This window comes from Schistocerca gregaria, chromosome 4 (genome assembly GCF_023897955.1).
Source record: "Schistocerca gregaria isolate iqSchGreg1 chromosome 4, iqSchGreg1.2, whole genome shotgun sequence".
In the NCBI taxonomy this organism is placed as follows: Eukaryota; Metazoa; Arthropoda; class Insecta; order Orthoptera; family Acrididae; genus Schistocerca; species Schistocerca gregaria.
In genome coordinates, this window is record NC_064923.1 from 274,774,755 (window position 1) to 274,918,933 (window position 144,179).

Genomic DNA, 144,179 nt, shown 5'->3' on the forward strand with positions numbered 1-144,179 from the left:
CCCTATCCATTCCGTTCAACTGCTCTTCCAAGTCCTTTGCTGTCTCTGACAGAATTACAATGTCATCGGCGAACCTCAAAGTTTTTATTTCTTCTCCATGGGTTTTAACACCTACTCCGAATTTTTCTTTTGTTTCCTTCACTGATTGCTCAATATACAGATTGAATAACATCGGGGAAAGATTGCAACCCTGTCTCACTCCCTTCCCAACCACTGCTTCCCTTTCATGTCCCTCGACTCTTATAACTGCCATCTGGTTTCTGTACAAATTGTAAATAGCCTGTCGCTCCCTGTATTTTACCCCTGCCACCTGCGTTTCAAATGTTTAAACCTCCCTCATCAGGTGGATTTACATTTGTTAATATGATATTTGTGTGTGTGTTGTGTTACGATCTTTTGGAGGAACTTGTGGCACTGTCTAGTGGAGAAACAAAACTATTTCAGAACATGGTTTTGAGTTTCTTTTGAGAAAAATTTAAACGTGTATCTAACGGTAAACATAAAAATAAGTAAAATAAAGTACCTCGGATGGCCATAGGTTCCTTTCACTGTCCTGTCCTGATGATGGAGGTTTAAACCATTGAAACGCGTCGTGGAGATAAATAAACAGTGACTGATAACAATAAACGTGTTCTTTCATTTAATGTCAATAACAGTCACGGTAAAACCTATCCTAAAACGTTCGAAAAGTTGTTTCCATTTGGTAACTGTCATAGTTATAATTTGATTGTGTGTTTTAAATTATTGGTGTTTTGTAAATTTCTTGTATGTTCATTGTCATAAACTGCGAAGCCCAAAACATATTTCTTACCTAATTCCTTGTGTACTAAATTGCCAAGTCGCTTTCTTTAGATATTTGGAGCCCGCGAGCTTACGCGCCTCACCGAGGCAAATATTGTTGCTTGTAATGTAGTGGGTTATACTTCTAACCGAACCTGTCTTCACCACATAGGTGAATATCATCAATCAGTCGTTCGTGTCTTTCTTCCACCTATGTTTCCCGTCCTGCGCGACGGTTAAGTATTTATCGTTTCCGCCTCGTGGCTTGATTTGAATCTGAATCTCTGTTGGCCGTTGAACTTTTTTACTAATAAGCGTAAGTGGGGGTGGTCGCCTTGGCCATTTGCCATAATTTCTTAGCGCTTTTTCACAAAAGTTTGTCTACGCTGCTAGCGTCTAATCTGATGACTTACGTTTTACTCGTTACACTTGAAAACTGCTACTCTGTTCATCAGACTACTGTATGTTTGTGCCCTGGGGTGTGTTCCCGCTGGTTACCTAGGAAAGGAGGAACGTGGAGAACAGTGTTTCGGGCCTGCCCTAAGGAATTACGGGTCCGTTTGTCATGGCCACACTGTCCGACGTGTGGTGGCTTCATATAGAGTAGCTCCAATCGTTTACTTGTTTCCTTTTAAAGAACTCCATTTTCGGTAAACCTCAATTATTTGTTGCAGTTTAGTGAAACACATTCAAGAAATGTTAGTGGACTACGTATTTGAAGACTGTTTCCTCAGAACCTTTGAAGACATTGTTACATAACTTATTAAAATTTGCTGTAAATATTTCAAAAATAATAACCAGTGGCACACAAGATTTGTATACTTTAGGAAAGAGAATAACATTTGTTGTAAATTTAAATTTTCATACTTCGTGTGCCCATAAATAACTTTTGGACAGCTAAGAGCAATTATTCTAATTAACACTATATCTATTTGTTATTTGATCTCTCAGAAATATTGATAAATTGTTGATCCACCATCAGTAATTGTTTTTAAGTAATTTCATTTAAATTAACAGTTTCGCATTAACATGTCAAGGTCCTGTTCTCCTAATTAATAAAATTATTTTGCTGGCAATATTAATAAAAATCTACATACGAAGGATGTTCAACCCTCATTTGGCCCGGTCCTTCCACTCCCAGGCAACCTTTTGACAGTAGCGCGTACCACTAGCCACGCTGCCTCTGCACCATTCCTCTCCCTAGAAACACTTTTTTCAACAGTACCCTACATCCACTTTCAAGTCAATCAAATTGAAGCGTGTGCACTATACTTACTGTTTGTAAATCACTTGATTGTTGGATTCCTTATTTCCGAACCGACAGAGATGTGAAGAGTTCAGACGGTCTATGTTTCGTTTCTGACCACCGACCCTATTAATAACAACAATAATAAAAATACTTCTAGCGAGCCTCCAGGGAAGCAGCGTCCGTTAGAAATTAAAACTGTAGAGCGGCTACAACTCTCTCATCAGCCTAAGAGTAAACAGCAAGACCTATATGTTCTTGTAATGGCCTTATCTACATGCGCTTTGTTTGACAGTACCTCATGAAGCCTAACGTAAAACAAAATAAGACAAAAATACTAATATCACAAAACTGTGACAAATATCCGCCACTATTCCGGACGTTCACACATACAAGTCTAAAAAACAGGCCTGGTTATTAAAATAACTTTTAAAAAACAGTAAAATTACAAACTAAAATTATAATAGCCACTTTTATATGCATATATGCAAGTTGCGTTAGAATATATGTCAATAACTTACTGTAAACGACCCCTTTTACAGTAACTGCTGTCTCCTCAGTGCATCATCAACTCATGTGCTTAAGTAAAAGGTGTTCAACCAAGCCTCAGTTTAAATTGTGTAATTATTTCCATACACTATTGCCTTAAAATTATACACAGTGGAAATATGACGCTCATTACTCTGTTTGCACCACATATGTAATTGGCGCTTGCAGTTCGCTTGCAAATAGTAGATAAAGCGTTCCATGTGTTTCATGCCGTTCATGTCGTCACGCTAACAGTATTTGACGATCATAATAGTTGTCCCTCACTGAGCCGTAATGGGAAAAAACGATCCCAGTGTGTGCAACCGTCATGACACTATAATCATAGTAATTGAAAAGTATGTGCGACTTTGTCAATGCCAGCATGGCAGCTTTTTGTGCTAGCCACATAACGAAAGTTAAAACGGCAATTACAATTTTTGTGCTTTTTACTCTATCCTATTAAAATAATGGTTAATTTTATATATGTGTCCTTACGCCCATGAAAGCGGCGATTTCTTAATAACTTTGTGATGTTATCACTGCCAACATGAATCGTCTATTTGCCGTCTTGTTTCAATGCGAAAATTCTGTGTACCGTCATTTGAAGTTTCTTATGTTATTCTGTCTTAGTAAACTGTAATCTTTAGACGAATAACGTCGCTATGTTCAACTCCTGCAGTCAAAGTACATTTAGTTACACGTGGTTGGTAATGATTGTAATGAGCATTTACAAATAAAATGTACGTAAGTCAGTATCTGAAAAAAACTGCAATTATAATTTATTTTTCATGTTAAGTTAAAAGTTACACTAGTTACCAATTTTAAACTTTTTTCTGCATCTGCTTTGTAAATGGGTGGATTTACCTAATTTTGAGGTGTTGAATACACTGGTAAAATCGGTTTTTTCTCTATGACGTCACATTTCCTAGATACACAGCAGAATAAAAAATGGTAATAGCGAAAACTGACACAAGTCAAACAAAAATACACATTCAGAACGTTTGAAATCAATACTATTTTCTATGTATATATGGGCGTGATGCCAATAAAAGGTCCGAATTAGTTTAGAAGGTATTTTCACCTTTAATCGTCTTTGGTTTTTGAAAAATGCTCCTCTTTTGCTTGTCATTTCATCACTCTCCCTAACAAGATCCCAGCAGTAGTCACCCATCATCGAAGGGTTCCAGTGGCCTTGGTAACGGTGTTCCACCGTAAGAATGTCTTGGTGAAAGCGTTCACCATGCTCATCACTTGCGGCTCCCAAATTTTCCGGGAAGAAATAAATGTGAGAATGTAAAAAGTGAATTTTAAGCGACTTTCTACACCCCATGTTCTTATATTTGTCCAACAGATCATTCATAATGGTAACATAGTTTCTGCCATTTTTGTTTCACAAAAAGCCCTTCACAATTGCTGTAAAATAAGACCAACCAGCTAATTGGATATCTGTCAGTTGTGTATCACAGGTCGGATCTTTCAGCAATTTTATTATTTGTGGTCCAACAAATATACCCTATTTCAGCTTTTCCTAACTTAATTTGGGAAACTTTTCTTTTAAGTGATTGAAAGCATCACCTTCTTTATCCAGAGCTTTCACAAAGTTCTTGATAAGGCACAACTTGATATGAAGGAGATGCAAAATGATTTCATCAGGCCGAACCAATGGGATATTGTTCACATTCACGTTTCCAGGAACATACAACTTCCTTAAAGACATTCCTTGATTGTATAGTGATTCTTGGTGTCACGGCTGTCCCAAAGGCACAAAAAGCAGCAGTATTTCGTGAGTACGTCTTGTAAACCTGTAAGGAGAGCAACAACTTTTAAATCACAGCAAAGCATCGATTCATGATCCTTTCATTTGACTGCCTCTAGCAGTAAAGCCATGGTTTCATAAGTTTCTTTCGTGTCTACTGCATAAGCCAAAGGTATGGATGGAAATGCATTGCCATTATGCAGTAGTACTGCTTTCAAGCTGGTACTACTGGAGTCAATTAATAGTCTCCACTCATATGGATTATGTTGTACACCTAGCTGCATCATCAGACCATTGACGTCTCTGCATACACACACTGAATTCTGCATATCGAAATATTGATCGAAGAAAGCACCTCTTGATCCGAAACAGGAAATTTTTGTCCCTGAAGCTAGAAGGTTCCGTTGTTGCAGTCTCGAGCCCAAGAATTCAGCTTGCTGTTTCGAAAGGTTTAGATCGCGAACCAAATCGTTCAGGTCCTTTTGATTAAAGACTGCGGTGAGGTGTCATGATAATGAGGGCAGTACTCTTCCATATGTTCAATACTTTCTGATTCACTTGCTATGTTGTCTGGTTCCATGGCTTTCAAGTTACAGACAGGAACAGGCAACCCCTCATCATGGGACACAGGCAAATGCACTGAAGATAAATTTGGATACTTCATTTTATGTCTAGTTTTGCTTGTATGTCCCGAAATATTTGTAAGACACAAATAACAAACTAAATAATGGTCATTAGGCTCACACCACACCATAGGAACACCGAATGGCATGGCTCGGTGTTTTCCTTTCAACCACTCGGTTAAGGTTGTAGTAAAGGTTATGTAGACAATATGAGGCGCAAAATTTTTATCTAGCAGGACAGTCAAAATACAATTTATATGTCTTCTTAACCAAATCAGTGATTGGTTTACTTTGGGTTTTTTTGACTGAATTTCCCACAGACAGAACAAAAGTTGTCGGGATGGTTTAGACAACAACGAGATTTACTAGTGCCATTTTTCTTAGTGCAAGTTTTAAACACAAAAAGTTTGCACTATCTTTCACAAGAAACACTCACTGAGGATCTCTTCACGCCACTGGATTACCACCTCAACCATTTACTAACGATTTGTAGATCTTCCATCTCTCCTCTGCAAATCAAAAACAAACAATTCAACATCGAAACAGAAGAACAGCAAAAAGTGAAATACTGTGTGGCAGTGATATTTTTCATGTCTGGTGCAAAGTGATATCAAAAGTGCGCGAGAGTTTTTTTGGTCATATGTTGTTTTTTATATTTGCCGTAAGACTATAGGATCTCCTAGTTTTTGATACTTCTCTGTCGTTTTTTTTTTAGTTTCTTGTCATTGTGAGTTTTCACGAATAAATATTTTTTCGTTAACTTGAAACGTCCCCTTAGAAAAATTATACAAGACTGGTCTATGTGAAACGTCCTCTTTGAACAATTATACACGAATGTGCTTAAACTGACACACAATATTTTTAGCGCAACGCAATCTGACTTCCAAAAATCCCTACGAAAGAATGGCCCTGACTACCATTAACCTATATGTTTCACAAATCACTTACCTCACAAAAATCTTCGTTACTCGAACTACTGCAATACAGCGAGCGCCACTACCGCCAGGTAACTAAAAGATTCAAACTACGGAATCCACTAACTACTGAGGCACAGTTAGCAAATGAAAGATTTTAATAGAGAACAAACAATGTAGTTACCTTAATAGTCATAATATATATATCAGTTCATGACACCAATTCTTACAAATTTCAAAACTCCGCCATCTCTCTCCCCACGTCCACCACTGCTGGCGGCTCACCTCCAACTGCGCAACGCTACGTGCTGTTAGCATCCAGCTGCCGCTGCTCAACACTACAATGGCAGACAACAATGCAAACTAAACACAGACTGCGCAGAGCAGAGCCAGTGATTTTTCATACCGAGCGCTAAGCGGCGTTACCAATAAGAAAACCTAAGCAGCCTACTTACATAGCCCCCATGCTCCCCACAAAAAAATTTTACAAATTGTTTTGGGCAGTCGCCAATAATGATTTGATAAAATTTTTCATAATTACTATAACAAAGATATCAAATGCACACACTTATTGATACAATGTTGGTCAGAAGCTAAAATTCTCTCACAGTCCATAAAGACAGTCCTGATCGTTCATCACAGTAAAATTGCAGTGTTTTTTTCAAAGTCTGAGCAATAAAAGAAATTGCACTTGGAAGTAGTGGATTTCTAAGCAGTCTCGAAGAAGTAGTGTTGTCCTTCCAACGAAAGACAGTGCTGACTCTTGACATGCAGACAGGTAATGGGCCACAGCAGTCATTCAACGTTGAAGATTATCGGTAGGTTGGTCCTCACAGAGCAGACCCCTGTAGTCCTGGTAGAGATTACTATTGGTGGACCACCAGAGGTGCAGACCCACTGCAGTCCTTGTAGAAATAATGGTATTGGTGGATCATCAAAGGTGTAGACCCACTGTAGTCCTTGTAGAGATGGCCAGCAGCCATCTGTTTGACTGTGCAGGCGCACAAACACCATTGAAGAGTCATGCGGATAATATAGCAAGTCCATAACCACCACTTGTGCACTCACAAAAATTGTTTTTGAAATGTCCTTACAAGCAGCAATGCTGTTATCCAGTCCCTTACTGAATTATTAACACATGTGCAAACACTATCAGTCCCTACATCTCACATACTGTCCATATACTATGACCAACAGAAATGTGTGCAGTGAAATGTAATTTACAAGTTACTTAATTTGATGAACTGGTGTCAATTACAATTTTATAACATAAGAATACAATAACAAAGCTACAAAATACATCTTTAAAGAACATAACAATACAGATAACATTTGCAGTAATACAGGCTTTACAAAAGAATCGAAATAGCAAATACATCAGTGTTACAAAAATTACGACATAAGTACATACATAAAAGGTCAGAATAACTTTTGAAACCTCAAATTCACAGATGAGCATTAGAACAAAACAGAATAAATAATGTGTAAACATCTTTACAAAGTAAATAACATGTTATTAATGCAAATTATATTTGAGGATAATAGTATTCCTCATCGTAGTGAATGTAGCTTAGTATTATAAGAGAAAAAATTCTGCAACATAAGTCTTATCAGATAAACATATAAAGACCGGTAGAACATAAATACACAAGGGTACACAAACACATAGCGGGATAACAGAAGGGGAAGGACAGGGTTTGTTTTACTGCAGTATTTTGCAAACAAAACTTTCTTTACTTCTCAGAGATCTCCTTTCATTCTTCATTATTTCCAAAAAGTCATATCGAAGCCTGCTTTCTGTGTTATGCTCACATCCTCTTTCAAAAATAGTTTTTCTCCACTATACACTACTTTTTTTGTGCAAAACATTTCTTATAGCTTCTCAATGCATTTATTCCAATTCATCACAATTCGTTCTCTTTTATAGCCTACCCCATCTTAAGCTAACTTAAAGCTACTGATCTCAGATGCTAAACTAAGGGACGATGCAATGCAGCAGCACAAAACAATTAACACAAACAACAATGGCAAAAATGGAAATTGTGAAAGCAAGCAGCAGCAAATTCAATAACTTATATCTAAACATGACAAAGCTGAAGCAGAAAAAATATTACAGTAAAAATGTTTAATACCTATGTCACATCTTAACACTAGAGTGATGCATCACGAGAACATACGCTAGCAGATAAGTTACCAAATTGTAAAAAAATTATTTTTGCAATTCCTGTCAAGGGAAGTGTCTTTTTGAGCTCCTTCGTTCTTTTTTTTTAAGTGCATCATAAGGTTATTATTTACTGTATCTGTAGGCATAAAATATTTATATTAGTACATCCATTAAATTTTATAGTAACCAATGCTGCAGTGCAGCTATAAACTAGATATTAAACAAAATAGGCAAAGCAAGGCGTGAAACGTCATTCGCTAGCCGTATGGCGTTTCATAGTGCAGTAAACAATCTTTCAACTAGCAAGACAATAGACATGAAACGTTTCTCATCATTTCATTTCAGTAAATATCATAAATTAAGAACTCTACAGTGTAATCATGTTTTCTAGTTTGAGGGTGTCGTATTTGCGATGCTTTCTACAAAGGAATGCCAATAGCGAGGATAATGGCTTCCCTTTTTTTTCTCCACCTGTACCTCTGACAGGCACACACTAATGGCTTCATTTGTCAGGTGGTTGTCGCGCAGCTGGGTGCCCACGACGCATTACGTGCAGGTGGTCACTTACCTTTCTTACTGAAAAATTTACGACAGCAGTTTCCGCTACAGTGACAGTCTCATATAAAAATATTTTCACAGGTTGAAAATTTGCGTTAGAAATCTGTAGAAAACTTTTCACCAGCATAGTGATACATTCATGCATATACACACATTTCATAACACTTAAAGTACGATTCTCGGTTTCCAACATCCTTTTTCACAAACCAGAGTCCCTAACCACTACTCGTTATTTCTTACCTTTATTACATATACACATATTCGTAGACACTTCTTCAATTTTTCATCATAACAGATACGTAGCATAATCAAATAGCATCAGTTTATTTATCATAAACATACCGCAACAGCATAATACACATCGTCGTCCTAATAATATCATAACATCTCAGTCAATTCTCAAAAACGTTGTAGCTTCCTCCAATAATTTCAAAACCTAAAAAAAATTCTCTGCTCATTTCAATAGTGTCATCTACCTCAAACGTACTTTAAAAATCGTGATCTCATACCAAATACATCATTCAAAGCTCTCATAGTATCACAATGGTTCTGAAAAATATGAAGGGTTCACACAGTACAGACAAAATACAATTTCGTAAGTGTGAAGTTATCCAACCGTGTAATTACGTAAACATCTGTCACTGATGTAGTAAAATAAATGTTTGTCTCTCTCAGTTAAATGATCAGATAGCTGTGTAATTCTGTGTTAGAGAAATATGGTACCAATGAGTAAAATTGTATACGCAAATACCATATTAGCTAGGGCTCCTTGTGCTTGTCAAACACATGGTACACAAAGTAGGCGTGTACCCCCCTGAGGATTAATGTAATTATACCCTCAGGTGTTACAGATTACAGCAATGGAATGAAATGTATCACAAAAAACTTTCTTTTTAATTCAACAATATTGATAAATAAATGGTTTAAGTACCAAATTAATCACTCAAATGCGTGCCCTGTAGTGCTAAATGCGCGTTTTGCTGTAAGATAATTCTGTGGAACTGTCGTAGTTATCGTCCTCTGTAAGCAAGGTTCTGCTGAAGTCAATGTACTTACCTCATCATAAACGAAGGTGAAATGCTTTCCGTATAGATATCGTAGTTATTACGTACCTTACCTTGATCAAGAAAGTACTATAATGTAACGTATTGTTGTGCTACGATAAAGGCTGTCTCATTGTAGCTATACCACAAAAGTTACTACTAAAACATGTTTTACTTTCCAGAATAATACATAAAAACTGTGCAGATATAAAACAGATACACCACAAAAGCAACAATGTAAATCGTGTCACATATTACTAGCGTCGTGATATAATCATGTAGCTATTTGAGAAACCAAATGCTAAGTCATCTTTAATCTCACCGAATGAACTTCAAATAAAGAATGTGTTTTCAAGTAACCAAAATGTTGCATTAAAATCTCATTAGCAGTACTGGTAAATGTTCTAAGTATGTAAGCCTTATAGTCGTTACGTAATCGTGCAACTAACAAGCAAGAATGTACACACACAATAACACTGTGACGTCTGTTCACTATAACAATGCACTCGTAAATACTGTCTAAATAAGTTCTCTAAGTTCTAGACTGGATAGTTAACTTCAAAACATTGTTGCATGTTAACAGATTCTTAGTGTGACAAAGTATACTAGTGACGTGATGTGAACAGCTTTATGGCAAAGACAAAGTTAAAAAGCAGATTATCTTTCAATAAATGGTTTTACATGTGAAGTGTGGTGTAAACCTTTACTCTTCCTAGTACAAAGAGTTTCAACTTCAACGCAATTATTTATTTTATTTATTTATTTATTTATGCATTTATTTTACCTGGCAAGATTAGGGCCTTCAGGCCCTCTCTTACACCTAACCAGGCATACTCAGATTGAACGAGTTACAGTTTCTACATAACATTAAGGACATATAGCCTATTATACAGTATTGATGTTAAAGAAAAAAATAGATATTATAACAGTAGTACAATGTAATTATAACAATAAAAAATAATTATAACAATCAATAATAATAATAATAATAATAATTATCATGTGCTATACGTCGGATTCTGTAAGGTCCATTGTAAACTAGAAAGAATTTGTGACTCAAGTGTTTCTTCTTATGTGACAATGAATGAGCTTTAATGAGAACTTTCTGACCAACATATAATTTCTTTGCATTTGCTTTACCGTGTAATTTTCTCCTTTTGTCTGCAGCAGAATTTATATTTTTAATAGCCAAATCAATTATGTCTTTGTGTCGAAGTTTACGTGTATTCGGAAAAGGTACAAGCTCTCTGATTCTGTTCGGTGGTTCTTTATTCTTCAGTACAAGAACAGGTGGTAAAGCAGTGGAGTCATGAGGCATCTCATTCAGCACGTTTTGAAATAAGTGTAAATATCTGTCCCAATGCTGATGCTTTTTGTGACAATGAAGTCTGCAAAGCTTATTGATTTCTTTCATAATTCGTTCAGACGGGTTACAATGTGGTGAGTACGAGTACAATGAAATAAAAAAAGATTTGATTTTATGGTTACGAAGCATGCGTGACCAAACAGCAGATCTGAATTGCGGTCTGTTATCTGAAATGACTTTACTAACGTGTCCAACTTCACGTAAGAAATTTTTAACAAAGGCGTTGGACACAGACCGTCCAGTGGCTTTACGTAACGGAGTGAAAGAAACAAATTTTGAAGTAAGTTCAACAGCGACTAGAACGTACGAAAATCCATTAGATATTCTGACAAGCGGTCCCAAGAGATCAACAGCAGCAAATTCTTTTAATTTAGAAGGAATGATAGGAAACAATGGAGACAGTAGATGGTTTCGCCTTTTGACAAAGTTTACAAATAGACAAGACTCTTCGACTTCTCTTTTCCATATTGTTAAAATAACAAGTCGTTCGAAGAATATGATAACATTTTCGTGGACCAAAATGTGCACAGCTGAAATGAATGTACCAAATGAGCTTATTAACGAAATCGTCTGGAATGCAAACTACCCATAGCTTGTCATCAACAGTGCAGCGTTTGAACAGTATGTTGTTTCTAACCAGATAATAATGCCGAATCTGTGTGTGTGTCTTTTCATGCCATTTACTTTTGATGTCTTTCCAAATCGGATCTTTATCTTGTTCATGAGCAATGTCCTTTAAAGATGTGGTGATGAAGTTTTCAAAGGCGACTTTCTGAATGTAAAGAATACTGAAATTTTTCTCGAGGTTGCTTTCTGCGTTACTTTTCTCAAGCCTAGCCGGTGCGCGTGACAGTGCGTCCGCAACAATGTTCTCCTTGCCGGGAATGTAGACTATTGTGAAGTGGAACTCTTGCAGAAACAATGCCCAACGTTTTAACCTGTCATGATTTAATTTTGAAGACATAAGAAATTGTAATGCACGATGTTCACTGTATACTTTTACGTGCTTACCATAAAGAAAGAAATGGAATTTGTGAAATGCCCAAACGATAGCTAAAGCTTCTAATTCAGTAACGGAATAATTTTTTTCAGGTTAACCTGTCATGATTTAATTTTGAAGACATAAGAAATTGTAATGCACGATGTTCACTGTATACTTTTACGTGCTTACCATAAAGAAAGAAATGGAATTTGTGAAATACCCAAACGATAGCTAAAGCTTCTAATTCAGTAACGGAATAATTTTTTTCAGATTTTGTTAGCACTCGGCTAGCAAAAGCAACGGTTTTTTGAACGGTAGTGTCATTTTCTATGGCTTCTTGAAATAAATGGGCACCAAGACCGACTTTAGAAGAATCCGTGCTAGGGCAGAAATCTTGTGACAGATCTGGATGAGCTAGTATTGGCGTGTTAAGTAGCGATTCTTTCAAAGAATTGAATTACAACTGTGCTTGTTCGTCCCAGTTCCAAATAGTATTTTTTCCAGTGAGAGAACAAAGTTGTGGTGTGACTAGAATTTGCATATTCAGAAAACGACGGTAAAAGTTTACGAGACCTAGAAAACTGCGGACTTGTTTTTTTGTGGATGGAACTGGAATGGCTCTGATTGCTTCTAACTTTTCAGGATCCGGCTGAATGCCTTCAGAAGAAATAATATGTCCCAAAAACTTCACCTTTGTCCTACCGAATTCAGACTTTTCCAAGTTAACTGTAATTCCAGATTCTGCAAAAATACTTAACACACTGTTGAGGATGCGATTATGTTGTTCCCATAGGGCTTCTGCTATCAGAATATCGTCCACATATAAGGTGATGTGACGTTTTAAGAACTCAGGTAATATGGAATTTAGCCCACGAATGAATGCCGCCGAAGAAATGTTCAAGCCAAAAGGAAGTTTCCGAAACTGATAACAAACGCCGAAACAAAGGAAAGCTGTGTATTTTTTACATTCTGGATGAAGTTCTATCTGATAAAAGCTGGATCTGAGATCAATGGAAGACAACACTTTTACACCATTAAAATTTTGAAGAAGTTCTTCCAACGTTTGCGGCCTGTCTGTTTCAGGAATAATGATAGTATTCATTTGTCTCGAATCTAAGACAAGCCTGATCGACCCATTTTTCTTCTCAACAACATGTAATGGATTGTTGTATGAGCTTACTGCAGGCTCAATAATGCCCTCGTCAAGCATAGATTGTATTTCTGTTCTAACACGGTCCCTATAATGTGCTGGAATTACGTATGGTCTGACACAAAATTTAGTATGCTCACGAACACGAAATTGGTATTTAAATCCCTTGCTTTTTCCTGTTTTGTGAGTAAAAACTGTGGAATGTGCTTGTAAAATCTCAAAAAGGTCCTGCCTATCAGTGTCATTACAATTCTCAATTTTTTTAATTTTATTCTGAATTAACTCATTAGTTTCAAATGTGCCGTCGATATCATCCCTGTCAGTACTTGCAGAGCGACTGTTAGTGTCTAGTTCCGTAGAAAATTCCGAACTGTTGTCTAACAGAAGGTAAAGCCGATTAATTTCCTCGTCATGGTTTGAGAGCCAATCTTCAAATTTCGAAGCTATTGACTTACCTTCTTTCTCTAAACTTATTTCAGCATCGTGAAAGCTTAAGATTGCTTTGTTTTCATTCAAAAAGTCTACTCCCAGTATAATTTCCGTCGACAATAATGGAACAATAAGAAAATTTATAGAGAAGCTGTGGCTTTGACAAAAGAATTCTAAGTTGGTTTGTTGGCGTACATCTACACTTTTTCCAATGACTGCACCTTGTAATTTAATCTTGCGTAACGGAAGTGTGGGGCAATCTTTCGATTTGCTGCATTTACTAAAAGCAGTTTCACTAATTACTGAAATGGGACTGCCTGAGTCAAGTACTGCCGTAAATTTTACGTCATTTACTGTAATGTGAATCACAGGATATGCAATGTTGTTATGTTTTACGTCCTGTTCGTGGAGTAAGATGTCCCTAATGTCTTCCATTTTTACGTAATTACTAGCTACGGCAGCTGCGTCGTCAGTTTCATGCGTACGTTTTGTGGCTGCCAGCGGTATGAGTCATTGCCTATTGTGTCTTTGTTGACGAGAGTCGTTAATGGGATTTGGAGACCTAACTTCTACAAATTCACCTTGTCGAGAGGGCCCTGCTCTGTTTGAATCCCGCCAGTTCTGCTGCAATTCAGGTCTGTCGTTACGATCATATCGTGTGTGTCATGTCGGTAGATTCCATAGTTCCTTTCTTGTCGGTCACGTGGTGGAGAATTTCTCCCTGAATCGTAACTGCGCGCTGGACCGTTGCGTCTTAAGTTATTCCGTCTCCCTTGATAATAATTATTTTGGTTTCCATATTGTCTGTTTCTCTGATTGTCTCTGTGATAGTCATTACCTCGGAGAGGTGATCTTTCCCTGTAATAATTACTACTCTACCAACGGTTGTCATACGGGTGGTGTCTGTTTTGGTCACGATTTACGTTGTACGACTAGCCTTGGCGTGTATTATTTCTGTCATCGCGGAATTGTGAAAGGTGTGACGTGTAATTGTTGTGCTCCTGTTTTCGCGTTCCGCGATTGTCAGTGTCAGTTTACAGTTCTTGTAACAGTCCCTGAAAAGCTTCAATGTCGTCTTTGCATCGTCCTGCTAAAATAATCTGTCGTAAATGTTCAGGTATATTGATTAAGCAAACGCGGATGAGTTCTGAGGGGCTGTATGGGTTTGAAAGATACTGATTGTTATGTAACATGTCTTCAAAATATTTGACAAGACTGGAAAATTCAGATTGTTCGAAATGTTTCATCATTATGATGCTATGTTTTACTCTGTCTTGTGTAGCTTGAGACAAATATGCTGAGAGGAAGGCATGATAAAATTCTCCTTCACTATGACAATCGTGAATGACCGATCACATTCTTACAGCTGGTTCATTCTCCAAGTAGCCACACATAAATTCTAATCTGTGCTCTAATGACCAGTTGGGAGGAAAACAATGAGAGAATTGATGGAGCCACGCTTGTGGATGAATGTCGTTGCCAGAATTCTTAAATGTTTAATTTACGTGCAGTAATGAACAGCTTATAGTCAAAATCATCGTGTCGGCGGGTAGCATATCGTTCATTGTTACGTCGTGTCGGCAGTTCCATCTCAAAATTCGCTGCACCTTGCCAATTTCTTTCACAATTTCCGAAATGCCCTGTGTTATTATTTTGTGGCTTTTCCGTATTTCTAAGTTCCTCTTCCCGTGTTGGAGCGCTAGTGTCCTCTGAAATACGTAATTCTTGTATTACCTGTGTCAGCTGATCTTGCACTTCCCGGATTTCTCTTTGGTGTTGTGTATTAATTTGATTCTTATTTTGTTTGAATTTCCTAATTTGTTCGCACTGTTCTGTATCATTCAGATCATCATCTACCTTTGTAGATAAGTTAGTGAACTGATATGAAAGTTCAGCTACTTTCTCTGATAGTGAACACATTTACTCAGTGTGTTTTTCTGAACCAAGTTTCAGAGTGTCCATTTGTGTTGAAATCGAATCTACTGTGACCTTTAAGTTTTCCTGAGTTCTTGCAAGTTGCGTAACCGAATCGGTGGATGCAACTAAGTCCATTTTAGCTTGCAAGGTGTCGTGATTTTCACGAACAATAGTTTGCAGTTCTTTTATGGCTGCTTCATGATTCTGTAATGCATTTTCATGCCGCGAAAAAATAGGTTGAAAATGCTCACAAATTTGTGCTTTTACGTCATTGCAGATTTTTTGGCATTTCGATTCAATGTTATGTAACTCAGTAGTTAAATCGTCACGTGTTTGTTCAAGTGTGCTGTCTAACTTCCGAAGATTTTGTTCCATTGTGTCTAACTGTTGCTGTGTTTGTCTCTGGTGTTGTTCCATTGTGTCTAACTGTTGCTGTGTTTGCCTCTGGTGTTGTTCCATTGTGTCCAACTTTTTAAGATTTTGTTCCATTGTGTCTAACTTTTGAAGATTTTGTTTCATTGTGTCTAACTTTTGAAGATTTTGTTCCATTTGTTTCTGATTTTGTTCAAGCGTTGTGTCTAACTTTTGTAGCCTTTGTCCCATTTGTTGCATTAACTGTAATAACAGTGCACTGGTGTCTGAAACATGTTCCTCAGTGCTTTTCGGCAGTGCGTTTGAACCGGCAATATCCGCATTTTGAAAAGCAGAAAATGTGTCTTGATTTATTTGAGAAAACGGTGAGGACGCAAAATCTGAATCTACAGTATTTGCAAGATTGTGTCCTGTCATTTCGGAATCCTGAGGCGAGCTGTTGCCGACCGATCGATCGATAATGCTTCCCTGTTCACTAATTGTTTCACTGCCTACACCATTATTTGCAGCCCGCTCCATTTCCCTATGCTATTACCAAATTACTACTTTGAACGTTAGTGAATTCATTACATGGTGACGCTAACACACTGCTTTCGTTTTCACTGTCATTTCTCAGTTTACTTTGGAGCCTAGTGTTACGTTTTTCACACGCCATTATTGTCACAATTTTTCACACGACAACACAGAAAAACACAATTTGAAGAACAAAAATAAGAGAACACATTAACATAGCACTGAAAATAATATCTAGTTAATTGCAAGCGCAGCTGCGAAATACTTCGTGCAAAACTACATGCATGCCACAACTATTTTACTGTACAACAATGAAAGACTGCAACTACAAAGGAAATTCTCTCTATGATTACGCGCTAGCAATAAACAAAAGCTACACTAATTACACAAACTACAAGGAAAAAATCAGAAGATTCCCGTGAGGTATCCTTGGCTAAGGGTCGACATATGAAACGTCCCCTTAGAAAAATTATACACGACTGGTCTATGTGAAACGTTCTCTTTGAACAATTATACACGAATGTGCTTAAACTGACACACAATATTTTTAGCGCAACACAATCTGACTTCCAAAAATCCCTACGAAAGAATGGCCCTGACTGACATTAACCTATATGTTTCACAAATCACTTACCTCACAAAAATCTTCGTTACTCGAACTACTGCAATACAGCGAGTGCCACTACCGCCAGCTAACTAAAAGATTCAAACTACGGAATCCACTAACTCCTGAGGCACAGTTAGGAAATGAAAGATTTTAATAGAGAACAAACAATGTATTTACCTTAATAGTCATAATATATATATATCAGTTCATGACACCAATTCTTACAAATTTCAAAACTCCGCCATCTCTCTCCCCACGTCCACCACTGCTGGCGGCTCACCTCCAACTGCGCAACGCTACGCGCTGTTAGCATCCAGCTGCCGCTGCTCAACACTACAATGGCAGACAACAATGCAAACTAAATACAGACTGCGCACAGCACAGCCAGTGATTTTTCATACCGAGCGCTAAGCGGCGTTACCAATAAGAAAACCTAAATAGCCTACTTACAAACTCATTATACCGGGCGGCTATGCAATTATTTGTTGTAGGCAAGTCGCCTACATAATTGGTGATCTCCGATTAAGGAACTTTAAATCTTTCGTTATCTACGTCGAACATTAACTGCAAAAGCAATTAACAACGACGGCAAACGATACGGTTCGATAACGGAAGAAATTCATAGGCTTCGGAATGAGATAGAAACTTTACAGTTGTATATTTCGAAAGATATGAACGTAAAGCATATACCGGACCAAAGGAATGACGTTGGTTCAACAACCATGGCAGCACAACTATATTAAGTAACAGCAATGGAAGTACCCGCTGGTTTCAACGCTTCACCAACTCAACAGTTGCAATTATGGGCGCCCCCATTCATGCCTTCTCAGCCACACACATGGTTCACGGTAATGGAAAATATATTTCTACAACAAAGAATAGTCAGTGATCACGAGAAGTTCACCTTGGTGATAAGTAATTTGGACCATCAGACCTCGGTTTTGATATCTGACATTATAGTGAACCCGCCTACTGAAGGAGCATACTGTAGACTGAAACAAGAATTAATTTCGCGGTGTGTGAAGTCAGTCGACATCAGAGTCAAACAAGTACTGTACCAAGAGAAACGGGAAGACAGGACCCCGTCAGAATACTGGCGTCATTTACGCAGCCTGTTAGATAGATCGACAGTATCTGATAGACTATTACTCCACGTATGGCAACAACAGCTACCAATGCAAGTAAGAACTACACTAGCTATATACGACGACAGATCAGTTGACAAACTGCTGCTCGCTGCAGACAGAATCTACGAGACGTAAGAGCCTACTGCAACAGTCGCAATGACGTCGACAGATGCCACGTACGGTAACTACCATTACCAGCAAGACCAAACTGACGATATAACAGTAAACTGTGGCGCGGTCGCTACGCGACAAACTACAAAAAGTTCAAACGAAATTAGAGATTTAAAACCTGCAGTAGAGGATTTGCGAGCGCAACTACGCATGCTACAGTGACCACAAGTTATCTTTAAGCGCAAGAGAGACCGGGCTTGGCGTGAAACACGAAGTCAACAAGAGGACGAGCGTAAGGTGTGTTGGTTCCATAAACGTTTTGGGAGAGCTGCTACAAGATGTACATCATCATGCGCCTACTCAGACAACCAAGGTATGTACAGAAACAGTGCAGTGTTTTCATGTCAGCGACAACAGTCGTCAATACATATGCCTCCTGCTTCGAAAAGATTGTATGTATCAGACGTACTTACGGGTACAACGTTTTTGGTGGATACCGGGTGAGACATTAGTTCGCTTCCTGTCAGCCATGCGCCACACAACGAAAAAGACATACAGCCACGTTTGAAGGCAGTGAATACCTCGATGATTAACACGTACGGGTGTAAAGTGTGCAAGATTGATGTGGGTTTTTCCAAACAGTTTACCTGGTCTTTTGTAATAGGTGGTATATCAGAACCTATTTTGGGCGCTGATTTTCTGGCACATTTCGAGTTGGCGGTCGACTTACAAGGAAAACGTTTGTTAAATCTGACGGACAACAGTGCAATATCAATCACTAAAGGGTGTACAACTTGTGAGAAGCTACAGGCGATTGGCAACTCTGTAGCCGAAGATCTACATGACGAAGAGAAGATTCGGAGATGTTGTGACGGACAGACAGAAGAAGTTAAACGTAGTACGGTTCACTATATTCGTACCACGCCAGTACAACCAGTTTCACAACGAGCACGTAGAATCGCACCAGAGAGAATGACAGAAACAAAGGCGATATTCGAGGAAATGTTACAGGCGGGAATGATTCGCCTGTCAGACAGTCCGTGGTCTTCACCCCTGCACTTAGTACGTAAGAAAGATGGATCATGGAGACCGTGTGGGGATTACCGAGCATTAAACTCAAGAACCATTCCAGATAGATACCCAGTACCTAATATACAGGACTACACATGTGCTTTGGCCGGCGCGAAAATTTTTAGCGTCCTCGATTGCAAGAAAGCATACAACCAGATACCGGTGGCTCCAAGAGATGTTCAGAAGACAGCAGTGATTACACCATTTGGATTATTCGAGTTTTTATTTATGCCTTTTGGCCTTAAGAACGACGAGGTGATAAAGGGATTAACATTTTGCTTTGCTTATCTTGATGACATCTTGGTTTTCTCTCCGGATAGTCAAACACATGAACAGCATCTGTGTCAACTTCGCAAGCGTCTATCTGACTACGGAGTCGTTTTAAACGAAAATAAATGCGTCACTTTCCTCGGCCATACTGTGTCATCAGAAGGTATATTGCCTCTGCCAGAGATGATCGCGGCGATACAGACCTTTCCGAAACCGACAAAGTACCAAGAGCTACGCCGATACATGGAATTAATAAATTTTTATAGACGTGACCTACCAGCAACGGCTGCGGTGCAAGCACCACTCACTGATGCACTGATGCACTCAAGGTCGACGAATAGTTAAGTGGACACAAGAAATGGACAAAGCATTTAATGATCTTCAAGCAAGCCTCAGCAAAGCAGTGTTGCTCGCCCACCCAGTTCACTACGCACAGCTAGCTATTGTTGTAGACGCGAGCCAGTCAGCAATAGGGGCGGCGCTGCACCAGCGTGTAGAAGGGCAATGGCAACCACTACGGTTTAAAAAGTTATATACTGCACAACAGAAGTGGAGCGCGTATGACAGAATTGTTCGCGATCTACGAAGCAATTCGATACTTCCGCCCACAAATAGAGGCTAGACCAGTGACTGTGTTTACAGACCACAAACCCATAACATCGGCTTTTAAAAACACCAGTGATAAATGCTCACCAAGACAGTTCCGTTATATTGAGTTCATAAGTCAGTTCACGACAGATATACGCCATATAAGAGGCGCAGAAAATTTAGTGGCTGACTATTTTTCACGTATTTGCGGGATTTCAGAAATTATAGACTATGATAAACTTGCAGTGGAACAGACCAAGGATGCAGAGCTACGACAGCTGTTAAACGACCCGTCTACAGGTCTGAAGTTCGAGCAAATTCTGGTGCCTAACTCCAAGCGGAAGCTGTGGTGCGACTTTTCTCAAGACAGACCGAGACCATTCATTTCAGAAATATTGCGCAAGACGGCATTCGACAGTGTCCACACACTATCGCACCCAGGAGCGATAGCTACAATAAAGCTGCTGACAGACCGCTATGTGTGGCCTTCTATGAAAAGAGACGCGCGCCTCTGGGACGTTCCTGCATTCCTTGTCAACATAGTAAAGTAGGACGACATGTGCGTGCGTGGAGATTTTCAAGGTACCTCTGCTAGATTCGCACACGTTCACGTGGGCCTGGTTGGACCTCTCCCAGAGTCAGAGGGTTACAGATATTTGTTTACGGCCATAGATAGGTGCACGAGATGGGCAGAAGCAACTCCAATAGCCGATATTTCAGCCGAAACTACTACTTAGACGTTTCTGTGTACGTGGGTTGCCCGTTTTGGATGCCCCCTTCATGTCACAACTGACCAAGGACCTCAGTTCGAATCTACGTTGTTCCTCGAGCTATCCAAAATGTGCGGTTTCCAACGCCACCACACGACTGCCTATCACCCTGCCAGTAATGGTATGGTCGAACGATGGCACAGAACACTCAAAGCAGCATTGATGTGTCATCAAGAGAGATGGACGAAAGCATTACCATTAGTGTTGTTAGGCCTGCGAACAGCTCACAAACCCGATATTGGTGCATCAGTTGCCGAGATGATTTACGGCGAGCCGCTACGGATTGCAGCAGATTATTTAGTACCAACCTTACTACCTGGATCAGAGGGCCTCACACACTGGGTGCAGCAGCTAAAACGTCACTGCACAAATATACGTTGCCCGCCACCTTCTCGCCATGGTAACCGTAAGGTGTTTGTACACAAAGAATTGTACAATTGATCTCACGTAATGTTACGAACAGACTCAGTCAAATCGCCTTTACAACCACCATATACTGGCCCATTTCAGGTGCTGAGTAGAAATAAGCATACCGTGGACATAATGTACAATGGTGTTCCGACAAAGGTATCGATTGAACGTGTAAAGCCAGCATGGGTTTTACCCTCTCCGACCTCTGACACCACGCCTGTGCATCAACACATGATGGACGCAGAGCATACCAAAACACCGCTCAGTACATCGTCCGAGACAGGTGAATCACCACCGCAAACAACAACGTCACCGCCCCCGAGACACCCGACGCTCACCAGAGCTGGACGTCGAATAAAATTCAAGTATCAAGATATCCCTGGGGCTCCGCACTTTAAGGGGGGGGGGGGGGGGGGGATGTGTGGCAGTGATATTTTTCATGTCTGGTGCAACGTGATTTCAAAAGTGCGCGAGAGTTTTTTTTGGTCATGTGTTGTTTTTTATCTTTGCCGTAAGACTATAGGATCTCCTAGTTTTTGTTACTTTGTTTTTTTTTTTTTTTTAGTTCCTTGTCATTGTGAGTTTTCACGAATAAATATCTTTTCGTTAACTCATTATACCGGACGGCTATGCAATTATTTGTTGTAGGCAAGTCGCCTACAACTGAACACAAAAAATAAAAAGACCTTTAAAAACTCAAAAATGGTACGTACTAGAACATTTTGAAAGGTATATTCGGATTCTACACACCCAAATACATACTAGTTGATGTATCACATCCCAGATGCAAAATGGCTGTTGACTAGTGTTATTTGTAACCAGTTACGAATTTTAGGAATTTGCTGATACTCGTAAAAGCGGCGACTCTTTACTACTTTTATGACGTCATCAGGGCCAATGTGAATGGTCTTCCTAATTGTCATATGGTTTAAATAAGAGAGTTTCGCGCAATTTAATATTCGTTACCTTCATGAGCATGTGTACCAAATATGTACCGTATGTTATAAATACCTTCCTGTCAATGTATTGTGCTTTAATGTTTTGTAGGCGTAAGAGGATCATGTCACCATGTCTGAATGGTATTTTTAATCACCTTAGTATAGGTTAAGTTTAATGGCAATAATAACCTGTTATATACGTGATGTCTGTGTATTACAACTGACAACAGTGGTAATTATAATTTTAATTTGTAATTTTACTACCTTGTGTTAAAATTACTTTAAGAAACTGGTATGTGTTTTAGACTTTTATGAGTGAAAGCTGAAGAAGCAGCGGATATTTGCCATAGTTTAGTGATATTAGCGTTTTCTGTATGACATTGTTTTACATTAGACTTCTTGATGTAGTTTGAACCAAAGCGGATATCGATAGGGCTTTGACTTACTAAACAAGAAATGATATGTCTTGCTGTTTAATCTTGGAATGTACCTCACCAGAGAGCTTGCGTTGACTGCACACAACCAGCTTAAATTTTGTATATGTCGGCGGCTATATACCCAGCACGATATTTGTAATGTGTGTCCTTCAGCTACAAAATGTAAGTTATCGCGTTTTAATTTGAATCTGTGAGTTTACTTTTTTGTATGATGATGTAACACATCACATTTCCACAGTTCTGAAGATGCTCGCGTTGGTCGAGTGAAACATGCAAAAATAAATAAAAAGTTATTTGCAATTTGTGGCTCCTTCACAATCTTAATAAAAATGTTTTGCAGGGCCTACAGCAACGTAGCTGCCATTAAATAATTACTCTTGTGTTGAGCTGTCAATAATTGGTTTATCTGTTGCAAACGATGAGGAAGCAATTTCTGGTCCATTGCGGCAACTACTTGCGACTCGGAGAACTTGTTTCCGTGAGATATTTAAGCATATGCCACGTGTATATCTTAATTTTACTGTCATAAGTGCATGGTGGAAAGTACAAATTAAGTCTGTAATGTGTGGACTGTGCGAGAAAGACGTTGTTTATACGTTCGTTTCACAAGCCATAACCTCTAACACATTGTTTCAAGCATTAATGTTAGTATTTGGGAAAAAATGTAATTATTGGTAACTTATGCAATCAATTTTACAATCTTTTGAAACAGTAATGATAATAATTACAGTCTTTTATAAATAATATAGCTTCTTGCTCGAAACATGATTGAACACTACCGTTTTTACCCCTCAGGAAATTTCACTCAGGGAGTAACTACCACCAGTTAGGGAACCACTGAGTTAGAAGATAAGTCTTCTGAAATCGGGTGAATCTTTTAGATATACAGTGTATAGGGCGATTTCGATAAATGGTAACAAACTACAGAAAATGATTCTGGGAGCAAAAAGGGTCATGTGGACATGTGGCCGCAAATGCGATCCGAGAGAGGTGCACCCACTTGAAGATGAGATAAAAGATCGTTGACAGTGACCCCAGTATCAGCAATGCTAGCAACCAGTCACATTGTCTACAAAAATCATTAAGTCACGACAGCAATTACAGCAGATGCCACAAACTACATTACTTTCTCACTACACTTGGTATAAATCGGAAAATTACAGGAACGTCCCCTTTGTGGTGGCATTGTATCAACACTATCATGGTATGACAGATGTTCACTCGGTTCTTATTCTCAGAATTCGATACGATCACGAAGGTCGATAGGCATACCCAACGGCCGAAACTGGGTATGTACATGTCCGTGGCCAGCGAGAAATACAGGCCTGAGCACACATCTGTGACGTCAACCGACACAAAAGCATAAAGCCCGCGGTCCATATTACACTGCGACAGATCTTTGTCAGAGATTTCGTCACACTTCTTTGACCAAACATCTTCACTGCAGCCATAGAACAATCGTAAAATTTTGCCTCATAGTTGTTTGGTATTGTAAACCGAACAGTTAATCACATGTACAACAGCTTATGAAGAAAAATGGAAACAGTTGTTGGTGGAATCGTTGATAGCAGGTTCGACAGAATTTGCTTTGTGACCTACAGTGAAAAGACATACAGAGCAACGAAAATTGCTTGAGAATGGACAAATATTTCAATATTCCCTCATAAAAGTGGTTCCCTCACATTTGCATGCATGATACTCATCTAATAAATGCCACTTTTAATTCCATGCATCATTATCGATTTAAGTAATGAAACACTGCAGTAGTTACGTATTTGTTCATGCTTTATATGATGCGTTACGAGAATTTATTCTCATTATCAAGAGGAAATATATACATAGGTATTTTATGTGGTGTTTGTATGTGTGGTTTTCAGCTTCTCTCGACCTGCAGTTATGTCTTTATGATTTACTGCAATCGAATAGATTTCTTTTTTCCGATTTTCCGAAACACTACATGAAATACCTTTGCGAATATTTGTACTTGACCATGAGGATAAAATGTAGTAAACTTTGGTGCAAATGATCATAATGCGAGAATGATGAGGACAGTTCCTCTTCTGTCAGTCTCCAGTAAAGGCTTAACCATGTGGGCTGTTTACTTATACAGGGTGGTCCATTGATCGTGACTGGGCCAAATATCTCACGAAATTAGCGTCAAACGAAAAAACTACAAAGAACGAAACTCGGATAGCTTGCAAGGGGATACCAGACTGCGCTAAGCTTGGCCCGCTAGATGGCGCTGCCATATGCCAAACGAATATCAACTGCGATTTTTTAAATATGAACCGTCTTCTTCCAACAGCAGGACGCTCCCACTGCTGGCCATTTGCACGGAGTCGTCGACGCGCCTCAAACACGGCGGCATAGCACCTCACTGCGTTTCTAGTGGACAGGACTCACGAAGTACAGGTAGGTTTTCATACAGCCTGATAGATTTCCGGTGTGGGAAATCTCGAGGTAGGTGCAAAGCAAGTTTGAGAGCTCGATTTTGCATCCTCTATATGCAATAGGAAAGTGTCGTAACTACGTTTCTTTCCCTTTATTTGAACACAAACGCTAGTTACAAGTCATGTGCAGGGTAAAAGTTCGATGCACAACCAAAACTACTAGCGGGCTGCGGGTACACAAAGGATAATTATTACTTTTGTAAGTGTCCGTTGCGGCGTAATATTATGATAAATCCTGTCAAGGTTATAAACCCCAAATGTAGTCAGAATTGTACCCGGCGCGCACATGGTAAGAATGCAGGGACTAATACTAAACCGAATTGTTGTCACTGAGTATGCACCTCTATTCCGCTGCGAAGACCACGGCATGACGCACATTGAGGACCACGAGAAAACAGCCCGTTGTGCATGTATCACAGCACGTGACACTGCAGGTCTTACATGAGTCAGCAGCCGTCTCCAGCGGGGAGCAATTAACTGTTTCGGATAAGTTTAATAATTATTGACTGCACGTTTAAATGCATGGAGGCTCTCGACAGCGCAAGACACAGTTAAGACGTGTGGTGGATATCTTTTCAGTTACATTTGGATCTCCTGCAGGTCCTGCACGGAGACGAGTGTTCGCAAAGTGTGGCGGAGAAATCGGCTAGAGTGACGTCAGACGCTCTTTGTGAGGTCCATATTTATCGTGGCCCCCGAGCTACACGATATGACGTGGCGGAGAATGGAGTGTCGACGGGTCGTTGGTGTGTACTTGCTGCCTACTGCGGGTATGTGGCACCACCGGTTGAGGGAGCGAGTACACAGTCTTGCTCATTAGTTGCTGGCAATAGCAATGCTGATATCGACCCTCTTTCCCAAGACAAAGGTCGGTACAACAGTGTATCTACAGAGCAAGTCCAAGGTGCTTGGGAGTGTGGAAATCGGGCTTGGGAACTTATACAACTGGCGCCTCCTCTCCATGGTCTTTGCCTTCAGCTCTGCGACGTGTTGGCGCCATTTTAGAGCTGATGAGAGTGACACCTAGATGTTAGGCCGTGCTTCCTCATTCCACTGCTCCAGACATGATGTCTGTTTGCCTCAAGTCGGCGAGGTTGGACGTCTAGCTAGAAAGAGTGCTTGGTTTCTTCTTGCACTGAAGGCAACCTCCATTTAGCCGTCCGTGACACCAGGTCATCGAAGGCGGACTGGAGTCTGCAGTACAGCAGCTGGACGCTTGACGCCGGCGTACTGCTTCCAGCAGCGCGCAGTGTGTCCACAAGGGGAGTGACCGTTGAACTTCGTGGGAATTCCGCTAAGAAACAGCGCTCTGAGGACAGGTTATCTTATGTCCTGACTTGGAAGGTTCTGCATTCCTTGTAGACACACTGGACAATCCGAGTTGATACATCAGCAAATCGACCACGTTTATACGCAGTGTACAGATGAGCAGGACGAAATACACAACCTGGTGAAAAGTATCCTGACACGTATTATTGGACATTAATATGGGGTGCGTCCAACCTTCGCGTTTGTGATAGTTTGAACTCTGCTGGGGACACTTTCAGTGGGACGCTTCAAAGTCTGTGGAGGAATGGCAGTCCAGTCTTTCTCAACAGTCGAATCCAGAGAAGGTAGTTAAGTTAAACGGAGGGGTCTGAAGCGAAGACGATGTTCTGACTCATCTCGAAGGTGTATCATTAGTTCAGATCGGCACTATGGGCTGGCTACTGCATTTCTGGAATGTTACTGACAGCAAACCATGATATCACATATGCTCGCGTATGACACAAGTGACACCCAATCACCTGACCACATTCAAAGTCCGTGAGTTCCACGGAGCGCCCCATTCTGCTCTCTCACGATGTCTAATGACTACCGAGGTCGCTGATATGGAGTACCTGGCAGCAGGTGGCAGCACTATGTACGTAATATGAAAAACTTATGTTTTTGGGGGTGTCAAGATACTTTTGATCACATACTGTAAGCCTGATCACAAATGTTTTGAATGATATTTTTCTTTTACTTACGGCATTGTATTACAACATACTTATTTTCATTGCATATCACTTGCTGCAAACATGTACCACATTTCAAGAGCCGGTCTCTATAATGCGCATTTTCTACATGGTTACTCTGAAATTCACACTTAAGTGCCTGGCAGAGGTTTCATCGAACTATTTTCATACTAATTCTCTACCGTTGCACTCTCGAATGGCGCGTGGGAAAAAGAACACCTAAATCTTTCCGTTCGAGTTCTGATTTCTCTTATTTTATTATGATGATCGCTTCTCCCTACTAAGGTGGGTGTCAACAAAATATTTTCGGATTCGGAAGAGAAAGTTGGTGATTGAAATTTCGTAAATAGAGCTCACCGCAAAGAAAACCGCCTTTGTTTCAGTGACTGCCACCCCAACTCGTGTATCAAATCAGTGACACTCTGACCCTTATTGAGCGGTAACACGAAACTGGCTGCCCTTCTTTGCACTTTTTCGATGTCCTCCGCCAACCGTACCTGGTAAGAATCCCATAGCGCGCAGCAATATTCCAGCAGAGGACGGACAAGTGTAATGTTGGCTGCCCCTTTAGTGGGTTTGTCGCATCTTCTAAGTGTTCTGCCAACAAACCGCAGTCCTTGTTTCTCCTTCCCCACAATATTATCTATGTGGTATTTCCAATTGAAGTTGCTGGTAATTGTAATTCGTAGGTATTTAGTTGACTTGACAGCCCTTAGATAGTGCGATTTATCGTATACAACTTCTGTTGTTTTTATAGCTCGTACCAATGGTGGGCAGTTGCAGCTGGTCCTCATTTTGATAGTTCTTGTGGAATTCGTTGAATCCAGTGTACCTAGATCTTGCAGTAAAAGAAGCTGAACGGATGAGAGAGAAAGGGGGATATTTTTGGCGACATTCACAATAACTCCAGAATATTAATCTAGCAGCTTTGAGTTATTAATGGTCCCATGGTCGTGATGGTGTAGTGGAGAAAGAAAGACGTATATCTGGGAGTAGAAAAAGACAGTTATCGGAGAACAAACCGGTAATAGGCACGAAATAGTCAAATAAATACCATATTACAGCACGCAAAAAGGCATTTGAATTTATAAAACGAATTTTTAATCATTTTTTTCTTTTACATATTACCCCTATTTTCAAGGCTGTGTTTCGATAGGGATAGGGATATCGACGTTTTGGTGTCGATTTTTGTGCTTAGTTGCTCTAGTCACATTTCCTCGTCCATAGAATTTCAGAGGTGTCATGAGACAAAGGACAGAAGAAATGATGCCGAAAAAATGCAAAGAACGAGAAAAATAAAACGCAGAAAAATAGATCTACTGTAACCTTCTTGTGAAAACGAATTTATTTACAAAAATCGCTGCGTCACCAATTATTGAATTACTGTTTTCGGCAGTATGTATTGTCATCTTCAAATCCAAAACAACGGGTAGTGGTAGTTATATCATACAATGCTTAAACCATTCTGTCACGTTAGAACTATACGACATGCATAAGAAAGTAAGTACATACATTTTGATAGCACATCTGGCATGTCACTGTAATGCCTCGAGTTTCGTAAGCATACTGCATAGTCCTAACGAAACAGAGTGGTCTAAGCATTGTGTGATGTAACTAGCGCTACCCGGTTTTTGGGATCTGAAAATGGCAATACATACTACCGAAAACAGTAATCAAGTAATTGTAAACATAGCGAACTTGGCCAATAAGTTCGTTATCACAAGAGGAAAATTATAAATTTATAGATTGTCTCCTGGAGTGAATAATCATGTCAGGTACCCAGAAAAAAGACAGCTAAGTGCCTTAAAGCGCACGCTTCTTAGACACCGGGACGCATGCCAACCCTGATTCTAAGCCGTCGTCGAATTCACAACGAGGGCTGGTGTGCCAGCTAGCCTGGCTATGATTTTTACTTGCTTTTCCACGTCCGTCTCAGATACACAATACGCAAACATGTAGAAAACTTTCTCACACTTTTACGTAGGATTTACTCTAGACACACACTTATGGGGTACACCGATTCCGTCGAGCTTGGATGTGTGTGTGTGTGTGTGTGTGTGTGTGTGTGTGTGTGTGTGTGTGTGTGTGTGTGTGTTTGTGTGTCTGTATCTTGGGAGGATGGGGCGGGGGCGTCAATAGAAACCTATTGATACGTTTACTCTGCTTACACCCACAGTAGCTATCTACCGGGCGGTTATAATTGAACTTTCCATATTTAATACGCCATAACACGAAAACTAATTACTGTACGAGTACCAAACTTGGTAGCATTAATGTCCAGAATATGGGGTGATTGATTTCCATGCGTCATAGAGCCACAGTCCAGTTCCAACGATGGTCACCTGGTGCCGTGATCAGTCATCATGATTCATGGTATCACACACCTGACCAGTCACTGTACACTTCTTGATGTGTCGGCGTGAGCTTGGACAAAAGGAGCAGGACATAACTGGTAACGCTGCAGCTGCACTTCGAGTATATCACCGGCTGAAAGGATTACGGGAGGATCCTCTTTCTCCACCTGCTGTGCGGAGCATGATGAAGAAGTTCGAAAAAACTGGAGAACTAGGCGTCGCTCTGGGATGAGACCGACGACCGGTTGCACCACAGGTGGTTCATGAAATCGCTGTTGCTGTGGCAGACAACGCCGCGCGCAATTCCCGATCTTCAGGCAGTGCGCGTGCCGTGTCACGACTGTTGAACATACCATGCTCCACAAACGCTATCCGTACAAGATCCATATCGTACAGTAGCTTGCACCAAAGGACGCACAACGGCGTGTAGGCTTCGCTCTCCACTTCTTCTCAAGTACTGAAGTTATGAAGGCTGGGCCTGGACCATCCTACGGACAGACGAAGCTCCGTTTGTTTGGTGGGTGAGGTGAACACACAGAACTGACGATTGTGAGGATCTTCACCTTCAGTCACTGTCAATGGAGTTTCTCTGGTTAGTGAACGTGTCACCGTATGGTGTGGCTTCACGGCTCCTTTCATAATTGGCCCTTCTTTTTTGAACAGGTTGGCGCTCAAGGACCAAAGACGTGCAGTGTGACTGGCCAGCATTTCTGCGATATACTTCGCCATCATGTCATACCCGCCCTACAGGAGAGAGACGCTTGAACCCAACAGTTTTCATGCACGATGAAGCCGCACCGCAAATCGCTAGTGAAGTCCATCTGCTCCTCCAAAACACATTTGGAAACGATCGAATTATCAGCCGATCGTTTCCAAATGCTTGGCCGGCATGATCACCTGATCTCACTCTCTGTGATTTCTGGTTGTGGGGCTATCTGAGGGACAGAGTTTACCAGGAGAACATTCACACATGAGCTGATCTTAAGCGCAGCACATCAAGAGAGACAGCCAGCATACGACGGAAATGCTTCAATCTGCTGTGAACAATGCGATTTTGCGGTTTCGTATTCTTCTGGACACTGATGGGCGCCTTATTGAACCCCTTTTGTAGCAGTAATGGTACCGGTATGTAATGGTATGATGTACCGTTGCAGCACATTAAAAGTGTTTCAATTGGATTGATTCTGCCTTATTGCTCTTCCCTATGTCCTTGAAATTAATGCTATCGAGCTTGATACTCATACGGTAATTAGTTTCCGTGTTATAGCGTCTTAAATAGGGAAAGTTTAATTATACCCATCCGGTATAAGTCGACATAAAAGTTTCCTGGGTACGGTACCGCGTCGTAATGTATAAAACTACTGCTGGAGAAAAGCAACTTTTCGACCACGGTTCCAGCGGCCTTTTTCTCGGTCTAGTGGTAGTCTACTGGACCCACAAGAAGGCTGCTGCAACCGTGGCCGAAACGTTGGTTTCCTCCAGCAGTAATGTTATGCAATGTGACGCGGCACTATACCCAGAAAACTTTTATGTCGACTGACTCTGTCCGCGGAAGACTACGAAATTATATTAACATGCGGTACTAAATTTATAGTTCACCGCACCTTTGCATATCGCAAGGTGAAGTCGCCTGTGACTTCCGCTTCGTGAGGCAATAACTTCGCCTCGAGGATACGGACCTCACCCTTGATGACAAACAGCGGTGACGACAATTAGGCTGCCGGATAAACTGAGGTTGTCATTAGACTGTCTGTGTTTGGTTAATAGCTCACCCTGCGGAGAGTTTGCGTGATAACAACCGCGTGACTCACCAAATGACTCCAGTACATTCTATCGACGAAGTAACTGCCAGAATGCCTTCAACGATGTAAGTGTAAATAATGTATAGCCGCCCAAGTGACTCATCGCTCCTCGTGATGTACAGAAGCCCACGTGCGTCTTCGGTTCAACGTTGATAAAAGCCGCGACAAGCAACGGGCGGTTCTAAAACAGGAAAAGAGATCAAAGGTTTAATGTGTTACTTATCTTTACGCCGAGCTACTTATCTTTACGCCGAGAATCACTGATTCTTACCGAGTAATCCTGTGCCCAACTCCCTCCATTGTTCCGTTACTGGGGCAACGACATTAGAGCTGTCAGAGTTCTATCTCATTCCCTGTCCTCTTCTACTGACCTCTCTCTTCTTTACTCTGGAGCCTGTTGACTACAAGTAAGCATTTTACCGCTTATAATTTGTCAAACAGTCGTTGCTATGTCTTCAAACGGGGGATAATCCCAAGCGAAAAAATTTCACTGAGGAGTAAATGTATTGGGGAGCAGTAGATGTTATCTCCAGTTCACTGAGCAGGCCTCTGCAGGATTTTCTTAACGCCACATGTAATTCATATCACATATTTTTTGAGTCAGTGAACTTTAGATACGGAAGATATAACCAATGCCAAGATATATAGTGGACTAGTCCCCTACTTGAATCAAAATGTCGTAATTGAAGCCTTTCATCTACATATGAAGAATGGGTGATTAGGAGTTTACGTCATGAAGAACGCAGCATAATATTTTTATTATGGTTGGATGGGGAAGGAAACTGACCGTGCCCTGTCAAAGAAGTCAACCCGGCATTCGCTTTAAGCAACTTGGAGAAATTATGGAAAACCTAAATAACGTGGAATTGAAAAGCTGTCCTCCCGTGTGCGAATCCAATGCCTTAAGCCCTTTATAGAAGACGGATTTTCTTGTCTCAATCGACAACTCGTGGTGAGTGAGTCTACCGCAGCGCCCGCGGCGTTTTATTCCTGTACTGAGTCTCGCCTGTCACGAATGTCGTTTCCGCACCAAGATTATGTGTCTTGTGAAATCGTTGTTATGTGCAGTTTGTCACCGGAAAAGTGAAAACGAGGTTGTGAGGAGCCACCCTTTAAAAAAAAAAAGGAAAATATAGTGACCGTATTAGGGAACTAACAATGAAAATAGAGTTTATTCATGAGCAAAGCAAAATGCATACTGGATATCCATGACAAAGGAAATATGATCGATTCTCCCCACCGCTGAGACCTGAAAAAGAAATATTTCAAAACAATATTTATCTGATCAAAAAAGTATACGAGGTATTAAAGAAAAGTATTCCATATTTTGGAAGGTGGTGATATGGACCAAAAAAAGACATTAAATGTCTAGTAAACTTGTTCTCTACAATGCATCTTTAAGAGCTATTGTGAATAATGTCTCTCATACCTTAAGCTCTTTGCTATTACTAACGACAATGGATTGGTAGAGAAGTTCCAGTACGTTGGCTAGATAGTTTCCCCGATCTTAATCCCTTGGATTTTTGGTTGTGGCGACGCTTGAAATCTTTGGTGTAACACTTAATGAACTCTTGTCGAATTAATAGCAAGTAAGTCCCGGCAGGATTACACAGGCGAAGTATATACGAATCACACAGCTAGGATTATGGTTTCTTGTGATGCTTATAAAAATAGTTCTTTTTTTTATCAACACACATAAAATATTACGCTCTGAACACTTTGATTGGGGTCTAGATTCCAACTCCGTAGATGAGCGATGGTCATATCTGCCTCTTGTACAGGATCCTGTTCCCCTTTTCGTCCTTCTTAGTTTTTTTTTTGTACATTTGCTGCCCAAGTGTGAGCAATGAAGTGTAGTTGTATGTCTGAAATCAATCAATGGAAGCGTGCCTTTTACGTCACAGAATAAACTATAGGAATTCACAAGTGCATTTCCACCACTGTATACAACAGACCTCACACTGCTAGCTGTATCTACGCTACCCATGTCTTCATTACAATCCTGTACAACTGTCAGTGCCCACACTTCAGTCTTTGTTCCAGGTTTCTGGGTTCTAGACACACCGCATACTTCATTTCCATGATAATTTGAAAGAAAATGAACTGGACTATTGCCCATCCATATTCAGTGAAGTAATAACACATACCTGAAGAGATACATTCTGAACATTTTCTTCATTGTCTGCCTCTTCCTCATTAGCACTTAGTTCAGTTTCTGTAATTTTTGTATACTAGCACAAGACTGTAGCGTTTTTGCACTACTGTTCCGCAGAGTGCCGTGCATCAATTCATCTTCACTCTCGTTCCTACATCAGATGGTGTGTCAATATCCACCTGAAACATTTCCTAGCTGAGTACGAATTTCTTCGACTGTAGACATCTTGTGTAACAGGTAGCCGTAACCTGAACATAAGAAAATCTTTCTAAGTTCACTAATATTTTACAAGTCACACATTATTCCTATCGCTTTTTTATAAAATTAAGTGCCATATTGTCCTCGTCAAAAATATATTTTTATTTACAGTAGGTCCTGAAAGTGGCAAAAGCTGTAAACATCCGAGCAGAGCAATCAAAAGTCAATGTAACCTCAACTTGTAAAGTCCCAGCCCTGCAATTAACGGAACTGCTAAGTCCTAATCATATTTTACATTATAATTGAGTACTGGAAGGGTACTATGTTGATATTTTATCAAAATTAAAATTAGTATGTATAAAGGTAACTACACAGAAATTATCACTCACTTCAGTTCAGCCGCCGGCCGCGGTGGCCGTGCGGTTCTTGGCGTTCCAGTCCGGAGCCGCGCTGCTGCTACGGTCGCAGGTTCGAATCCTGCCTCGGGCATGGGTGTGTGTGTGATGTCCTTAGGTTAGTTAGGTTTAAGTAGTTCTAAGTTCTAGGGGACTGATGACCACAGCAGTTGAGTCCCATAGTGCTCAGAGCCATTTGAACCATTTTTTTCAGTTCAGCCGGCAAGAGTGGCGAAGCAGTTCTAGGCGCTACAGTCTGGAACCGCGCGACCGCTACGGTCGCAGGTTGGAATCCTGCCTCAGGCATGGATGTGTGTGATGTCCTTACGTTAGTTAGGTTTAAGTAGTTCTAAGTTCTATGGGACTGATGACCTCAGAAGTTAAGTCCCATAGTGCTCAGAGCCAGATGAACTTCAGTTCACGTATGACCGGTACTTTTACTTGCGTAATCTCACAGCGTTGTTGCACACACCAAGTACCCATTTGCATTCCAGCTGTTCACATATCAAGTTTATGTACATATCAGGTTGATGTATAGGCTTCGGAATGGCTTGCAGGCTGTACTGACATCCAGAGTAGGAACCACAAATTGTATGGACAGCGACCTGTCTTTCCTTACGGACTGTTGAGTTACGAATTCCGCACTCGATCTGCCGTGACTCCAAAGCCGAGCCTGTAAACAAAGCATTAATGACGCAGAAATGCGTCATAAATGCCTGCCACCGATTCCGTGAACAACGTGGATTTTTTCAGAGTGTGCGTGATTCCCTAGGACGTCGGCGCATGCGTTACTACGACTAGACATATTCAGAACTCCTTTAGCGATGGCTCACAGGTGAAGGTCGTATGTAACAGCAAGCGGATTATATTAGAAATTCTGCTGTTTCACAGTAACTGAATAATGTGTTCACATCTGCTAATTCAATTGTTTATTGCTACCTGTAGGTTGTTCGAAATAGCAAATATCTTCAGTAGAAGAGATACGTTTGATAGTAACAAAGATGAACAAGTGCTCAGAGCTTTTAAGATATGCATTTCAGTATCCATGTGTACCGCATTTTTTTCTGGTTTTGATCCTCACTAGCACCTCTCAAAACATGCAATATCTTTTTCAGCACCCTGCGTACATTCAAACTCACCAAACACGTTGAGAAGACAATGATATGCCCACTAGTATTACCGGTAACTCTAAAATATTTCTGTTTGCTGATGACACTAGACTGGTAGTAAAGGATGTTGTGTGCAACACTGGCCTGGTTTCAAATAGAGCAGTTCATGGCTTGTAGAAAATAAACTAACGCTATATCACAGTGAGACTCAGTTTTTACAGCTTCTAACAACAATTCAACAAAACCTGACGTTTTAATTTCACAGGATGTGCATACGATTAGTGAAGCTGAACAGTTCAGATTTATAGGTGTTCAGGTAGATAGTAAACTGTCGTGGAAAGCCCACGTTCAGGATCTTGGTCAAAGACTTAATGATGCCATTTTTACTATTAGAACGGTATCTGAAGTTAATGATCGTTCGGCACGAAAATTAGTCTACTTTGCTTATTTTCATTCCCTTATGTCGTATGGTATTATACTTTTAGGTAACTCTTCCCATTCTAAAAGGATATTTTTATCTCAGAAAATATTCTTGTGAGTCCCTGTTCACGAGTTTGGGTATTTTGACATAGGCCTCTCAATATATATATATATATATATATATATATATATATATATATATATATATATATATATATATATATGTTCCGTATTGTCACTTCTTGTTAACAATATTGGCTTATTCCCAAGAATAAGCAGCTTTCACTCAGTTAATACCCGGCATAATCCACTCGCTTTGAAATCGAAACTGAAATGTTTCCTCATGGGTCACTCCTACTATTCTGTCGAGGAGTTACTTGAAAAATTAAGCTGATTCTTGTTATATTGTTGACTGCGTTTACTAAACCTTATGGATTGACTTTTTCGGGTTCATAAACATTTTATTTCTATCTGTTCTTTTATGTTGTAATTTCATGTACTGACATGTTCCATGACCTTGGAGATTTGCTCCTCAATTTGGTCCTACGGAACTTGACATGTAGATAAATAGAAATAAGTAACAATAAATGTCGCCTTTTAGTTCGTCCTTTGTATTTTGTATTCTTTCTAACAAGGGGACCTTATGGAGTCGGAAATTCATTCGGAATGAGATTTCGCAAGTTAATAGCACCCCTCAATGGTGTCCACCCATAAAAGCTATAAAGTGCACTAGCCAGATGAAACCGAAAAAGGACTCTAAATTTTATGGGTGGACACCCTTGAGGTATAGTAGTAACCTGGGAAGTTTCATGCCGAACTGAATTTCAGAGAGCGTAAGGTCGCCTTGTAAGTGCCAACGAAAATTATTTTTTTCGTTCAACAGATCCAATATTTTCATTATTGAAATAATTTTTGTTAAAAATATTTATCTGTTCACATTATTATCTATGCTCTATGTAGCATTTTTATTTGTCTAGATAATGTGAACCCTAAATACCTTTTTATTTTCAGATATTTGGGCTTTCGTGTGTAAAAGCACTAGTATGAAGGATCCAAGTCCTAGTGCAATCTTTGCAATGTGCCACGAAAAGAAAGCAAATTGAAGAACAGAGAGTAAGGAGACTCAATAGCGCAAAGTCCATTACTATTATAGGAGTGAGCGTGTTGAGTATAATTTAATTCCCAGTGTTTGCACTGCGCCTGTGCCGTCTGCAGCATACTCACGATTTTAGAACTCCGCCCAAGGCTAAGTCAACCATTAGAGTCACCGATGAGATCTGCAAGAAAACCCCGGGGGCCCGTTCTGCGTTATACCCACCGATTAACAAGAAAAACTTTACATATAGAATGCGTAATATAGGGCATATATAAGGCCCATCACGAACTATGTCAGCGGATAATGGGACACATCAGTTAAGACAAGGTTGGAGAAGTTACAGTCCCAGTAAAATAAAGGACTCGGGAGGATATTCGACGCCTCGTAGAACTTTTCCAGGCGTTGGTTACGCGAAGCAGCAGGAAACACCTAGTGCTCCACATATTCCAGGAGCACGCGAAGAAATAATAAGAGAAAACGAGAAACTCCGATAATACAGAAGAGAATGTGGAAAAGCGGGCACAGGTGCCAGGTCCGGATCTATAGGGTGGGGAGGAGGGGGGGGGGGGGGAGGCGAATCGGGGTATCTGTCCTGGGCGGAAATTTCAGCGGTCGCCAAATTTGTATTCTTGAAGAAACAAACCCTGTTTCACAAAGCGCCTGGAATCCAGCGTACGTTGGTCATTCGAGTTTTCATATGATTTTGGAACGCATTCCTGTTTGTTTTTGAAAATTTTTTAAGACATTCTAAGTTGATTTCTGAACGAATCGTAAGTTGAATTTTGAATGTGTGCATAGTGCAGGTGCTGTCTCCGCCATGGGAATCCCCGTCGCATCTAGAAATAAGAAACTTTCCAGCAGACAAACAGGAATAGGGCTACACAAGCGGGGCCGAATAAACCCGAAAGGGTGAATACCGATCGCTCTTCGTTAATGTGGTTGACTGGGTGTGCGAATGATAAGCGTTATTATAATTATTAGCGGGTTTCTATAGATTCAGACTGCCAGAGTGCAAATAAACGACTAACGAGTAACAGGAATAACAGGTAAGACAGATTACATGTTATCCTCTCGTTGTATCAAGAAAATGAAATTTTGACAGAAAATTTTTGCCAGATCACTACACTACTAAGGGTCAGTTGTACAGTCCCCGGTTAGCAGCCGCTTCTGTTCTATTCTCTGAACAGCGCGGAAAACGTGTTGTACGAACACGTATTAACGCCTAACCGGAGAACAAACGCGGGATAACTGAACCGGTGATTCTGGCATGGTTAGTGAAGTTAACGGGGGAGTAAGTTTTGACAATGGCAGGCATAGTTACAGGATTGGGAAGAAAAAGAAATGGGGACGTCACACAAATTATATGAAAGAATTTGACGATTCTAAATTTATATAAAAATTTGGTACAACAACTACTTTTCGATCTGGAGCATATGAATGAAATGTGAACCTATTTCCTAAAACAAAACTTTTTGCTTGTAGTAGGCCTTATAGGCATTTGATATTGGCACTTCGTGACCATTTGCGCTAAAACAGTCTCGCTTATTTGGCGTGTGTTAGAATTGCTGCAATATTAGATAAGGCCTATTTCGTTTTATCTTGCAAACAGTGGCAAAGCTGGAGTAATCAAATTGAAAAACCTTACCTGTCTTGGGAACTAATCGTATTAACAGCTTTTTCAGTATTAGAAAACGACATTTCGATTTTTCGTGTAGTAAAACGTTTGACGAACTTTGACGATATAACAGATTCTTTCGCAGAAAGGAAATCACGCTGTGTAAAGCTGTAGCAAGATGTGTACTATCTTCCTTGTGTCTTGTCTTTACTGGCTTTATGTACCGTCTATTTAATTTTGTGTCACACAAAAGTGAAAGTTATTAGCCAATAGGCAATAAAGAGTGCAAATTTTGTGAATAAATCATATTATCCCAGTCACAAATATTGTGAATTTTTTACGGGATGGTAGGATGTCAAAACGGCCGACTGGGAGCGGGAAAGGCACCACAGGACAATTTACTTTCCACTCTCCTGAATATAGGCTTGATGGCTTCTGCGGTGTGGCGGGGTCGGTTGTCTTCAATCTCTCAATCACTTATCGAAAGTCCACCTACCTCGAAAGTCCTTTCTTTCCAAGTCCCTTCAATCTGTAGTAGCAGATACGTGCTAGGCAGTGTAAAGCAGCGTTAATGAAACCACTACCTAATACCTACCACACAGAGGCCGCGAAACTCGATTTGAAAGTCAGTTCCTGAAAGTTCATATTAGAAAAATCGGGGGTCCGGATGATGCAGTCTACTTGCAGAAAGCATTTAAAATTTGGACTGAATCTGCTTTTTATTCATTCAGGAACACCTGAAATGGCTATCAAGTCCGTATTTAATATGGTAAACTTTATCCTTCAAAATTCACTGACTGTACAACACATTTTCACTGTAAAAGCAGCCAAAATGTTTGCACGTCCGATCTGACTAAATTTCACTATCTAACAGCCACAGTTAAACATCGTTCAGTGGTCTGATTATTAAGAAGTGCCCGCCAGAGTACTCCGTACAGAGCACGAAATACGCCACGCGGAATTGTTGCTACGACCAGAAAGTTCACACGCTCATGTATCTCCAACTATTTAATTTAGAAACACCAAACTTTCATTAAAATGTTTGTAACTCCAGTCGCTTCAGTCACGACATGTTCTAACCGAAATGAACTCACTAGTTCTTCATCTTACAGACTATTTTTATGGGGCTATCTAACATGGTGTTATCCGTAGGCCGGTTAGCAAGCGACTATCTCGAGCTCCTCTACTCTCTGCCCACCTCACTATATTCGCGTGGGAACAGCTTAATTCTGATTGGCTGTTGATCTAAACTACCAATCAGAATGTTCCTTGCGAATCATTCTCGCGGCAAAACTTACCTTATCCAATCACTAATCTGATAGTAATTAATGTCATTAAAACTTCAGTTTCTAGTATATTGTTTAATCAAAATAAGCGAAATTTAAAATATTCTCCAATTTGATAAATAAACTTATTCCACCTCTAACTTTCATTCTGGCTGCTTTTATACAAAAGCAAGCTCACACCGACATACGTCATCTGAGTCGTGGTTGCACCATAACTTTCCCAAGGTTCATTTGTATGAGGTCTTCTATAAAATGACATATTAAGTCTTAACGTATGTCCCTCATACACCCTTTCAATCATTCTCATGCACTCACACAGAAAATTTATAAACCAATAATAATTATGACCGATTTTTGTATTGCCTGATGTAAAATAACTAAAGTTTTGAAAAGAAAATTCTAATTAATTGATTTTACGTACTGATAATTTTGTAATGGCTTCAAATGATAATGAAAGTCAATTTGTTATTGTTCCTAACTGGGTTTTAAAACATAACCGTCGGTTTGAGGACCTTTACGTAATTTTCATTATCTCCGGAACTATAATAAGTAAAAAATCTGAAATTTTGACAGCATCATTCCATTAATAACAAAAGGCTGTGTACCGAACTTGAACATAATTGAATAATAACTAATATGGAATATTTAGACTTGTAGAGGGTATGAATTTTCGTACCGACTGAATATTACTCTGTGAAGTTCTCACGGCAGACAGCGTCAGCTGCGCTGTGAGCAAAGCGAAAAAAAAAAATTTAAAAAAGTTGTCATCCTACTTAAATCTCGGTAACCCGCTATTGTAGCAGCAGCAACCGATCTACAGGAGTGACAATAATTGAACTATGTGAGAAAAACGTCAATTAGTTACAAACTACGGTGTACACGCTTTATTCAACATGCAAACGTCACTATGGATGAAACTTCCTGGCAGGTTAAAACTGTGTGCCGGACCGAGACTCGAACTCGGGACCTTTGCCTTTCGCGGGCAAGTGCTCTTCCATCTGAGCCGCCCAAGCATGACCCACGCCCCGTCCTCACAGCTTTACTTCTGCCAGTACGTCGTCTCCTACCTTCCAAACTTTACAGAAGCTCTCCTGCGAATCGGGAAGAACTAGCACTCCTGAAAGAAAGGATATTGCGGAGACATGGCTTAGCCACAGCCTGGGGGATGTTTCCAGAATGAGATTTTCACTCTGCAGCGGAGTGTGCGCTGATATGAAACTTCCTGGCAGATTAAAACTGTGTGGCGGACCGAGACTCGAACTCGGGACCTTTGCCTTTTGCGGGCATCTCAGCTACCCAAGCACGACTCACGCCCTGTCCTCACAGCTTTACTTCTGCCAGTATCACCTACAGCTCTGCTGCAGAGTGAAAATCTCATGACAGCTTTATTTAATAATTGTTTTAAATAATTTTTATCTGTATAGAGGGTGATTCACGAAGATGTCCAAATATTTTAAATATGTTATTCTACAAGTAAAGCTAAAGAAAAAAGCTCATATATACATAGGTCCGCAAATGTTTAGTTCCGGAGTTCCGGCTAATAAAAGATTTGGCTGAATTTTAGCAACTTCGCTAATACGAAGCCATCGCAAAACTCTACGAGGTTAAAGTAAAACACTATTTACATTTATTTTGTTGTTATTGATCTGGTGAATCTAATAAAACATGTCACAGACGTGTATCAGATAGCTGCACAAAGTTTTCAGCGGAAGTTGTGGAGAATTTAATTTTGCAAAAATGATAGTAACAACGTTAACTGAAACTGTATGAATGTGTCAGATAATCTGCTTTTATTAATACCATACCACACCTGAATTCATGTTGAACCAGGAAAGCCGGCCGCGGTGGTCTCGCGGTTCTAGGCGCGCAGTCCGGAACCGTGAGACTGCTACGGTCGCAGGTCGAATCCTGCCTCGGGCATGGATGTGTGTGATGTCCTTAGGTTTAAGTAGTTCTAAGTTCTAGGGGACTGATGACCACAGCAGTTGAGTCCCATAGTGCTCAGAGCCATTTGAACCATTCTAGCCAAACCAGGAAAAACAAAGCTCAGTGTTAAGGAAGCTGTAGAGTGTACATATTAGGTTAGGAAACGACTGAAACAACTTACTAACGGTTGCTAACAATGACATGAACATTTCTACATACTTAATGGAAAGTAAACAAATTTACTTGTTTAATAATCTTTGCTTCTCTGGATGTTCTGGAAAGCTACTGCTGTACTCGTCTGGGACATGTTTTATTAGATTCACCAGACCAGTAACAACAAAATAAATGGAAATCGTGCTTAACTTTAACCTCGTACAGTTTTGTGATGGCTTCCTATTAGCGAAGTTTCAGCCGGCCGGAGTGGCCGAGCGGTTCTAGGCGCTACAGTCTGGAACCGCGTGACCGATACGGTCGCAGGTTCGAATCCTGCCTCGGGCATGGATGTGTGTGATGTTCTTAGGTTAGTTAGGTTTAAGTAGTTCTAGGTTCTAGGGGACTGACGACCACAGAAGTTAAGTCCCATAGTGCTCAGAGCCATTTGAAAGATTTGCTAAATTTCAGGCAACATCTTTTATTACCCGTAGCTCCGTAACTAAAATTTGTGGACCTGTGTTTATCTGAACTTTTTTCCTTAGTTTTACTTGTAGAATAACATACTGAAATATATGCATATCTTCGTGAATCACAATGTATATTACAGAGAGCAGCCAGCCCTCTGACCGGACGCACTGAGCTACTCGGCCGGCTAATCGACTGTAGAATCCTTGAATAATAGCGACCTTACAAAGTACATATACATACACGCACGCGCAAAATGTTCAAACTCGACATTCTCGAAATGATTGAGAGTGTGTCTTCCAGTTTACTTATGTTGTCAGTATGCATTAGACCGTGAGGGGAAGTTCGTACGGTCGCCTTTGAAGCTATAGAGACACCAAAATTAAAAACAGAAAAGCATGCATAGCAGAAAAATAGATCCCTGAAAGTTACTAGTCACCAACAGGCTAGAAGCCTGGAGAGAGATAGCTGACTGTGCCCAGTCATGCCGCCGCATGGCCGAGCGGTTCTGGGCGCTTCAGTCTGGAACCGCGCTGCTGCTACGGTCGCAGGTTGGAATCCTGCCTCGGGTATGAATGTGTGTGATGTCCTAGGTTGGTTAGGTTTAAGTAGTTCTAAGTCTAGGGGACTGATGACGTCAGATGTTCAGTCCCATAGTGCTTAGAGGCATTCGAATCTTTTTTTTTTTAAGTGATGACCGCAGTGGCCGACTCGCGTCGTTGATTTACACGCACGCGTGTGCTGTGTGACGCACACCTACTACGAGTAGTCGTTTTGTGAGGAGAAAGTGGCTCGTGTAAAAGGAGCTGACCCACTGCGCCATCTGTCGGCGCCACGGGTGGGGTGTGAGTCTGCGACGGAGTCAGAGACGGCGACGTGCCGCGGCTCTCAGGCCGTGTCCCGACCTGCGACGTGGGCCACGGCGTTGCCGACGGGCCGCGTGATCGATAGACGCGACTTCGGCGTGCCCTGGCTGGGGGTGTTTATAATAGCCGCGGCGCGCCGGGGCTCCGGCCGCGCCTGACACGCGACGCCGTCTCGCCGAGCCGGGAGTGGCGGCGGAGGCTCACCACAGAGGTACAGTGGCACCCACCAGGGCAGCACTGTGGCGGAAGTAACAACTACGTACAAAGCAGTCGCTGCTTCGTCAGTACTTGCACTGACGCCTCGTACCATAACACGATTCCTCAGGAAATTCGCTCAAACGGAAGAGGGTCAATATAAGCGATCAAGTGCTCTTTACATAGTATAACAGTCTCTCTTCATGTGCAGTATGTGAGCTTCGATGGTACTCTTTACAAACCATACTTTTTTTTACGGTACCAAAATGGCTAACGATTTTGACAGCTTCATCACATGTAATGGCGCGATATACATAATGCAACACGTTTCTATTACGCTCTGATGATGGTCATTATCTACCGAAATTAATAATCTGATTAATAATAAATATTTTTATCAAAGACTGGAATTATAAAAAAAAAGCAAATATATTTCTCCATTGCTGAAAAACTCTTTTATAATTATGTCACAACTAGTGTACTACCAATTTCGTTTGACAACTTTATGCAATATGTTCAGTCATAATTTCAACTTACCATTACAATCATTAGTGTTCAAACATTTAGTTATTACGTTTACAAAAAGCATTTGAACAGCAAATGGGTTTTATACTTAAATGAGCTTTTTATATGCAATAGAACAGTACTCCAGTACTTTGTGAAATTAATCTTTATTTCACTTTCAGAAACAAAACAAACTTGCAACCTATTAACACGTATACTTGATCAAAAATCTAACTCACTGTTCTTCAAAGGAAATTAGATAACTTTATTGGCATTCACTATTGTTTTCATAAACACTTATCACTTCACTAACATTAAATCAATGGAATTCCAAATACATACACATTGCATCACTTATGAAACCAGGTACCCTACTTTGCTACGCTATATTGTTCTGAGATCTAGCAAGCAAGATCTAATATAATCACGACAATCATAATATGCTCTAGTAGAACGAAAGTTAAGCGTTGATGCAAAAGATATCAACATTCTATAAGAACAACATAACATGTTGTCTTGGCAGACTGACGTGATAATTCTTTATTTACAATGGACACACTGTTATGCCCTGATATCCTCTTCATATGATTATACAGTTCTTCTTCTGCAAGGCCTTCATCACATGATTCTATTACTTCATTCACAGTATACAACTTTCTCTTGATCTGAACAACAGTGTCATTAGGTGGGGCACCAAGATTAAGGGGAACAAAGATATGCATAAAATTAGCATTACATGTCAATGTTATTGATGCACATGTATTGTTACACACATTTAGTTATTACGTCTACAAAAAGCATTTGAACAGCAAATGGGTTTTATACTTCAATGAAATTTTTATATCCAATATAACAGTACTCCAGTACTTTGTGAAATTAATCTTTATTTCACTTTCAGAAACAAAACAAACTTGCAACCTATTAACACTTCTGGAGCAGAAGTTCTCGAAGTAAAGGAAGATCTTCCAACATAGCAATTAGCAAACAGCAGAAGGATCACATATGCATAATATAGAAGTAGGATAATGAAAATTTTAAATGGATAATTTGTTGCCTATGCATAACATTCACAAGCTGGATTATCTCAAATGTAAAGTTTTAAATAAAATATGCAAAGCATAGGCAGCTGCTGGAACACGAGCTGCACACAGGATAGGAAAAATGTTTCACAGTAAATTCTATCAAATAAATACGACAGATTCTGAATCATTACAGTTTTTTATGAAAAAATGGGTGCAACTCACATTCTGCGTGTATGAGAGAAACGGTCAAGAAAATTGCAAGACTGCGATGCGAACACATGACGTTGAAGTTCGATCAAACGGAGCACTGTGGAAACGTTTTGAACACACTGTGCCGTATTTTACTGCTGTGCTGTAGTTTGTCGCAAAGCCTTGATCCACATGCTTTTCCTTGCACTGCCCATCGTGAACCTATACATTGTAAACATAAATGTCAGTGAGCGAAAATATCGAAACGAATAGTCCACATTTAAACAAAATGTATGATGTTAGCTAAAGCATTTACCTGTAGAAAGTAACAGCAGACTTTCCACTTCCGTTTATGCGTCCCCACATAACACGAGTAACCAATTTTACTCAACTTTACGCTTGTATTTCGATGAATAACATTACAAACACACACGATACTCACATTGTTTTGGTCTCAAAACATGGCGATTTGCGTAAGTCACTGGCCTCACACTTTCGGCTTCAGGACATCTCCACAGATTCTAACCTCCTCGCATAATCCTTATAGCATCTCTTACCTTTTTTCCGTTCCTGTCACTAATTGTAAATCAATAAAATAATTTTATTTGAATTAATTTCACGAAACTATGGAAGTTTGGGTTTTCACATGAATCTCAATACTACTTTTCTGCGTCAGAAGTTTCTTTTGGGAAAAAGTCACTAAATTTCTAATAATATTCGGGAGTTCTCTTTTTTTAACTTTTTTAAAACGCTGAAGCTTTATTTGGACTTTTTTGCGTACATAAGGGGTCTACGATAGTGGACGAGTGTCCACAATTCCGTATCACCCAATACAGTGGTACAATTTTCACAAAAAATTACAAAAAAATAACAATGTGATCCCACCACATTAGGACCTGAAATTACACAATCAAAGCAAAATATAATTTATTTATTTATTTATTTATTTATGCATTTATTTTACCTGGCAAGATTAGGGCCTTCAGGCCCTCTCTTACACCTAACCAGGCATACTCAGATTGAACGAGTTACAGTTACTAAATAACATTAAGAACATTTAACGTATTATGCAGTATTGATATCAAACAAAAAAATTTGAGATTATAACAGTAGTACAATGATAGTTATAACAATAAAAATAATTATAACAATCAACGATAATAATGATAATAATAATGATAATAGTAATAATAATAATAATAATAATAGTGACTAAGTATATGAAAGTAAACATACATTTCTTTTGTGAATGTCAGTTAGTTGGGAATTTTCTCGTTATATTCTTGCAGCTTGTGAGTTATTCTCATCGAGCAGAGACATAAGACGATAGAATGGGGTGAAAGAGATATATAAGAGGTAGATAGGTTTGAAGAAGAGAAAAAGAATGGTAAAATTCGAAGCTGTGATGGAGAGAAGAAAGAAAGGTCTCTTCACATGTTGGCAAATTGTGACCCTCTGTCTTTTCCTAACTGAATGGTCACTCGCCACTTAAGAAAACGAAAGTAGTGATAATTCGGTGACGTACCTGTATAAATTATTCCAATTGACTACGGTTTATAGTTACAGGAAAGATCTTGATAGTTTAAGGATAATAAACACTGTACGACTAATAAATAGTTTCGGTCTGAAATTCTCTAGTGCCTGTTCAAACCAAAATACTGCATATCGAGTCGCTCACTATTGCTCTACGCTGAATAACAATCCACTCCTCTAAACCAATAACTGTCCGCTTAGCAGAAGTAAAATCTCCACATCAACACGGCGTCCTCTTGATTCTCTCAGAGTGCGATCATCACATTCACAAGAACACAGGAACACTACATTTCTCCTGAGTTCGAGCACAGGGGCACTCCGTAGAAAATACTGAACAATCCATATCAGTATTTGACCTTAAAACCAATCACAAATCAACAATACTTTCTTGGCGTTAGTACAGTCCTCATAATGAAACATTCCTGACATCCAAAGAACTAGTTAGGCCCATTCTTTACCGTCACATAGCCAGATCTCCATCACCAGCAATTCAACAACACACAGACCCTCTGAACAGTATTTCACTGCCGGAATTCGCAGAGCTAAACAAATCAATTCGAGCTAATAAATGCCCTATCCTTTAAGTAACTAAACTCTGCTATTACTGCGAGTTCTACTATTCCGTTGTTGTTATTCATACTACAGCTTACTGTAGTTGACAGTACATCACGTACGCTTCGAATGTCCGAATGTGTACTTGTCTGTCGAGTACGACTTCTCCACGATAACTTCCCCTCTGAACTGAGCATAAGATCCATGTCAAACCATTTTGGAGCCATTGACACACACCAACGTAGATCCATACCATTATTTTTAACAATTAATTCATTATTTCAGATGGCCGTCGATTCTTCTTCTTGTGGCCGGCTGCTACTTGTAACATCTTTGCCGCTCGAACTGCCAATGTTATCCGCCACCGACGGAGGTAAGAACTCTGCCGCTCGAAATATGAATACCGGTCATCGCTTCTGCCTTGGTGCTCCATTGCAACTTATAACAAATACTTATAAGCAACATTTATAATAATTAAACATTAACATTTACACAAATCATCGTAAACGCGGCTACTCTACTGCAACCCGGCGTTACGAAAAAAACTTCCTTGACGGCAACTAAAACAAACGATCTTCCTTTGATCCATCACAGGGTCCTGATTTCCCTAATCCAACGCACTGCTGTAGTACATATACCATCTTATCAAAATATCCGGAAACCTCTATGCAATGCGGAAATGACCTCTAAATGTGATGAGAGATGGACCCATCACTTTAAAAGGGGGCAGGGAGCCTCGTGTCAGTAGAGCTCAGTCTGCTCTGCTCGCTCAGCTAGAATGTTGAGAAGGTAATACTAAAACGCGTCACTAGGCACTGCATCGCCAATGAGACCCTAAGACAGGAGCAATTCGGCCTTAGGAATCACCACTCAACAACACAATAACTCCTCCTCGTAGTCGAACATATAACACACGGCTACAACATGAACAAAGCCACAGAGGCCGTGTTCCTGGACATCGAAAAAGCTTTCGATCGTCTTTGGCACAATGGCCCTATACGCAAATTAAGCGAAGCTGGTTTCCCGGACGGACTCGTACGTCTCATACGCTCATGTCTTACCAACAGATGCTGCAACTCTGACGTGCAGGGCAAACAATCGACACAACATGCTATCCAAGCTGGGGTACCCCAAGGAAGCATCCTAGCGCCCATCTTGTTCAACCTGTACATTGACGACTTCCCAGCAACACAAAGCACGACTTTAGCCATCTACGTCTATGGCACAATCACCCCTGCGCAAGACTGGAAATCATCTAACATTAATTCAAGAAAGCAGACGGCACTCAGAACTGCCAAGCCTTGGTTGCAACGATGGCGTATTAAAGTAGACGTCGACAAGTGCGAAGCAGATCTGTTGACATGCAGACCGAAACTATTGCGCAAACATCAACACTGTAGACAGGTAACACTACATACACGCCCAATACGTGTCAGATATCTCGGTGTCTGGCTTGACCGGAAACCTAAATGTGGGGACCATTTCGAATACGTTGCCAACAGAGCGCATGCGAGGCTCAAACAACTCAACCCAATGATCAACAGGGAAAGAACAGTGAATAGGAAGGCGTCGAAGTCCATATACATGACTGATTACACCTCTGATGACTACGCAGCTCTCGTCTGGCGATATGCAGCTCCTACACGCCTGCGCCGCCTTCAGAGCATACAGATCAAAGTGCTACGCATCATTAGCAACGCTCCACGCTACACTCGCACCGTGGATCTTCACAATGAATACCGCCTTGAAACCCTCAAGGGAATATTCAAAAAAACACGCCACAAGACTATACAGGAACTCGAGACACTCGAACAATTCTTTCATCCTTACTCTGGGAAACTATGATCACAAACATAAGTTGAACCATAAGCGGCCAAAGATACTACTAACTAGACCACCAACAAGCGACAAATGTCGGCAAGCCCCTTTATATCAGCAACGTTGACTGGATATAGCAGCTGTTATTAAAGCCGACCAACAGGCTACAGCAGGGAAACCGACGAGCTCGCACACTGAAGCACAAACAAATCGCCAACATCACCCTACACTGTGCATCTGATATATGACCTATCGGACACAAAACGATGATGAACCTAACTGTTACTGACGCTGACCGAGAGATCAACACCGGCACCCAGCAGCAGCCGCCTAGTAACAGCACCGCACAACGTCAAAGGTATCGACATGCACGATATCCACTACTAACAAAGCCTACCCTTGCATGACCTATCGCAGTCAGTAAGATTCCGCTATTGCTCTTACTACCCGACGTAATTATCGCAGAGGCTTTTTCCCTTGGCGCTTGCCTTGGCACTCTTTTCCCTCTGCCCTTCAAACTGCTACCCTTCGTTCGATTTTCGATTCAATCTATCTCCAGATGGCTCCTGTTAATGGTTAATCCTAACCAGACGTACGCAAACATAGCAGTACCCACATCCTGCGATACCTCACTTTGTGTAAACTTACCTTTATGCAGGGATGACAGTAGAGCCTTTGAGCTGGCCATCACGCTGATGGGGCGTGGAGGGGCTCCACCTCTAGTTTTTCGTGTGAGCAGAGCAGCAGTAACAGCAAAATGGGTCGATCAGGAAGATTCAGTGACTTGGAACGTGGACTAGTCAGTGGATGTTACCTGAGTACCAAATCCGGACATTTCAATCCTTCTATAGCTGCCCACGTCGACTGTTGATGATGTGACTGTGAAGTGGAAACACGAAGAAACAACTACAGCTAAACCAAGATCAGGCAGGGCTCATATACTGGCGGACAAGGGTAATCGGGCATAACAGAGAGTAGTTGTAAAAAATCGTATGAAATCGATAGAAAGAATGACCCTGAGTTCCAGGTATCAAGATTCCAGCTAGCACAATAACTGTACGCATCGAGTTCAAAAGAATTGGGTACAATGGTCCTCATAAGTAGTAGTGAGTTCTAATCCACACTTGAGCTGATGTAAAGAGCGATGCTACTGGACAGCGGATGTCTGGAAAAAAAGGAAGGAGCATTAAGTTTTAAGGTTCCGTCGGCAACTGTTAGAACACAATGGTTTACATTCACTTCGAAAACGAACTGCGGAATAAAATGCGTTGGTTCTTAATTCTATCTTCGCTAGGTTGGTCCCCCATCCGTGATGTAATTTTGCTATCGAGTCACATGCCCGCAACGCCACCAGGCAGCATCCAGTGTGGCGGTGAGCAGTAGCCATCATGTTTTGGCTAATCACTGTACACAGCCGGACGAAACAAGTAAAACACCTAACAGGAATGGTCGTACGTCAAAGTAACTTCATACACGTACAGGCCATCGCCATGACCAGGTATAGAAATGGTTAGAGGAAAACGGCTGTAGAAGTGCATTAGAGTTGTTCCTGTTTAGTGTCGTTACCAGGCCTTGTAGCATACGTAAGGTGTGTGGACATCATCGCAAATTGGGTGGTCACTGTGAAGGACACCCACACTTCGTATGTCGAGAGAAGAGATCTGACAGGTGGCAGCGCAGTTGCCAGTATTTGACACAGTCAGGTAGTGAGCCAGCAGCAGTCGCCCAGCACAACGACAACACTGGGGTGTTGCCACGTAAACGAAAGCTCACGATTTGATTGGCTGTCGTGGATGCCCGAAGCACGTGCGCCAAAGCCGCATCAACTGTCAGGGCTCTTCTCTCGCCGTACGCACTGTGGCTGCTGTGTGCTCACACGAGACAGTGTTCTTAGCATCTGACAAGAGTTAGAAAGGGGACTCACTGTGGGTTTCCATTTGGCCGGAAGTTCGAATCGTGAAATATCCAGATTTTGGGGGCTTTTGGATGTGACTGTGGCTCGACGGTGGACTCCATGTGAAAGTGAAGGAAGAGATACACGTCGTTAATGTTCCGGTCAACCACTTCTGACCACCACAGGGAAGGACTGCAACATTGTGCAACAAGTAAATCATAACCCTTCGACAGTGATGCATGCCATCCCTGAACAAAAAATGGACTATTATCTGCCATTTACAAATGATCTGCTGCGTAGTTACTAAGACAGGTCACTTCTTCACTATAGTGTTAATGTAGTGGACATGAAGCAAATCTAAATTCTTCTTATTTTAACAAGATTTAAAAATGTTGCAGCTATAAATACTTGTAAACTTGAAAGTAATTAGGAGCCAGAAGTACTTAAAATTGTAAGCTTTCTCTAAAATATTGTCTGTAAAAGTTAAAACTGAATACAGTGATTTCGAAAACTTTTTCCTCTTGTAACATGTACTTTAAATAATGTATTCAATTGCCTCCCCCCCTCCCCATAAACCATGAACCACCTTGCAGTCAATGCCCGGTGGCTTGCTTGCCTCAGTGATAGAGATAGCCATACAGTAGGTACAACCACAATGGAGGGGTATCTGTTGAGAGGCCAGTGTAGTGCATGGTACCTGAAGAGCGGCCTTTCAGTAGTTTCAGGAGGAATAGTCGGGATGATTGACTGATCTGCCCTTGTAACATTAACCAAACCGTCCTTGATATCCTGCTACTGTTGAAACGTCCCATTAGAAAAATTATATATGACTGTGCTTACGCTGACACACAATACTTTTTAGCTCAACACAATCAATAATCCCTACAAAAGTATGGCCCTGACTAACAATAAAATATACCTTTCACAAATCACTTACCTCACAAAAATCTTTGTTACTCTAACTACTGCAATACAGCGAGCCCCAGTACTGCCGGCTAAATAAAAGATTCAAACTACTGAAGGCACCAGCTACTGATAGGCGTAGTTAGCAAATGAAAGATTTTGATAGAGAACAAACAATGTGTTTAACTTAATAGTGTTCAAAAGTCATTATATATATATATATATATATATATATATATATATATATATATATATATATATATATATTAGTTCATGAAATCCAGTATTACAAATTTACACTCTCTGATGGATACACGTCCAGAGTATCCGTTCTCAAAACTCCGCATCTCACTCCCCACATCCACCACTGCCAACTGCCCAACACTACAATAGCATGTACTCCAACAATGCAAACCAACCAGCCTTCACACAGCACTGTCGGTGATTTTCATATAGAGCGCTACGTTGCGTTACCAACATAAAAACCTAAACAGCCTACTTACACTGTGCTGTGAATGGCTGAAAGCAAGGATAAACTAAAGGCGTAACTTTTCCAGAGGGCATGCAGCTCTGCTATGTGGTTAAATGATGATGACTTCCTCTTGGGTAAAATATTCCAGAGGTAAAATAGTTCCCCATACGGATCTCCAGGTGTGGACTACTCAGAGAGAGGTCGTCATCAGGAATAACAAAACTGGCATTCTACAGATCGCAGCATGCAATTTTAAATCCTTAATCAGGCAGATGGATTAGAACATTTGAAAACGGAACTGGATACGTTGAATTTATAGTGAAAATTAGTGAACTCAGTGACAGGAGGAACAGCACTTCTGGTCAGGTGAATACAGGATTATTCAAAGAGCGTTCGTCTCTATTTTTTTATATTTTTTTTGCAGGAGGAGACCGAAATTGTTTGTGAACATGCTTGGAACATCTAGCTACATATTGAGCCTACTCAATGTAGTCTCCATCAGCTGTGACACATCTGCCCCAACGTTCTTTCCATGATGTAAATGCACTTTGATAAAATTCTAGGGAATTACTTTGACATCATCGTTTGACACAGGAAATAAGGTCTTTTTCACTATCAAATGTTTTACCGCGCATGTGGCCCCTCAGACGAACAAAGAGGTAAAAATCAGACGGAGCCAAGTCCAGACTGTAGAGAGGATAACGAACAATTTTCCAACCCACTTTCCTGATTTTCTCTTGTGTCATAAGGGCTGTATGGGATTTGGCATTGTCATGGTGTAGTCTGATGATCTGACCCTGAAGCTGTGGTCTGTGGGTCTTGATGACATGTCGCAGCTTGTCCAATGACAAACAATAATGGTCCCAGTTAATTTTGGAACCTGGTTCCAAAAAGTCAATGAAATTGACACCATACAGATCCCAGAAGACGGAGGCCATCACCTTTCAGCCTGCTGTTCGTGAAAGTCTTGGTTTCTTCTTCCGAGGGGAACCCAGATGACGCCACTCCATGGGTTGGGTTTTGCTCCCAGTTCGGACGAAAACAACCATGTTTCATCTTGGGTAATGATGCCGTCAAAACACTGTTTCCACTCTTCAGTAACGGTCTTCATGAGACACTCGCACACATCCTTCCTCATCGTTTTCATTTCTTTTGCTAATAATCTGCACCCATCATGCACTGATTTTTCTGTACCCTAGTGACTTTACCAGTGATAGCACACTACCCAACGACAAACGAGATATTTCAGGAAGCTATTGTGTCATCACAATCTGTCATTTTTGATGATCTGATCAATGGTCTCCTTATTCACATCACTCACTGCCGTCTATGGTCTACCTCAACGTGGATTGTCCAGTAGAGAGAAATCACTTTCTTTAAACCTCTGCAACCACCGCTGGATACTGCTGCGATCCACTGTGTACTCCCCATAAACAGGGAGCAATTTCCTGTGAATCGATGTGGCAGAGTCATCGCAAGTATTGAAGAGGAACTCCATCACCGACCGTTGTCGCCACCTGTCATCTACTTCACGGTCCATTATGGATTCTGACGGCATTTTGTTCACGGATTTTTTAATGATAACTGTATTGCCACCTTCCAGACTGCTGGCACACCTCCCAGCCGGAGGTGCCCGTTCATCAGGTACGGAACGATTTGTGGAGCGACCTGCTGTAGCACTTCTGAATGTATTCTGTGAGGCCCGGGAGCCTTCCTTCTCTTTAGCCTCGTTGCTCTTGAACGAAAGACACACAACGACGTCTGCATTATATTTCCAGCTGTGGTCGTAATTGCCTGTGTTCAGGTTCATCAGTCTGTGCTCATCGTCAGGGAGGAACTTGTTGTTGTTGTTGTTGTTGTTGTGGTCTTCAGTCCTGAGACTGGTTTGATGCAACTCTCCATGCTTCTCTATCCTGTGCAAGCTGCTTCATCTCCCAGTACGTACTGCAGCCTACATCCTTCTGAATCTGTTTAGTGTATTCATCTCTTGGTCTCCCTCTACGATTTTTACCCTCCACGCTGCCCTCCAATACTAAATTGGTGATCCCTTGATGCCTCAGAACATGCCCTACCAACCGATCCCTTCTTCTAGTTAAGTTGTGCCACAAACTTCTCTTCTCCCTAATCCTATTCAATACTTCCTCATTAGTTATGTTATCTACCCATCTAATCTTCAGTATTCTTCTGTAGCACCACATTTCAAAAGCTTCTATTCTCTTCTTGTCCAAACTATTTATCGTCCATGTTTCACTTCCATACATGGCTTCACCCCATACAAATACTTTCAGAAATAACTTCCTGACACTTAAATCTCTACTCGATGTTAACAAATTTCTCTTCTTCAGAAACGCTTTCCTTGCCATTGCAAGTCTACATTTTATATCCTCTCTACTTCGACCATCATCAGTTATTTTGCTCCCCAAATAGCAAAACTCCTTTACTACTTTGAGTGTCTCATTTCCCAATCTAATTCCCTCAGATCACCCGACTTAATTCGACTACAATCCATTATCCTCGTTTTGCTTTTGTTGATGTTCATCTTATATCCTCCTTTCAAGACACTATCCATTCTGTTCAACTGTTCTTCGAAGTCCTTTGCTGTCTCTGATACAAATACAATGTCATCGGTGAACCTCAAAGTTTTTATTTCTTCTCCATGGATTTTGAAACCTACTCCAAATTTTTCTTTTGTTTCGTTCACTGCTTGCTTAGTATACAGATTGAATAACATCGAGGATAGGCAAGAGCCCTATCTCACTCCCTTCCCAACCAATGCTTCCCTTTCATACCCCTCGACTCTAATATCTTTCATCTTGTTTCTGTACAAATTGTAAATAGCCTTTCGCTCCCTGTATTTTACCCCTGCCACCTTTTAGAATTTGAAAGAGAGTATTCCAGTCAACATTGTCAAAAGCTTTCTCTAAGTCTACAAATGCTAGAAACGGAGGTTTGCCTTTCCTTAATCTTTCTTCTAAGATAAGTTGTAAGGTCAGTATTGCCTCACGTGTTCCAGTGTTTCTACAGAATCCAAACTGATCTTCAACGAGGTCGGCTTCTACTAGTTTTTTCCATTCATCTGTAAAGAATTCGTGTTAATATTTTACAGCCATGACTTATTAAACTGATAGTTCCGTAATTTTCACATATGTCAACACCTGCTTTCTTTGGGATTGGAATTATTATATTCTTCTTGAAGTCTGAGGGTATTTCGCCTGTTTCACACATCTTGCTCACCAGATGGTAGAGTTTTGTCAGGACTGGCTCTCCCAAGGCCGTCAGTGGTTCTAATGGAATGTTGTCTACTCCGGGGGCCTTGTTTCGACTCAGAACTGGGTTTCCATCTGAGCTCTTGATGTTCACGCAAGTAGTTCTCTTATCTCCAAAGGTCTCTTTAATTTTCCTGTAGGCAGTATCTATCTTACCCCTAGTGAGATAAGCCTCTACTTCCTTACATTTGTCCTCTAGCCATCCCTGCTTAGCCATTTTGCACTTCCTGCCGATCTCATTGTGAGACGTTTGTATTCCTTTTTGCCTTCTTCAATTACTGCATTTTTATATTTTCTCCTTTCATCAATTAAATTCAATATACCTTCTGTTACCCAAGGATTTCTACTAGCCCTCGTCTTATTACCTACTTGATCCTCTGCTGCCTTCACTACTTCATCCCTCAAAGCTACCCATTCTTCTTCTATTGTATTTCTTTCCTCCATTCCTGTCAATTGTTCCCTTATGCTCTCCCTAAAACTCTGTACAACCTCTGATTCTTCCAGTTTATCCAGGTCCCATCTCCTTAAATTCCCACCTTGTTGCAGTTTCTTCAGTTTTAATCTACAGTTCATAACCAATAGATTGTGGTCAGAGTCCACATCTGCTCCTGGAAATGTCTTACAATTTAAAACCGGGTACCTAAATCTCTGTCTTACCATTATATAACCTATCTGAAACCTGTCAGTATCTCCATGTATACAACCTTCTTTTATGATTCTGGAACCAAGTGTTAGCTATGATTAAGTTGTGCTCTGTGCAAAATTCTACCAGGCGGCTTCCTCTTTCATTTCTTAGCCCCAATCCATATTCACCTACTACGCTTCCTTCTCTCCCTTTTCCTACAACCAAATTCCAGCCACCCATCACTATTAAATTTTCGTCACCCTTCACTACCTGAATAATTTCTTTTATTTCATCATACATTTCTTCAATTTCTTCGTCCTCTGCAGAGCTCGTTGGCATATAAACTTGTACTATTGTGGTAGGCATGGGCTTCATGTCTACCTGTATCTTGACCACTATAATACGTTCACTATGCTGTTTGTAGTAGCTTACCCGCATTCCTATTTTCCTATTTATTATTAAGCCTACTCCTGCATTAGCCCTATTTGATTTTGTGTTTATAACCCTGTAGTCACCTGACCAGAAGTCTTGTTCCTCCTGCCACCTAACTTCACTAATTCCCACTATATCTAACTTCAACCTATTCATTTCCCTTTTTATATATTCTAACCTAGCTGCCCGATTAAGGGATCTGACATTCCACGCTCCGATTCGTAGAATGTCAGTTTTCTTTCTCCTGATAACGACATCCCCATGAGTAGACCCCGCCCGGAGATCCGAATGGAAGACTATTTTACCCCCGGAATATTTTACCCAAGAGGACGCCATCGTCATTAACCATACAGTAAAGCTGGATGCCCTCGGGAAAAATTACGGCCGTAGTTTGCCCTTGCTTTCAGCCGTTCGCAGTACCAGCACAGCAAGGCCGTTTTGGTTATTGTTACAAGGCCAGGTCAGTCAATCATCCAGACTGTTGTCCTTGCAACTACTGAAAAGGCTGCTGCCCCTCTTCAGGAACCACACGTTTGTCTGGCCTCTCAACAGATACCCCTCCGTTGTGGTTGCACCTACTGTACGGCTATCTGTATCGCTGAGGCACGCAAGCCTCCCCACCAACGGTAAGGTCCATGGTTCATGGGGGGGGGGGGGGGGGGGGGGGGCGGAGGAACTTATACACCAGAAATTTCGCCACGTGCCTCCATCCCTGGGTGATTTCTGGGCCGTGTGCGCGCTAATGTTGTGACCTTTGTTTGCAGAGTTTCATTACGCAGCTACAGGATCTCTGGCATCTCGGTAGTTGGCGGTGTCGAGGCATCTCTAATGCGATTAAGCGCGCACGCAGCTTAGACTAGGAGCTTGTCTGCTGAGGATCGACTATTTGGAAGAATTAACTCTGTACAGCTGTCTGAGTTTGCTAGTTGTGGAGGTCCACTCGCTGCATTTGGATATTTACTTTGAGAATCATTTCTGTAGCTAAGGTAGAGTCGCCACTTCCTGCTGCCTGTGCGGCCGCAGGCCATTCCCGGGAGTTCGACTAGGCCTGCTTTCTGCTTTGATTTAAAACAGGGCCGGCCAAACGCTGCACAGTGTGCAGACGTGCGAAAGTGCTGCACATGTGCGCACGTGTGCGACAGCGGGAGACAGCGACATCTGTTATTAGATAAGTGTCCTAAATGAACGGCGGCGGCTCCACTTCCCTGTTTATGTGGTACACGCAAGAGCTTGTTGGTGAAAGATTTTTCTCGGCGATGAAAATGAATAAATCAAGGTTTCGATCAAGCATACGTGATGAAACTCTTCGCAACTGCTTGCGTTTGTCAATGAGTCGTGCTTTTGCGCCCGATTTTAACTATATCATTTCTCATGACCAGTGATAAACGTGTTTGGATTTATTCCTTTCATATTTAAAAATTATTGTTTACTAATTGTGCATTATTGCCTCATTCTGCTCCATGTTACATTATTATCAGGAAAATTGGTCATTAAACCGATTGTTCCAATGTATACTTGAATTTAGGGTTTTTTATTATTGTGTGAAGGGCTACGCTCAGCTGAAGTCGATAAAACATAACATTCATCTAATTGTCGTTTATTATGGAGATTTCAGACGGAACTGATGAAAGATATAGCAACAATGGTACTGAAATAACAGGTGATCATAGAGAGGTCTGCGGTTATCATTCTGTTCAGAGGTCAGTGAAACAGAAATTATGTGGGCGTAACTGAGGGCACCGAGAATTAGTTACAGGAAACCTTGCATTAGTTTAATGTTATTTGAAATCACGAATAAGCTTCGTTGGAAGTCACTAAGTGCTCTCTTTCTTAAATACTAGATCAAAAACATTACGCGTATTTACGTACCGTCAGTCAAGCTGCCTTAATAAAAACCCACGGTTCTTAACTGTATTGCTTGTCTTACTGGGTTAAATTGTTAACATAAAAGTAGATGCCTCAATGAGCAGACTGTGACAGTAATGTTTAATACGCGAAATACCTTCTCATAGTTGGCTTGCAAGCTGTGGAAAGAGCACTAGAATTCGCCAGTACAGAGTATCCCAAAAAGAGGATAAAGCGACATCTGTGCGTAGAAACATGCACTACATGAACGCCGACGGCTGCGGCGTGCACGCAGTGACCCGGAAGTTGCACATGTGTAGGAGCACCGCACGCGTGCAGAATTTCTGCCCGGCCCTGATTGAAAACGATTTGCCTTAACTTGCACTAATGGTGCACGCACTATCGGCGTTTAGTTACCTTCAACATTCTTCATCGGCAGTTACGGTGAATTTGTGTTGTTATTTATTTAATTACGCAAGTTCTTCTCCATTAACCGCAAGTACTTGTGTGCCAAACTGACTCAGTTGCCTGAACTAATTTCCCCTGTCATGGCTGGGGCCGTTGTACCATTTTGCCATTAATAAACTGCGTAAATTTAATGTACTTTGCGAGTGTATGTTTTCGAATCTGTACTGAATCAAGCAACCGTTTGGGGCGTCGGCCACGCTCATGCCCGTTATCGGACCTTTATGTATTTCAGCTCCTTCACTTGTTTGGATTTTTCCTTGGTTGCTCCTGTCAATAACTGCTCGTGTTGGCCGGTTTGCTAATGCTCACTTCCTTATTTCAAAGCCTCTGTAGGAGTATCTCTTACCTTGGAACTTCGTTTATTAACAATTAAAGTGCATGCATATTGTGCTTTTCGTAATATCAGTTTTCAAATAACTAAAACTACTGTGAGTGCCACTACGTGCCTCTGATGAGATTTTCTATTGTTATAGAGTTCGAAGAATTTGTTTGGCTTTAAAATTCTCTTTGCTAGTATGAACTGAATTCCGAACGAACAGATTATGAAGGCCAAATGGCCGGCCGCTGTGGCCGAGCTGCTCTAGGCGTGTCAGTCCGGAACCGCGCTGCTGCTACGGTCGCAGGTTCGAATCCTGCCTCGGGCATGGATGTGTGTGATGTGCTTAGGTTAGTTAGGTTTAAGTAGTTCTAAGTCTAGGGGACTGATGACCTCAGATGTATAAGTCCCATAGTGCTTGGAGCCATTTTTGAAGGTCCAATGATACTGACCGGCCGCCGTGTCTTCCTTAGCCCACAGGCATAATTGGATGCGGATATGGAAGGACATGTGTCAGCACACCGCTCTCCTGGCCGTATGTCAGTTTATGATACCAGAGCCGCTACTTCTCCATCAAGTAGCTCCTCAGTTTGCCTCACAAGAGCTCAGTGAACCCCGCTTGCCAACAGCGCTCGGCAGGCCGACACTGCTTAACTTCGGTGATCTGACGGGTACCAGTGTTACCACTGCGGCAACCCCGCTGGCTTCTTTGCTATTATAGAAACTTTACTTTAAAATGTGGCCTCTGTGGTAAATTAATATATTCAAGGATTACTTCTTTTATGCTCAGCACCATTCCACTTCCACAGTGTAGCTCCCTACCATTTCAATGTCACCATTGTCCTGCCTCAGTGTTGAAGATACTAACGGTCTTTTTGAAACTTCCTGGCAGATTAAAACTGTGTGCCCGACCGAGACTCGAACTCGGGACGTTTGCCTTTCGCGGGCAATGCTCTACCATCTGAGCTACCGAAGCACGAGTCACGCCCGGTCCTCACAGCTTTATTTCTGCCAGTATCTCGTCTCCTACCTTCCAAACTTTACAGAAGCTCTCCTGCGAACCTTGCAGAACTAGCAGGAGAGCTTATGTAAAGTTTGGAAGGTAGGAGACGAGATACTGGCAAAAGTAAAGCTGTGAGGACCGGGCGTGAGTCGTGTTTCGGTGGCTCAGATGGTAGAGCACTTGCCCGCAAGCCGGCGCGGTAGCTCAGCGTGTTCGGTCAGAGGGTTTAGGTACCCTCTGTAATAAAAAAAACTGAGTGAACAGATCAACGAACAACCTGAAGGAGTGTCATCGAATGTCCGCCACGGAGAAAGCCAACGAATAATAAAGAACAAAATGAAATTCATCATCATCATTTAAGACTGATTATGCCTTTCAGCGTTCAGTCTGGAGTATAGCTCCCTTATAAAATTCCTCCACGATCCCCTATTCAGTGCTAACATCGGTGGCTCTTCTGATGTTAAACCTATTACTTCAAAATCATTCTTAACCGAATCCAGGTACCTTCTCCTTGGTCTGCCCCGACTCCTCCTACCCTCTACTACTGAACCCATGAGTCTCTTGGTTAATCTTGCTTCTCCCATGCGTGTAACATGACCCCACCATCTAAGCCTATTCGCCCTGACTGCTACGTCTATAGAGTTCATTCCCAGTTTTTCTTTGATTTCCTCATTGTGAATACCCTCCTGCCATTGTTCCCATCTACAGGTACCTGCTATCATCCTAGCTACTTTCATATCCCTAACCTCAACCTTATTGATAAGGTAACCTGAATCCACCCAGCTTTCGCTCCCATACAACAAAATTGGTCGAAATATTGATCAGTGCACAGATAACTTAGTCTTGGTACTGACTTCCTTCTTGCAGAATAGAGTAGATCGTAGCTGAGCACTCATTGCATTAGCTTTGTATACCTCGCTTCCAGTTCTTTCACTATGTTGCCATCCTGTGAGAATATGCATCCCAAGTAATTGAAATCGTCCACCTGTTCTAACTTTGTTCCTCCTATTTGGCACTCAATCCGTTTATATTTCTTTCCCACTGACATTACTTTCGTTTTGGAGATGCTAATCTTCATACCATAGTCCTTACATTTCTGATCTAACTCTGAAATATTACTTTGCAAACTTTCAATTGAATCTGCCATCACAACTAAGTCATCTGCATATGCAAGACTGCTTATTTTGTGTTCACATATCTTAATTTCACCCAAGCAGTCTATTGTTTTCAATATATGATCCATAAATAATATGAACAACAGTGGAGGAAGGTTGCAGCCTTGTCTTACCCCTGAAACTACTCTGAACCACGAACTCAATTTACCGTCAACTCTAACTGCTGCCTGACTATCCATGTAAAAACCTTTAATTGCTTGCGAAAGTTTGCCTCCTATTCCATAATCTCGTAGAACAGACAATAACTTCCTCCTAGGAACCCGGTCATATGCCTTTTCTAGATCTATAAAGCATAGATATAGTTCCCTGTTCCACTCACTGCACTTCTCCATTATTTGCCGTAAGCTAAAGACCTGGTCCTGACAACCTCTAAGAGGCCTAAGCCCACACTGATTTTCATGCAATTGGTCCTCAACTAATACTCGCACTTTTCTTTCAACAATACCTGAGAAGATTTTAGCCACAACACTGATTAAAGAGATACATCTGTAGTTCTTACAATCTTTTCTGTTTCCATGTTTAAAGATTGGTGTGATTACTGCCTTTGTCCAGTCTGATAGAATCTGTCCGACTCCCAGGCATTTCAATTATCCTGTGTAGCCATTTAACACCTGACATTCCACTATATTTTATGTGTTCCGACTTAATTTCATCCACCCCACCTGCTTTATTGCACTGCCATCTATTGACCATTTTCTCCACTTCCTCAAATGTGATCCTATTTCCATTATCATTCCTATCCCTTTCCAACTCGAAATCTGAAACATTACTGATCGTATTTTCACCTACATTGAGCAACTCTTCAAAACATTCCCTCCAACTCCCCAAGGCATCCACTGGATTCACCAGCATTTTTCCTGACCTGTCCAAAACACTTGTCATTTCCTTCTTACCTCGCTTTCGAAGACTGCTAATTACAATCGACGCGCAAGTCGCCGAAGTGGCTTCAAATCGAAAGACTTTCACCAGGCGAACGGTCTACCCGACGGGAGGCCCTCGTCACACGACATTTCATTTTCACTCCAGAAAGGTTTTCCAGCAGCTTGACCCATAGTCTCCAACCTGTTTCCAAAGTTTCCTATGATTTCTTCTTGGATGCTGCAATTATCTGTTTGGCTTTGTTTCTTTCTTAAATATAACTTTATCTGTCTACCTGAGTTCTAGTATTGTAGCCATTTTTGATACGCCTTCTTTTTCCTTTTACAGGCTGCCTTGACTGTGTCATTCCACCAAGCTGTTTGCTACATCCTACTTTTACACACTAATGTTCCAAGACATTCTTTAGCCACTTCTAGTACTGTGTCCCTGTACCTTGTCCATTCCCTTTCCAATGACTGTAATTGACTACCTTCAACTAACTGGTACCTTTCTGAGATCGCTGTTATGTACTTGTGCCTGATTTCCTTATCCTGAAGTTTCTTCACTCTTATCACCCTACTTATGGATCTGACCTCTTGCACTTTCGGCCTCACAATCCCAATTTCACTGCAGATTAAATAATGATCAGTGTCATCAAAGAATCCCCTGAATACACGTGTGTCCCCCACAGCCTTCCTGAATTCCTGATCTGTTATTATATAGTCAGTGACAGATCTGGTTCCCCTGCCTTCCCAAGTATACCGGTGAATGTTCTTATGTTTAAAAAAAGGAGTTTGTGATTACTAGGCCCATCCTGGCACAGAAATCCAAGAGTTGTTTCCCGTTCCTGTTGGCCTCCATATCCTCTCTAAATTTACTCATAACCTTTTCATACCCTTCTGTTCGATTTACAATCCTGCCGTTAAAATCCCCGAGCAGAACGCTGTCCTTGTCCTTTACTTTAACAACTACATCACTGAGTGCCTCATAAAAACTATCCACTTTATCTTGGCTCAAATGGCTCTGAGCACTATGGGACTCAACTGCTGTGGTCATTAGTCCCCTAGAACTTAGAACTACTTAAACCTAACTAACCTAAGGACATCACACACATCCATGCCCGAGGCAGGATTCGAACCTGCGACCGTAGCAGTCGCACGGTTCCGGACTGCGCGCCTAGAACCGCGAGACCACCGCGGCCGGCACACTTTATCTTGATCTGTCCCTTCACAATGCGAATATACTGACACAATCCTAATTTTCTTGCTAGACACTGTCAAGTCTATCCACATCAGTCGTTCATTTACATACCTTATTGCAGCTACGCTGGGTTCCATTCCTTTCCTGATGTAAAGCCCTACACCCCATTGTGCTATTCCTGCTTTGACTCCTGACAGGTAGACCTTGTATTCTCCCACTTCCTCTTCTTTCTCACCCCTTACCCGAATGTCACTAACAGCTAAAACGACCAGCCCCATCTTACTTGCAACCTCTGCCAGCTCTACCTTCTTCCCAGAGTAGCCCCCATTGATATTAATAGCTCCCCATCTCATTACCATTTGTTTGCCAAGTCGTATCTTAGGAGTTCCTGGTTTGCCAGTTAGAGGTGGGACTCCGTCACCTCCAAAGGTCCGAGGCATTTTGCTCTGATTGTTGCCAGCATCATATTTAAAGTACCAGGGAAGCAGGTTGCTAGCCTTACTTGCCCCGAGTTCCATTGGGTATTACCCCTAACGGTTGAGGGACTAACCGGTGGATTTGGTATTCTTTGCCGTATGAGCACAAAGGTGACCACGACTCAGAATATGTCCTAGATGCCCTGCCTTATTCCAAAGTAACTGATATCCCGACTGTCGGGACCACTTGCTTAGCCACTCATACGTTACCCGTGGTTCATGAACTAGGACATGACTACAGGAACCCACACCATGAACCACAAAAATGAGTTTAAAAAAAAGGCAAAGGTCCCGAGTTCGAGTCTCGGTCGGGCACAGAGTTTTAATCTGCCAGGAAGTTTCATATCAGCGCACACTCCGCTGCAGAGTGAAAATCTCATAATGGTCTTTTTATTTTCTTGGTTAAGAACTTATACGGCTCGCCCCAGTGGTTGTCTTTCAACTGACTGTCTACGTTATTTTCCCATAATTTTTTTAGCTCAGAAGAGCGCTTCCTCGTATTGTGCTTTAGCCTATCTAAAACCAAAGTCTGACCTGTCTGTCTCTAGATTGGTAGAGCTCTGCATTCACTGAAACGTTCTCTGTTATCCCACACCACTGTTGGAGACTAGTAACAGCCGTACTGTGGAAGTAGCGTCCAATGCCTAGGCTGCTGTTAACACCATATCACCAACGGCTGCGTTCGTAATGATGCCGTGACAGGGAAACATGTACCGCTGAAGAATGACATCGAATTACGTTCATCGACGAATTGCGATTCTGCACTAACCCAGATGACTGTTATCGGCGAGTATGAAGGCGATTTGGGGAGAGGTCCCACTTCCCAGTATTTTGGAGAGGCGCAGTGCTGTTACCGCTGTTACCCCATCAAGGTTTTGAGAACCATTGCGTACGGCTTCGGGTTACTGCTGGTAGGGACTGAGGATACTCAGATAGCGCAACAGTACATCACCGACATCCTGCGCTCTCATCTATTACCTGTCATGTGGCAGCATCGTGGTGCCATTTTTCAAAAGTACAGTCCTAGTCAATAAAAGATGCATGCTGAACCGTCTGCGTGATGCTGAGGTATTCCTGTGGCCCACAATATCCCCAGATCTCTTCCCAACGAGAGGAGGATCAGCTCAAATGTCAACTGTGTCCCACTGCCAGTGCGTAGGATATCAAGGACCAGTCACGTCATTTATGGGACAGTTTGCTTCAGGAGAGGTTACAGCGGCTTTATGGCTCCCTTCGCAACCGAATCAGTGTCTCCATACAGGCCAGAGGGGATGTAACGTCATACTGAGAAGAGCGAATCTACTGCTAAGTTCTTTGTAAATTTCACTCGATTTTGTAATCACTGAAATAACATCACATGCCCCCTCAGTTCGTGAAGTTTCATTTCACTATCCTCCTCCCTTTCTATGTGCTTGGCTTCTTTTGCTAGGCAGTGTAAATACACATAAATCTTAAAGTAGAGGCCCTCAGGGCTAGATAAAGCAAGTCACACAAAGTAAGTTTTACAGGAGATATATGAAGGTTCAAAAAGTTTCATAAATCAGGTGATGGACTTGAGAGATACGTTTATTGTATAACAAGGTACATACATTAAGATATTCTTGTCACATGAAATAGAACATTTTTAGCTACTGTGCATAGTGAAAACAATATAAGTACAAGGAATAAATATAAATTTGTGGCTCCATATAATATTAAGGATAAGGAATACATATAATTTTGTGGCTTCATATCACCAAAGTTTCAGTACAACATTTCGCTTCATTGATCACAATTCACGTTGCTCTCAGTGTAATCTAAGCTGCTGCCGTCGTTTAATTCGGGTTCCTCAGCCTACTCTGTGATTTCATTCTGAGTTAGGGATAACTAGTATCCAAGATGCACTGCAGCTAAATAGGGAAGCAATTCCATGGCGCAAAACAGTTTCTTAATCTGTATAGGTGTAGGAGTAGTTGATGATAAGGCCCTGATCCATGATATCTGTGGAGGACAGCCACACTTCTTGATATTAATTTCACGAAAGGGGCCGTGAACAGCGCGCGTCAAGAGAACTGAACCAGTATTTGAGACAACCAATTTGAACTTTGCAGCTTGTGAAAAGATAATAAAAAGTCCATCCGTTGCTGTATTTCCATTCTATGTTAGTTTTTCTCAAAAGGACAAATTTGTTGACATCTAATATAAATTTAAGTTTATGGAAGTCTTTTGACAAGTGATTCTTTAGAAAGTGGGCTAAAACGGGAGTAAAACGTGGACGGTATGCAGTTCAGACAAGAAGAGAATAGAAAGTTTAGAAGTGTGATGTTACAGAAGAGCACTAAAGATCCAATGGGAATATTAGATAATTAATGAAGAGGTAATGAACGGAATCTGGCAGAAAAAAAGTTTATGACACAACTTGACTAAAAGATGGAATGAAGTGTCAGGAAACGCTCTAAGACATCAAGGAATAGTTAGTTTGATAATGAAAGGACGTGTTGCGGGGGGGGATTGTCGAGGGAGATCAAGAGTTGTCTTGTCCACTGCATGCAAGTTCAGTTGGATAGAGGTTGAAGCACTACAGATGAAGAGACGTACAGAAAACAGACTAGTTTGGATGGAGAGCCGCACAGAACCAGTCTCCGGACTGAAGACCACAACAACAACAAGATCCAGAATCCTGCAGGCTGTTTATATTAGCTAGCTGAGTCACTACTCTTGATTCATAGTACAGTTATTGGACTTTGGCACGTTTGGAGAAATGTCGCTGGCGGAAACACTGCAGTGTTTCCGGTAAGTATGTGTTGTTGTGGAGAAAGTATTGAGTCCAAGGCAGCGTTTTTCTGTCGGGGGCAACGCAAAGCATAGTTACGAAAACGAAATCCTCAGTTCAAAGTGCCGTTGACAAATTTACATATATGGAGCATCCGCAAAGAAAGCACAGGGAATAGGCAGATGAAACGTTTTAAGCTGCGAGGAATGGCTTAAGATAAACACTATGTGAAACGACTCCTAGCTGTCAGGATACAAAAGTTAGCATTCAATGGAGATCAATTAAATATTTTTACAAATTACGGTCTACACAGAAAGTGGGGACATGCTAACATAGCCAATGAAGTTAGATATAGGGTACTGTCATATTGGGGATAAAGGAGATGCATTTTTAATTAGCTAGGGCTGTATGGCATGTGGAGGCGTTGGAAATATCTAGTTTAATGATGAAACTATGACCAAGCTCCTTAGAAAAACTCATTCATTGACGGAACTGTGAAGAAACTGGTTTATAACAATGCAGGGTACACTAATATGAACCAGAGTACTATAAAAGTGAAACCGAAAATGATTTATACGTTCTTACATCATAACTACTCAAAACATAAGGCAAGAAACGATTGATATGGAGTAACTGGAATGAAATATTACAAAATCCGACTTAAGCACTAAAGGAAACTTATGGACTATTGTTAAAAGTGTTAAGGAAGTGGGGAGCGGGCGTTCAGATGTCTTGTTCAGGCATAGAAGCGAATATACATGGTGAAATAATAAAAGAGCATATTTCACTCAAGCGCTACATAGAAGTGTGCGAATATTTTTACTTTTCTATTATCTAATCTGTATATCTTGAGTGTATTTTTATGCTCCTTGGTCACACCTGCACAGTAAGAAAACTAGTTTATAAAGAAGCAACCAATCATTGGATTATTTGGGCTGCTTTGCTGTTCATTGCAATTACTAATTTCGAAATGACACAGTTGAGATTCCTGTGATACGTTTACAGTAAGGCCTCACTCATAGTTTGCTGTATGTTTTTAGTGACTTCTTGGGTCTGAAAAAGTCTAGCTATTTTTTTTTTTTCAAGCATTAAAATCTTGCTCTTGATCCTGAGTAACATTCTTGTATTATCTGCTTTAGCATCGCAATCACTTTCCGCTAAAATCTGGCATGCGCTAACAACCCAGTTCTCTTAGTTGTAAGCTGTTAAGGGCAACACCAATAAAATGATTTAATATTGCATCAATTTAGTCTCTCGTAACTGTCCTACCTTACCTTAACGTTCATCTTGTGGTTTTTCTCAAAACACTCACTGTTTTTGCTCATAGTTGCCTTAACTATAAAAATATATTAGAAAATATCGCCTTCAGAAAATAAAAGAGTTTCTTTCTACTCGCTATTTCCCAAACTCTTTCAGTGTTGTTAGATCATCCTCAATGTACTTTTCTTTATTTCACAGTAAAAGATAATTAGCATAGTTAAAAAAATACGTACTAGAACGGCCTGGTCGTCAATCTCGCAGACAGTTTTTACAAAACGTAGACCTGAGAAACGTGCTTGTTCTGTTGCTATCTGCCTGCATTATTACGGTTGACATTTTAATGCAACTTGCTGTCTACGTCTGATAATGTGTTTTACTTTGGCTTAGTCTCTGTTAAACGGAAATTAGGCCTATAAGGCGAACCAGTATCTTTTGTGCTATTTTTTCTCTTTTTTAGTTAACAGTATTACTTTTTTTTATACTTTCGAGAAACTTCTGCTACAACTGCCTCCATTTTAGACATACGTTTGTGATCATTTTTGCACTTTTGGCTAAAATGTGGCTGCCGAAATCCACCATACGATGCGTGGCAGATGGTTGAGAATTAGAAAACAAATTGCACCTACATTTACACACACGCTCCGAAGCCCAACGTATGTTGTATGGCAGAGGGTTCCTCGTAACATTGCAATCATTCCCTTTCCCATTCCATTCGCAAATGAAGCGAGGGGAACACGACTGTCTTTATGCTTCTGTACGAGTCCTGATGTCTCGTATCTTGTGTTTATGGTCCTTATGTGAGGTGTACGTCGGCAGTTGTAGGTTCGATCTGCCGTCAGCCGAAAGTGCTCATTCCCTAAATAGTGTTTCGCTCAAAGAAAGTCGTATTCCCTCCAGGGATCCCCATTTGAGTTCACGGAACATCTCGGTAATGCTGTTGATCGAGCCTACTCGTAGCAAATCTAACAACACGCACTGTATTGGTTCGCTGTTTTCCCTTTAAACCAGTCTAGTGTGGAACCCCAACACTCCAGCCGTACTCGGGATAGGCTACTCCTAGTGTTCCGTACCAAACCCCAACCCTAGATGAGCTACACTTCCCTAGCATTCATCCAATAAACCGAAGTCGACCTTTCACCTCCCCTACAACCGATCTTACCTGGCCGTTCTATTCCATGTCTCTTTGCAACGTTAGGGATAGATATTTAACCATCGTGACTGGCCCAAGCAGCGTAATACCAATAATGTATTCGGATATTACATAACTGTCTTTCTTATCTGAGTCGGCCAGTGTGGCTGAGCGGTTCTAGGCGCTTCAGTCTGGAACCGCGCGACCGCTACGGTCGCAGGTTATAGGATGACTCGGGCATGGATGTGTGTGATGTCCTTAGGTTAGTTAGGTTTAAGTAGTTCTAAGTTCTAGGGGACTGATGACCTCAGATGTTGTCCCATAGTGCTCAGAGCCATTTGAACCATTTCTTATCTGAAAAAAACTTACAGTTTATCTCATTTAGAGGATGTTGCCTTTCATGGCACCCAACAGAAATTATGTCCCCGTTCCTAGTCACTCAACGACGTACTCGTACACTACATCATCAGTAATAATCGCGCTACCGTCACAGGTTCGAATCCTGCCTCTGGCATGGATGTGTGTGATGTCCTTGGGTTATTTATGTTTAAGTAGTTTTAAGTTCTAAGGGACTGATGACCTCATATGTTAAGTCCCATTGTGCTCAGAGTCATTTCTAATAATCCCGTATTGGTGCTCACCCAGTCTGCCAGATAGTTTATGTACACGGAGAAAGAGAGCGATTCTATCGCACTTCTCAGCGGAACTCTTTAACAAACATTCGTCTCTAACGGACAATATTTGGTTCTATTAATGAAAATGTCTTCAAGGCACACACATATCTGAGAATCTTTTCGAAATGCTCCAACCGGTATTAAACAATAGCTTCAATTCAGTTTCGTACAACTGCGAGAATTATTATTAATTATGTTTGAAATCTTAGCTATTTGCGGTGGTTTTAAGGTTCCCTCCCTCAACTGGTAAAAAAGGGATCCTTATAGGATCAATTTGTTGTTCATCTGTCTGGTCGTCTGTTCGAGTGTTAGAAGCCATTTTCCTCAAGAACAACGGAACATATCAATTTGAAATTTGTGTCACTTACTAAGGTCTATGGTCCCTTGGGGGTGTAAAAAGCTGAAGTTTCTAAGTCAATACAGACAAAAGATACGACTATTTATATCACATATTTTGATACTCGCAAACTCACACATCAAGACGTACATTATAATTCCGTTGACCTAGAATCATGATATTTGGTAAGAAGTAAGGTTTCGCAGTAAAAACAAAGGAAAAAATCCGAAAATTGCTAATTTGTAGTAAGAATGTACAAAAAAAAATATTTCTTTTGTCATTTGTTACCCGACTTCAGACTTGAAATCAAAACATTTTCGAAAGTCTTGGGATCCCTAGGATCAGTATCTTGCGAGTATCAGTGCCCATAAAAGGAAAAAACTGTCGAGATTCTCGAATCCCGGAATGGATGAACTGTCTGTATCATAATTATGTCTGTATCTATCCCTCAGTGTGCCAGTCCTACTCGCACCTGACCAATATTTATTTTTGGAAAGCTTTTCACTACACATAACACTACACACTAATGGAGGATAGTAAAGTGGAAACCACCTCAAACGGAAAAAATATGTTAATTTTTAAACATTGGCTAAAGAGTTACAGGTTTCATATGTTCAAAATATTATAAAATGTAATGTTATAAAGAATACACTTCTCTTTCTTCTCTCATAACTGTTTACGTTGTTTTATACCTTGCCCACGGCTGTACAGGTACTACACAATACACTGTAAAAGTCGAGCTTCCTAGAGCAGATAAGTTCAGAAACGTCTGTGGTACGCAGTCGAAACTCGGGACGTAAGAGGCAGGTAAGACTTGGTCCTTGAAGTTGGTTCCAAGTACACAAACTCTGCAGAGGGCAGCCGTACTACGTGAAAGTTTTGGCGCGTGGCTGTGCCGTGGGCATTGAGATGCAGCCCTCGCTGCACTAGCGCCCCTTTCCCGCGCAGCTTCTGCACCTGGTGGGGTGGTGGGGTAGGGTGGAGAGGAGGGGGTGACCTTGACCGACGCGGCTTGGCGTCCCGTGGCGCGTCGTGCACCCTGTTGCCGCTACCCTGTTGCGCTGCTTGCCTCTCGCCGCTACCTGCTGCGGCGCTCTTGGTTGCGGGTAAACAAGGGCACCCCCCATTCACACAACACCTCACGTCACTTAATGGGATGAGTGACAACGTGCCGTCAAATGGCGCTTGACTTAAGCTGGAATTCTCCGCCCAACTAAACTAACGCCATTCGAGCGGCGTCACCAAAGGTGCTTCAGGCAAATATCCAGGTTCTGTTCTGGGAGAAGGGAAGGGGGGCAGTTTGTCACAGCGTTATTCACTTTCCCAATGCCCGAACTTAACGTGCCCCCTGCCCCATTTTCGATGTGCAACACGTGCCATGATAATGATAATAATAATAATAATAATAATAATAATCCACAAGCGGATGTACAATACTAGCAAATACAGAATACCCCAGAAGACATGACAACGTAACAAAAATAATACATCAACAACTTGCCATAAAACATAAACTAATAAAACAACACGTTCCCACATACAAGTATGCACCACAAAATGTACTGGAGAATGATGAATACAAACTACACTGGAACAGGACCATTATAACAGATAAAACAACACCACATAACAAACCTGACATCATACTCACCAATAAAAAGAAGAAATTAACACAACTAATCGAAATATCCATACCCAATACAACAAATATACAGAAGAAAACAGGAGAAAAAATGGAAAAATACATCCAACTGGCTGAAGAAGTCAAGGACATGTGGCATCAGGATAAAGTTGACATTATACCAATTATACTATCAACTACAATATCCACCAGTATATCAACACAATATAGTTAGACCCAAACTTATACATACAACTACAGAAATCTGTAATTATTGATACATGTTCAATTACCCGAAAGTTCCTAAATGCAATGTAACGTATACCGTATAGTTAAAAGGAAGTCATGCTTGATCAAGGTCCACGTCACTTTCCATTTTTGACCAGACATAACGTCTGAGAAAAGGAAGAATAATAATAACAATAAAATGTATAAAATCTTCTAATATAACGTATGAGAAAAGAAAGAATAATAACAATAAAATGTATAAAATCTTCTAATATATTCATAGTCTTCGTCTTCAAGGATCAGGCCTTTTGACCTATTCTGCCTCTGGATTCTTCACGCCATCTTTCTTATTGGGCTACATTGAATTGCAGCTTTAGTTAACCGATTATTAAACATAGTTGGACAACATCTTTCCAGTTCAGTCTGTATTTTTCAACTATAGTTGTTTCTGGTTTCTTTTTTGGCCCAGTAAAGAATATTGAGCTACAAAGCGGAGAAATTTCGTCTTTGAATATTAGATATGTCGTGAGTGATCTGATATTAGGGTCCACCATTCGCTACCATGTAGCAGTAAGGACAAGGCTAATACTTTCCCTACGTTACGTTTAATATAGGGTGTCTGGTTCCCCAGAAATGTCTGGATCCGGACAATCTTAGTTCTACAGGTGACTTGGAAAATTTGAAATTGCACCCCAGAAATTTAACTGGCTAAATGATGCCAAAGTTTAATGGCTATTAATAAGTTAAGTAAGTTACTACAGAAACAGATATTTAGCCGGCCGTTGTGGCTGAGCGGTTCAAGGCAATTCAGTCCGGAACCGCGCTGCTGCTACGGTCGCAGGTTCGAATCCTGCCCCAGGCATGGATGCGTGTGGTGTCCTTAGGTTAGTTAGATTTAAGTACTTCTAAGTCTGGGGGACTGAAGACCTCAGTCCCATAGTGCTCAGAGCCATTTGAACCATTTTAAACAGATATTTTTTCCTAATGTTTAGCAGTTCCCGTTTGCTGTAATTTACTCACCTGTTTTGTCAATCTCCTGACTAATGATCATGGTAGTAAGTAGATATATTTGTATAATTGTACGTATGGTTAGAGATTGTAGTGCCCCTGCATTATTTTTTATAATATATTAAATATACTTATTCTCAGTGTGTCTTCAAACAGATACTAGTGCAAAAACATTTTATATAATGTGCTTTATTTGAAGGTTTTTTTGGTAAGATTTATTTTCAAGATTTTTTGGTAAAACATACATGATATACATATTACAATATTTGTTCATTATAAAACAAGGATATATGAGTAATTAACGCCAAATTAATACAACATGCTGAAAAATAATAGGGGAATAACAAACAGAATTAAAATACAAAAACGTAAATATATTGTTATGGTTCCAACATTTACAACAGATTATTCATAGTCACTTTACACTGCGTAGTCCCCTCATAGTTAGCGGCTGTAGAATCTAAAAATCATATCCTGTGGTATTTTTTGAAGAATGCCCTTCCTGGGCAACACTTGTGATACTGTTCCATCGTGTCATGCTTTTTCAGCCTTCCATTTTTTGACCACGTCCTCTTCTTTCTCCACTCCCTCTTCTTACACTCATGGTAACTGCTGTCTGGGAATGGGATACATTGTTATAGAACTAATGTTAAAGTGTAAGGATATAGTTCTCCTGAAGAATTTTCCATTTCTCAAATTTTATTTCAAAGTTATCTTGATGATAATGTTGTAGATGAGGGACCAGTTTTGGGCATCGTAAAACACGCTTCTATAAATTCAAGATCACGGTTTAGTGACTTCTTGAATTGCATTGTTAGAGGATTTTCTTTGCTGATTCAGATCCACCTGGTATTCCTCCGTTGTATTTTCTTTTCTTCGATGTCTTTACTAACTTTACTCTTTACTATGGTATCGGCAGCTTTAATTGAAAGAAAGTTTTCTGTTATCGTTTCCACTACGGAATACTTTTTGCTAACATGCTTCATTGCTTCCATTCCGTCTCAGGGAACAAATATGCGCATGAGGTGCTTCTCTGCCTTTTCCGAGAGACCAAAATCTTTGTCACGTTCCATATGTATGGCAAGTTCAAGGACTTCATGATCTGTTGTGTTAATATTCTGATTTTGTGTCAAGATGTACAAGCGGTTTTTCAAACTTAACTTATTTAAACACACATTAAATATTACCATACGTACTATTAAAAGCATGCACATTAGGCTATTGCTGTACTTTAAAAAAAATACGTAGTTGAAACTTCACTAAAGATGGCAGCAATTCTCCTTCTGTCTGCCGTTTCACTTCTACTAGTTGTGTTCTAAATGCAGACCACGTACTGACTTACTGCGTGAACTTTATAGAGTGCGTCACTACGCAGGAAATCGACTGTAATTCTTTTACTCAGGAGAGATCCATAATTTAGCCTTCCAAATGTGTTTTAGATCATTTTCTTGTGAAATGTCACTCGTACCGTTGTACTCTCAGTCCCCCATTTGTCCAACTATAATAATTTTGGAAACTAGAGATTGGAAATTTGTGGTTAGAGCTTATGGGACGAAACTGTTCAGGTCATCAGTCCCTAAACTTACACACTACTTAATCTAACTTTAACTTACGCTAAGGACAGCACACACACCTATGCCGGGTGAGGGCTCGAACCTCGCGCGGCTAGTATAATTTTGGCTCGTATGGGTTTCAGCACTTTAAATGACATCATGTTTTATCTTTGACATTCCATATTTAGGAGAAATATGACTTAAGCTGCGTACTGCACCATGAAGCTTTTCTTATGGGTTTCCTATTATAAGATGATCAACAGCAAATTAAAATTACTACTTAATCATAAATCGCTGAATGTAATCAATTGTTTATGAATGATATCGTCAAAATAAACATTGAAAAGGGTGTGGTACACTGGGCAGCCTTGTGTAACTCCTTGATTAGTATAGACATTCTGTCCCATTCCTTACAGTACGGATCTTTATTTTATTATTGTTGTAGAATGACTCAATTACCACAATCAGATATACTGTACATCCCATTTCCTTTAGTGATTTGCATAATACTTTGTGTTTTATCTTGTCAAACGCCTTTTCATAGCCGATAAAAACATAATAAGTTGGTAATCTAAATTCTCATCTCTTCTCAGTGACTTGAACTTAAGTAAAAATATAATCATAACATGATCTACTTGCTCTGGAATCGTGTTGAACGTTTAACATGCGTACTTCCACTATTGATACCAATCTCTTACTGAAAATCTTAGCGTACAGTTTGTAACATGAATTTTGCAGACTTATTCTTCGGCGCACCCCCATGAACCATGGACCTTGCCGTTGGTGGGGAGGCTTGCGTGCCTCAGCGATACAGATGGCCGTACCGTAGGTGCAACCACAACGGAGGGGTATCTGTTGAGAGGCCAGACAAACGTGTGGTTCCTGAAGAGGGGCAGCAGCCTTTTCAGTAGTTGCAGGGGCAACAGTCTGGATGATTGACTGATCTGGCCTTGCAACATTAACCAAAACGGCGTTGCTGTGTTGGTACTGCGAACGGCTGAAAGCAAGGGGAAACTACAGCCGTAATTTTTCCCGAGGACATGCAGCTTTACTGTATGATTAAATGATGATGGCATCCTCTTGGGTAAAATATTCCGGAGGTAAAATAGTCCCCCATTCGGATCTCCGGGCGGGGACTACTCAGGAGGATGTCGTTATCAGGAGAAAGAAAACTGGCGTTCTACGGATCGGAGCGTGGAATGTCAGATCCCTTAATCGGGCAGGTAGGTTAGAAAATTTAAAAAGGGAAATGGATAGGTTAAAGTTAGATATAGTGGGAATTAGTGAAGTTCAGTGCCAAGAGGAACAAGACTTCTGGTCAGGTGACTACAGGGTTATAAACACAAAATCAAATAGGGGTAATGCAGGAGTAGGTTTAATAATGAATAGGAAAATAGGAATGCGGGTAAGCTACTACAAACAGCATAGTGAACGCATTATTGTGGCCAAGATAGATACGAAGCCCACACCTACTACAGTAGTACAAGTTTATATGCCAACGAGCTCTGCAGATGACGAAGAAATTGAAGAAATGTACGATGAAATAAAAGAAATTATTCAGATAGTGAAGGGAGACGAAAATTTAATAGTAATGGGTGACTGGAATTCGAGTGTAGGAAAAGGGAGAGAAGGAAACATAGTAGGTGAATATGGATTGGGGCTAAGAAATGAAAGAGGAAGCCGCCTAGTAGAATTTTGTACAGAGCACAACTTAGTCATAGGTAACACTTGGTTTAAGAATCATGAAAGAAGGTTGTATACGTGGAAGAACCCTGGAGATACTAAAAGGTATCAGATAGATTATATAAAGGTAAGACAGAGATTTAGGAACCAGGTTTTAAGTTGTAAGACATTTCCAGGGGCAGATGTGGACTCTGACCACAATCTATTGGTTATGACCTGTAGATTAAAACTGAAGAAACTGCAAAAATGTGGGAAATTAAGGAGATGGGACCTGGATAAACTGAAAGAACCAGAGGTTGTACAGAGTTTCAGGGAGAGCATAAGGGAACAATTGACAGGAATAGGGGAAAGAAATACAGTAGAAGAAGAATGGGTAGCTCTGAGGGATGAAGTAGTGAAGGCAGCAGAGGATAAAGTAGGTAAAAAGACGAGGGCTGCTAGAAATCCTTGGGTAACAGAAGAAATATTGAATTTAATTGATGAAAGGAGAAAATATAAAAATGCAGTAAATGAAGCAGGCAAAAAGGAATACAAACGTCTCAAAAATGAGATCGAGAGGAAGTGCAAAATGGCTAAACAGGGATGGCTAGAGGATAAATGTAAGGATGTAGAGGCTTATCTCACTAGGGGTAAGATAGATACTGCCTACAGGAAAATTAAAGAGACCTTTGGAGAGAAGAGAACCACGTGTATGAATATCAAGAGCTCAGATGGCAACCCAGTTCTAAGCAAAGAAGGGAAGGCAAAAAGGTGGAAGGAGTATATAGAAGGTTTATACAAGGGTGATGTACTTGAGGACAATATTATGGAAATGGAAGAGGATGTAGATGAAGACGAAATGGGTGATACGATATTGCGTGAAGAGTTTGACAGAGCACTGAAAGACCTGAGTCGGAACAAGGCCCCCGGAGTAGACAACATTCCATTAGAACTACTGACGGCCTTGGGAGAGCCAGTCATGACAAAACTCTATCAGCTGGTGAGCAAGATGTATGAGACAGGCGAAATTCCTCTCAGACTTCAAGAAGAATATAATAATTCCAATCCCAAAGAAAGCAGGTGCTGACAGATGTGAAAATTACCGAACTATCAGTTTAATAAGTCACAGCTGCAAAATACTAACGCGAATTCTTTACAGACGAATGGAAAAACTGGTAGATGCGGACCTCGGGGAGGATCAGTTTGGATTCCGTCGAAATGTTGGAACACGTGAGGCAATACTGACCTTACGACTTATCTTAGAAGAAAGATTAAGAAAAGGCAAACCTACGTTTCTAGCATTTGTAGACTTAGAGAAAGCTTTTGACAATGTTGACTGGAATACTCTTTTTCAAATTCTAAAGGTGGCAGGGGTAAAATACAGGGAGCGAAAGGCTATTTACAATTTGTACAGAAACCAGATGGCAGTCATAAGAGTCGAGGGGCATGAATGGGAAGCAGTGGTTGTGAAGGGAGTGAAACAGGGTTGTAGCCTCTCCCCGATGTTATTCAATCTGTATATTGAGCAAGCAGTAAAGGAAACAAAAGAAAAATTTGGAGAAGGTATTAAAATTCATGGAGACGAAGTAAAAACTTTGAGGTTCGCCGATGACATTGTAATTCTGTCAGAGACGGCAAAGGACTTGGAAGAGCAGTTGAACGGAATGGACAGTGTCTTGAAAGGAGGATATAAGATGAACATCAACAAAAGCAAAACGAGGATAATGGAATGTAGTCCAATTAAATCGGGTGATGCTGAGGGAATTAGATTAGGAAATGAGACACTTAAAGTAGCAAAGGAGTTTTGCTATTTAGGAAGTAAAATAACTGATGATGGTCGAAGTAGAGAGGATATAAAATGTAGACTGGAAATGGCAAGGAAAGCGTTTCTGAAGAAGAGAAATTTGTTAACATCGAATATAGATTTAAGTGTCAGGAAGTCATTTCTGAAAATATTTGTTTGGAGTGTAGCCATGTATGGAAGTGAAACATGGACGATAACTAGTTTGGACAAGAAGAGAATAGAAGCTTTCGAAATGTGGTGCTACAGAAGAATACTGAAGATAAGGTGGATAGATCACGTAACTAATGAGGAGGTATTGAATAGGATTGGGGAGAAGAGAAGTTTGTGGCACAACTTGACTAGAAGAAGGGATCGGTTGGTAGGACATGTTTTGAGGCATCAAGGGATCACAAATTTAGCATTGGAGGGCAGTGTGGAGGGTAAAAATCGTAGAGGGAGACCGAGAGATGAGTACACTAAGCAGATTCAGAAGGATGTAGGTTGCAGTAGGTACTGGGAGATGAAGAAGCTTGCACAGGATAGAGTAGCATGGAGAGCTGCATCAAACCAGTCTCAGGACTGAAGACCACAACAACAACAACAACATTCTTCGGCGGGCTGGGCATTGAAATTTATCTGTTTTCTTGTAAGTATGGTACCTAAGGGTTCATTCCACTTGTATGGCTCGTGTCCCCCTCAGCTAGCAAATATTCATAAAATTTAAAGGTCTATGCTTCAGTTGATCAGTTGCTTATTTAATCAATTCCATGTTCATATCAACAGCGCACAGAGAATTTTTTATTTATTTCTTAGATCACTTGTTTTGTCTTCCATGAATATCTTGTTCTATTTTACTGATATACGTTAGCTACAAATCCTTCATGCATTACTGACAGTGATAGATTCTATGTTAACCTGCGTGGCCTATTGAATGGTCGTTGTCGTGGTTCTTTCAAGAACGGTTGATTACTGGTTACTGTTTTGTGTTCCTTATTGCACTACTGTATATTTTGTGGGCCCCAGTCAAACTAAAGCGTTCCCTCCTATCTCAAGTGGCTACGTTTTGAAGTTAATCTTGTGTATCAGTCAGGCTAAATTGAAACCACAAATACATTTTCTAATACTGATGCTTGTTTGAAAAGGGAGTGTAAATGATGGTGTGAATCTACTATTTCAAGGCTGATTCTTTTAATCTTGATTATTGTGAGAATTAAAATATTTTCTAAAATTCTTTAACAACCCAGGTTGTCTTGTGTTGTTACTGTCATTATGCGCTGGGGTTGTTATACATTGTGGTAATACACTGAAGCGCCAAAGAAACTGATATAGGCATGCATGTTCATGTACAGAGATATGTAAACAGGCAGAATATGGCGCTGCGATCGGCAACGCCTTATATAACATAACAAGTGTCTGGCGCAGTTAGACCGTCAGCACGTCAGCAGGGGACTATTCAAGCTGGTGGCGGCTCTGTAATGGTGTGGGGAGTATGCAGTTGGAGTGATATGGGACCCCTGATACATCTAGATACGACTCTGACACGTACCTAAGCATCCTGTCTGATCACCTGCATCCATTCATGTCCAATGTGCATTCCGATGTGTTTCGGCAATTCCAGCAGGACAATGCGACACCTCACACATCCAGAATTGCTACAGAGTGGCCACATGAATACTCTTCTGAGTTTAAATACTTCCGCTGGCCACCAAATTCCCCAGACATGAACATTATGAATCATATCTGGGATGCCGTGCAATGTGCTGTTCAGGAGAGATCTCCACCCCCTCGTACTCTTACGGATTTATGGAGAGCCCTAGAGGATTCATTGTATAAATTCCCTGCAGCGCTACTTCAGATATTAGTCGAGTCCATGCCGAGTCGTGTAGCGGCGCTTCCGAATGCTCGTGGGGGGGAGGGGGGGGGGCGGCTTTTACACGATATTAGGCACGTGTATCAGTTTCTTTGCCTTTTCAGTGTAAAATTGTAAGGTTAGAAGAGCGGCTATCTGTATTGGTTGGGTTTTGTTTTAAATGTGTGCTGTTGTGTCAGCTCGAGCACCACCAACCCCATCTTCCGTCTCAACATTGTATGTGGTTGAAATGGCTCCGAACACTATGCGACTTAACTTCTGAGGTCATCAGTCGCCTAGAACTTAGAACCTAAGGACATCACACACATCCATGCCCGAGGCAGGATTCGAACCTGCTACCGCAGCGGTCGCTCGGTCCAGACTGTAGCGCCCAGAGCCGCACGGCCACTACGGCCGGCAACGTTGTATAAAAATGCTATAATCCCTTTTTTTCTTTTGAGTCGTTTAGTCTTCTGGCTGCTTTGGTGCGGCCCGCCACGAATTCCTCACTTGTGCCAATCTCTTCGTCTCGGAGTAGCACTTGCAACCTACATCTTCAATTATTTGTTGGATGTATTACAATCTCCGTGTTCCTCCATAGTTTTTGCCCTCTACAGCTGCCTTAACAAAGGACAGTTTTTTTTTCACGTCTAGTTCCGTAGGCCATGGAACATGTGAGTACATGAAATTACAACATAAAAATAATAAGAAATAAAATAAAATGTTTATGAAACCAAAAAAAGATAAGCTGTAAGTTTAAGTAAACGCAATATGTTTCCAGTCATCAAAAGTCCTACGAGGCGTAAAGCTTTGTGTCGTGCACGCCCGAATGCCCGTATCGATGGTGTTTCGTTGAATGGTTCGAACGCTGACACTTGTTGATGGTTCAGCACTGAAAGCAGCAGCAGTTTGCGGAAGGGTTGCATTTCTGTCACAATGAACGATTCTCTTCAGTCGTCGTTGGTCCCGTTTTTGCAGTATCTTTTCCCGGCCGCAGTGATGTCGGAGATTTGATGTTTTACCGGATTTCTGGTATTCACGGTACACTCGTGAAATTGTCGTACAGGAAAATCCCCACTTTATCGCTACCTCGGAGATGCTGTGCCCCACAGCTATAACACCGCGTTCAAACGTACTTAAATCTTGATAACCTGACATTGTGGCTGTAGTAACCGATCTAACAACTGGGTCAGACACTTGTCTCATATAGGCGTTGCCAACCGCAGCACCGTATTCTGCCAGTTTGCATACTGTATCTCTGTATTTGAATAGGCATGTCTATACCAGTTTCTTTGGCGCTTCAGTGTAGATTTGGGAATCTACTTTATTCGAGAAGCTCGAATTAATGCCAATTAAAAGAAATATAAGTAAATCTCTATCGGGGTCTCTACAGTCCAGGACATATACAGATATATTTTTGATGTGATTTCTAGCTTTTATAATTTGTTGCATAAGAAATAATTTTCACAGTATCTAACCACTGATCACCAAGAAAAATGAACTGTGCCTACTTACGAGGGACATCCAATAAGTACCGGTAATACAACAAATTTATTGTCTCGGCCAGTTGCGGTTAAAAAATTCAGCATTTGTTGTGGGACGTAATGGGATATTCCTGCTTCAGCCACTGTAGTTTCACGAAATTTCTGTAAGTCGCCGCGGTATACGTAGCCTTCTCAATGGCGTCTTTAACAGAGGTGCGTTCCAAGCAGAGATCTGTCATTAAGTTTCTTTTGGTGGAAAACCAGGGCATCGCAGATATTCATAGGCATTTGCAGGAAGTCTATGAAGACCGGGCAGTGAACGAAAGCATGGTGAGTCGTTAGGCGAGGAGTCTTTAATCGTCGCAACAAGGTCTCGCAAACCTGTCAGACCTGCCGCGTGCTGGCCGGCTGCACATAGCCGTGGCTTTTCCAGTGTTGGAACGTGCGGACACTCTCATTCGAGGTGATAGACGGATCACTATCAAAAATTTCATTGTACAACTGGACGACTCTGTTGGCTGTGCTGACACACTCGTCCACCACTTGGGATACTCAAAGGTATGCGATAGCTACGTGCCCCTCCACCCAACAGCAACGCCGTAAAGAGCAACAAAAGACAATCTGCTTGCGCGTTACGAGGCTGATCGTGGATCGTGACAGTCTTTTTTTCGGACGAAAGATGGTTTCAGCACTTCCAACAGGAAACAAAACAGCAATTCACGGAGGGGTGCCATCCGACCTCTCCTCCGAAGGAAAAGTTCAAAGCCGAATCCTCAGCTGATAAAATAATGGCGACGTCTCCTGGGACTCTGAAAGGGTTTTTCTGTTTGCTGCCTCCCCTCATGGTGCAGCGACCAACTCCGAATCCTACTGTGCTACCATCAGTAAATTGAAGAAACGACTTCAGTGTGTTCGTCGCAACAATGCAAACGAACTTCTTCTCTAGGACAACGCAAAGCCTCGCACAGTTCTGCCCACCTCCGACGAGCTCACGAAACTTCAGTGGACTGTTCTTCCTCATCCTCCCTACAGCCCTGGTCTCGCACCTTCCGACTTCCATCTATTTGGCCCAACGAAGGATGCGCTCCGCGGAAAGCAGTTCAAAAGGGTTCAAATGACTAAGCACTACGGGACTTAACATCTAAGGTCATCAGTCTCCTAGACGTAGAACTAATTAAACCTAACTAACCTAAGGACATCACACGTATCCATGCCCGAGGCAGGATTCGAACCTGCGACCGTAGTAGCAGCGCGGTTCCGGACTGAAGCGCCTAGAACCGGTCGGCGACGATGACCGGCGGAAAGCAGTACGTGGATGACGGGGATCTTCCTGATGCACTAAGACGTTTGTTCCGACGTCGACCAGTAGAGTGGTATCATGCGGGCCTACAGGTCCGCCCAGTAAGGTTGCTTAAGACCGTCGTATTCTTTTGAAATATGGGCTACTGTAGCCAAAAGAGAGCGGAATAATACGGTGTACTGGAAACCTGAAAAAAATATATTTTACTATTGTACTTATTGAATGCCCCTCGTAAAATGTTTATATGCTGATCTGTGGGAGCTGTTGTACATGTTCTTCATCCAGGACACAACAATGAAAGTATTGTTTTTGTGTTTTATATATCTTTTGGAAGTGAGGTGTTTATTCAGTGTAAAACAAGGAAAGTTCTATAATGGCTAATACTGACGTTAAAAGCGATCCAGAGAGTAGTAGGGAGCAGGAAGAGTTTGGTGTAACTTAACGTGAACAAAGTACTACTGTTCATGCAGCAACAGTTTTTTCATGTTTTAACTCACATTATAGCATCCCTCAACCAATTAAGGTCTGATAAAAAAAATTTAAAAATCTTTTTAAAAAATGTGTGGTAAAAATCCCTTAAAAATGTAGGTTCCGCTTTTAGCTGCTGATCCTCATTTATTATGGAATCAAGGTACAATCAGTTTCGCGATGATGAATCGCATCTTCAGGTAATCTACAACCTGTAACTATCTAAGATTATTAGTGGATCTTTTAACATCCATTGCAACTGATGTGGCCATGATATCTGTCTTATAGAATGTAGAGAGACCGTATTGGTTTAATGACTTAATGTAATCCAGCTAATTGAGTATTTTTCTGTCTTCCTTCATTATAGGAACTATTAGTAGTTTTTGCACTTATCGGCCTCTAATTCGCTTGTACGTTATAAGTAAATTATGTAATTATGTAAATTAACGTATGTCTGTTGTTGTAGATTAACCTGAAGATGCGGTGCAGTGTCGCAAAACCGATTGTACCTTGATCCCACTATATGTGATGATTAGCAGCTACGAGCGGAATCTACAGTTTTAAGAAGATTTTGCCTCAAAATTTTTTAAAAGATCGCTTAACTATGTACAGATTAAGCTGCAGTTCCCTACAGAGAAAACTTAAATGATAAAATCTGTCAGACACATTATATGAAAAGATCAGTCCGCAGCCCGTGGTCTTGCGGTAGCGTTCTCGCTTCCTGCGCACGGGGTCCCGGGTTCGATTCACGGCGGGGTCAGGGATTTTGTCTACCTCGTGATGATTGGGTGTTCTTCATCATCATTTCATCATCATTAACTCGCAAGTCGCCGAAGTGGCGTAAACTAACAAAGGACTGGCAATACGGCGGCCGAACTTCCCCGCATGGGGCCTCCCAGCCAACAATGCCATATGACCATTTCATTTCATTATGAAAAGATTAATGCTGTTTCAGAGGAAATAGCTTCTTCAAATGCAGCTTTTAAGGATGTGTTTTGTGAGAAAGTTGGCACACTAGCAACTAAAGTGTTAAAGATGGAGAATAGGAAGGCTGTGTTGGAAACTCGCTTTAAAACTGACATATATTCTGTAAGAAAGGAATAATTTTCTGCAGTCCAATAGTGAAAAAAAACATCATTTGAGTTCACGATCTTATTGATTCAATAGACGGCAAATTTTAATCAGACCTTTCAACAGCTGAGTCAAATTTTTGAGACACACGTAGAGGCAATACGAAAGCCCAAATGCGTGAAGTACTTAATAAAGCTGAGACAGTGAATAACTCCGTAGTACAGACTGTAGATAAATTAGAAAGAATAGAGACTGAAACCACCAACAACTGGCAAATATTTATGTTAGTTTACGGAATTTACAGGAAGTTGGATTTTCAAGACAGTTCCGCAGTAGTTCATGTGCACCGATGTACCAGAGAAATGTTTTTTCTTGGGATGGAAGATATTACCCAGTAGATTTTCTATGTGACATGAAAGATGTTGAGAACGTTAAATACGTCGAAAAATTTTTAGAGCCAAATGCTGTGACCAGGGGATAGCAAAGCGACTTACAAAATTTAGGTTATCAACACTTTGAGAAGTTTTTTGGCACTTTCTGGTCTGAAACCAAACAGGTTGGAAACAAGAGTGAGTTTTCTAGTGGTCACATTGTTGGGAAGGAAAAGTCAACCCGAAAGATTTCGGCAAATATCAGTTAAAGAACCGGTGTACCAAGAAAGGCATCGTGGAGTCTTGACTGGATTACTACTATGAGAAAGCATCTGCCTGAGAGCTTGCAATGTGACTTAGTGAGCGCACCCAGTTATTCAAGGAAACAATTTTTAGATTACCTTGAAAAGTCGGAGGGGGCCTTAGCATAGGCTTCTAAACGCAGCCATTTTCAAACTGAAAGGAATCAACATTGGAGGGATTAGCATCCAAACAGGAATTTCATAACGAGTAGAAGAGACCTCAGATAAAATTTCATGAATCAAACAAATTTAATTGTGGTAAACTGATGAGTGTTCCAGATGAAGACCACTTTGCTGGGGCAATAGACGCAAATGATTCAGAGACCATGGATATTAACGTATTATGTGGTTTCGTCTGACTACCACGTCTGAATATGATGCAGAACACGTTGTAGACAATTCTGTTAAATGATGTAACGTTCTAGAAAGTCTTTTGTGACAAGATAGCGGAAAAATTAAGTAGGCAGCTTCAGGTGGGAACGTAAATCTGGAAGAACATGCTATTTCTGTATGATTTGGGTCGTTGGTCAGAGGGGAATAATAGAATACACCAGAATATTACTCAGGTGCGCGGAACCTGTAACTAATAGAACAAACAGGATATATGAAACGTATATGAAGAAGTGCATTGGGTACGATCAAAGGTTTGTCTGACCCATGGGATTCTGTCATGGGGCTATTGAAGAAACTGAACTAACAGATGCTTGAAGACGGATACAAACTATTCCAAGAAAGCCTACTTACAAAGTGTCAAGAACAGGCTTTAAACGATGAGTCCCGAAATATACGATAATTCTCTACGTATGGCTGCCGTAGGAATCGTGAGCATGGAATTACACTAATTACAGCGTGCAAATGCACATTTAAGCTTTAGTTTTTCTTGCGCTCCATACGTGAAAGAAATGGAAAGAAGCCCTAATAACTGACGCAATAGGACTTACTTTACAGTGGTTTGCACATTATGGATGTAGTAATAGTAGCGGGAGTAGCAGTAGGCGTAGCAGGTATTGCGCAACATGTGCCAACTCAAACGTAACAAAATTTTATAGTTAACAACCTCGTCCGAACCACGTCGGGAAACGCTTATCTTGCTCTAACACCTCCGAGAATATTTCATATATTGATTAGTGCAACACGCTCCAAGCTTTTATCAAGAGAGCGTAGTGCAGAAATAGAACGGTGGTCTCGTAGGCACTGCGTCGACTTTTATCGGCGGGCTTCCCCCTCCACTGTCCGCGTTCGATTCCCGGCGCCAGTAGCGCCACATAGGACTATGCTCCCTCCCCATTGCTAGTTGGGGGCTCCGCTTGCCTTCAGTTCTGCGTCTGGCGGAGTTTATCTCCAACAGATACTAGGCCACATTGAATCGTTTCCATATTTTGAAATCTCTTAACTTTGAGCTCGTCTTGCTGCTCCTTCTTGCTCTTAATATGGTCCTCTTAATACGGTCCTTAACTTTTGGCGATATATACGTTTTATAAAATCACACCACAATTTCCAGCGTCAACGCAATCACAAAATTAAGTTCGAATCTCCGCTACAAGTCAAGCACCCTTGATAATCCTTGATGAACAACCTGTTCATCCTAGCTAGTCTGTAGTAGGTTTACGCATTATCCTTATGGCCTAGAAGATATGGAAGCTAAAGCACTTAGACTTTCTGTTCTCCTACTGTTTTCGAAAAACAGTGGAGGAAAGAGTTGTACCTTACAACACTTTTCAGACTGTCAGCTCTAGCCAACCCTCTAATAAAAGTTCGATACATTTTCTTACTCCATTTTGAAACGATAGCATTCATTTTATGTGTGCTGCAGCCTTTTTCCGAAGTTACAAAACTTGTTCCACAAAAGTGAGCTTTTTCCGTGTGAAAAACTTATCTAAGATACAACTTGGTCATGTACCTAAGAATAAATATTCTATTCAAATTTAAAGGTGTTGTAATCGAAACAATCTTGCCAAAAGTGAATTCAATATTCTGTGAGTTACACTCATGCTCATAAATTAAGGATAATTGTAGAATGTGGTGCGATACAACGTGGCACTTCACAAAACTGGCGCTATCAGCATAGGCACATTGGGAATACACACAACTCAGATCTGTAAGTCCACGGTATTGGTGATAAGTTGAGAAAACCGTCCCTAAACACGTGTGCTACGAAACGCCACTTTTTCCTGCGCATGTACTCCGACATCAATATGGGATATGATGACCATGCACACATACGCAGGCCGCGCAACGGGTTGGCAAAGTCTGGATCAGGTGGTCGAGCAGCTGCTGGGGTATAGCCTCACATTCTTGCACCAGTGCCTGTCGGAGCTCCTGAAGTGTCCTCGGGGTTTAAAGACGTGCAGCGATACGTGTTACGACCGAGAGCATCGCAGACGTGCTCGATGGGGTTTAGGTCTGGAGAACAGGCAGGCCACCCAATTCACCTGATCTCTTCTGTTTCAAGGTACTCCTCCACGATGGCATCACGATGGGGCCGTGCGTTATCATCCATCAGGAGGAAGGTGGGACCCACTGCACCCCTGAAAATGCGGACATACTGGGGCAAAATGAAGTTCCGATACACCTGACCTGTTCCTCCGTCAAAAACATACAGGGGTGTACGTGCACCAACCATAATCCCATCCCACATTATCAAACCACGACGTCCATACAGGTCCCTTTGAAGGACATTAAGGGGTTGGTATGTGGTTCCTGGTTCACGCCAGATGAAAACCCGGCGAGAATCACTGTTCAGACTATACCTGAACTCTTCCGTGAACATAACCTAGGAGCACTGTTCCAATGACCATGTAATGTGTTCTTGGCACTAGGCTTTACGGGCTCTCCTGTAACCAGGAGTCAGTGTAGCGCACCTTGCAGGTCTCTGGGCGAATAAACCATGTCTGTTCAGTCGTCTGTAGACTGTCTGGAGACAGCTGTTCCAGTGGCTGCAGTAGGGTCCCAAGCAAGGCTACCTGCAGTACTCTGTGGCCATCTGCGGGCACTGATGGTGAGATATCGGTTTTCTTGTGGTGTTGTACACTGTGGACGTCCCGTACTGTGGCGCCTGGACACATTTCCTGTTTGCTGAAATCGTTGCCATAATCTTGAGATCACACTTTGTGGCACACTGAGGGCCCGTGCTACGACCTGCTGTGTTTGACCAGCCTCCAGTCGCGCTAGTATTCTACCCCTTACAACGTCATCAATATGTGTTCTTTGAGCCATTTTCAACACACAGTCGCCATTAGCACGCCTGAAAACGTCTACACACTTACTCGCTGCACCGTACTCTGACGTGCACCTGGACTGCTGCCAGCGCCACCGTGCGACGATCGCAGGTCAAATGCACCGCATGGTCATACTCCGAGGTGATTTAAACCCGCAAACCGCCCACCAGAGCGTTGTTTCACCATGAACATTATCCTTAATTTATGAGCATGAGTGTACATTATTGATCTGCTACATACCAATAATAAGAGTAAAATCTAATCAAGAAGTACACTCTAAAACAAAAAAAGACGACACTTCACAATGGAGTTACGCAAATTAGTCACAGATTGATACTCACACAGGTATTGACAGAAAATGCAAAATTGTAAACTTTGGCGGCCAACGGATGAATGTGTGACGCTACAGCGCAACTGCACATCGCAGCTCACAAGGACAATTAACGACGCATACGTCGATACAAGAGCATAAAGTCTTTTCGAATTTCATTCCGTGTACTCAGATGGACGGAAACTATGCCTCGCAGACAGGCACGTGAATGGTATAAGCAGACGTCCTCATTTCACAGACGACTTGCAGTTGGGCTCGAAGAGGACGATTGGAGTAATCGGCGAACCGCTCGACGTCTCAATAGGAGTGATGCCACCATTCGACGATGTATGGCGGAATACAGAGTCAGGAAGAAAGTGTCGACAGGACGTGGGGGACGAGTAGTCCTCGAAGAGGTACTCAGACCTCCGGATTCATTATTATTATCGATCCGACGTGCAACTGATGCCTCAGTGACCATAATGATCGTTAATAGGCTGCTCACAGAGTCGGGCTGAGCACACCACGCCCCTTGTGCCGACGACCACTGACCCTGTACACTAACAAGTCCGTTCGCAGTGGTGTTCGGCACATTCGGCCTGGAATTTCATTGAAATGAGTAGAATTCTCGTAAGTGATGAGGCCCGCTTCGAACTGAATGAAGACGGGTCTGGAGACTCCTGAGACAGCGTTGGCATACCAACGTGGCTGTTGCCCACCATACGGCTCGACAACCAGGAGCAATAGTCTTGAGGGCCATTTCATTTCATAGCAGGATCCCTTAGGCTGTCATCCACGGCACCCTTACAGCACACCGTTACGTCGACGACATTCTACGCTTCGTTTTCTTGCCTTCAAGCCATCCCCGGCTCACATTTCAACAAGATAACGCCCGCCCGCACATGGCTAGAGTTACTACTGCTTCGTGCTTGCCAAACCCTACCTTGGTCAGCAAGGTCGCTGGATCTCTCTCAGTTGATACGGTGGGAGTACAATGGGCAGCCCCCCCCCTCCCCCAACCAGCTCGGGATTTTGATTATCTAAAACTTCAGTTGTATAGAATTTGGCACGATATCCCTCAGGAGTACACCCAACAATACTGTCAGCCAATGCCAAGCCGCCTAACTGCTTCTATAAGGCCCAGAGGTGGACCAAAGTGTTACTGAGTTGGTCAGCTTCTGAAGCTCTTTCAATTCAATAAATCATTCAATTTATTCTGGAACTGCCGTCATTTGTTTCTCTCTATACGTACATCACAACTGTCTATTTCCGCCGCATTCGGATTATTTCTTCGTGGGAAAATAGTTAATACTTTAAAAAAACACAGTTGACTTGCAAATACCACGTGTTCCGTGCAGAAGAGACCTTCCGTTCCAAGATGCAAGATGCTGCACGACTGACGAAGTATGGCGTAACTGTTCTCACGTTATGTAACTAGTTTTAAAAATATAACAATTTTACTCAGTATAAAACTCTGTCGCTGAGGAATTAACAAAATCCTGAAAATAAATTTAAAAAATCATACAGCACTTCAACATCTAGAACTCAAACTATTTACGAATGATGTACAAAACACAACCTCATGTCTCACACCAATAAAAGTAGAAACGCTGGAAATTGCTTATGGCGTTTTCTAGTGCACGTTTCTTCATGTGACTAAAATCTATCACTAGATTCCAACACCGACCAAGAAACATCGTGAGCTCCTACGTACACTATTCTCCACTTACAGCACTCTCCCACTCTTCCATTCTCAGACTACTTTCTCAAGCACACAATTGGACAGCAACGGTAAGAGCCCATCACCCTGTCGCACCCCCTTTTTTATTTCGGTGGGTTCTGGTAATTCACCCATGAATTTAACTTTTGAAAATGTATTTGTTATTGTCGCTGTTATGATATTAGTTGTTTTGTTATCCAAACAAAATTCTTCCACGACTGCTAATAGAGGTTCTCTGTCAATCAAATTATATGCTTTTTTGAAATCAATGAAGGAGATTACATACGTCTTTGCCTTTGATTTTTTTGTATGTCATAATGTTTTTGAGGTTTAGTATTGTTTCCGAGCATGAGCTGCACTTTCTAAAAATTCTCTTGTATTCCCCGATTTGCAGGACCATGTTTAGCCCTGTTCAAAAGGTCTTTAGAAGATATCTTATATATTATCTCCAGCAGTGATATTCTTCCATAATTGTTGGGGTTTGTATTTAAGCATTTCTTGTGGATGCGATGGGCGAGAGCTGTTCTCCATTCTGCGGGGATCTCTTCTTCCTTCCATGTTTTATCGAAACCTCATTGAAGGGATGTAATTGCATTTTTGTCAGTTTTTTTTCCATACTTCGGCCACTACTTGGTTTTCTCTGGACCCTTTGTTGCTTTTCAGTTCTGAAATTACCTCATGTAGTTCTTCAGTCGTCGGTGGTTCTGAATCCGGCTTCTCACTATTATTATGGATGGATTCAAATTTTTGAGAGATAGTTTCACAAGTCAGGAGCTTCTCAAAGTATCCTGCTGGTATCTTACAATTTTCAGCGTTTTTGTGAGCGATGGTCTCATTTACATCTCGAAATTGGAAGGTGGGGGCTTTGTATGTTGATAACTTTGTTTGAACGTTCAGTAAAAGCGTCTTGTGTTGTTTTTAGAAAATTCTTCATCAATTTGGAAAATAGTTTTGTTTTTATGAGTCTTCTTAACCCTTTTTACACTTTTGTCTATCGGTTTTCTAACTCTAATGAAATTTAATCTGCTTTCCTCTGTTTCCTGTAATTGCCAATTTTGGCATGCCCGTTTTCTTGTTTCAATGAGGGCATCACGTTCTAGCGATCGGCAGGAGTGTGTTTTGCTTTTTATGGTAGGTGCTATCCGTTTGGACGTAGTATGAGGTTTTCCTTCACATCCTCACAACTTTGGGTTTGAATCTTTTCTTTTGCTCTTGTGAATTTATCTGATATTAAAATTTTTTCGCTGCTGTGCGTTCGACCCTTGATTTTTTTCCTGCTGAGTTTCCAGTCTGGGATGACTTTGAACTTAATTCCAGAGAGGCAATGGTCCAAATCCAAGTTTGCACCCCTTAGTACCCTAATATTCATGATTCCTTTGCGAGAAATTTTATTGATGGCCAAGTTGAAATTCCCCTAGGTTGGGATTTGGGGATATCCATGTCTGGATTTAAGAATTAAGTGGTGTGCTTGGCAAAGTTCTATTAGCCTAGTGCCGTTTCTGTTTGTTCTTTTGTGGGCAGGATAATCTCCAACAATTTTCTCATTTTTTTTCTTCACCAATCTGTGCATTATAAAGTCTCCAAGAAAAATGATGATGTTTTCATCAAGAATTTTCTGAATAACGTCATCTAGTAAATTCCAAAAGGCTTCCACTTTGTTTTTCTTGTTACTTTCATTTATACGGGCATGGGCATTGATGATTGAATAAATTTTGTTTGCTTGTCTATGTAAGACTTGAGAGTCTTTCCAATAGGAAATCAAAGGCAACAATTGCGTTGAAGATTTTTTCTTTCATTATACAAGCTGTTCCACAATGTGGCATTTTTCTTCACTCTCAGTCCCAAAGTCCCTTTGTATATCATAGAAGCTCCTGAAGGTATCTGTATCCACGTATCGCGTTTGTTGAGTGGCTACTACGAGTATGTTGTGGCTATTTAGCGTGTCTGTAATATGTCTTAGTTTTCCACTCTTCGACAATGAGTTTACATTAAAAATTACTAAGTACTTTAGCTGTTTATGTTGAAATTTGGAAGAGGTTCCAAGACACTCCGATTCGTCATTGTGGAATTTTGTAGACTCCCCAGAATCCGAATGTCTGCTGGTGTACTGACGTACCGCGGATCGTCCACCTGGGTAAAATAGTTTACATCACGCACTTCCATGATTGATGGAAGTTATTTTGGGAGTAGCCCGAGGGCCATAAGAAAATACAACCAAGACTGTGAGTCCTGGAGGTAGTTCTTCCGCTCTCTCTGCCGTTGGGAATCTGAGTCTCCTCTTCCGCCTTTGAGACCGTTGACCAGGTTTCACTCAGCAAGCCTAGGTAGGGGCCCTTACGGGGTGATACCATCTGGAACCAGATTTATTTACGAGGTTTTACTCCTCCCCTCCTCCTTCCTCATCACTTGGGAGGTGAGGCCCCGGACTTGGGACCTGCAGTGGTGGAGCTACATTCTCTTAATATTTGTGTTTATGTTTTTATCATGAATGTGAACAATTTCTACGTAATCTGTGAAAAAGTCGTTTGCTTTACCGGTACATGTGCAGGATCGACATTAAACTTGTAACGATAGGTTAGTGGCGGTGCGGTCCCCTACGGCACTGCGTAGGATCCTACGGTCTTGGCGTGCATCCGTGCGTCGCTGCGGTCCGGTCCCAGGTCGACGGGCACGTGCACCTTCCGCCGACCACTGGCGACAACATCGATGTACTGTGGAGACCTTACGCCCCACGTGTTGAGCAATTCGGCGGTACGTCCACCCGGCCTCCCGCATGCCCACTATACGCCCTCGCTCAAAGTCCGTCAACTGCACATATGGTTCACGCCCACGCTGTCGCGGCATGCTACCAGTGTTAAAGACTGCGATGGAGCTCCGTATGCCACGGCAAACTGGCTGACACTGACGGCGGCGGTGCAAAAATGCTGCGCAGCTAGCGCCATTCGACGGCCAACACCGCGGTTCCTGGTGTGTCCGCTGTGCCGTACGTGTGATCATTGCTTGTACAGCCCTCTCGCAGTGTCCGGAGCAAGTATTGTGGGTCTGACACACCGGTGTCAATGTGTTCTTGTTTCCATTTCCAGGAGTGTAGTTGGGAATGTACTTGACTAATATTATTTGTAGAATTCTTCTACTATGTGAGATACATAGTAGGCTATAAACACCTGCACACTGTATAAGTTTTCACGTAAACACACAGAATAAGTAGGCAGAAAATGTACAGTGATGTCTATAACGAGTACAACGAGTTGAAACTTATGAAGTATGGAGGAGGTTGGCAAGGACTTTGTACGCTCAAGAGATTCAAGCAAGTAGACAAATAACCAGTTTTGTGACTAAAAGAGACTTGGGGAAGTTTTTTTAAAACTGAAGAGTGAGAAGGAGGGAAGTCCCTCTGTGTTAAGGAAGCAAAGACGCGAAAATGGGAAAGGTGGGAGGCGCGAGGGGAGGGTTTCGTGTGAGGACAAAACACCAGCCAGTAGTCAGCCATCAGAGGCAGCACATCTCGGACTGGATACGCCGATACAGTTATAGGGAACCATTGCCTCGGATGGTCATTGGCTACGCTGGTAAAGATATGAAATGTTTAAACAGTACTCATCGGCATTTGTTCATTAGAAGAAGAGCCATATGTGAATTATATAAATGCTGATTCTAAAACCACGTAACATTCAACGCTGTCAGCCCAGCCCTTTGCATCGTCATCTTTTCCTTTCTTCTTCCTAGATGATGAATTTGGTTTTTTTTTGTATAGATTTGTCTTGAAACCTTATATTTTCATCTTTAGCAATTAATTTAGCTGTTCTTTTCATCACTACTATAAATCGCATCGGACAGTATTTTATCAATATATTTTAATTTAAGTGTCCATGTAAGACAGGGATGTAAGTTTTCACCATTACTGCTCATTCTATGCACCGAAGAGGCAAAGAAGAAAACGAAAGAAAGGTTGAGGAAAGGGTTGAAATTCGATATGAACAATATGATTCGCTGATGGCATTGTTACTAACAGTGAAACTGAAGAACAATTAAAGACATGCAGAGTGGAATAAATATTCTAATGAGTTACAATATGGACTTAAGGTAAACCGAAGGAAGACGAAAGTAGAAGGGCAGCAGAAATGAAATTAGCGATAAACTTAACATCAATAATGGTGACCAACGAGTTGTTGAAGTGAAAAAAATGGTTCAAATGGCTCTGAGCACTATGGAACTTAACATCTGAGGTCATCAGTCCCCTAGAACTTAGAACTACTTCAACCTGACTAACCTAAGGACACCACACACATCCATGCCCGAGGCAGGATTCGAACCTGCGACCGTAGCGGTCGTGCGGCTCCAGACTGAAGCCCCTAGAACCGCTCACCCACAGCGGCCGGCCAATGAAGTAAAGGAAGTCTATTAAACCGGGAGAAAACACGGGCGAAGCAAGGAGGGCATAATAAGCAGACAAACAAACGCGAAAAACGCATTCCTAGTCAAAAGAAGACTACCAGTATCAAATATCGTTCGTAATTTAAGGAAGAAATTTCTGGGTATGTCCATTCGGAGCATATCGTGTTATGGGGGTGAATCATGGACTGTGGGTAACCAGAAAAGAAGAGAATTGAATGGTTTGTGATCTAGAGCTAGTGCTACGGAAGGATGTTGAAAATTAAGTGTACAAATGAGAAAGTTCTCCGGAAGATCGGCGAGGGAAGAATCATACGGAAATCACTGACAAGAGGATCGGAAAGACTGATAGGACATATGTTAAAACATCAGAGAATGATTTCCATGATACTAGTGGAAAGTGTGAAGGACAGAAAACTGTAGTGGAAAACAGGATTGGAATATATCCAACAAATAATTCGGGTGAATTTTTTCATTTTGCGAGAACTGAAAGGCGAGCTGCTTATTGTTACAAACCATTCAAAAGCCAATTTCGCATAAAATATACTTTCTTATTTTTTATTTCTTTTTTTAACATAACCGGTTTCAACAGATTATGCTGTCATCTTCAGGTCTTAAAATTTTTGTTGTAAAACGTGTTCACTTTACGCTGACCTCACCCACAAGATGTCAAGTGGATAAAAATAGCACATTATAAAAGGTTTGTCATAGCTAAAATATTTAAAAACATAAAATTCCTTGTGCAACAGGCTATGTGCATATACAGATTGCTCACAGTTGCTTGTTGCATCATACAAACACGGTACAGAATAGCACAGTCATTTACAATGCTGCACATATTCTAAACAGTGCGAATCCACTGACATAGACAACCTATACCTAGAGGAATAGGTCAGAAATATCTAGTCGTGATGAAATTCTGCTCTAGCTTAATTATGAGACCGATAATGTTGAACAGGTATCCTACTAGAAAGACTGCAGCTAGATATCGTAAAATTATTTACTTTCAAAAACCAGAAAAATGTAAAATGTATCAATGCAGAATGTTAAATCCTACTCTCATTTTAGCTTCAAGATTGGGAGAACATCTGTGAATTCCCTCAAAATCGCGCCCCCTTTTATTGGGCAGACACACTAAGTTGGTTAATCCTCATTAGGCCCGTTACACAGAAGAGTTCCAACATGACTAGCATTGAGAGTACAGAGCTCAGAGAAGAAGCAAATGGACCTCAACACATTTCCCGTGATTATTTCCCTATCTGCCGAGCCGTGGAGCGTATATCACCGATTCTGGTGCTGGGGGGAAGTAGTATTGCAGTATCGGTGTGCTCAGTGCTGTTGGTCGCCATGTAGTGAATATAAGTTGCGTATCTATAAATTCTGTCTACAAAGTGAACGTTTTAAACCGTCCGCAAACTCCTAGAGCTGAAACTACTTCAGTACAACACAGAACACGAGGCAGGATTTCTGTTTGGTCAGAAGCCAGGAACAGAAACTCAACTCAAGTATTCATTCGTACAGAAGCACTTGTAATTATGTAATAGGCGTATTTAAACTGTTTTAGCATGTAATTATCTGAAATGTTTCTTATTTAAATTGTTTTGTTAATTAAATTGCATTGTGTATTATTGAGAAAGAGCGGGAAACCGCGCATAGATACATTTTGAGAAAGAGCGGGAAACAGCGCGCAGTAATACATCTGTAATGGTAGCAGGGATTGTCTGCACCAAAAACCATTGTTGGCGGCGAGACCGCACTTTTGTAGCATTGAGCGTTGGAAGCGAGCAGTTGCGAGTAAGATGTGAGACGAGGCAGTTGTAGCTAGCGAGACATGAGAGGAGGTCGCTGTAAGCGAGGTATGAATTAACACTTTGAAAGAAGCGGTGTGCTCGCCAGCCACTCGCTATATGTAGCGCAATGCTAGTTTTTAAGAATTTTTGTAAAGAACTATGCCCCTTGTAATTGTTTGTCAAGATCGTTCTCAGAATATAGTTATGTAATTTTGATGGAAAATTAGGTATGTAGCGCAACGCTCCTTTTTAAGAATTTTTGTAAAGAACTATACCCCTTGTAATTGTTTGTCAAGATCGTTCTCAGAATATAGTTAACTTCTACCAGATTAAATGCATTAAGAATTTTCTATCCCAAAATCATTCACGTAAATGCTTTACGGAATTTATTGTTATCTTAAAAGAAAAGTCTAAACTGAGCTTCAGCTTTTATCAAATCTAAATTTAACTTCAACTTAAAGAATTCCAGTCACAAAGTATTATGAAACTCCACCAGCAGCTTATAATTATGTTAAAGAGAAGTAAGTATATTCATTCCACAGTTTGCTGTAGCAGTCAGATGGCGATCCAGTATAAATAATTAAAGGTAAGAATCAGTCTTAATAATTTCAGGTAACGACTGAGGGCCACGGCGACAACACATTTTATGTTTCGTCGTAATAATCAGCAGGTAGTCTTGACAGAGCAGCAGTTAAAAGATTTTAAGAGACGCAGCGTTCAGTCAGCAAGCAAACGTTCATCCAATATTAGACGGGAAGGTTTCACACTTCAGTATGTGTCACATTCCACAGAGAAGCAAAGCATTTTCACTCTTCATTTTTTTTTTCTAGTTTCCGTCGTTCCTTAGTTGACATAAGCGTTTCGCTTCTTTTATTTGTGAACCATCTTCAGTGGCCTGTAATACATGTTTCTTTTTATCAATACAATAAATACGTTACGTAATAGTTACAAAATGTTACTGCGTTACATTTTGTCATGTTTTTCTCTTGCTTTTCAGATTAGAATTAAATTTTGCAATAGAAATTTCTTGAGGTGAAATTATCTTTCGGTGTTACTTTCGACTTCCAGTGTGGTCCTGGAGATGTGTTCATCAGTCCCCAAGCTCCAGCTAGTAAATTTCCGGCGTTTTTTAGCCCACATTTGTTACAACGCATCACTTGCACTTTTCATTTTGTGATCAAGATGTGTGGGTTTATAGTGTGTAGTGGTGCCAGCTGTCGGTGTGTGTTTATCATTCGATGTGTTTGTGTTTTGTGTGTGGCTTGATATTTTTCCGTTTATGTGTGTGTGTGCGCATGTTTATTTTGTTATGTGTAAATGTGTTGCTTTTTGTGGGAGCGTGTCTTTTTTTTCTTTTAATGGCGTGTGTGCGTGTGTGTGTGTGTGTGTGTGAGAGAGAGAGAGAGAGAGAGAGAGAGAGAGAGAGAGAGAGAGAGGAGGGGGGAGAGAAAGATTCATTAATATTTGTCTTGTTATGTTTCAGATTTATATTTGTTATTGTTTTAGTGGCCAACATAATCAGAGAGTTGTTGCTTATATGCTTGAGAAATAAAAGAAGCGAAACGGTAATGGCAATAAACAAACTGCCCTTCATTTAGTTGCATAAACGGAACACACCTCCACGAATCATCACTCTGCTTGCAGAGAAAAGACGTAATTCGATCTTAGTGGCGAAATCGACACTGAAAACTGTCAGTGAGACTCTTCACTGACGCTCTTTTCAGAGAAGTCCCTCCCTATGCGATATGTCCTCTGTCAAGAATTGCAGGAGAGTCCCTTTCACACCGTACTCCGGTTTCCAGCCAGGTTTACAGCATCTGCGTGTACGCTTCCTGCAACGAATCGCCGCACCCGTTTCAAAAGCAGAGTGCTTCCCATTACACGGGACACGAAGCTGCCAGCTAGTCGCCTGCAGTTCGTATTCTGTAGAGCAGTGGTTCCCAACAGGTGGTCCGTGGACCCCCAGGAGTCCGAAAGCTATGCCAGAGGGGACCGCAAGGTGCTATTAGAATAAAAAATATATTAAATATAAAACTTCCTGGCAGATTAAAACTGTGTGCCGGACCGAGACTCGAACTCGGGACCTTTGCCTTTCGCGGACAAGTGCTCTACCAACTGAGCTACAAAAGGACGACACACGCCTCGTCCTCACAACTTTAATTCCGCCAGTACATCGTTTGGAAGGTAGGAGACGAGCTACTGGCGGAATTAAAGTTGTGAGGACGGGGCGTGAGTCGTGCTTGGGTAGCTCAGTTGATACTAGCACGGTAGCTCAGCGTGTTCAGTCAGAGAATTACTCGCCCTCTGTAATAAAAAAAAAAAAAATTGAGTTAATCGAGCATCAACGAACTTAAACGGATGTCTTACGACGTCCGCCCAAAGCAGACACAACGAACAAAAGCGAAAAAAATGAGATTAAACAAAAACAAAACAAAAAATTTGGTAGAGCACTTACCCGCGAAAGGCAAAGGTCTCGAGTCTCGGCCCGGCGCACAGTTTTAATCTGCCATAAAGTTTCATATCAGCGCACACTCCGCTGTAGAGTGAAAATTTCATTCTATATTAAATATACACTCCTGGAAATGGAAAAAAAACACATTGACACCGGTGTGTCAGACCCACCATACTTGCTCCGGACACTGCGAGAGGGCTGTACAAGTTATGATCACACGCACGGCACAGCGGACACACCAGGAACCGCGGTGTTGGCCGTCGAATGGCGCTAGCTGCGCACAATTTGTGCACCGCCGCCGTCAGTGTCAGCCAGTTTGCCGTGGCATACGGAGCTCCATCGCAGTCTTTAACACTGGTAGTATGCCGCGACAGCGTGGACGTGAACCGTATGTGCAGTTGACGGACTTTGAGCGAGGGCTTATAGTGGGCATGCGGGAGGCCGGGTGGACGTACCGCCGAATTGCTCAACACGTGGGGGGTGAGGTCTCCACAGTACATCGATGTTGTCGCCAGTGGTCGGCGGAAGTTTCACGTGCCCGTCGACCTGGGACCGGACCGCAGCGACGCACAGATGCACGCCAAGACCGTAGGATCCTACGCAGTGCCGTAGGGGACCGCACCGCCACTTCCCAGCAAATTAGGGACACTGTTGCTCCTGGGGTATCGGCGAGGACCATTCGCAACCGTCTCCATGAAGCTGGGCTACGGTCCCGCACACCGTTAGGACGTCTTCCGCTCACGCCCCAACATCGTGCAGCCCGCCTCCAGTGGTGTCGCGACAGGCGTGAATGGAGGGACGAATGGAGACGTGTCGTCTTCAGCGATGAGAGTCGCTTCTGCCTTGGTGCCAATGATGGTCGTATGCGTGTTTGGCGCCGTGCAGGTGAGCGCCACAATCAGGACTGCATACGACCGAGGCACACAGGGCCAACACCCGGCATCATGGTGTGGGGAGCGATCTCCTACACTGGCTGTACACCTCTGGTGATCGTCGAGGGGACACTGAATAGTGTACGGTACATCCAAACCGTCATCGAACCCATCGTTCTACCATTCCTAGACCGGCAAGGGAACTTGCTGTTCCAACAGGACAATGCACGTCCGCATGTATCCCGTGCCACCCAACGTGCTCTAGAAGGTGTAAGTCAACTACCCTGGCCAGCAAGATCTCCGGATCTGTCCCCCATTGAGCATGTTTGGGACTGGATGAAGCGTCGTCTCACGCGGTCTGCACGTCCAGCACGAACGCTGGTCCAACTGAGGCGCCAGGTGGAAATGGCATGGCAAGCCGTTCCACAGGACTACATCCAGCATCTGTACGATCGTCTCCATGGGAGAATAGCAGCCTGCATTGCTGCGAAAGATGGATATACACTGTACTAGTGCCGACATTGTGCATGCTCTGTTGCCTGTGTCTATGTGCCTGTGGTTCTGTCAGTGTGATCATGTGATGTATCTGACCCTAGGAATGTGTCAATAAAGTTTCCCCTTCCTGGGACAATGAATTCACGGTGTTCTTATTTCAATTTCCAGGAGTGTTTTTCGTATGATAACATATTTTTTTGTTCTGGCCGCTTCGTGCATGAGCAGAGCTTAAGCGAACGCTAACTTCTGCGTCTTCAATAATGAATGTCATTTTTTTTTCTAAGTACCAAAAACAGAAAACGTATCAAAAGACTCCTAATTTGGCTTTTTTAGGTACTTGATACTGTGATATGACAAGGTACCAATCACGCTCGATGAGAGGGCCCTCGAGAAAGTTTTGTTGGGAACCCCTGCTGTAGTGAACAATGTTCTAATACATTCTAAAACTCCTGCTCCGACTTATGACTCCGCCAACTAAATTCACTTCTCCGGTTTTTTGGCGGGAAACGTGGTTCGCTGTTTCCAATGAGAAGTACAAAATGCATGTTTGACCATCAGGTGCTTTTTAATTAAAACCTAAATATCGACCGGTTTCAGTCACAGAGACCATCTCCACGGACCATGGTTAAAACAGTTTAGGCCACAACACCGCAACTGTCATAATTTAAATAATGGCCACAACTCATTACTTGACGGCTGTTGGTGGTCACCTTCCAAAAATGTCCCATGAGAAGATCTTCGAAGGTTCAACTCGCGTGAGCCGTTCGAGACCCCCGCGCATTCCTTCGTAACAAAAGGATGCCTCTTTCTCAGGTAAGATGTTACCGCTCTCCACCCCCGGTCTAGCACCTGGCTGTTTTCACCGATTTTTCTAGCTGCAGGAATGCGCCTCCATCAGCTCACCAGCATCGCCAGGGGGATGCCGCTATCAGGGATGTGAAGTGGTTGTCTCCACTCTGTTCTCTTTACAGCAGTAAAACATTCCTCCTAGTCGAACATGACGTGCCGTCTCTTCTATACTCCCTTCTACCGATAGTTGCTTTCACAAGAACGCATAACGGTCACTGCTTCCTGCTGCCTGCGTTCAACTCAAAATAATTCTCAGGCCTGCAACACTACAAAAAATTAGTTTCTTGATGACTGGGTCTGCAGTGAAATACATGTCTTGAAAAGACGTTGCAAGATTCCAGTATCACAGCTCAAACATTTATTGATTATTACGACAGCTGTTTCGGAAGAATTCCATTTTCAAATACATCTACGTCATCCTGACGTATGTATAACATATCGTGTGACTGTATCTGGTGACTGTTCTCGTTACATTTCACGTGACATTCTAAAATATCGATTTCATGTAGATTTTGTGCTGTTTTATACGATGTAGCGTAATATTTTGAAAGAATATTGTAGATATTCCCTGTAAATTTTTTGACAGTTAACAAAAAAATGGTTCAGATGGCACTGAGCACAAGGGAACTTAACTTCTGAGGTCATCAGTCCCCTAGAATTTAGAACTATTAAACCTAACCTAAGGACATCACACAAACACGTACCCGAGTCGCGCGGTTCCAGACTGTAGCGCCTAGAACCGCTCGGCCACCCCGGCCTGCGACAGTTAACACCATAGATGTTTTTTATCTATAGATACATAGATGTCTTATGTCAGTGGTGTGAACTGTCAAAAACATTGCAGGAAATATCTACAATATTATATTATTATACATAGATGTCTTATGTCAGTGGTGTGAACTGTCAAAAACATTGCAGGAAATATCTACAATATTATTTCAAAAGTTACGCTGCACTGTATAAAACAGCACAAAATCTACATGACAATCGATATTTTAGAATTTCACGTGAAATAGAACGAGAACAGCCACCAGTTACTGTCACGGCAGAAGTTACACATACGTCAGGAAAACGTAGACGTACTTGAAAATGGAAATCTTCAGAAAAATCAATAAATGTTTTTAGTAGTGATACTGTAACCTTAATTGATACAGTTATCCGCTCAACCATCGTAAATCGCTCTCTCATATCGAATAAAATATGCTAATGACATGGTATAATATTACGTGTATGGAGGCAAAATATTGCTGCCTCTCAAACTAAAGCAAGAAATCCTAGTAAAGATTTCCACCACGTCAGTTGCTAAAACTCTTCTTTAGTCTCTTTACAACACAGGACGATGTTTATTCTGCAATGAGTGCACCTGTAACCCGTGAATCATAGTAGTAGTGGCAGTAGTAGTAGCAGTTTTATTCATTTATAGATCATTTTTACAAGTATATTGACTATATCAAGGTATTACAGGTTAAGAAAAAAAATCATGCATAAGGTTGTAATCTCCCCCTCCTTCCTTCTTCCAGATGGAAACAATGCCCAATCCAAGTAATTCATAAGAGGAACGAAGATCACAAACTTTCATGTTTACTTAGCTTGTCATGGTGAGTTGGTTTCAGTTCTCCTTGTCTAGAGGTCTGATTTTTAAAGGTGAAAATGTCACATGTTAGGTCCTCACGGTGGGACTGAACTAAATAAATTAGGAGATCTTTGTTGCAACATTTTTGTTGTTACATAAATATATGTTATCACGTTTTAGTATATCATAGTCTTCTGACTTTTCACATTAACAAAGCCTAAATTACATTGATAGCACTAAATCAGAGGCATGCTTACGACTCTCTACTCTTCGGAAAAATACCATATTCCAAAAGGTTTACAATTTTTCTGAACAAATGAATTTCTACTAGTTTCTGTTACATTATTAATTTCGACTGTTATTTCATAAACGAATCTAGAAATAAATATAGTAAATAGTACAGGATTGCATAATTGGTAATAGAGATTTTAAGTGGGCCAATAATTCGTAATTTCAAATGTTTCTAAAAAAAAATAACTAATTGTCATTCAGAACTAGTACTTGTCGATTATAACATCTAAACTAAAATATTTTATAAAGTAATTCCTTTTCATAAATTTTATCTTGAAATGTAAAATTCTGTGTATAAAATAATGTGAAAGTTTTCAGAAAAGAAACTGAGATAATACTGACCTGTCCAAAATTCGAAAAATAATACTGGTATCGACAACTACTGTTGAGGAAAAGTAATGATAGAGGAGGATGCCCCGTTATAAGTTCTAGTTCTACAAGGATGGGACAAGTACACCACCTGATATAAAAGCGTCTGGACATCTATTAGGGGGCATTAACAAGAGGTGTGCCCACGCTTAGCCCTTAAGACGGCTTGAACTCTACTCTGGGCACTTTCAGTAAGGTGTCCGAAAGTCTGTGGAGAATGGCAGACCATTCTTCCTCAAGAGGCGAAACAGGAAAAGGTAGTGATGTCGGGAGCTGGAGTCTGGAGCGAAGTGGATCTTCTAACTCTTCCCAAGCCTCTGTTGGATTCAAATCGGGACCCACTCCATTTCAGGAATGTTATTGTTAATAAAGTCGCTGCTTTATGACATAGTGCACTATGCTGATACAAATAACCATCGTCCCCGAACTGTTTTTCTACGGTACGCAGTACACATCCCTATACCGCGTCCGCCCCCGGTAGCGGAATGGTCAGCGTGACGGATTGTCATTCTTCTGGGCCCGGGGAATTTTCTCCGTCCAGGCACTGGGTGTGGGTGTTTCTCCTCATCCTCATCGACTGCAGGTCGCCGAAGTGGTGTCAAATTGAAAGACCGGCACCTGACGAATGGTCTGCCCGGCGGGGGGCGCTAGCCATACGATTAAATAAATAAATCCCTATATCGTAACATCACGTCCTCTGTATTTCACTGTTGGCCCTTCACTGATGGCAGCTAACGTTCCCCAGGCATTTGCCTAGCCCAAATCTTTCCATCCAATAGCGACATTGAATAGTAACTGTAAATCACTGGTTTCCAGTCATCCACTGTCCTGTTGCGTCCCTCTTTTCCCCACCTCAAGCCTACGTCAGCATCGACTACAGATATGTGTGCCTATGAGTAGCTACTCGACCAACGAACCCCATTCTCTTAACTCTTTACTCACACCCGCCGTGCCAGCTGCACTGCTGGCAGCACTTAGTAACTCACGAGTCGATCCTTCCTCTGATTTCAGGCGACTTACCGCAACCACTGTACAATACTGTTTTGCGAAGAAGTTCACTAATAACATAAAAAGATGACGCTACATTGTTCATTAACTTCTCAGTAGTGATCGTCACACACAGACACACACTAGTTCATAATGTAAGACTACACACTCTATCACCTAACACCATGATCATGGAGACAGTATTTTGTTTTCATTTTGTGTACAGCGACTTTCCATTTCCTTGCCTGATTAATGAGCCAACATCGCTTTGTAATGATTGAAATGTTGAACTCAGAAAGAAGATATAATGCTAGACATTGGAATTAACGTTTCCCAGAAAAGAAAAAATAAGCATTATAATGCGATTGTGTGATGTGAACTGACGGATGTTTTATTATCATTACTGTCTCCTTTTATTCATTTGTAAGAACACCGAAGCATACATTGTTGCTGTCTCCGTCCCTCTCTTTCCAGGGTATAACAATAACGGTGCCGCGCGTATGGCTGTCGATTCAGTCATAACTGGCAACCACTTTTTTTACGTCTTTCATTCTTCATTTCTTACTCCTGAAGGCAGGGTGGGCTGTTGCAGAATTTATTTCTTATCAGAACATCGTAGCAAAAAGAGGCAAATGGTTTCCCAATATGGGAATATTTTTGAACGGATTTCAGTTCTGACACACGCGTCACGTGACAAGTGAAGAACTCCCTACAACTTTGATCAGAACCGAGGATTGGAAACATATCTGATTCCAGATGGATTATATTCCCTGAAATAAAAAAGTGAACGATGGGAATTAAATCAGTGAAGATGCAATAACATAAAATTATATGACAGAAAAGCAGCCAGAAAAGCTGAGCCCTCAGTGCAATAACATGCTGCGACTAATGATAGTTTCTGACCAAATGTCGCTTATATAATTTATCTCTGGGTCTTCATTGATTTCTATCCTCATAGTTCATGTCATGTCAACTAGTCTAATTAAAATGTTGTATACTATATGCCGCTTGGTTAGCTACTATTCTCCGCCGTCTCCAATCATCCATTGTTGTAATCCCCACATGCCTGCTGGGAGAACCTCTGGAACTAGAGTTCAGAAATCGTAGATGGGAACATCAGTGACAATGATAAAGGTGGCTGCTAGTGGAAAGCAGGAAAGTTGGGTCAGAATCTCGGTCAGTCTTAAATTTTGATTACTCACAACAGAGTCTTCATTTTTGTGGGAATTCAGGTCCGACCATAATTCAAACAACTATCTCTTTAATGTTCAGTAACACTACAGCACCTCTGCACCATCATGAGTGGGTACTTATATTCAGTTCTTATTTTCTAGCAAGTTAGGTTCTATAAGACAATTTTTACATTATCTCCTAAGTTACTAATAACGAACCTCTTGGATTAGAAGACGTGTAAGACAGGGATATACTCTTTCTCCAATACTGTTCAGTTTACACACCATGAAGCAATAATGGAAGTAAAAGCACGTTCAAGAGTGAGACTAAAATTCAGGATGAAAGGATATCGATGATAAAATTCGCTAATGACACTGCCATCTTCAGTGAAAGCGAGGAAGACCCGAAGGACGTTTTACCTGGAATGAACAGTCTAATGAGCACACATTATGGTTTAAGAGTAAACCGAGAAAAGACGAAAGTAATGAGGAGTAGCAGAAATTATATTAACGGTAAACTTAACACTGAAAATGTGTAACAAAATAGGCGAAGTAAGGGAATTCTGCTACCTTGAAAGCAAAATAACGCAACACGGACGAAGGTAGACTAGCGCACGCAAACTGAGCATTCCAGGACAAGATAAGTCTACTGGTACCAAATATAGGCCTTAACCTAAAGAAGAAATGTCTGATAATGTACGTTTGGAGTACAGCATTGTATGGCAGTGAATCATGAAGAGTAGGAAAACGAGAACAGAAGAGAACCGAATCGTTTGAGATGTGGTGCTACATAAGGTTGTAGAAAATTAGGTAGAAGAAAAAGTGATGAAATGAGATTCTCTATAGAATCAGCGAGGAAAGGAAAATGTGGAAAACAGTGACAGAAAGAAGGAACAGGATGACAGACATGTTTCAAGATGACAAGAAATGATTTTGCATGGCACTAGAGGGGGCTTTAGAGAGTAAAAACTGCAGGGGAAGACAGAGACTGGAGTACATCAAATACTGAGTTAAACAGGCTGGCACAGCAGAGAAGTTAGGGGCAGGCCGCATCAAACCTGTGAATCGGCTAATGACCCAAGAAATAAAAAATATTTGCCATAGTTATTTTCGTAGTACTTGTGTAAGACATGTATATTTCTATTGTCTATTGTCAAACCACAATTTATGAAAGATTGTTTATATTTTATTAATAGGATTAAGTAGGAATAATTAATATTTGTCATGTTGGAAATAATTGTGGTAGCAGGGAATGTCTGCACCAGAAAGCATTGTTGGCAGGACAGACCGCACTTTAGCGTTCGTAGGGAGTCAGCAGTAAGCGAGATGTGAAGCGAGTTGGTAGCAGGTCTGAAGCGAGAGGTTGAGAGGAGCTTTGTGCCTGCCAGTCACCAGCTATGATTTACAAGAGATTATAAACAGATGTACAGAGACATCAACTAACTATTATAAGAGGAACTAATATTATTGAATTATTTTCTTTGTGAAACTCAAGACTACTGAAGGTATGTTTGCGCAATGCTAGTTCTAAGATTATTGTAAAAAATAAGTCCCATTTGAACGTTTATAAAATCATTTCATTACCAACAGTAAATATTTGAAACGTTCTCAGAATATAATTAATTTTTGCCAGCAATGTTGCATTACTGATTATAATCCATCCCAAAAACCATCAACGTAAAACTTTGCGGGTGTAACTATGAATTACGTAACTTCAGTCAAATTAATTAAAGACTAACGTCGCTTTCCTATTAAAGAATAACGTCAGCTTTGGTAATAAATACAGCCACTTATGACAGCCCACCAGCAGTTAATAGAGTATAGTAAACCAGAGTAAGAATATTCATGTCGCAGTTCGATGTAGCAGTCAGTTGGCGATCCAGTAACAGTAAGAAAGGTAAGGAACAGGACCACGACGACGACACATTCTATGTTTCGTCGAAATAATCAGAAAATCGCTTAATAAGCAGCAATTAAATTTGTATGCGAAGATTGAGAAAGAGAATAAATTTCAAAGGCAAGATTTCATTTGTTATTATTAAGCAAGAGATAGAAATCCTAAGGAAAGGTTTCATAGGTTATTTTAGAAGGGAAGGTTGGGTAACAAAAAAAAAATGATATTGAGGAGACGGGAAGGTTTCAATTGTCCTCAGCTGCATGCTTCTCTTTTGTGGCAATACACGCATAAACAAGATACAAGTTCTTGAAGAACTGCACTCGAAAGTTACAATTTTGAACTTCATGAAGCGCAATGTTTGCGCTCTTGTTGTTCATTTGGTCCCTGTCCACAGGGACAATGTTGTCCATTGACACAAACTGAAAATTGTGTGTGTGTGTGTGTGTGTATTTGTGAAGCTGGTGATAACCAAATTCCAGGAAAGTAAATAAACAAAACTGCCACGTCACGACAAGGGCTGCCATTAAATTCTGCAGTAAGTGATTTTGTTTCGTCGAACTTGGGAGTGACCCGTGTAAGATAAGAAGGCCGTTTATCAGGACAAGATGGAGGCTGCAGAACGCTTCGAGAAGTTGCCAGATAGCGAGGGCCGTCGCGTCAGCTGCATCGGCTGATAAGGAGAGCCTTCGATGACGTAGACAGCGCGGAAAAACACGGCAGCGCGACACAGTCTGCTCCCTGGGCGACCACCAGCCGGGCTTGCTGTTGTATCACAGCCAACAACAGCGCCGGCCCTGGGTATCTTCACGGCAAGAATGTGCAATGTCATCTACACGTGTATCCGTACTCCAGTGATCTCCGTGTGTACCAACGTCACCGTCCTTCCTCCCTATCCTTCCTCCGCAGACATCTCCCCCTCTCCCTGTTCTCCACCCACAGGTGTCCTGTAAACTGCGCTCAGTGAAATTTGTGCCCAGAAAAAGTCGAGGGAAGTCCACTAATCCCCCTGTCCGACTTCCGAAACTTGCCCGACAGCTATCTTTTAGATAAGCTAAACCATTATGGTTTGAGGGGGGCAGTGCACAAATGGTTTAATTCATACTTAACTAGAGAAATGCAGAAAGTTGAAATAAGTGGTTCATGTAATGTTAAAACAACAGCTGATTCCTCAAACTGGGGGGATATCAGGTACGGGGTCCCAAAGGGTTCGGTGTTCACCTAGGTCCTTTACTGCTCTTGATATACATTAATGACTTACCACTCCACATTGATGAGGATGCAAAGTTAGTTCTTTTTGCTGATGATACAAGTATCGTAATAACATCCAAAAACCAAGAACTAAGTGATGTAATTGTAAATGATGTTTTTCACAAAATTATTAAGTGGTTCTCAGCAAACGGACTCTCTTTAAATTTTGATAAAACACAGTATATACAGTTCCGTACAGTAAATGGCACAACTCCAGTAATAAATATGACTTTAAACAGAAGTCTGTAGCTAAGGTAGAATTTTCAAAATTTTTAGGTGTGTCCATTGATGAGAGGTTGAACTGGAAGCAACACATTGATGGTCTGCTGAAACGTCTAAGTTCAGCTACGTATGCTATTAGGGTTATTGAAAATTTTGGTGATAAGAATCTCAGTAAATTAGGATACTATGCCTACTTTCATTCACTGCTTTCGTATGACATCATATTCTGGGGGAATTCATCGTTGAGTAGAAGAGTATTCATTGCTCAAAAACGTGTTATCAGAATAATTGCTGGAGCCCACCCACGGTCATCCTGGAGACGTCTATTTAAGGATCTAGGGATAATCACAGTAACCTCACAGTATATATATTCACTTATGAAATTTGTTGTTAATTATCCAACCCAGTTCAAAAATAATAGTGTGCATAGCTATAACACCAGGAGAAAGGATGATCTTCACTATGCAGGGTTAAATCTGACTCTGGCACAGAAAGGGGTAAATCATGCTGCCACAAAAGTCTTTGGTCGCCTACCAAACAGCATCAAAAGCCTAACAGATAGCCAACTAACATTTAAAAATAAATTAAAAGAATTTCTAGATGACAACTCCTTGTACTCATTGGCTGAATTTTTAGATATAAATTAAGGAAAGAAAAAAAAACAGAAAAACTTAAACATTAGTGTCATGCAATATATTGTGTAATGTAATATCTTGTACAGACATCTTTTATTAACCTGACACGTTCCACATCATTACGAAGTGTCGTATTCATGATCTATGGAACAAGTATTAATCTAATCTAATCTAAGCTAGAATAACCGAGGGCTCTTGCGTGGCGTACTGATGAAGAAGGCTGAAGATGCTCTAGCAGCAACTGTAATACCAGAATGTTTACAAACGGAAGTGATCATAGTTTGTTTTCAACAGGATGCAGTCCTAAAATTATACTTGCGACTGGATCTTCAGAAACTATGCTCGAAAACATCAAACCGATATTACAAACACGGAATTCAAAAATTTTAGCTCATCTACTTGATAAAGCGTGCTTTTCTCGATACTCATGAATCAGCATAGGATAAATGTAATGTGTATATGATACATTGCCGTACGAACATAGCCAAAATTATACACATACGTAGGTGCCGAAAGCTGTAATAAAATCTCCTCGCACTCCTAACGCTACATGCGAGCATCCTGTGTACATGACTTCGATGCAAACAAATTTTGTTCATAAATGCAATTCTCCATATAACAGTCACTATCGCCAAGTTCAAGATATGCGGTGTATGAGTATTTTAAAAATTTATATTAAGTTAGATATTCACTGAGGTGACAACTGTTAGGCGACCGTTGTGGCAGAGCGGCTCTAGGCGCTTCAGTCCGGAACCACGTGGCTGCTACGGTCGCAGGTTCGAATCCTGCCTCGGGCATGAATGTGTGTGATGTCTTTAGGTTAGTGGTTATAAGTCTAGAGGACTGATGACCTCAGATGTTAAGTCTCATAGTGCTTAAAGCCATTTGAACCATTTTTACAATTGTTATGGGATAGCGAAGTGGGTTGACGGAGCTTTCATTTGTGATCCGCTGATTCAAGTGGAAAGGAATTATCAGACTTTGATCGCGGAGTAGTACTTGCAGCTAGAGGCATGGGACATTCCATTTCGGAAAAGGTTGGGGAATTCAATATTCCGAGATTTACAATGTCAAGTGTGTGCCGAGAACATCAGATTTCAGGTATTATCTCTCACCACAGACAACACATTTAACGACCGAAGCACCGGCGTTTGCGTAGAGTTGTCAGTGCTAACAGACAAGCAACACTGCTTGAAATAACCACAGAAACCAATGTGGGATGTACGACGAGCGTATCAGCTAGGACAGTGCTCCGAAATTTGGCGTTGAGTATGGCAGAGAACGACCGAGGCGAGCACCTTTGCTAATAGCACGACATCGCCTGCAGAGCCTCTCCTAGTCTCGTCATCATAAGAGGTGGACCCTAGATGACTGAAAACCCGTGTCCTGGTCAGATGAGTCGCGAGTTCAGTTGATAAGAATTAACGTTATGGTTCGAGTGTGGCACAGACCCAACAGGACCCAAGCTGTCAACAAAGAACGGTGCAGGCTGATGGTGGCTTCGTAATATTGCTAAAAACATGTTGGCAAGGGTATAATGATTACTCTCTAAAATTATAGCGGATGGAATGACGGATGACAACTTTCAAAAAAGCTGGTCGTTACGGATATTTTTGTCGTATAGTAAGTGTTAAAAATTCGCATTTCTTCCAAAATTTGCAACCTCGCACCCTTCACTTCGCAATGCAAGAGCTGAGTATTATCCTGAGGGTTGGGTGCGAGAGCCGTTTGCACTGAGTGTTAAGCGAATGTCTAACCATTATACCCTTGCCAACATGTTTTTAGCACTCCCGTTTGCTGAAGAGCTGGGATTATCTGATATTTCATACCCGTAGTTATCCTCATGTGGTCAAGTTCGATGATTAGCCCGAATATCCTAGGTTGGCTTAAAATTGTAAACGCATTGCTCCCTTCACTTTTGACGTCCAACAAATTATTACAAGTGTTAAGACAGTCGATATATCTTTGTTCCTAACGTCTAGGTCAATTTTAAATTCAGGAGTACATGTTGGTACCAGTGTTAACAACACTATCGCGCATGCGCTCTCGAGGCTATAGCCAGTTCGAGTACATCCGTCGCTGCCGTACTGCGGTCGCGAAGTGGGGCCGAGGCTGTTGCCCAGACAAGTTATTGCATTATGACGATGTATTACTATATTATAGTTTTTAATTTTTGACGTTTTCCATTATCGACAAATCGTAGTTCGGTTTATTCTGAAGAAAGTTGGGTTATCCAAACCGAAACCTAGCTTAAAATTAATATTTATACAGTTGCTGACAGGGCCGCGAAATGTTGCAAATATTGAAACGGATTTATTATACATACGTAATCCCTCTCTCTCTTCATATATATATATATATATATATATATATATATATATATATATATATATATATATATATATATTCCACTTGCCGTAATTAGTACTTGTAGCCTGTAGCAATTCAGAGGAGGGAATAAGCAGGACGCTAGTTACACGGAACTTTTACTCTTGTTTCCATCGGCTTGCAAAGTTTAATTATTTCCCAGACAGTTAGCGCCCCCACCCATAATATTACTCCCCCTGTCGTAATGTTATATTATGCCATAATAGAAGCAAGACTTTCCCGAGGACATGGATCCACCAACGAGCCATTTGGGACACAACTGCGAGTGAAAATTTAAGAGCCATTGAGTTCAGTATGAAATACTGCCTTAGTTAGTACAAATGTATTTGAATGTGAACTTTGTAAGATGAACACTGACAAAAGGAAAAGAAGAGTAATGGACTACAGTCAAATTAAGCCAGGCGACGTTGAGGGTATTACAGGGTGTTCCATTTATCTGATGACCTCACGCACTGCGCAGTACGTGGTGGGCAGGTCAGCTGCCCGGCGTATCAAGTCGCCCATCTACTACCGCAGTACTAAATTTAAAACATGTGCAAATAAATTTTGTACTCACCTACGCCATGCAAGGAGATGCTGGAACTGCCAGCCATCGTTTTCCACGCATTTCTGACATCTATTCAAGATATTATTCATATAGTTCTCTTTGAGAAACTAAACTGAATGACCCTCACATATTACCCTTGATGTCCTACAACGAGTGCAGATTTATTGTGTACACTTTATTCTTTAGTACTTCCCACAAACAGAAATCTCACCACGAAGTGAAATCAGGACTTCGAGGGGAGGGAAGGGGGCCAAATATTTTTGCTAAAGACTCTGTCGTGGAACGCATCGTGAACTGCGTGCAAAGAAAACGTTGGTCATATGAGCCCTTGCCGAATCCTGTTGAAAAAACGGGAAATTCGTTTACTTTCACTCAAGTCATTAAAAACGGTTGGAAAATATTTTACACATATCATTTACTGTTAACTGTGCCATTAAAAAATTGGGCCCATTATTATGTTACCAGTAACTGCACACAACACTCCTATTTTCTGATCGTGAATAGGATCCTCGTGAAGCAGAATAGGTCTATCGAGGCTCCAACGTCGATAGTTTTGGGAATTAACATGCCTGTGTAAATGGAATCAAGGCTGGTTTAAAAACAGAATGAGGTAAGGATCCATTTCACAGTCATGCACTTCTTTCAAAATTCTTTCGCAAAACCCAACCCTGTGTGCAGGATCACTAGATTTAAGTTCCCGCGATACTGTTAATTTATAGTGCCTTAGCCTAATTACCTTAGCAGATATTTGTAAAGATGTGCAAGAAATTGGTGTTTGCCGCAAAAGACGACTAAGAGACCATTTTGATGAATTTTCCAGGTTGTATGCTATGTCATCGAGATGGCTGAAAAATGGTTCAAATGGCTCTGAGCACTATGGGACTTAACATCTGAGGTCATCAGTCCCCTAGAACTTAGAACTACTTAAACCTAACTAACCTGCCAGAAGCAGAATTCGAACCTGCGACCGTAGCAGTCACACGGTTCTGGACTGAAGCGCCTAGAACCAATCGGCCATTTCGGCCGGCTCATCGAGATGAACATCGGTGAGTCGTTCATGCTTCTTGTCATGAACACTTTCCGTTTCATGAAATTTGTGCACTAATTTGTGACTTCCATCACGACTCGGAATTCGAACACCTGGAAACTTACTTATCTTCAAACAACTTCCGCACAATACGAGTGGACTGTATACACACACACACACACACACACACACACACACACACACACACACGTTGTGGAATGGAATTAATTGGGTCCCAAGCGACTGGCCTACAGCTCCGGTGGCCGGCAAACACACCGAGTGAGTGTGATCATCAGATAAATAGAACACCCTGTAGACTGGGAGATGAGGCAGTAAGAGTAGTTGGACGAATTTTCGTAGCAGGAAAGCGGACGAGTAGTGGCAACACTATAAAGGATATAAAATGTAGACTAGTAAAAGCAACAAAAGTTTTTCTTAAATTTGTGTATGTGGAAGTGTTTCCTACACGCACTTACAGCGTGTTTCAAAAATGACCGGTATATTTGAAACGGCAATACAAACTAAAGGAGCAGCGATAGAAATACACCGTTTGTTGCAATGTGCTTGGGACAACAGTACATTTTCAGGCAGACAAACTTTCGAAATTACAGTAGTTACAATTGTCAACAACAGATGGCGCTGCGGTCTGGGAAACTCCATAGTACGATATTTTCCACATATCCACCATGCGTAGCAATAATATGGCGTAGTCTCTGAATGAAATTACCCGAAACCTTTGACAACGTGTCTGGCGGAATAGCTTCACATGCAGATGAGATGTACTGCTTCAGCAATTCAATTGTTTCTGGATTCTGGCGGTACACCTGGTCTTTCAAGTGTCCCCACAGAAAGAAGTCACAGGGGTTCATGTCTGGCGAATAGGGAGGCCAATCCACGCCGCCTCCTGTATGTTTCAGATAGCCCAAAGCAATCACACGATCATCGAAATATTCATTCAGGAAATTAAAGACGTCGGTCGTGCGATGTGGCCGGGCACCATCTTGCATAAACCACGAGGTGTTCGCAGTGTCGTCTAAGGCAGTTTGTACCACCACAATTTCACGAAGAATGTCCAGATAGCATGATGCAGTAATCGTTTCGGATCTGAAAAATGGGCCAATGATTCCTTTGGAAGAAATCTCGGCCCAGACCAGTACTTTTTGAGAATGCAGGGACGATGGGACTGCAACATGGGGCTTTTCGGTTCCTCATATGCGCCAGTTCTGTTTATTGACGAAGCCGTCCAGGTAAAAATAAGCTTCGTCAGTAAACCAAATGCTGCCCACATGCATATCGCCGTCATTAATCTGGTGCACTATATCGTTACGAATGTCTCTTGTGCAGCAATGGTAGCGGCGCTGAGGGGTTGCCGCGTTTGAATTTTGTATGGATAGAGGTGTAAACGCTGGCGCATGAGACGATACGTGAACGTTGGCGTCATTTGGACCGCAGCTGCAACACGGCGAACGAAAACCCGAGGCCGCTGTTGTATAACCTGCCGCACTAGCTGCGCGTTGCCCTCTGTGGTTGCCGTACGCGGTCACCCTACCTTTCCAGCACGTTCATCCGTCACATTCCCAGTCCGTTGAAATTTTTCAAACAGATGCTTTATTGTATCGCTTTTCGGTCCTTTGGTTATATTAAACCTCCGTTGAAAACTTCGTCTTGTTGCAACAACACTGTGTGTTCTAGGCGGTGGAATTCCAGCACCAGAAAAATCCTCTGTTCTAAGGAATAAACCATGTTGTCCACAGCACACTTGCACGTTGTGAACAGCACACGCTTACAGCAGAAAGACGACGTACAGAATGGCGCACCCACAGACTACATTGTATTCTATATCTTTCACATCACTTGCAGCGCCATCTGTTGTTGAAAACTGTAACTACTGTAATTTCGAAAGTTTGTCCGCCTGAAAATGTACTGTTGTCCCAAGCATATTGCAACAAACGGTGTATTTCTATCGCTGCTCGTTTAGTTTTTATTGCCGTTTCAAATATACCGGTCATTTTTGAAACACCCTGTATCAGCAGTGTGCCCTTTTACAATAATGAAACATTAACGATAAACTGTACTGACAAGAAGAGAACCGTTTTTTAAATGTGATGTTACAGAAATGCTGAAGAACAGACGAGTTTGATAACTAATAGTTAAGTATCGAAACTAGTAGGACAGAAAAGGAATTATGGCATACATCACTATACTCCGATTAACGTAACTCACGCCCTGAATCGTCAGTCACATAGCTATTTTAATCGGAGAATTAGAAGATCGGATAAGTTGATACGACGCCACTTACACTTGACACAGACACGAACACTGGGGCAGTAGTCTTTAATTGGTCGCACTGGTGTCCTACATGCAACTTCCCGTACAGATGCACGGTGACTCCTCGGAACCCTTACAAGGAACCCCTTGATTGCGAGGTCGCAAAAGTCTAATGATGTTTACGACATTCGACGCCCCACGTATTGTCTACCATGCCACCACAATATTGGCTGCTAAAATGGCAACAGGGGGTGGGACTAGAGGCATCCAATGCTGAGCTCAGCATGACGCTACGGAGCGTAGTTGAACTACGTCGGCGAGTAACCCACAACAGTGCTACAGTGCTAGTGGTGTTGATACAAAGCAGAACAATGACAATGATAAAGAAAGCAAACTTTGCATTATATCTAAAACAACTGTTGCCGAAGTTGACATTTCGTCAGAAACGAACCCAAGGAATTTCGCGAAGTGGGAAAAAAGCGGCAGGTGGAATATTAGCGTTTCTGCAAGGTGGATCAGTGGAATGTGAGGTGTCGTATACGCTCTACTGTGCGGGCAATGAACACGAGGCGCATAATGACGACGATACGAGTTTAACAAGGAAAGTGATATCGGAACAGCTGTCATTCTTATCGGATAGAGAGCCATAAATCCCGTCTCCAGTGAAACGTAGTAAAGGAGAGTCGTTGTCCAAGGAGCGGGTACTAAACATAATTACGTACATGGAAGGTCATCTGCAGCATCGTAAAAAACAATTGTGAACAGATTTCGAGTAATTCGGCAGCAATTTGATCGTGTATGGCATAAGAAAAACTACAGATATTCAAGGGAGGACAATGTACACTTGCTACAAAAACTGGTGTTTAGGCGTTTCAAGGATGCTCCATACAGTTTACAAAATGACCTACTATGTTATGCACATCAAACTGCGTGCGATATAAACTCCTGGAAATGGAAAAAAGAACACATTGACACCGGTGTGTCAGACCCACCATACTTGCTCCGGACACTGCGAGAGGGCTGTACAAGCAATGATCACATGCACGGCACAGCGGACACACCAGGAACCGCGGTGTTGGCCGTCGAATGGCGCTAGCTGCGCAGCATTTGTGCACCGCCGCCGTCAGTGTCAGCCAGTTTGCCATGGCATACGGAGCTCCATCGCAGTCTTTAACACTGGTAGCATGCCGCGACAGCGTGGACGTGAACCGTATGTGCAGTTGACGGACTTTGAGCGAGGGCGTATAGTGGGCATGCGGGAGGCCGGGTGGACGTACCGCCGAATTGCTCAACACGTGGGGCGTGAGGTCTCCACAGTACATCGATGTTGTCGCCAGTGGTCGGCGGAAGGTGCACGTGCCCGTCGACCTGGGACCGGACCGCAGCGATGCACGGATGCATGCCAAGACCGTAGGATCCTACGCAGTGCCGTAGGGGACCGCACCGCCACTTCCCAGCAAATTAGGGACACTGTTGCTCCTGGGGTATCGGCGAGGACCATTTGCAACCGTCTCCATGAAGCTGGGCTACGGTCCCGCACACCGTTAGGCCGTCTTCCGCTCACGACCCAACATCGTGCAGCCCGCCTCCAGTGGTGTCGCGACAGGCGTGAATGGAGGGACGAATGGAGACGTGTTGTCTTCAGCGATGAGAGTCGCTTCTGCCTTGGTGCCAATGATGGTCGTATGCGTGTTTGGCGCCGTGCAGGTGAGCGCCTCAATCAGGACTGCAAACGACCGAGGCACACAGGGCCAACACCCGGCATAATGGTGTGGGGAGCGATCTCCTACACTGGCCGTACACCTCTGGTGATCGTCGAGGGGACACTGAATAGTGCACGGTACATCCAAACCGTCATCGAACCCATCGTTCTACCATTCCTAGACCGGCAAGGGAACTTGCTGTTCCAACAGGACAATGCACGTCCGCATGTATCTCGTGCCACCCAACGTGCTCTAGAAGGTGTAAGTCAACTACCCTGGCCAGCAAGATCTCCGGATCTGTCCCCCATTGAGCATGTTTGGGACTGGATGAAGCGTCGTCTCACGCGGTCTGCACGTCCAGCACGAACGCTGGTCCAACTGAGGCGCCAGGTGGAAATGGCATGGCAAGCCGTTCCACAGGACTACATCCAGCATCTCTACGATCGTCTCCATGGGAGAATAGCAGCCTGCATTGCTGCGAAAGGTGGATATACACTGTACTAGTGCCGACATTGTGCATGCTCTGTTGCCTGTGTCTATGTGCCTGTGGTTCTGTCAGTGTGATCATGTGATGTATCTGACCCCAGGAATGTGTCAATAAAGTTTCCCCTTCCTGGGACAATGAATTCACGGTGTTCTTATTTCAATTTCCAGGAGTGTAGATTATAGTCATTTCAAGGGAAGCAGTGGATGGTTACGTAACTATAAACAGTGCTACAGAAATTGGAAGAGGGAGGATAAAGAAATTTCAAACACAGCGTCAATTCGACGACGCACAACAGACTGCGGAATCGGCTCGAAAATTTGTAGATGAGATCACGAATTTGTTTTCAACTCCAACCACTCGGGATTTGAAGAGGAAATGCATCCGAAAGAATCCTGGAAATTTGAAGCACGAAGTGAGTTGTATCAAGATCAACTAACGTAAATGTCTTACCGCGTTCGTATACAATTATGTTGACTCTTAATCTGGATGGTAAACTGGCTCGGCCGGCCGCGGTGGTCTAGCGGTTCTAGGCGCTCAGTCGGGAACCGCGCGACTGCTACGGTCGCAGGTTCGAATCCTGCCTCGGGCATGGATGTGTGTGATGTCCTTAGGTTAGTAAGGTTGAAGCAGTTCTAAGTTCTAGGGGACTGATCACTACAGCAGTTAAGTCCCATGGTGCTCAGAGCCATTTGAACCATTTGAAACTGGCTGGAAACTTGCTGCGAGAAGTTGGAGATGCTCTGGCCCCTACAATTCTCTCTCGTATGCGTTATTTTGCAGGGGCAGTAGGGAATATGTACGTCATAGCAAGCAAGACTGGGAAAATGGGCGTAAGAGAACTACAAATGTGGTATGAGAATTGCTTTTAGCCAATACTAGTCGAAACGTGTGTGACACTGCAATTCATACCACTTTGAATCTCTGGCCAAATTCAGCCTCTGGACGTTTTTTACGTGCCTATTAAACATATTATCGCACTATGGGCAGCTACGCCTCAAAGGATGAACAGTTTCACGATAAGCTCCACGACAAACTGTTTCGCATTCGGTTGCATGCCACCACATTCTATCAGTTCTCAGCACGACTTGTAACTTCCAAGGAGTTCGCCTTCGATCTTGATGGTGCGAACCTTTGTGATCACTGTGGCGCGTCATTTTTCATTTAGTGTTCATGGTGTAAGTTAATGGTTTGTTTTTAACGTTTATTGAATGCCGAAAATGTCAATTTTGTGAAGTGTATACATCACACTGAAGACCGCTCGATGCGCCTCCCGGACACTCATTTTCTATCGCCCTCCTGACGTACATCGTGAGCCATTAGGAGCTGATATTTTTCCTATCATAATTGTTAACACAGCACTTTCAAATGATTGTTACTAAAGATTGAACTTGCGACCTAGCACTCAAGGTGTCTCTTGTTACATCATTAGGCTTCCCTATGACTGATTACACGTCCCATTTCATGTTCCTTCTTTGTATTAACCCTGCTGGCAAGGTCAGAAATGGAATTCACTCAGCCTCGTGAGGTTAAATACGAAGATACTTGATAAAGCAAGTACTGAACTTGACTCACAAGCTGGATAGTGAGCGGGCATTCAATCGGAAGGTTTGCACACATAGCATTTGTTTACTTGGTACCTATATATATTTAAGTGATGTGGAAAGCTCCTATAGTTTAATCGTGGCCTTGTAATCGGTATCGAGGTCTTCCTCTATGTTATCTACTTATCTCGTATTATAATGCTTTTACTGGGAACCACCAGTGATTACTCTAAGTGGACGTTCTGCCACGTCGTTATGCAATTCCTTGTGATAATCCAGAAACGATACTTTCCTATAGTCAACAAAAAATACTTCCAGACTGCTGATGATTCTATCTGATAAATCGTTTTAACATGCTCAAAACATTAGCGCTTTTATGTCTGCTTATTTCATTCTCGACTTCACTTTCGTTTTATTTGAACGTTCGCCGCCCGAACTGGGTGCTGTAAGTCAAATATTCTCAGAGCCGCTTACGTAGAAGTGAAGATACGGTATAAGGTCGTATGTTGGTTATCAGTTAATGGTTTGGTACAATGCTGAATGCCTTCCGTTGATATCGAAAGATAGGGTCTATCTCTTTACAAGCGTCCATCACTTGCAACATTTCATGTGCGAAAACCAAGCCCCATTTCACACGAATAGTTCCCTAGAACCCGTCTGAATGCTTTGCCTGAGTAATGTCATAGTGTCCGAGTTCAGAATATACGGTGGGATTCTGCTACATAGAGACGCTAGTGATGTTTATCTTTAACTCTGATTCAAAGGATTTGTAACATTTCATATGTAAATAAGTACGAAAATAGAAACATCTTAGCCGCACTTCCCTGCTGGACATTGTGTTTCTGTAAACTTTCGAGTCGATTGGAAATTTGGCTCGCTACTCTAGTGTACGTTTAATGACAACTGACAGTGAACTTTGTTTCACAAACTCAGGGTTTCATTCAGAAATTACATGTGAATGTTGACTGTTTACGAGAAGATAGTGGCACACCTCGTGTAGGAGAAGAAACGTTTACCAGTACATGTTAGAATTTGAGAGCGGCAGACCACGGAGTAGCGAGACTGCGGTTTATCGTTTCGCGATATTGCTGCTCGTGTAAGGTCGGATCCTACGATTGTCATGAGAATATGAAATCGATGAGTTCACAACTCATGCTGGATGTCAGTGAACCCACGTGACCATCGCACGAGAGGAGAGAGATACAGGTTGTCCGAAAATACTTTCCCTGATTACGTAATTTGATAACTCAGGCTAGAAGTGAGATACAAATATGAAACTTGTGTCGAATTGTTTACAACTATCAAAGTTTTTTTCTGTTTTAGGTTCGCAGTACGTTAGTAGTGGATGAGGTGCAGTGCCCAAGAAGCCATGATAACCAATCAACAGAAGGCACAGTGTGTCCTGTGGAACCATGAGACACGATCACCAACCACAGTGCAGAGACACTCCCAGACAACATTTGGAAGGAATCCACGTTATGTCAAGAGCATTAATGCCTGGTATGAGAAGTTCAAGAACACAGGATCGGTCGACCAAGAACCTCAGCAGACAGGGTGGAAGCTGTAAGGCAGTCTTTTCTGAGAAGTCCGAAGAAATCGGTGCGCAGGGCCTCGCGTGAATTACAGATGCCAAAAAGCTCTCCCCATGACATTTTACACAAACGCTTATTTTTTCGTGCATACAAAGTGCAAATCGTTCAGGCCTTGTTGCCCAATGACAGTACACGTCGATATGACTTTGGGGTCGAAATGCTATCACGTATTGAGGACGATGATGGTTATCTCAGACGAATTGCCTTTTCCGACAAAGCGACCTTTTTTGTCAGTGGAGTAGTGAATCGCCATAATGTGCGCATTTGGGGTTCACAACCCCCTGGCGAGGTCATGGAGTGCACAAAAGGCAGTCCAAAGGTGAATGTGTGGTGCGCGCTATTGCAAGATCGAATTATCCGGCCATTCTTCTTCGCTGAGTCTACCATTACAACTGCAGTGTATCTGGACATGTTGCAACTGTATGCTGTACCTTAGCTGCTTCAGTATCACCCCGATGTCTTGTTTCAGCAAGACGATTCACCGCCTCATTGGGGTTTGAACGTCCCTGCCTATCTCGATATGACCTTTCCTGGGCGATGGATTGGTCCTGATGGGCCAACGGTTTGGCCTCCACGCTCTCCTGACATGACCCCAATCTTCACATGTGGCACGTATCGCCTGATCTAGGCATCATCAAACAATCCATAAAAATTCTTGCCCATCGTAACCGAGGCGTCGAACGTAACTGAGAGTCCCAGAGGACTGGGAAGTAACAACCACCACCAATGCTTTTTTTCAAAATGTCTATCAATTACAGGGTCTAAGTTTCATGTTTACTGTAACTGCTTGCTGTTATACAAAGTCCACTCAAATTAATGTGACTGACGTCAACGTGCAATAACTATTCACAGACGGCAGGTTGGCAGCACTAGCAGTGGAAAGTATATAAAATGTGTTGGGGGGACGCGGGAAACCGTGCAGTAGTTGTAATGTGAAAACGGAACAATACGGTACATATGTCGTCCAAAAGAGCACCACCATTCTCTTTAACTGCTGCGTATGTAAACCGTTCGCGTGTCGCTGTGGTTGCAGTACACCATACATAGCAAAATGCCGCTATCCAAAACCGGCGCTGAGGTAGCGGTGGTGCATCAGGGGCCATAGAAAACTGGTGTGAACGACGATTGCGAAGATGTGTACAGGCGCATAGACGTGCAGCCGTTGCGAAACTCACGGCCCAGGTGATCCAAGTGGCTACCAGCAATGTCTCCTCAAAGATCGTTCAGTGAACGTGTTTCATATGGGCTTCTACAGCAGGCACCTCGTTCATGTAACCATGCGCACTGCTGTTCATCGGCTACGAAGTCTGGAATTTGCACGCCAATACCGAAAATGGACGTCGATTGAGTGGAGAATGGAGAGAATAAGCTGGATGGACAGAGTGAGTAATGAAAGAGTATTGGAAAGGGTTGGTGATAGACGTCTGCTGAAGGTTGTAAGAGAAAGGAAAAAGAACTGATTGGGACATTCGTTGAGAAGGCAGTGCTTGCTAGTAGATGCTTTGGAAGGACTGGTTTGTGGGAGAAGACTGAGAGGAAGAAGGAGATACAAGGTGATAGACGATGTAAAGGGAAGAGGATTGCAGAAGACTGGACAGCTTGGAGAATTACCACGTGAAAACCTGCCTTTTTGCAGAACACTGATGATGATGATGATGATGAGTGGCGAAAAACTGAGATTTCCAATGAATCACATTTTATGCTCCATCAGCGTGAAACGTCTGAAAGCACACACCCTGCAACAATCGTCGAAAGAGTCGAGGCCGGAGCCAGGACCGTTATGGTAAGGGAATGTTTTTGTGTGATTTCCTTGGGTGATCACGTCCTTCTGTAGGGCACAGTCACAGACATGCATCTATCCTTGGGGGCGACGTTCGCCCCTACATTCAGTTTGTTTTTCCTCAGCATGATGGCATCTACTAGCAGGGCAACGCAACATGTCACACAGCTCACAGTGTATATGCATGATTCAGAGACCACCAGGATGAGTTAACCATACTCCCCTGGCTATCAAACTCCTCAGATTTACACTCTGCCAAGAATCTGTGGGACCACCTCAATTGGGCTGTTTGTGCTATGGATCCACAACCGAGAAACCTAGTGTAGTTGGCCACTGCAGTAGAGTCGGCAAGTCCCCACACCTCTGTAGATACCTTCTACAGGGCTAGCCAGTGAAACGGGCAATTGGAGATGGCCTTGACAGCTGGAATATGATAGGTGGGGGTAATGTCGGCCGACTCCGTTATACCTGCATGTCCCGCCATTTAGTTGCAATGCATCGTTGGACGGGTGAACATCGCGGCTACGCGGTTAAAGCGTATTATACGAATGGTGAGAGTTTGGTGAAAATGCGACGTGCTTTTCGACGCCATTTCAACATACCGCGCAACAGGCTTGTTCCCTCGGATAACGCAATTCGTTTGTGGATAAACAACCTTGAACAAACTGGATCAACGTCTAAAAAATGAGGTGGGAGTGCAAAACCCGTTCGAACCTCTCAAAACATCGCTTCTGTTCAACAGGCAATGCTCAGAAGTCCACGCCGATCTGCCAAACAACATGTTATACGTCTTGGAATAAGTAACACTTCGGTCAGAAGGATTTTTCGTCAAGATTAACATTTTCATCCATACAAAATACAGATTGTGCAATCTCTCAAACCAATCAGAAACGATTACAATTTTGTGAGGAAATGGCCAGAAGACTTGAAGAAAATGATGACCAAGTAAACCACCTGTGGATGAGTGATGAGGCGCATGTCCACCTCTCTGGTTTTGTTAATAAACAAAACTTGAGATACTGGTTGGAGGAAAACAATGGCGCACTTGATGAAAGGCTTCTTCATGCTCAAAAAGTGACAGTTTGGTGTGCAATGTCGGCAAGTGAAATCGTAGGCCCATTTTTCTTCGAGGATATCAATGGAAGTGCTGTGACTGTTAACTTTATACGTTAGGTTGCAATGATCCAGAACTTACTTACGCCAGAAATCGCCCGTTTTCCAGTGAATGAACACCCAATGTTCCAATAAGATGAGGCAACAAGCCACACTGCAAGAGATGCCATGAATGCTGTGAATACTTTGTTTCCAGGCGGCGCCATTTCCTGAAACGTAGATATCCTTTGGCCCCCTCGCTCTCCAGATTTGACAACCTGCGACTTTTTTCTATCGGGTTACTTAAAAACAAGAGTTTTTCAGAACGATCCACCCAGAACTATCCCAGCGCTAAAACAACGAATTCGGGACGAAATTGAAGGAATACCAGTCAATATGCTGCAAAATGTCATGGGAAATTTCCAGAACCGGCTGCAGAAGTGCATAGATTCCAATGGTGGACATTTGGCAGATGTTATATTCAAAAAATATTTTTTTTCACTTATTGTACAGTAAATGGCTACCTTTGCACTTTATATTTGTAACCATTAAATTAAAAAAATAAATTTTCTTAAGGAGTTGTTTACTTATTTAAATCTTCCCGTTCCACTGGCTAACCCTGTAGTACCTCACTGACTCTCTTCCTGTCTTCATGTCTCACAGTGATCCGCACTGCAGAAGGTGGTTATTCGGGCTTTTGACAGGTGGTCACATTAATGTGACTGGACCGTGTATTTCCCCATCATGAGTATTTGTTGTATCTTGACTCTGTCTGATGCAATGAACTATACTTACGATGCTCAGCATAACAACATCATACAGGGAAAAGCGAGCGTCAGCAAAAGTCCAAACACTGTTTCATTAGGCGTACTCAGAGTGAAATAGTGCTTATTACGACGCATATGAAGCAGAGAGGCTAGCGCCTCTGAAGCACGAATTACTGCTCTGAGCAGGCTTCTGCAGGAGCTAACTAAACAAGAAAATCAGAATAAATTAAGTCCTCGCCACCTAATGGCGACACCCAGCCTCTTGTCCCCTCTGCAGCAGGGTTGCTGCTGTGGAGAAAGTTCTGGCCAGTAGGTTCTCATAAATACCCTTCCCCCACCACCCACCCCCACCCTCCGAATCAGATTCATTACTCTCAGTTGTTCTCAGATGTTCGCTGACGTTCTCTATACACAACCATATCGAAGTGTGTATGTGGTTCAAGTCTATACTGACACTGTCTGCTGTTAACTTTAGGACAGGGACGACTGCAGTATCAGATGAAACATCCAGTTACCTTCCAAGGACATTATCTCCAGTTGCTACAGGCATCCACCATAGCTGGAGGCTGTAAGCAGACAACTTGGCGCCTTTGCACTGGTGCGTCACCTGCCAGGTGGCTTTACCTTCTGCTGGCGACCAACTCAGTGGTGGGTCGCGTCTTCGAGTCAGGGCTATCGTCTGCCAGTCCTCACTATTGCTGTTCAGCAGTTCCTGTGGGCCCTCATCGTTGCTGATCTACAGATATGCTCCGCTAGCCACCAAATGGTGTGTGGCGGAGGGCCCCTTTGATTCACTCGCGGATCGCGCGAGGAAAAGACGACTGTCTGAACACCTCAGTACGAGCTCTAATTTCCCTTATCTTTGAATGGTGATCATTTCGCGATTACAAGTTGGTAGTAATAATATATGCTCTACATCCTCTGTGAAGATCGGATTTCTGAATTTAGTGAGCAGCCCCTCCGTTTAGTGTGCCGTCCATCTGCAAGTGTGTCCCACTTCAAACTTTTTATGAGATTTGTAACGCTCTAGCGATGGCTAAATGTACCAGTCACGAATCTTGCCACTCTCCTTTGGACCTTCTCAATCTCTTGAATCAGACCCAGCTGGTAAGGGTCCCATACAAACGAACAATGAGACTGGACGAACTAACGTATTGCAAGCAATTTCCTTTGTTGAAGGACTACATCGCTTCAGGATTCTGCCAATAAACTACAATCTAGAGTTCGCCTTGCCCGTTACTTGTGTAATTTGATCATTCCAGTCGAAATCATTTTGAACATTCACACCCAGATACTTGATGGATGTTACCGCTTCCAAAGACTGGGCAATTATTTTCTACTCGTACATTAATGGGGATTTTCACCTTATTATATGCAGTAGATTACACTTACTAACACTGATAGATAACTGCCAGTCATTACACCACTGGGGCACACCTGAAGTTACGCTTGTTTCTGTTGAAGTCACCCCATTCAGGACGACATACTGCTCTCTGTCTATTAGCAAACTTTCTATACAACCGCATATGTCACCGGACAGACTTTTTGGAGCAAGCGACAGTGCGGAATTGAGTCGAACGCCTTTCGAAAGTCGAGAAATACGGCATCCACCTGGAAGTCGGTATCTAGAGCCTGTTGTGTATGATGCAGAAAGAGGGCCAGCTGTTGCCTCGCCGAACCGCTGTTTCCTAAAACCGTGCTGGTTTCTGCAGATGAGCTTTTCAGAGTGTAGAAAGGTCATTATGTCTGAACACAAAATATGTTCTATGATTCTACAACAAATAGATGTCAGTGAAATTGGCCGGTAATTATGTGCATCCGATTTTCTCCCCTTTTTATAGATTGCTATGACCTGGGCCTTCTTCCAGCCCCGTGGAACTTTCCGTTGTTCCGATGATCACTGACAGATGATGGATAAGAATGGTGCTATATAATCTGACGGGGATACCGTCTGGGCCAGATGCCCTCCTGGCGTCTAAGGATCCTAACTGTTTCACAATCCCAGATACACTAAACACTATGTAAGCCATCCTTGCGTTTGTTGATCACCGCCGAGTGCAGTCATAAGACGGCGACTTGGGCCATGCTAGGTACTCCGATTTAGAAACCACCTTCCCCAGTGTGGTTTGCTGCAACCACGGGGTAGTCAGACTCTCAGGAGCTGCACCTGTCACAAATTGACGACGGCACGTAGCAGCCTTAGCCTCCGACAACCATTTTGACGCCAGCGCCCGTCACTGCTAACACGTGCTGTCACTCGGGCCGGCATTTTCTAACATGCTTGACGCGTCGGTAGCCAACTATATCGCAGGGAGGAGCCAACCCACGTCCAGGCGAGGAGTTAACACCTTTCCCTGACCTACGAACGTCCAATTCCTCCGCCACTGATGGGACCAGTTCTCAGCCCCAACGCATTGAATGACAGTACATAGTTGTCTGAAAATGCTACTGTAAACTAGAAATACTGTACACATAACAACATATTGGGTTTTCAATGTGAAATATGAAACTGCTCTGCCAGGCAGAGGTGGAGCATGTTTTAATGTGGTCAGCTACGTTCTTCGTTGGTTGCATTCACAGTTGTCACCCTTCGTAATTACTGTCACGATTGTTTACGTCCTGCTCTTCGATTTCTACGTCTTGTTTTCCGTTTATTGGTGTAGTTTTGGGAATAGTGATAGTTCCAGGAATTGGAGATTACATCTACCTTTGGAACTCAACTGCAAAACTGTTTCACAGAGGAAGAACGCACTGCAGTTCCTTCTCTAAATCCTCGCACAAACGAAAAAATGTCTGACATCGAAATAAGTGTCCAAGGAATAGAAAGCAACTGGAATCACTCAACAGAGGACAGTTCACTGACCCTGACAGGATACAAATTCGATTCTACACAGAGTACACGAAAGAACTTGCCCCCCTTCTAACAGCCGTGTACTGCAAGTCTCTAGAGGAACGGAAGGTTCCAAATGATTGGAAAAGAGCACAGGTAGTCCCAGTCTTCAAGAAGGGTCGTCGATAACTATAGGCCTATATCTCTGACGTCGATCTGTTGTAGAATTTTAGAACATGTTTTTTGCTCGAGTATCATGTCATTTCTGGAAACCCAGACTCTACTCTGTAGGAATCAACATGGTTTCCGGAAACAGCGATCGTGTGAGACCCAACTCGCTTTATTTGTTCATGAGACCCGGAAAATTTTAGATACAGGCTCCCAGGTAGATGCTATTTTCCTTGACTTCCGGAAGGCGTTCGATACAGTTCCGCACTGTCGCCTGATAAACAAAGTAAGAGCCTACGGAATATCAGACCAGCTGTGTGGCTGGATTGAAGAGTTTTTAGTAAACAGAACACAGCATGTTGTTCTCAATGGAGAGACGTCTACAGACGTTAAAGTAACCTCTGGCGTGCCACAGGGGAGTGTTATGAGACCTTTGCTTTTCACAATATATATAAATGACGTAGTAGATAGTGTCGGAAGTTCCATGCGGCTTTTAGCGGATGATGCTGTAGTATACAGAGAAGTTGCAGCATTAGAAAATTGTAGCGAAATGCAGGAAGATCTGCAGCAGATAGGCACTTGGTGCAGGGAGTAGCAACTGACTCTTAACATAGACAAATGTAATGTATTGCGAATATATAGAAAGAAGGATCCTTTATTGTATGATTATATGATAGCGGAACAAACACTGGTAGCAGTTACTTCTGTAAAATATCTGGGAGTATGCTTGCGGAAGGATTTGAACTGGAATGACCATATAAAATTAATTGTTGGTAAGGCGGGTACCAGTTTGAGGTTCATTGGGAGAGTCCTTAGAAAATGTAGTCCATCTACAAAGGAGGTGGCTTACAAAACACTCGTTCGACCTATGCTTGAGTATTGCTCATCAGTGTGGGATCCGTACCAGATCGGGTTGACGGAGGAGATAGAGAAGATCCAAAGAAGTTCGGCGCGTTTCTTCACAGGGTTATTTGGAAAGCGTGATAGCGTTACCGAGATGTTTAGCAAACTCAAGTGGCAGACTGTGCAAGAGTGGCGCTCTGCATCGCGGTGTAGCTTGCTGTCCAGGTTTCGAGAGGGTGCGTTTCTGGTTGAGGTATCGAATATATTGCTTCCCCCTACTTATACCTCCCGAGGAGAATACGAATGTAAAATTAGAGAGATTCGAGCGCGCACGGAGGCTTTCCGGCATTCGCTCTTCCCGCAAACCATACGCGACTGGAACAGAAAAGGGAGGTAATGACAGTGGCACGTAAAGTGCCCTCCACCTCACGCCGTTGGGTGGCTTGCGGAGTATAAATTTAGATGTAGATTTAGAACTTGTAAGTATAGACAGAAGTTTAGGAAGTTTTGGACCAGTCGCTATCAATATAAGGGGACAAGTCTTCGAAAGTGAGAGAGATGGATGTTTAATAAAAAGAAATATCGAATTCTTCAAGTAGAAATACTGCTGACATATGTAAGAATTAGACTAGCAGTGAATAGGACTAACACAAAGAATGGCAGAAAAATGATCACAGGTTTGTTTGACTCGCCAGAAAGCACCAAGGAAATGCAGGAAAAACTCAAGGTAGATTCTTAAAGATAAAATCAAATTGTCCCGCTAAAAGCCTAGTTCCAAAGTTCTAAGAACATATGTAGCTAGGAATATTCTCCAGCTTTGTATGATCTTAATTCCGGTGTTGCATGGTTTTCTTCACAGCATTAATTCGCACTCATACGATGAGCAGACAGAGTTTCTGTTATTATATTGACCATACACACGTATTATGAAGAATAAATAAAAACTGAGCAGAAGACGGTATTAATGGAAATATAAAACCTGTGCTGAAATGTTATTGTTACTAGGTGCTCATTGTGTTAAGTCTTATCCAGATCATGTTACTGAATAGAAGCCGAATAACTAATTGAGTGAGGTTGAGAACAAAGAAAATGGACTGTCTTCGAAACTGATGATTTTCGTTTAAATGACTTGGGTTTTGGACTATTACCCGCTCTTAAGTAATCTATAGTTTCCTAAAGTGAAAAGGAGCTATTATTTTTGACACTGACGTAACATTAGCTCAGAGATAAGAGTTACGTAGTTGCGTTCATGACTGATTAGTTGCATATACTACTGTCGGTGGCTGGCTTAGCAACAGATGACAGCAACTACACTCCTGGAAATTGAAATAAGAACACCGTGAATTCATTGTCCCAGGAAGGGGAAACTTTATTGACACATTCCTGGGGTCAGATACATCACATGATCACAGTGACAGAACCACAGGCACATAGACACAGGCAACAGAGCATGCACAATGTCGGCACTAGTACAATGTATATCCACCTTTCGCAGCAATGCAGGCTGCTGTTCTCCCATGGAGACAATCGTAGAGATGCTGGATGTAGTCCTGTGGAACGGCTTGCCATGCCATTTCCACCTGGCGCCTCAGTTGGACCAGCGTTCGTCCTGGACGTGCAGACCGCGTGAGACGACGCTTCATCCAGTCCCAAACATTCTCAATGGGGGACAGATCCGGAGATCTTGCTGGCCAGGGTAGTTGACTTACACCTTCTAGAGCACGTTGGGTGGCACGGGATACATGCGGACGTGCATTGTCCTGTTGGAACAGCTAGTTCCCTTGCCGGTCTAGGAATGGTAGAACGATGGGTTCGATGACTGTTTGGATGTACCGTGCACTATTCAGTGTCCCCTCGACGATCACCAGAGGTGTACAGCCAGTGTAGGAGATCGCTCCCCACACCATGATGCCGGGTGTTGGCCCTGTGTGCCTCGGTCGTATGCAGTCCTGATTGTGGCGCTCACCTGCACGGCGCCAAACACGCATACGACCATCATTGGCACCAAGGCAGAAGCGACTCTCATCGCTGAAGACGACACGTCTCCATTCGTCCCTCCATTCACGCCTGTCGCGACACCACTGGAGGCGGGCTGCACGATGTTGGGGCGTGAGCGGAAGACGGCCTAACGGTGTGCGGGACCGTAGCCCAGCTTCATGGAGACGGTTGCGAATGGTCCTCGCCGATACCAGAGGAGCAACAGTGTCCCGAATTTGCTGGGAAGTGGCGGTGCGGTCCCCTACGGCACTGCGTAGGATTCTACGGTCTTGGCGTGCATCCGTGCGTCGCTGCGGTCCGGTCCCAGGTCGACAGGCACGTGCACCTTCCGCCGACCACTGGCGACCACATCGATGTACTGTGGAGACCTCACGCCCCACGTGTTGAGCAATTCGGCGGTACGTCCACCCGGCCTCCCGCATGCCCACTATACGCCCTCGCTCAAAGTCCGTCAAATGCACATACGGTTCACGTCCACGCTGTCGCGGCATGCTACCAGTGTTAAAGACTGCGATGGAGCTCCGTATGCCACGGCAAACTGGCTGACACTGACGGCGGCGGTGCACAAATGCTGCGCAGCTAGCGCCATTCGACGGCCAACACCGCGGTTCCTGGTGTGTCCGCTGTGCCGTGCGTGTGATCATTGCTTGTACAGCCCTCTCGCAGTGTCCGGAGCAAGTATGGTGGGTCTGACACACCGTTGTCAATGTGTTCTTTTTTCCATTTCCAGGAGTGTATATATACTGAGCTGCGAAAAATACGCCATTGGTTGAGATTGTGAGTAGATTTATTTATCACAGTTACGCAGTTAATGCACACTGGCCCCATTAAAGGAGGACCTACTAGGGTAAAGTATCTCTTCGGAAGAGACGACGGTGATATCGGCCCTATCAGTATTCATGGAAAAGTTTCCAACATTCTCGTAAAGTTAAGGCTTTAGCAGGAAACCCTTATTAGCCCATGTGAAGACTAGTAAGCTGCTAGGAGCACTGAAAGACCGAACCTGTCAACATATGGCATTGGAGTTGCTAACACCATTGGAAACGTATTGTTATTAACGAATTACAGCGTCAGGTCGACTGATGGACACGGCGAAAATATATTATGTGCCCGTCGACCTGTCGCACATTCCATATGCGATTGAAACTGGAAGGAACTCTAACATCTGGTGCCACTTTAGCCTCTGTCATGCACATTCCAGTAGTTTACAGACTATGCATGTGGGTTTAGATGCAGGTGTAGAGGCAGAAAGCTGAATTTATTATTGTCTTGCGTTGTCACAGTAACAACAGAAGGGAAAAAAACGCAATCTCACTAGTTTTGGTCTCCCATTCCTTTCTCACGTGGGGTTATAGTAAAACAACATGGTTACATTTGTAAGTCCCATTTTATTTATTTAATCGTGTCAGAAACACACACTATAGCTTACAAGTTATACGAAATATTCCACAACATGGTACTATAAAGTCTCTTCGGGTTTGCTGCCGGATCCTAAAATCAACTTGACTCGATATTTCAGCGATCCAACTGGTCGCCATCTTCAGGAAAATGCTGCTCCTGCTGATGAGTCCCGCTGACAACTGACGCCAGGTTGCAAATCGACGTCCTAAATAGGCCACCGTTCAGTACACAGCGCATGCGCCGCCCTTCACGGTTTCAGGGAGGTGGCGCCGCCCTTCTTTTCGCACAGTGCGTGACAGATGTGAGGAACATCGCCGTCATACGAGGCTACAACAGCCGGAAAAATCGGCGGTTGCAGAACACTACCTAAATGAAGGACACAAAATGAAATTTGAGGAAACTGTTGTGGTTTCCAACATTTCCGGTTTTTGGAACAGTGTCTATAAAGAGGGTCTTCCATATTGACCAGCTTTCTTCGTGACCTGATGGGAGGCTTTCGGTCGGGATCAACCACCCTGCAAGTTTGCTGGATCTAGAACGCCATGAATTGACTCTCAATTTCGAAGGTGGTTCAGTGAGGCTTTCAGTTGAATGGAGAAAGCTTTTCCTTGACTTGAGTCTTGGTACTGCTAGATGTTACCAGTGTAATGCGTGGGTCTTCAGATACAATGCCTTAGACTTTTCCATTCTGGATGTACATTCACACGGATATCTCGAGGTGGGATGCCCTCTAGGCAATAAACTTTATCAAGTACTGTAGATCTCAAACATCCCGTAATGCGTTCGCAGGTTTCATTCAAGGCGTTATCCACTTTTTTAGCACGACCAGATCTGCACAAGGCAAGCATATTTTGCAGCTGAATAACAAAGAGCTACAGCAGAAGTACTTAGGATGCGAGGATGCGTCCCCCAGGTTGTACCCGATAATTTACGCAGAATGTTGTTCCTTGCAGATACCTTCCGTTTGGTGTTCAAGCAATGTATTCTGTAGGTATGTGCTCGATCAAGAGTTGCTCCAAGATATTTGGGGGTGAAACAGTGTTCTAATTGCTTACCTTCCCAGAACACCTGCAATTTCTTTGCTGCATGTCTATTTCTAAGATGGAACGCCCAAATCTGTGTTTTTTCTCCATTTGGCTTCAGCTGGTTGTCTTGGTAATAGACACTTAGAATTTCTAGTGTATAGGAGAGCTTCTCTTCAACATGTTCAAAAGATGTTCCTTGAACTGCTAGAGCGACATCATCAGCATGAATAAATCTTTGTCCCTTGCGGGCAAGTCTGATCTTTTGTGTAGATGTTAAAAAGTATTGGAGCTAGTACACTCCCTTGTAGAAGGCCGTTCTTTACATTTCTCCATCTTCTCTGCTGACCTGGAAATTTAAAAAAATGGCTCAAATGGCTCTGAGCACTACGGGACTTAACATCTGAGGTCATCAGTCCCCCAGAACTTAGAACTACTTAAACCTAACTAACCTAAGGACATCACACACATCCATGCCCGAGACAAGATTCGAACCTGCGACCGTAGCGGTCGCGCGGTTCCAGACTGAAGCGCCTAGAACCGCTCATCCACTCCATGAAATTCAACAAAAAAAACCTTCTATTCTGAAGAAAGCATTCAGTCATTTGGATGAGTTTGTAATCCCCAGTTATGTTAAGTACTTTATTTAGCAATGTATGGTGGTTAACAGTATCGTAGGCTGATGTCAAGTCGATAAAAGCTACACCAAAGACTTTGTTGTTTTCATAGCCGTCTTCTATATATTGTGTTAGGTGAAGTACTTGTGAGGTACAGGTTCTCCCTGGCTTGTTCTGATATGAGCAATGGTTCTACCACATCAGATAGTCTGTTCAAAATCATTCTTTCCGAGATATTATATAAATGGCACAGTAAGGAGATTGGTCGTTAGTTCTTGGGATCGCTTGCGTTCTTGCCAGGTTTGAGTATTACAATTTAGGGATTTTGCAGTAGTTGATGCAATTGTTGAATAAGTCCAAGAGCCTTTGCTTACCGTCAGGACCAAATCTTTTAAGTTGTTCAATGCAGATGTCATCCATACCTGCTGCCTCACCAGTTTTGCATTTATTCAGTGCTCTATTCAGATCTTCCATCGTAAGATGATAACAGAGTATGCTGCTTTCCTGACACAGTTCTTCGGCTTTTTGATTGGGTCCAATTCTAGCTTTACTCGGTCTGCCGTTATCCACGAGCTGATTTGCAATTTAATTTGCAGAAATGTTTAAATATAGTGAGGACTTTGTTGTATCATTACTGAGGTGTCTAAGTAACCTCCAGGCATTGTAACAGTTTCTTCCCTTTGTCCAATTCTTCCATTAATTTATGCCATTGGTTGCGTTTAGATTCAGAAATGGAGGAAATACCACGCTGCCCGCTGGAGATAGTTTCATCACTGAAAGGGTAGTTTTTTAATAGGTCTTGGTATTCTTTCAATAAAGTGTATGTTTCGAAGGTAGGGCCTTGAATGTAACTGGTCCCGCAGCCTCTAAGAATAGTTTTTCTTGAACAGTATTGGACTACTTTCAGGAACTCTTCATATGCCTCGGGAACGGGATCAGTTGTTGTAATCCTTTCATCAAGCATTGTGGAGAATTTTTGCCACTTTGTCTTCTTGAAATTGTAACTTCGCCTGAAGGGCACGGTAAGTGGGCGGATTGCTGGTATCAACTGACACGTGATTGGACCGTGTTGTGTGTGAGGAATCGGTGTACAAACAGATTTGACACTTTGTTCAGCCAATTACTCACTCACAAGAATAAGATCAGGGTTGTTTCCACGTTGCCATCGACCAGTATTGAAAGACGGAGGAAGTTTATTATCGTGGATCAAAGATAGTTGACGCAGTTCTGCCCATTCTAGTACGGCATCTCCATATAGATCATCCTGAGAGTAGCACCATCAGTGCTGTTGCTGTTGAAGTCACCAATAATTACAGATGGCTTCAGGCTGTTGAATTTGGCAGGAGGATTAAATAAGAATGCTTCATTAGGAGGCTTGTAGACAGAGGAAATTGCAATCAGTCGTGTACTTTCTGAAGGAACAATTGCGGCATTTGCCTGAAATGTCTCTCAGAATTTTGTGCATTTAGTTAGTTCAGTTTCATGGAGACCTGCTCTCTTGTACCTCTACAGACCGATGTTTCAGGCAGGGGTAATATGCAGGAAATCTTTCACTCTTCAGTTTTAATCATAAGGCGGGCACCGTCTGACTCCTATTTTCTTTGAAAAAGGTTGTGCTGATGTTTTGAGTCGTCTTGCCAACTGTACCTCGCCCCCATATCCTCCCTTCTCCCATTGCTTCTCTGGCATGCAAGTAAACCAGCAATTTTGAGATTTGTAGATACTGCAAATTACCAGCTTGAAATTGTAGTTTTGCCTATAAACTCCAGTTTCCTAAATTTACAATAACTTTAGATCACCAGATCTTGAGCTAATGTACTGAATTAAATATCAAATCCCTCTGCAGCATTTCATTGAAAGAGGGCATGTGTTGCTGTTGAAGATGATTTGGACATCAGATGGGACGTTACTACCCTGGACACATTAGGTTTTACCAAATTCTTTTTTTTTTTTCATGTGTAACAACACAAACACAGCAGTCAGCTGAAAACACATTCATTTCAATCACACATAAGATACAAATGCACACACGATACTTGATAACAGAATGATGAAGATAAGAGCAATCCACCTCCACTTACAATGACAGCGATGCTTTGCTAGATGTGTCAGTACTGACTTAGTATTAAATGTAATAATGCTGGTCTTCTTCCTTTTGCATAACGTTAATTCTACTTTTTCCGAGAGCCAGAAGATCATTTTACTCTGTCTGATTTTCAATTTATTTCTGTTTCCAGGTCTCCTTACTGTTCCCATATGTAGTTCTTATTTCAGATGAAACGCGTAGCGATGTTCAGCACTTGTCTTTGAATCGTATTATTTCTGTTCCTTTTCTTTTTATTCTTCAACTGCTGACGGAGGTGCACATGAGGATTCAATATGAAATTTGCAGAAGTGATTGCAATGAAAGAAGAAATTATGCTTGGAGCCAAAAATGAAACAAGACTGTGATTCCTACTGACTCGAGGAGTGTTTTACAGTAATTAGAGCACCGCAAGTGGAAATTTTGTAGCAACAACTACAATTATGATTCACCGCGAAAGCCAGAAATGAAAATGTAATCATTCAGTTAATGGTGCACAATGAAGTGGTAGATGGCCTATCACAGTGGTTAAGAACACTTCCAAATTCTGACTTTCTGCACATTTCAAGGAAAGAGGCATACCCACAAAGATAACATCAATGGAAAACATTGCTACAGGAGCAAGAATTGACGCGTGCTTCAATGCTGTACACCGCAATCACAAAACTGTGGCACAGTCAGTCAAATCTACCAACCTGACATGGGGCGACAACTGCACACTGGGACACGTGTATTCCCTGTATAGGTACTTGTACTGTTTGGTCTTGCATATGCAGTAGACGTCCTGAACATGGTGGAGACATGGGCCACTGAAACATAATGAATACGCACTGCACCAAAATTAACTGTGGGAAAAATTAGCCCAAATGCGGATTCTAAAAAAAAATCTGAAGGGTCAATGTAAAATTACTGTCGAAATAAGTCATACACAGTCCTGGCCATTAATACTGTAACACCCAAACGAAGAGAAAACAAGGAAGTTTTACATATTGTACATTTATGCTATAGTAGGAAAGATACATGATGAAGCCTGTAGGTGTTTGTCGGTGTACAGGATACGAAATTTGTTACCCGGAGCTGCCACCTCTGTCAGCAGTAGAAGCTCTAATCCGGCTGGGCCTCGACTCGAAATGAGGTTAGATGACAGATACAGGTATGTCATTAGTATTATATCTATGGGAACTCTGAGCCACTTTGCACTTTCATTGCTTTGAAAATAGCATTTGTTAGTGTTGGTTGCCTAAATGCCAGAGGCAATAACATCATCAATGGTGATAAATGCATGTATGCATCAAGATGCTGGTGGGCAAAAAATCTGAAAAAATGTGCAAGATGGCAGTGGTATGAAATTTAAAATACGAGATGCTGCTGGCACTATATTTAAAAATCGAAGACCACGATGGTGGGTAATTTAAAAATCCAAGGTGGTGGGCGCGGGAAATTTTCAAGAAATGCAAGGTGGTGACGCGAAATTCCAAAAAAAAAAAAAAAACAGCCAATTGCAGCACTGTACTTCTTTACAAGAAATGAAACAGACCAATCAGTATGTAACCAGCCACTTTCAACAGTATCTGATTTTTTTGTCATGTTTCAAGAAAAGTATTGCCAATACTACAGTATTTCCAAAAAATTGCCTGAGCTTCTTCACCTGAATTGTATAAATTGGTCTCTCTCTCTCTGTGTGTGTCTCTCTCTCTCTCTCTCTCTCTCTCTCTCTCTCTCTCTCTCTCTCTCTTTGTTTTATGTCAAATACTGTAGTGTACTGTTTTGTCAGCAAATTTCATTTTATGTGTGTGCACATAGCATAAAAATACACAAAGGATGTAAATGACCGTAATTCCACATTTCTGTTTGTTTTACAGTTAACTATAAATGTTTATATCAAATACTTTACTGCCTCATCAGTAAATTTCATCTCTCTTTTTGTGGTGTTTTCTTGGATAGATCATTAACAATAAACATATTGCGGAAGGGGTGGGGTTAAAGTAAACAAAAACAAAAAATAGTCTAAATATAAATTTACTACCAAACGTTACATCTCTTTCTTTGTTCATCATGCAATTAAACGTAGTTATTCACCTTCGACGCTTTTTAAAATGTCATCTGTTTAGTAGCTTATTACAATCTGAGTAAATATATGAAACATCTCCTGAGTCTAGCTATGTTATGATAACTGTATCTGTCGTAACAAAACTGAACTGACACTTACCTTCGGTTCTTGGGCAAACAATACACGATATGTGAGGCAGACAGCGAAACGGAACCTGTTGTCGGAAATTTTCAATTCTGAGTTAATAATATTTTCAAACTAAGCATTAAATTCTGAATAATTAACTGCCAATATCATGAATTTACTATTTTTTGTTTGAGTTACAGATATTTAAAGCTTATTTCGTGAAAATTGTCATTTTGAGGAAAAGGTATTCAAAATTCAAAATAACACAGAACCTTTATATTTCATATTTAAGACATTAATTTAATACTAAAACACGGCTTTCAATGATGTCTTTTAAACTGTATGAACTGTACAAACTCTTCTGGTCGACACGTTGAAATGAGCGTTTTCGACGCTTCTTTGAGGCTCCAGGAAGTGCTTGTGGATCATCAGGCTTCGGATCGGCAACTGCATTATTGTTGGTTTCAGCAACAGGCTCAATTTCAACCTGAGGACATAAAAAGTTTCTGAATTCATTTTTACAGTATGCTCTGATGTTTTTGAGGAGGTATTCTTGGCGTTTCTTTGTCATTCCTTCCCAAGTCACTTCAGTGATGTCCATCTTCTAATAGGAATATCGGATGCAAGAACACATTCCCTGCAATGTCGATTTTGCAATACACTGTACCTTGGTTCTCTACATTGAACTCAAAGTGGTTGTAGTATGTTATATGGGGCACCTTCTTGTCACCACTGTTGTAAGAAAGAATTAACCAGTCACGTATTTTTACAAGAACTTTTTCAGTTCCAATAGCCATAGCGAAATTAACGTTAGTTGTTGGTGTTGATTTTTCGATGCAAACAACAAAATTCAACAAAGAAGAGACATAAGTGCCTCTAAACTTTTTCCTTTTTTTAAGCCCGAAAGCCTAGCCACAAGCAAATTTTGAGCTATCAACTGGTATGAATGATAGATCGATTTGTAGTTTTCTTTTTGACAAACCCTCCATGTCAAGTATCCAATCAAGATGTTTCTTGTTTTATCCAACGCAACTGTAGGCATGGATAAATATTGTTTCTTCTCCTAACTATTACTTTCTGAATGACTAAGAATAAGTTAGCTGTACTGGCATTTCAGGAATAAGGTAGTATATTTGTTTGTTTGTGGTTTCTCACGTAATTTCCAAAATACCAACTTTAAATGACACTAAAAATTAGATAAAACCAGGCTGCAAAGGTTTTCTTGCTATGTGCACTTGTGCCATATCGAAACTGTAACGCAAAGAAGTTTTGTCCCCATTTACAAAGTTTTCTCTAGTTTTATTTTCAGTGTTATTATGAAATACTCTCTTTTCAGAAACTATCTGTAGGTGGGATCTCATTTTCTGAATCATTTGCAGTTTTGTCTCTTCGGTAACAAAAACCATTTCTGCCATCAGATGTTATATACTCTTTGCGTAAAGAACATAACTCTGTTGAAGGTTTTACAACTACTATATCAGGGCAACGTTCTCTCGAAGTGTTGGAAAATATCTTTGAATGTACTGGTTTTTGGAACATGTCATTTGTAAAAGACGCTTTGTAAGTTTCGTAGACTTAGAATCATTAGAATGTAATAGTTTTAAACGTGTTTGGAGTACTTTGCTACTTCTGTAGGCAATATAATAGCCTGCTTTTCTGCTTAATTGGCTCTTACAATCACTGGTATTAAACTCGAATAGAAAATAAGAAAGAAACCAGTTGAGCAGAAGCTCGAACAATACTTGATTTATTGCCTGATACACCTCAAAATTATCTGGAGGCTTGAAGTAAAATATTTAATTTAAACCTTGGAATTTGCTACAGTTACTAGTGCGTGAATGAAGTTTGACTGATTAACACACAATGTTCTTACATGCTTCAGTCCCTTACGAAATGCTAACTCGACAAAATGATCAGTTGGGGGGACGGGGGGTTCTTTGTGTGATCAAGAGAAAGGATAATATATGCATAATCCGACATACTGCAAACAGAGATAAGCATTGTTGAGGGCAAAGAACAAGAGAGTAAGTTGTTATTACTCATTCACAGAAATTCGCGATGCTGACAAACTTATAACTTCGCTAACTGATTTGCATGAGACAAGAGAAGGGCGAAGGAAAAATTGATGCTAATTACAATCATTGAAACAAGAGAACGAGCACACTGCTCGACATAAAACAGGTGTTGTAAAGAATTTAGTTTACAATTCGGAAAGAATTTGACACAAGGTTGTGACTACTAACAAGTTATGTTCGCGACATGACTAACGATATGTCAGCAAGCAGTTGCATTGCGTCTCACGAATATTATCTCGTGGTACAGTTGTACAGCGTATCCCAGTCGGCCAACAGCATCACCAACACATCCAGCCTTTCGCACGCTGTCTTCAACTGCTCGTTCACTCCTCTACGCGGGTGAGAGGATCCATTTTTTGTGGCGCACCTACCGCCCAACCACAGCTCTAGCTTCACGGTAACACGACGGCTCAATCGGCTCTAGTCCAAAGCACCGTCTGTGAATTCCTCGTCTGTCCGTTTTAATGGACAGATTCTCTAGAAAGATATTGAAACTTCTACAGCGAAATTTCAGTAATCAATGAAAACTCACGCCTACGATTTCTGCGGAAAAGATCTTTCCATCTGCGTGCCCCAAGTCACGTGCGCCAAAATAGAGAGGGCTGATGTCCTCTGCCACCAACTCTCTCTTTGTTCTTCGATTCCTCCCCATGCTTCTGTCCTGTGCATTCCAACGTTTCAGCCCCACGTTTCTAAGCTTGGAGAGAGCAGACTAAGAGAATAGATTTCATGCAAGACAGGGAGAGACAGAGGTTGCTGGTCATAAAGGCTTAAATGAAACACGTGAACCGTCGACCACTTCTGACAGGCATGGTCCGAGTAGAAATAATGGTACATGAAAATGATGAAATACCGTATCTAGTTGGTAGGCTAATGAAAGATGTTCTCAAATAAACGGATGTCTTTCAAGTGTTTTGTAACAAAAAGAAGCTAAGGCCCAGAGGGATCGGAGACTTTTTCCACCTGAAAGCAAGAAATAAAAGCCTTAGGTATTCTCAAAAACAGCTAGGGTGGGAAGCCAAATTTATGAAATTTGTACGCGAAAAGCCTGCGCATTCGCCGATCAAAGGATTGAGATGATGATCTAGGACGGTGACTTTGAAATTCTCGGAACAGCGCAGTCTACAAGGTAGCCAGTTGCGGAATGATTTTTACACAGTTTTTGGTGGGAGAAAATAGTAATATAACAATTACGTCATTGGCTAGAGCTGGACCCATTCGTTTTTTCTCATCGGTAGGTGATTTTTGATGTGAATTCAGGGCAGAGCGGGTACGAGAGTCGCAGTATGGAAAACACAGTTCTTCACAGTGGAAATCTGATAACGACAAACATTCTTCTCTTGGGGAATTCTCGCTGTTTGTGAGGTAGCCCAAATTGGCAGACCAGTCCCAGTGACATCCATTTTCACCATCCACAGTCTACTCGTCAGCGCACAACAGTTGTGAGAATATCTGGTGGCGTCTGCTGGTTAAGATGGAATGAAGTTCGAGGTTTTAGAATAGCTCATTAAATTTATATTGGCTCACTCATGAGCAGGAGGACAGGCATAGTTTCATAGCTAATTACATTTCTCTTTCTAGTATGATCACACAATTTTTGTAACTCAGTACTAAGGTCACCTTGAAACTTCCCCTATGCATGTAAATAATGACTGTGCTGGTAAAACTTCTACGTTACTTGATTTTCAAACTCCAGAGTGAAACTGAACATACTGAGACTGTTTTCTCTTTACTTATTCTCAACATTTCTAAACTGACACACAATATTTTGGCACAAGGCAATCTGACTTTTAATAATCCCTACAAAAGAATAGCCCTGACTAACAATAACCTATTCCCTTCATGAATCACTTACCTTACAAAAATCTTCTTTAATCTAACTACTGCAATACAGCGAGCGCCAGTACTGGCAGCTAAATAAAAGATCCTAGCTACTGAAGGCACTAACTACTGATACGCATATAGTTAGCAAATGAAAGATTTTGACAGAGAACAAACAATTTATTTACTTTAATAGTGTTCAAAAGTCATTAAATATATATTCGTGACATCCAGTTTAACAAATTTTTTTTTCTGACGGACAAGCGTCCAGATCGGCCGCTCATATTAACATCTCAGAACTCTGGCATCTCTCTCCCCACATCCACCACTGCTGGCGGCTCACCCCCAACTGCCCAATGCTACAGGCTGTACACATCCAACAGCCCAACACTACACTGGCAAATAACATCCAAAAACGAGTCCAACCAGCCACAGACTGCACACATCACAGTCAGCGATTTTGATAGAGACCGCTAAGTGGCGTTACCAACATAAAAACCTAAACAGCCTACTTACAACCTCTTCTTTTAATCCGACCATGGCTATGTCTGCACTGAATTACTAATGTTAGGAACTTGGTTACTACTGACCCAGATTCCATGTTAGATAACTCTGCAAACGTAGCAGTGTTTATCATAATTTTTATAATTTATGTTCATGTTTCAATTAGATGTTTCTTGTCACCCACTCGAATAAATTCTTTGTTATGTCCTTCTTAATCTTTGCACACTGAGTAGTTCGTAATAGAAACTGAGTTCACTTGGACCAAGTTTTTGATGTCATAGTTAGTGAATCTCTTATTCATGCAATTTATTAATACTAAATTAACACCCAAGACTCAGTACTAATATCACCACTTTCTTAATAATATTAATTAAAATCCATTGCGTAACATTTTTATTGCGTACCTGAGCTCTTCAGGGAGTGATCTGACCCTCAGCAGACCAACTGATCCAGATCACGATACCATCCCAGAAGAAAGACTCAGCTCGATTATGTCTTTCTTAATATTTGCACACTGAGATGTTCTTAATAAAAACTGAGTTCACTTGGACCAAGTATTTGATGTCATAGTTCGTGAATCTCTTTTTCAAGCAAATTAATTAATACTGAATTAAAACCCAAGACTCAGTACTAATATCAACTCCTTTTTAATATCATTAATTGAAATCCATTGTGTAACATTTTAATTGAGTACCTAAGCTCTTCAGGGACTGATCTGCCCCTTAGCAGCCCAACTGATCCAGATCACGATACCATTCCAGAAGGAAGACTCTTCTCGATTGGCTCTTCGCACTTTCAGTTTAGGACGTGCCAACTTACACTGATCAGCCAGGATATTGTAACCACTGCCCACTGCGAGGCTGAATGCCTCCTGGTGGTGTTTCGGGCACGTGACGTGGCGAGGAAAGTATATGAGTGGAGCAGAGAGGAATGGGAATCACTCTAGCAACGACGCCCGTCGTTGTGGCCGAGCGGTACTAGGAGCTTCAGTCCGGAACCGCGCTGCTGCTGCTGCGGTCCCAGGTTCGAATCCTGTCTCGGGCATGGATGTGTGTGATGTCCTTAGGTTAGTTAGGTTTAAGTAGTTCTAAGTTCTAGGGGACTGATGGCCTCAGATGTTAAGTCCTATAGTGCTCAGAGCCATTTGAACCATCTAGCAACGACACTGGCGGAAATAGGGGAATTCCGTCGATATAGAGAGTTGGACAAAGTGCAGACTGATCGGGCCCCTTGAGAAACAGAATCTTGCAAGCGGCGAAACTGGTCAGCTGTCCGCGTGCTACTGTCACGAGCATCGCCTATGAAATGTGGTGGTGAAGCCATGAGTAGACGACAAGGCAGATACCTATGGACAATCTGAGGACAGAGTACAATGCTGGTACAGACACGAGTGTTTCGGAACACACTGTTCAGCGCACATTGTTGAACATGGGACTCCTATGCGTTCCCATGTTGACCCAAAGACACCGTCAGTTACGATTCCTATGAGCACAGTATCATCAAGGCTGGACCGTCAATGAATGGATGCGTTTCTCCTGGTCAGATGAATCACGTTTCTTGTAACGTCCGAGAACGAAGTCATCCATGCGAGAGGTCGCTCTAAATAGGAAGTTTACCACAGACGCAGACCAGTGGTGGCAGTATCATACTATGAGCCACATTCACCTGGGCTTCCACGAGACCAGTGGTAATAATCGTGACAGCAGTGGACAACGTGAACATTATTGGGGAATACATGTGTCCCTTCATGACTGATATCTTCCCCGACAATGATGGCATCTCCCATCAGTATTATTGTCCGAGTCAAAAGGCCAAAATCGTGGTACAGTGGTTTGAGGAGCCACGTTTAAATCTTGGCCACAAATTCTTCTGATCTGAACTCCGTATAGTACGTTATCGTGCGCCAGTTCCTCACCCACAAGCCACCGGCTCGTAATTTACGGAAATTGCTAGATCTGTGCGTAGACATTTGGCGCTGCAAATCTAGCAAGAGCCTGTCGAGTAAAGGCCACTCAGAATTGCTATTGTGTTATGTTCCAGAGGTGGACCAACGCGTTATTACGCAAGTGGTCATAAACTTTCGACTCGTCAGTATGTTTAACCTATTGTAAATATTCCATTAGTTTTGTTATTAATCAAGAATGTTCTTTGCTGTTTCAGTCAGTGAGGTAGGTGCTTCAGTTATCCAGTGAACTAAATTTTACTACATTTTATGAATAATGAAACAGCTTATGTTGAATATCATTTCTATAACTGATATCCTTGCTCACATCAGTTACAGTAGGTAATTTAAGTGAAAGTGGTAGCCTCATTGTTGCTACTTCTTCTAACGGAGGGTATTCAGAATTGGTGTTCCACCTTACTTCACATTCTGTGTACGAGACCGTAATGCCTGTACTAG